This window comes from Chroicocephalus ridibundus, chromosome 3 (assembly GCF_963924245.1).
Source record: "Chroicocephalus ridibundus chromosome 3, bChrRid1.1, whole genome shotgun sequence".
Classification (NCBI taxonomy): domain Eukaryota; kingdom Metazoa; phylum Chordata; class Aves; order Charadriiformes; family Laridae; genus Chroicocephalus; species Chroicocephalus ridibundus.
This window is the reverse complement of record NC_086286.1, coordinates 56,179,124-56,300,275: the sequence shown is the minus strand read 5'-3', so window position 1 is coordinate 56,300,275 and position 121,152 is coordinate 56,179,124. Positions and strand designations below refer to the sequence as shown.

Here is a 121,152-nt window from a genome sequence, read left to right as displayed (position 1 = left end):
GAAAAAGATTTCAACATAGTCTCTTCTCCCTCTTAGTCAAAACTAGTTGCTAAACCGAAATGAGTTAGGTTCAGCCTCTCTCCAAACTGAAGAGAATTTATTATAAATAACTGTCATATTTAAAAACACATATCAACTCAAGTGAAAGTCTGAGTCAGTTAATATTACAAGAAATTTCATCTAACAATAACTATCCTCTCTTCTTTCGAGTTTCTCACAAGCACCAATTAGGCGAAGGCACAGACAACATACCGTTTAGCTTTGGAGCAGAAGATTTATATTCATCACAAAATTATATCTGCCTCCTTGCAGGTTGCAAGCCATTTAATAATTCAAATTGAAAACTGCTGGTCCACACCAACAAAAGACCCTTCCCACACTCTCCAGTACTCCTTTATAGAAGAAAGGTTTGTATTCCTATATCATACATTAAATATTATTTTGAAACTAGAGTTGACTGTAATTTTTCTGAAAAGCATTTTTTTTTGTTAGAAAAATCATGCTGTGAAGTTGAGCATTGTTCCACAGGAATATACTGGCTTTTAGAAAAAAGCAATGGAAAGAATTATTGCTTTCATATAATCCAGCATGCTTCATTTTGACTTAATAGGTTATGAATAAGGTTGAAACTATTCCAAGCAAAGGTCTTTACTTTATGAGATGAAATACTTCAAAAAGAGCTGTCTGACACTTTCAAATACTATTTTCTTGAATTCTTACTTCATGGGAGACTTTGAAAATCTAAATTTTCCTTTCAATTCATGACAAAATGAAAAGTCGAAGTGGCAATTTTCCATAGAGGAGAAATTCTATATATTGACCAACTCTATTATAAGATCATTAGCTGAACTATATGTAGTCTGACCATGCCGCCACACATACTGTCATATTCCTATAAGTTCTCGTATAATTTTATTCCAAAATTTAGGAACACATTAAAATAGCCACTAGCCAACACAGGAAGGAAAACTTTATACATGTTAAGTAAATGCAGCTTTGCACTGTGATACCTCTGTAAACCTGCACAAAACATAATTCTACAAGGAGCTTGCAGTTCATCTCTATGAATTAGTAAAATGAAGATTGCTAATAATTTAAATATATTACCTTTTCACTGATGATAATTTGAGCGGAAATGCCAAGCTAATGTGTTTATCTGCGGGTAATGAATGGAATGACAAGCCGGGGATGAGCAATAGCTGGTGGTGCAGACGGCGGGGACGGGGATGTGGGCTGCCGTCTGACAAACTATCAGCTGCTCTTGATCCAGGTTAAGATATTGCTCTATTGCCATCTCCCAGCTGCTCATCACGTCTTCCTCTCCAAATCCTCACCTCTGCTGGTTTACCAGCTCAGCTGGGAGCTCTGGGTTACAAAGGGAAGCAAGTATTTTACATAGCAGTGGGTCTTAATTTGGACCACTCCGCAGAAGAGGTTAGTGACTGATGAGCCAAACGGGCAAGTTAGCAGAAGCTGTGCCCCCTCCACTGGTTTCTTTATAACGTCTGGCATCTATCTTAGGGCCTGCAGCTGGATGCACGTAACCCTTCGTGTAATTTTTGGTGGGAGCACTCAAATACTTTCCGGAATGAATCCAGAAACCTGCATGCCAGTAATTTTAGGGTGTCCTGCCTTGCAATTTTATTGTTAAATCTTTCAACGCAATGATCATCACAGCTTTCACTTTAAGGGACAATTTTAAATTTTAACAATGTGCAGAAAAGCTAACATGTTTAAAAATGTTTAAAAAGTGATTTGAAAATTGAAAATTATTATTTAAAAATGAAGCGGAAATTGGGACTTTTTACAGTGAAATGGTGTTCATATATTTTTCTAAATTGTCTTCTGAATAAGAAACCACTTTATTGTTAAAATTTAGCAAACTCATTCTACTCTGCTTTTCTCAATGTGATTTTGATTCCTTTAGTTCTAATTTTGATTATTTCGTGGGATGCATGAATCTCAGGTCTAGCCACTGGATGCTTCTGTTTAGTTAAATCTCTTCAATGTCTGATACAATCGGTTCCACAGAATAAAAGATATATGACCTTTGGATCTAACTGGACAAAGATGAATTTGTGTTACTGCTGGGCCAACCTAAAAAGCTGAGAGCAGGTTCCTCACATGGGAGCCTCTGAACCCCAGAGCAAGGCATCCAACCATGGGGCTTTAGCATCCCCATTTATAAGAATAAGTTTTCTTCCTGCAAGCCTGTGCAATCACTCAGCAGAAACGAAACCAAGGAGCAATCAACAAAGGTTTTTATTTTAGCCTTACATTTACGGCTAGATAGCAAACTATTTAACCATGATTAAAGAGGCAAAAGTTCCCATCAAAGTCAATTTGTGCTTTGCCTACATTATTTGGACTGACACTTTATATTACTTCTAGGGCAGCCTGTCCACTGTCGTGCATAGAAAAGAAGATCTGTACTGATGGTAGTTTACAGCTTAAATTACACACTTGTAGTCCCGAAGGAAAACAAACAGCAAAGAATTTGTCTCTCTCTGATCAATGTAACGTGGTACCAGAAAGCACGCAGTATTACTTGTTCCTAGAGGAGTTGTAACTAGGTGACATTTGCAAGCATTCAGCTAATGAATTATGGGCTGTTGAAATAGAAGAGGAATTTTCTAATGGGAGCACTATAATATTCCATCCAGAAGAACAGATTCTCTTATGCTGTGGAATCCTATAGTGTTATGATAGTAGCAAGAAGATTTATTATTCAAAGCCCAGAGGGGAAATATTTTGTAGATCAGAAGAGAAAATATTACATCATATTCTCAGTGCTTATGAGCTACTATGCCACAAAATACAATATCAACTCGATAGGTTTCAGGTGGTAGAGCTTTAGACATTAATGGCAGCTGCCTCATGACAACAAGGTTTTATGAACCACTTTGTTTCTTTAAAGATACATCTGAAATGCCACCATGCTGACATTAAACAAGGGAAGAAATCAAAGCAGAAGGCAGCATGACATTTTGGAAATGGACTCAAAACCAGATGCTAGGTCTGAAAGTCACAAGATTGCAGATGCACTCAACAAGCAAAGTCTGAGAAAAACAATACTAGGGTTTGCTTCTGTTTCCGGACATAAATGTCATTTATTGCTTCAGACTTTGTTACGTAAGTTGTCCACAGAACAGCATGGACTGCCTTTAAAAAGAAAAACCCAAAACCTTTAGCAACATGTGATCCTATTAAATCACTGCTTACTTTATCTTGTGATTCAAAAGCTCAGCAATCCAAGGTTATCAGATTAATAAAATACTTTTGAAGGGCATAAATAAGTCACTTACCATTGCACCTGATTTATTTTATTTTTGCTAATAGGACCTAACCTAGCCTCATCCAGTACCGGGGAAAAGGAGATTATGGCACCATGAGGAATCATGGAATCATTTAGGTTGGAAAAGATCTTTAAGATCATCAAGTCCAACCGTAAACCTAACACTGCCAAGTCCCATTAAACCATGGCCCTAAGTGCCACATCTACAATAGAATCAGAATCATTTAGATTGGAAAAGACCTTTAAGAAATTACTTTTTCACATCCCCTCCCAAATCTGGGCCAGTAGTGAGGGGAAGAGGCAGCACCTCCACCTAGAATGAACTTAGTGACTTAGTGTGTTACGATGAAACCAATAAAGCTCAACTCCATCACCTTGTCATGAGGCTTTTGAACTTGCTCAGATTGATCAGGACACAGGGATGGAAGCAACATCCCGGGCATCACAATATAACACCTGTTCAATAGCAATTAAGCCTTTTTTTTTTAAGGCAAGTGTCTGTAATTATGTAAATCAAAACCTCTAAAAGCCCCATGATTTAAGCAATCCTGAAGCAGCACACCAGCCTCATTGCCTTGTGTTAATATTTAATCATCTGTGCAAAACTGCATTCTACTAGGATTTAACCAAAGGTCTCTTGCCAGAGGACCCAGCAGGGCATATTGTATACTGACCGTTGATAACGTGAGAAACAAAGACAGGATACATCTGCAGAGTTGGTCTTGATTTGATCATAGGGGTTACCCACTACTGGTTGTCTGAAAGGGACCTGAATCTCCTTTTGTGTGTATTAGTATAAATGATAGCTTGTTGTGTTTACTCATCCATACGAATGGAAGTGATGAGGGAGCATAAGAAAGCCTTAAAAATGCATGGCCAACGTTAGATCTTCAAAACGTGCAGCCTAATAACATCAGCATCTATTCACTGTGGTTGAGTCAATTTTCTCTTTGTAGACTAGGGTAGATTTTTGCCATACAGATCTTTTATGTTTTTGGAGGAAAGTGACATTGAGTTCTTAGTCTAAAGTATGGGCAGAAGCCTTCCTCAGTCTTACCCAGTTGTTAGCTCTCACGATGTCTAAGAAAATCTTACGGATACAAATGAAGTCCTGCCTATTGACTCCTTCTGCAGACCTCTCTCTTTGGTATTGCACAATATCTTTGAGTGGGACATTCCCAAACTTCCAGCACATGTATTTATGAAGGAGGAGAGATAGCTACAGCCCTAGTAACTTCCCTGCACAGCTGTGACTGGAGGGAATTACGGGCTGAGAGCCCAATCAGTGAAGCAAGGTTTTATTTTAGTCTCTGCAGCTGACCTGGATGTTCAGTTCTGGGTATGTTGTAAGGGTGTGAAGGGGCTAGAATTTCTGAATCCTGATCTGTTTTATTATGGATGGTGAAAGTTCTTCCTTAATCCTCAGTCTTGTTTTTGAAATTTACTCTTTTTGGAGAACTGGACCAGGACAATGCCATGATCTTGAGCGTATCAAGATCTTTCCCCAGATGACTGACCACTTTGGGAATTCCCTTCTCCATTCCAACCAAGATGCTGAGAGATTCACTAGCATTGCTCAGCGGAGTTCCCCAGCATCATTCGCAAGAACTTGATCCCTATATTTAGTGCTTGGAGAGAGGGAAGGCTTTGTCCTTGGAAAAAGGGAGTGTGCAGGATGCCAGATTTGACCTGTGATTGCAGGCAGAAGCATTTAATATGAAGGAGTGGTCTATCTTCTCTTGCAGAGTATAGGTTGAATCAGCCTGCTTGGAAAGAAAAAAAGGAAACAAGGAAATTACTATGAAAGGCCAACTTTACAGATAGCTTAAAAATGCACTGTTACTGTACATCATTTTCCCCATATACTTATAAATCTGAGCATTCATTGTAATATTGCTCTCCTGGTTATACCCTCTTCTGACTAGAGTATCATGCTGACAGGCCTGTGTCCTTCGTCGACATAACAAAACTGCCTGATTTATCTGCTTATGATACGTCTGCCAGTTTTGTCATGAAAAGCCAACAGTGTGCTAACCATTCTTTGAAATAGCCACAGTAGTTGTCCTTGCATCTGCCAGTCACCAAAATTTAATCCATAGCTGAGAATTTCTGATGTATGCGGAAAGTTGCTCCATATGACAGAGTAAGCTCTGACAAGAACTATATTTCTATATAATATAGAAATATAATATCTAAATTAATATATAATACATAAATATATAATATTCTATATAATATAGACAGAAATATAGGCTTCAACAAGCAGATATTGACATTTCCTCTTGTCGTATCTGCAAATACTAGGGACCAAGAAACAGAAATCTTTCAGGATCACAAACTAAAAGGGTATGTTACAAACCTGAGCTCAATTCCTAAAGTATCTTCCAGTATTCCTTTTATCATCCTAGTGTTTCATGCTCTAATATGTACAAGTAACCTTTCCCATTTTGGATGTGACCAGTGTTGCTGTTAACAGCTCTGAAACATAAGCACAGCTGGGGGAGTCAACAAAAACCCCATGGTGTCAGAGTGAAATGTCCAAATTTAAACTGCATAAGTTATTTTATTGTTCTTGTTGCTCAGTGTATCCCCTGTATGACTAAAAGCATATGTGATTAGGAATTCACTCTCAGGTAGACTGATAGTACTTGTTTGTGAGTGATACTCTTACAAAAGAAAACCTTTGGCAAGAATGACATTGATTTGCACTGGTAGGAAATGTTCTCTGGTACAGCTATAGCTGTGCAAGTTGCCTCAGGCTGTCTATAGCTCCAGGTCTTTGCAGGTTCGGGCCACTATTGACCTCAAATGACTTGGAACGAGCCTGTCTAGAAGAAAAGTTAATGTTCCACTACAAGTCCTCTGAGTAGCAGATGTTCCTGCTTTGGCTGCAGGACAAGCTGTGTCTTGTGTCTCTGGAGTATGTGATATATTGGTCTGTATATATAGGTGTCAGAGCCCTCTCTTGAAAGAAGATAGCTCCTATGCAGGTCTGCACAGACCTGGTAGAGCTGTGTCTTCCTCTACTTGGTGAGCTTTGGTTTCTAAGCAAGCAGTTTTGTGCATGAATTAATCAACTAGGTTTTTTAGAGAAGCATATACAGGCCTGACAACGTGCAGTTTCTTAGGTAAGAATTGTACTAACTATGGCAGAATGACCAGAAATAAAAGAGACTCAACTCCATTCCCCACTCACATGATCTCTTATGGTCCCATCAAGCAAACGCTAACAGACAACAGGAAAGCAACTCCAAGTAAGTGATTTCATAAAGTGGTTCATTACACAAAAAAGTTCTATGTAGCCTGGTGCAAATCACCAGTATGTTTTTGAAGTAAAAAAGGTGACACTGCTTTGAAGTTGGATTCTTATCACTGTTTGAGCAGATTAAAACTGAAATCTACTGTAATCCAAAAAATTTAAATGTACTTATGCACACATGTCAGAAAGGGGCTTGATTTCCTTGACAGCGTAATCTTATAGATTAGCACGTATGTGCATAACCCAACCAGATGTTCCTGTATGACTAACTAATACACTGCTTCCTATCAGTCCTAATGACTGTGAGCTACCTTGCCTTCCTGTCAGCAAGCTGCGATAAAAGCTAAAGGTAGAGGTTTTGAGGCACGTATGGTTGATAGTTTACTGGGGAACGAACCAGCTCTAATTGCATTACAGTGAGTCCCGACTGCTCCTTCTCCCCTACTGTGATGCTGCCAAAGCCAGAAATAAGCTACAGGGTTGCCCAGCAGGCAGTACTGTGTATATGATATTTTGACCCTTGCTTCCCCCTGCAGCCCTCCATGGCATTCCCAAGTTCAATCACCTGGTGTAGTTCTATCTCTTGACCTTCAGCTCCTTTCCCCCTCAGATAAAACGCTGAAGTGGCATTTATCACACTGCCAATTCAGTTTTGTAAGGGAAAAATGAAAAGAAACAAAAAGCACCAGAGGCTAGAATGAATCTTGCTAAGTCTTCTGACTCAGTCACCTGAGTCAATGCTAGCTAACATTTGACTTTTAAAATACAATAGCTCTGAAATAGAATCTTCATTTCTAAAACAAATAATGTAGCTTGGAATCACTAAAAACAGAAAGGGCAAACATTATGGCAAGGCTGTCTAGTAAGACTATCCTCCAACATATGGAATAAATAAATATTAGTAGATAAACATTGCTTAAGTTTAGCTAGACAAAGTACTTGTTAGTGCCAAAGAGAATGAAATCCAATAAAAGTGTTATATTATTGTTACTTTTATTTGTTTAATGTGGCACTCCATCTCCACTAAAAAACAATTTTGTGCTATTAAGCCCAGGAGGTACAATGGTCCTCCTGAGCGCTGCAGCTTGCAAACCAAACTTGCCTTGAGCTGAGAGGTGTCCCTGATGCTGCCATGTAAAACTCAGCCATTCCCACAGCTCCTCGCAAATGTGGAGTCTGAGGGCCCAGCTCTTCCCTCTTTCCACTACTCCAAACCAGACACAGCTCCACCAGGTTCCTACGTAACTACACTGTTACACAATTTAGGCAACTTAAGAAAGAATTCAGTCCTAAAGCGCTATCTAGACTAGATGCCACCCATAATGGAAGATGCAACATCGCATCATGGAGAGTCTTCCATTCGGACTGGAGACTGATTCATCCTCCCAGCTGCATCAGGGAGGATGAAGCCTCTGTGAAACAACAGGAGAGACCCACAGGGCTGAAAACTGCCTCCTCTCCACAAAGGCAACCCCTGAGTCAAAGAGGCAGTATCGGATCCCAGACGATCATATTCTGCATGTATGTATGGCACAAAAGCATTCTTAGTATCTTTTATATAGAAGACCACCACTGTCCCTTGCTTAGCTCCTTTAGTAATCCCACTCTATTCCTCCTGCCTGAACGACAACTGGAACTAAAAGGGGAAAGTGAAGAGGATGTCGTAAGTAACAAAGAAATCATTTTTGCACCCATTCACACTCTGTCCTAGATTATTAACTGCTTCCTAAGAGTTTCAGGTGCAGTGCCCTTTCTCCAAATTAAATAAACTGGTACACATTGTTTCTGTGCTGTCATTTTGCTTCAGAAATGTTCTTTTATAAATGCTTTTAAATTGGGGAAACCTGATCTATACTAAGATAATTTACTGTCACTTAGATCTCATTGGAAGAGGCCCCTCTGTAAACAAACACTGCCTACTGTTTTCTCTCCAGATAAAGCCAAACTTCTGACAGTTGAAAGCTTAGTCCTTGGGGAAGCACTGATGGCAGTTTTAATCATAACTGGAATCTTTGGATAGCTTTTATTTCCACTAAGAAGAGCAAACCTCTGCCAGTGCAGCTGACTATGACATATTCTTACAACTCAGAAACAGCCTCATGATCTGCAGATTTCTCTGTTAACTTTTTACAGTCTTTGGTCTAAATTATCACGAGAGATCAGAGGGTGCCACCTCTAATTAACCATTAAGTTTATGGTTTTCATTTTGAGATAGTTGAAGATGTCAGAGAACTAATGTTTCAGTATTGTGTTTACTTTCGGACCAGTGTAGTTTACTAAGAATAGCTGAGATAGATAGATATAAACACAGTAATTTATTACAGGTATATCATGGTGTGGGTTCTTTACCTATGAAAAAGTACTCTGAACATAACCAGCATCTGTCAGTTTTCACTTTTGTCTTAAAAAAAAAGGTGGGTTAGGGTGAAGTCAATGCCAAATGACTGCTGGAAGTCCTGGGACAGTGATTCAAACCATTAATGGGATTGCGTTTCAAAGATTATAATGACATATTGAAGTATTCATTAATACATCCACTCATTAGATTTACAGACAAATTTCCATGCAACAGCACCTTATTTTTTTTCCACTCTGAAAGCATTGATCCTTTCTATCGTGCTACTCCACAGGTCTATAATCAACCAATTTGTCACGAGTCCAATTTGGCAGGATTAAAACTTTATTGACTTGAACATATTTATATGCCAGTACATGAGTCAGTTCACCAAAAATTCCCACAAAACATTCGTGCTACCCACCCACCATGCCTTTCATGGTTGTAACTAGGCAGGTGGGCAATTATGCTGACATTGAAACATCTGACCTGATGTTAGGGTAGATTCTCCTACTAAAAAATCCTTCTCACATTAAAAATGGAATATGACAAAACACCACCAAACCCCAAAATTCACAAGAGCTTCTCTAGCAGCTTCTTTTATAATCCATGTACGAGGTGTTTGAAAAGCTCAAATGTTACTATTATCAAAAAGCTTTACAAAAGAGAATCTGATTACTCTGCTACTTCAAGTCTCTAGGCTATTTACAGGCTTTTTTAATGATAGAAGAGGAACCTTGTTAGAGAGGAGAGGCTTTGCATGGAAAGGTATAAACATGGAGGCATTAAAGTAACTATCACATCTCGCAATGGGCCTAGGCAGAAAACACAAACCCAGGAGGTGCAAAAAACTTCTTTTGAGGTCTCTGTTGTTTGGAAACATCCTGCTCTCAAAGCTGTGCAGTGCAAATTGCGTATGTGGCTTTGTGGGCAGATCTCAGCTGTTTATTTTTACACACAGCTAAATATGAACTCTCATGCATTAGCAAATCTACTTGCAAATGCATTTCAGAAACATTTGTAATTTTTTTTCCTCTACAACTCCACATAGAAAGAATTTCCAGACACAAATACCTGTCAGTGACAAAACCGAACTGTGATCGTTAGAATTTGAAACTAGAAAGCGCTTAAATAATTCACATTTATTAGAAAGTGACAGCAAATAATTTGCACCTTCTACAGCCTTAGGAACAAATGTGTTTTATTTCACATACAGTTACCAGCTCACAGGAGATTGTCTGCACACCACAGCAACTGCCTTGGCATTTGATACAGGCTTTGCTTCAGACGAGGGGAAAGACCTGAATTACACTGCCTCCAGAATCAATTTACACTTCACTCTTCCGTTGACTTCAGTGACAGTGTCATGTACAGAACAATACTGGACCAGACACAGATACTCATTTTCCATTTATGAGTAACCAGAATGAAGTTTCATTCATTTTGGATTTAAGCCAGTAGAAAATAGCCTCTCCAGTTGTTCACCCGCTGAATCCCCAAAGACATTCTGGCTTGTAGGTCAATGGTACTAAGCCAAATTGTATGATTATAACTTGCCTGATTACCTTAAATAGCAGTTCATGAGAATGATGATAATTGTCAGGTGAGGTAGAAGGGGGGATAGCTCTGGGACTGTGAGCAAGTATACACACTAAAGCATTAAAGAAGGAGCAGATTCCTCCCTGAATGACCAAATGAGCGGAGTCTCAGATGAGGTATGAGAAAGGAAGTTCAAGCCACAGAAATTCATTCTCCTCACTGAAAAGAAGCAATTAAAATAAAAAGCCCCATTTCTGTCATAGAAGCCCAGTCCCAGCACCCAGTCAATCACAGACAAAAGCACTGCAACGCCCTATGTAATTAATACCTTTGCAGCAGGTTGATCTCAGTCAGCCACAGAGTATACTCTGCTGTGGTGAGAATAAGCAGCACAGAAAACTTCACCTGTCCCACAGAACACATTTCCAACATGAGGCAGTTGCGAAAACCAGTGACTGTCTACACAGATTCTGCCCAGCAATTTGTATAATTGCCTGCTGAGCAGATGAAATTATTTTGCTTGGCTTCTCTGAGTCACGGAGCCAATCCCTACCATCTTCTGGAGCTCACTTGGCTAGATCATTATGTCCTGATCCTATAATCAAACCCACGAAGGAAAGAAAGGGCCTGTCCTCAGGATCAAGGAAGATCAAGGCTGCAGTATAAGGGTGGGGCAAACCTGAGAGTGCTTATTATAGGAAGAGCTGGCAACGATGTCTCATATTAAGGTCATCTTAGGCTTTGCCTTACATACCTAACATGAAAATGATGGCTTACATCTTTCTTTCATGTTCTCCTATTTTTAGAGTAAGAAAAGGTAAGAATCTTCTAAGATGCTAAATGACCAAGCTTGCAGCCGTCACATCCTTTCCTTACTCCCCTCCAAACTTGGGTTAAGCACTAAGAGATTTAGAGAATCTATTTGGCTTGCTCTTAAACATCTACAACCTCCTTCAAACAGAAATCTACACAGATGGCAGGGAAAAAAGGTCTTTGGAAACTGGGTGCAGACAAACAAGGTTTTCAACGGGAAGTCTAAAGAAACAATACTATGTCTTATGAATTAGCAAACTAATCTTCCCAACCTGTATGTTCTGCAGTCAAAAAATATGTTTACCCTTGTGCATTCCTTCTGAAAAAAGGGTATGGTCTAAATTGCTTTTCTCTCAGGCCCACAAGACACACTGCATCCCCTCAAAACATGACATGCACATCAGGAACAAGGACCCCTACAGCTGTAACACCCTGTGGAACTCCTGCCTAGCTACAGCCCCCTGAACAGTTGGCTTCCATAGACTGAAGTGTAGAACCTGCAAAGGCAGGCTCAATACCCCCGTTTCTAGGAAAACCCCTTTGCTCAGCACTCTAGAAGCCTGCAGGCTCACCATAAGCCAAACATGCACCAAGAAAAGCATTATCTATGCCTCTTGGTGATACTAGCAATGCGTATTTTGAACTGGCTGGCATGAAATGTTTTGCTGCGGTGACAGCTTTAGCAAGGCCCAGTGCCGCTGCATCCACCAGCGCTCTAAGGCGAGTGGAGGGAGTTGTTTGGCCAAAAAGCAGCAGCTGCGCCCTCCCCTCAGGCCCTGCCCGTTCCACCGCCAGCAGCGGCAGCCCACTGAGGCTCAGGGCAGCTTCATGAGCAGTAACCCCGCTGCCAGGTGACGCTGGCTCCAAGGCTGGCTGGGGAAGGCAGGGCCGGGCCCAGGGCCCCGTGGGGGCACCTCTCCCTCGCCGTTGGGGCCGGGCTGTTTGTGTGGGGCGAGAGGGACTGAGGCGAGGCCCGGGCCCAACAGCCACCAGGCCACACGCACGCCTCCACAACACACCCTACCTACCCACCCGCCCGGGCGCGCGCACACTCTGAAGGCAACGGTTCCCCCACGGCGCACGCGCGCCGCCCAGAACGCGACATCCGGGGCATTGCGCCCCCATGGCGTCACCCCGCCCCTCGATGCTGCGCGAGGGGGGTGTGTGGGGGTGGGAAGGCGGAGCCGGCGCTGTATCGCCGCGCGCGCTCTCAGCGCACCACCTCGCGCGCGCGCTCGCTCGCTCGCCCTAGTGCGCGCGACCGGCCGTCCGCGCGGCCGTTGGGGGCGCGGCCGGCAGCGGTGCCGCGCGGGAGCCCGGCGGGCGGTGAGGCGAGGCCGGGCCGGGAGAAGGCGAAGCGAAGCGAGCGCCGCGGCGGTGAGAGGCCGGCGGGGGAAAGGGCGAGGCGCGACGCAGCCTTGTGCGCCTCTTGCGTGGCCTCCTTCCTGCCGAGCGACGGGGACGGGTGAGCCGCAGCTGTCCGCCGACGGCGGGGTGAGCCGGGGCCTGCGCCCCCGGCGGGGCCGCGTCCCACTCCTAGCTGGCGGCGGCTGCCTGGCAGCCGGGTGGTAAACAAATGGCCGCCCGGCGGGGGCGAGCGCCCGGGGCCGCGGCCGGGCGGGGGCTGCCGGGGCTTGGTGGCGGCTCACCGCCGTCCCTGACAGGTCCCGGCCGGGAGGCGGGGGTGGCGCTGCCTGCAGCCCCTGGCGGAGGCCTCGGGGGGTTCGGTGTGCGTGTTTCGCCGGTGTCCCCTCCTCTCTGCCGGCTCCCCCTGCTACGGCTTCCGCAGGGCCCAAAGTGCTGAGTGTGTGCCGGTGGTAACGTGCCATGTAGGGTGGCCGCCGGCTGCCCCGCCCCCGCGTCTGGCCCCTCTGCGGGCCCGCGGCCTCCGGGAGCGGGCGGCGACGGCGGCGGAGCGAGCCCTGCCGCTGCCGCTTCCTCTTCGCCCCGGGGTGCTGCCAGCGCTGTCCGGGGTGTCGCGATAGTACGTGGGAAAGGGGTAGGGCCGGGGTCTGCCCGGTGCTGTCGAGACTGCAGTCGGAGAGTCTCTGCATGGAAGGAGAGGGGAAGAGAGCAAATAATCCAGAGGTATTGCTGAAATCCTTCTCTAATCCCCCGTGTTCGTGTATTCCGAGTAGCAGTGCTCAGAGCAGGCAAGAGGTGGAGGTTTGTCTTTTCTCTCAGTTCGTTCTTTGGTGGCTATTATTGACATGCTTTGAAACCTTTTTTTCCCTCCTTTATGAAAGCGAAGAAGGATGCGTAGTCGTACTTCTGTAACCCCACAGGTCAGCAATCGGAAGCATATAGGTAGATGACAGCAGCCTGTTGAACGGCGCACGCATCGAAACAGTTGTGTGGCCTCACTTCCAAAAGTTCTAGCGCCACTGTTGTTTGCAGCAGGTCTTCTGAATTCTCCAGGGAGAAAACCCGTGGGCTGGAGAGACGGCTTTCTTTTGTTCTCTAAAGTTCTCCTCGGATTTGGCTGAGGAGCTTTTCATAATCCTTGTTTCCCTTTTGCTGATTATGTTGTTAATGTGCCAGAATAAGTGTGTTTTAGCATACTAATCCAAAACTGGGCATGTGCTGCTGTAGCAACAGCATCGCCTTGCTTGTGCTTGTGCCTAGTGCTTTAGGCAAGAGATCTCCCTCTGCTTTCCCTAGAATTGGTGTGTAGCACTCCATGGCTGAGTCCTTTGCCTGGACAGCTTCTGCCTTCTGCTGCGTGTTAATGTCATACACTTTAACTTGTGCTGTGATCTGGAGGGTTAAGGTTCATGCATCCCTGTTAATACGGGTGTTAGTTATGCTTATTTATGATATTCCCCTCTCCACCCCTTTCCCAAAAAGTACAAAAATATTATTAAAAGAACTTTGGTTAGTAAGCAACTGTAACACTGAAAAATACACCAGCAACTTTAATCCATCTTCCTCTCTATATGCATGAAAATATCTGTGCATAATTTCTCCATAGTGATCCAGTTTAATCCAGTGAAGAAAGAGATTCAAAGGCTGAATTGGGGTTGTATTGCAAGCTTGAGACTTTTGTGGGGTCTCCGTCTCATTCTTTTCCAAAGCTAGAAGGTGTTAGAGAACAGGAGAATACCAGCAGACTAGGCAAGGGCTATGCAAAAGCAGCTTCTTTAATGTTCTTTCTTTTGTACTAAATTCTTCTTTTACTCAATTGACTTCTTAAATTTGGATTATATTTTCCTTGCCTCCAACTTTGATGTTAGAAGTGTAATGGGCAGAATAAATGCTGAGTTTAACTAGCAATACCTGGTTGGAAACTCTCTGGGCAAGACTTCTGCACGTTTTTGGACAAACAGGTTTTTGACCTAAGTCCTGAAGAAGTCTTGTAGTACCTTTGTGAAGAAGAAAGCCTATGGCTATTAGTCTTCAAGTGAGCTCCTGTAGCTGCTGTGGATTTCAGCTTTGTAACAAACTTATGCATTGTATTCAGTCCAATTGAACTAAGAAGAACAAATAAATTTTCCTTCCCATTGATAGACCTATTTATTTGGTGAGCTCTGCCTCAAATGAGGCAAATGCTGTCTGCCTCTGGCAATGAGATCCAATGGTATAGAGATGGGATCAGGAAATCATTTATCTAGTGATCATTATACTCGTGACAGTTCTCTTTCAGTTTCCTTATCTCACGATAAGAATAAAGATAACTAGAGTACTTGTTGGTGAGATGGTTAGATTGTATAAGGAGTAAGTATTCCTGAACAGACCACAAATAAACAAGTAGTTACATTATTAAGTGAGGGTTACAGAGAAATACTATGTAAGCTGTCCTAAGTGTCTGGGCACTACCTAGCCTCAATATTGAATGAGGGGAAAAAGACTGAAAATATCTTGTAATATAAACTGGTCTAAAACAGGCCAAGAGAGTTAAAGTTTCAGTGGAGCTCTAGATTCTGACTTACTTTGCAAGCTACTGTTTTTAATAGTTGTTGAGGTGAGGCTTGGTGTCTTGTTTTAATTTTATTGTAATCTGTTAATGCTACTTGAATCTAAAATACTCTGCAAACCCTTACAGTCTGTAGAACATCTAATTGAGTAGGCTGTGCTGTTCTTTACCAAATGCCAAACATTGATCTAAGCTCTTAATGTGAAATCATGATGAAAACATAAGGCATGAGAGCGAGAGGCTCAGTGAGGTAAAATTCTAATTGGCACAGTTATAGCTCTTCATATAAAACTTAAGGTAGTGGTTCAGGTTGGTGGTTGGATAGTGATGCTTGGTTCAGACTTCATTACATAGGTGCCAGAAGGCGGGTGGTGTTTAGTTTGTTTGTTGAAGTTTAAGCTTTTTATTTATTTGTCTATTTGGAAGCATCTCTAGTAGAAACTGTAGTTTTCCAGAAGTCCTATGGGACAGAGTAACTTGTCGTAGTGACAGATTCATTGCAAACAGGATCTTTTTAGGAGTATGCTTTATTGGCATAGCTGTAATGCTCTTAGAAAACCTAGTTTTAGCTGAGTCACTATTGTCATCAGCTATGGAATGTGTTTGGATGGGAATGTTCAGCTGGAGTCTTTGGGGGAAAAGTAATAGCATCAAGCCTGTTGACATTTGGAAAAGGCAGTCTGACTGGGATTAGAGATCAGAAATTGATGACTCATTGTACATCCTAAAACCCTGCACAAAAGTGTAGTGTAGATCTTTGTGTTTTCCAGTTCTTCATTCAGGTTAAAAAATATTGAAAGAGCTGGTATAACATGCTCATTATGAGATATATTCCCAGCTTCCTGTCATCAACTATTTGAGATAGGTGAGTTTTTGTTTAGAAAATAGTTTTCTTTGAAACTGATATTTTTTACTATTTCCGTTGGTTTTAAAACCAAGCAGCTTGGAAGGGGAAAAAGCCTAACAGGTGCTGCAAAAAATGTCTTTCATTAGGTAAGAAAGTGAAATATCTGAAAAAATAGGTTAAAGTAGTTAATACTGTGTCTGTTCTTGTTCTCCTATTCTTTTTGTTCTACTTTGTAATTTTTCAAAATATTTTAGGGCAAACTTCATCTTTTCTACTTTAGTATTATCTGTTGCAGTGGGGGGTCTGTTAAATGTGGGGTTTTTTTGTACTATATATTTTTGCTGTAAAGTGGTCAGGCCATCTTCTACTAACAAGGGTGTATTTTTAATAGAAAAAATCACCTTATATGCACAGACTACATAACATCTGCATTTCAGTCTGGGATCTTGGAGAGCAATTGTGTTCACATTCAATTTACTTTAAAGTTGTTTTCTTATTTTGCTATGGGAACTGGTTAAACTTGTGTAGTAAGACCTGAAACGGTATATTAACAAGATTTTTGGCCTGATCTCTGTAAATATACAAAGGTCAGGAATTCTGCAACAATGTTTATGAATTAAAATATTATGTAAGAAGAAGGATTTATTTTTGGCTTCTTTTGGGTGGGTAAAACTACCTACTGTAATAGACAATGCATTATTTTTTCCAGTGGTTCTGTTTCTAATTTCTAATAAATGGCTTATTTTCTTTTCTGTTTTCCTGAAGGATTTGTGAGATGGTATCTGGGGATGAGGATATCATTGTTCACCGCGGTTCCACCTCTGTTAAGTTTTAGGGATAATCTGTGGGTGTGAGCATATGGAAGCAGCAGTTTGTTATAGTAAAGAGCTTTTTAACATGAAGAAACTGCTTAATAAGTTCTTATGTCTGAAGACTGAAGCTGGACAAATTTTAACTAGACGGAAATGCAGTTTGTAAAAGAATCACACTTTCATTTTTATTTTTTTTTTGTTCTCCAGCTGTTGTAATATTTAATTCGTTTTGTTTTGTTTTAACTGGCTCCTGGTGTGGGCCAAACGAAAGAATTAAGTGAAGTAAGTCAGAATATAACTTTTAATATAAATCTCTTCTAGCCTAAAATCTCAATAGGTGACCATCTAGTGTGACTAACAGCTAGCAATAAGATAAAATGATAGAACTTAGGTTGTACTTGAAAAGTCAGTTAAAAACTTGTTTATTTTTTCATAAAACCTGCAAAATATTTCAACGTTTGGAGCTCCAGATAGTGTAAGCACGTGACCTTTACAGAGGATTGTGCATATGGAAAGCAATCTGTACACCTGAAATGAAACCTTACTTCTGATCTCATTTCTTGCAGAGCCTGCAGCAATCAAGGAGTCGCACTGCGTTCAAGTTCAGAAGTTCTTTACACATGAAATCTACTGGCTCTCTAGCTCATTCTGCCCTGTCACCATCTGAACAGGTAGAGTGCTTTTGTGCCTGAGCCATGCAGCAAGTGTAGCTGTTCCTGGTGTGGTTGTCCTGTGTCAGCGTGTGGCCAAATGCACATTGAGGCCTTAGGGTTTCTTCTTTGGGGAATGTGTCAAGGGGACAAGAATGCATGGCACATCTGTCACAAAAGTACTCTAAGGAAAAGCCTAGTAGTTTCGGTTTCGATTTTTAACACTCATAGAGTTTAATAGTGATAGAAGAAAGTGTTCTATCATTCCATCAGAGCTTGTATTCTAAAATGGGACAAAGCTAGACACGTAGGGCATCAGTGTTAAGGGTCCACTTCAGTCAAAGCAGTGTTTTGCTTTGGGTCATTTTCCCCTTGAATTGTATTTTTTTTTGGCTGCAATGATTTGGGAGGAAATACCTCACTGAATTCTCTGAATGGGAGGACGATGGTTTGGCATTGGGGAGAAAGGAACTCCAAAAGTGTTACTCAAAAGAATGCAAAATACAGGTCAGCTCCTGTAATAGGATGTTTAGGGCAGAGCAGACATGGAAGAGCTTTTCTTTATAAGTTTGACATAGAAAAGTTGCACTTCATTATAATTCTAATGCTCGCTATTTTTGTTGTAGTTAGAAGTTTCTTTTTGTTTTGATCTGGTTTCTTTTTGAGGTGGATGGATAACTTCAACTTATGCTTCAAAAAGTAATTGGTACATAATCCTTTGATGCTAGTCACTGGTAAAACTAAATCTTTCCAGAAGTTTGTATCCCCCTGAGGTTTTTTCCTTGCAATAAGAAACTGTGTTTTGAGTATGACCTTTTTCTGTTTCTTTCGTGTAATACATATAAATTGCTCTAGACTGTGATGATAATGGTAGAAGTAGCATACTACTTGTATAGTAGCTTGGGATTTAGTAATTGAAGTTCCTTCTCATGTGTTCAGTGATTCACAAAAAAATAATGTAGACTCATTCTAGTATGTCCAATATGTGCAGTCACTACCAGGCAGGGAAGATGCTCTCTTCTTTGTTGTGGATGAATTTATGTTTAAGAATGCAGTGAAAATGTGTCTGTCCAAATGTTTTGAATATATTTTTAACTTCTCTGATCTGCCTAGTTGTAACAGAATCCAGGGTTGTCCTTATGAACTTGGGTGTGGGAGGTGGGGTAATTTGTATCCCGTAAGGCTGAGACTTTAAGTGTGGCATCTGAAAGGGTTCTACTTCCTAAAAGTAGGTCTGATGTAAACTAGTTTAAAGAAATACAAGGCTTCACAAAGTTACTGTCAGGAACTTCTCTTTCAAATCAGAGAAATTGTGTAAAAAAGAACGATTGCCTAGTATATAGGATATTAAAATAGGGCCACATGTACTACTCTATTACCTGCACAACTGAAGCACATACCTTTAAATTTATCACCTTTTAGCCATGTTATTTCACATTAATAACTCACAGTTTGTAATATTGTTTGTTGTTGTTATTTTGAATTTACCATTTTAAAGAGTAGTTGGAAATTAGTGTAGCATTAGATTAATTTTGCTGTATGTCCCTGTTCCCTGCCTTCCCAGTCCTATGGAGAGACATTTAAGAAGGATTTGAGGTATCCAGCTGCCTAATATAAGGACAATGGCTGCACTGGCTTTGGAGAACTGTCAGGATGGGACTGTTTAACCTTAGACTTCGTGGAGTCTTGAGGAGCAGAATTGGAGCATCCTCAAAGCAGGGATGGCAGCTAGTGGTGGCATTTGCCATTCTTCAGTTGAAATGATGTCGAAGACATCTTGCTGAACCTCTGGTTCATGTTTTTAATCAGTTAGTTGAAAACTAATAAATCAAAAAAGACCTCAAACCAACCAACCCAAACAGCACCCCCAAACCCAAAAGGGGAGCATAACATGCATAACATAGAAAGTTAGTGCAGCCATGCCATTGTAGTAATAGACTGAGGTGCTGGCCTTTAGATAGGAAAACAGTTATACTTTTTGTGCAGGATAGGGATGGCAAGACAAGGAAAACATACCTTCTAGAAGACTGCAAGTTTGTTCAAGGCATTTGATAGTTAGACCTGTTAGTAAAGATGAATGATAGTTATTCTCCCATGCATGGTAGGATATAGAAAAATAAAACAGCTTGTTCAGTAATTATCTGTCGTACTGCCAATTCTATTTTGGCAGAATATTCTAAAGCTCTTTTTTTTTAATTTTATTTTTTTTTATACTGCACTCTACTTCTTGCCCTATTTTTCCTTACCCTTCCTTTTTTAACCACCTATCAGTTAAATCTCTCTCACTCGGCCATTTCCTCTCTGAAAGTTTCTGCATCTTACCAGACTTGTTAGCCACTCTTTTAGCCCGATACATGGGTAAAAGATGGAAGATTCAGAATTATGGCAATCTTGAAACAAAAGGGAATTTTTTAGAATGGTTTGCATATGTTTGACTACTTGTGGGTGGGTTTGGATGCTCCTGGGAGTTTAAACCTGAAGTACTGCTTGTGTCTCTCTATTCTTGGACTTCTTTGAACCAGTAATTTAAGAACCTGTTGGCCTATTTAGTCGCATTTGATAGAGGGAAGAGTCTCGAAGATAGATGAGCTTTATAGGTTTGGTGAATAAAAGGTGGCTGAGTAGTGGAGGGTTCTAATAGCAGTAAGAGTTGCTGTGATTTCCTGCCTTATTGGCACCAAAGAATTCACGTAGGGGAAAGTAAGTAAGTAGACTTTGGGTTTGACAGTGCTAAGTACATACAGCTCCTTATACCTTGTGGTGTAGAAGAAAGTGAGAGCTCGCACTTGCAGCTGAAGTATTGTGTGGTGACTGAAACCTTTATTATGCTATTTTAATGTTTGTGTTACAACAGCAACTGAAAATCATGTGGCTGTAGCAGCTGGAATTTTAATCCTTTTAATTATGACAGATTTTCAAAGCATGTTCTGGCTGATTTGGTCAGCTGACTGTATAGTATGTACAATAACATCAAGTGATTGCACAAACTGTGAGAGCAGTGGTCACCTCACTGGAACGGGATGTATTTTTAGGTTTCTCTGCTAGTAACAGTCAAGTGTGTGTACTTAAGCATCTCATATGAACTGAAGCTAGTTGCTGACATTGCGCTATCAGAAAAGGACAGCTGTTTGTTCTTGCTATAGTCATTGATCTGACACTCCATCTTCTCACCAAACTGTTGCAAGGAACACAATGGGGTATAAACACTGTAAATATTATTAGTACATGTTTTAATGACAGGTATTTTTCTTCAGGTCAGCAATGACACTCTTTGCTAGCCCTTTCAATTTTCTGTATCAGAGTAAATGAAAACACTCCATCAAGAGTTTTCCTTATCTCCCCTTTACTCAACAGTTTTTTCATTTACAAGGAAGTTTTTGGGAAGAGGGTGGTTCTTGTTCTCCGTGTAGGACTAGTGATATATCAGTTATTGTTCCTGAAAGGAAAATGATTCACATGTGGATGCTCTTAATCAATGAATCAAAGAGGTGCTAAGTTCTGTGGTTCACCAAGGTTAGCTTATGATGTGGAGTGAGTCCTGACCATTTGTTGACTAATGAATGTGCTAATTCTTAAGGTCTTAATCCATTTATTTCACCAGTTTGATAGAGTCATTTGGCTTTGGACTTGATTTGCAATTTAATAATTGAATTCTATCAAAAGCCTTAACTAATTTAGGCAATCCAGGAACTCATCACATCCAAAACAATTGTTGAGTTTGAAGCCCAAGTTTATTAAATTTATTTAAATTTATTCTATTATATTAATTATATTAATTTATTTAAAATTAAAAATGCAGAAAAGAACATTTAATGTATATGAAAGGACTTTGTAGTAAGCTATAAATAAAACGTGACATTCTGACTAAATTGAAGTCCTGCAGCAGGTGCTGTGAAGTTAAGGCTTGTGAGCAGGACACAGAATTTTACTGAATGTCCTGCTGATGGTCTACTGATGTCCAAAGAGATTTTAAATTCTATATTTAGTTACGGAGCAAAAGGATTTGAATTTTAAGAGAAATGGCAGCTAATATCAAACTTAGTGACCAATGCAAGAGGCAGTATCATCATTCAACTTGGGTTTCACAATCTTTTAAAGACCAAGATAGTGTGCTAGGGAGGAGGATGTTTTACTGTCTTAATAGAATGTTCTTCTGTGTAAGCTCATGTAGGCTATTTAAAGATAGTATTTAGCGATGGTTGACTAATTTAGGGTATGTCTATACAAATGGTGCAGGCAAACTCAACTCAGTTTGACTGCGTTCTGAGCTGTCTGCATGTGGGTCAGCTTTGGCCTACAAGCAATACAACAGGGCTACCATAGCAGTGTGAGCTAACTAAGACACCTGGCCTCTGCTTGAGAAGTGGCTCACTTCTGACCATCTTAAAATGAGCAGGGTGCATAGCTTTTTGCAATAAACAATATCTATATATATATTTAATTTTTTTATTTAAAAACATAATTGAGGGTAACTGATTACATTAAGCCTTACTGCTACCAGATTACTTGTTTTATGGGAGTGGGACTGTCTTTAGATACGTGAAGCAAGGGCTGGGCTCTGTGAGGGCTCTTGCATTATGAACTAGCAATTGGCTTTTTTTGGGCTGTTTCTATTTTGTGTTAAGCGCTTTAAAATACATACATAACCTAAGAGCTTCCTTTTGATCTCTGCTTACCTGTTGCCTTGAGGAAAACTGGAGTCTGTTTTCAGTATTGATGCAATACTAAAATTTTCTTTGGTCTAGCAACAGGTATGCTGCTGTATTTGGCAGGAATTTCTTAGAGAGGGCTTTGCTGGAAGAACTAAAAATATCTCAGAGAAGTCAAATAATTTTTTCATTCTTTACTGAACATGTTTCAGCTCTTTGCAGTAGATGCTATCTGACTTACTATGCAAGTTGAAAGCAGGTTGTGTGCCAGAAGGGTTTGCTAAAATGTTTAGCAAGTCAGTCAGTCACTGAGTTCAGTGACTGATGCACTTGACAATTTCTTCGAAACTTACTTGTTACTCAGTATATAAATGCTAAAGTATGGTGGGGAAAATTCAGCTGTGTTTTGCCTGCTAAGTGTAGCACATATGCTTCTTTGTTAGAAGTGTTCAGGAGAGTGGGTGGCTAAAATATTTGAGTTATCCAGATTACGACAGATGGGGAGATGAGACTGATTGCTACTTAAAGTTGGCATTAATTTCGAAGTATTAAAAGAATACGAGTGAAGTGTCACATAGACTTTAAATGCTTTAAATTATTTAAAGTGGAGTGTCTAAAAGGCAGTTTTGTTTCCTCTTACCTTCAATTTGAACAAAAGGAATAATACTAATCAGTTTTATTTTTACAGTTTAGAGTATTTTTAATTTAAGAAGTTTTAATGCATTAAAACTGAAGTGTTTAGTCTGAAGGCAATGCATGAGAGCACTTGTTGGGTAGTAGAATAAGATAAGGAACCATTTCTATTAATCTTAAATTCTGTAAGCATTTTATTTTTCCAGAAAATTGCTGGAGGGTGGGGAGTGAGGAAAAGGTGGAACTGACCAATGTATTTTTGACACGGTATTTTGAGATTTGGCTCTGTGCAAGTCATTCTCTGATATCTGTGAATTGTAATCCCTTGTGGTATCACTTCTGAGAGGGAGTTTGTTAGATCATAGGGGAGAGCTTGGTCATTTGCGTGGGTCTGCACTCCAGCTAGTGAGCAGTTCCAGAGCTTCTCAAAGTGTGGTACAAAGACGCAAAGTGTACTCTCTTCTTTATTTTTTTTCTTCATTTTTTTCTTCTCCGTGCCACAACAAAGAACTGATTTTTTTTCTTTATGTCAACATCTTACAATAGATTTTGCAATTAATTTTATTTGGATTTTTATTGCTACTTGGCTGTGTTATGTAAAGTTGTTGTGTTACTCTTACACTTTGAACTGCTGGTATTGTAATCAGGATGGTCATAGGATGCATTAAAAAAAAAAAAAAAACAAAACTTTTGTGGGTTGAACTGGAGGTAAACATAGGACCATGTTGGGTAGTAAAGTTTTATGTGAAAGTTTTCAGTGAAATAAAAGGACTTATTTAATGTGTAGTGTAATTGCTACCCTTACGCAACAGCTACTGTAGAAATAAGGGAGGAGCTATAGGCTATAGATGAAGAAAAACAGAGGAGTGAAGAGCTATTGTAAAGGACTGCTGTCTGTCAGAAACATGGAGGGGGGAGAATGGGACACGGCAGGGGACTGAGATACGCGCTGAGAGCTGCAGATTGCCTTAAACAGAATGCATGAAGAAGGTGTCAGAAGTTTAGGTGGTAGCAAGCAGTCCAGGAAATAGGTTGCCTCCATCTAATTTAGAGAACTGGAGATGAGAATGAATCTGGCTTCCTTTATTTCATCTCCCTACTCTGTAGAGTTGTATGGGTTATGATTTTGGGTAGTAGGGCACAGTCAAGGATCATGTTTGGTTTTTAATTGAATCATCTATTTACAATGGGCAGGGGAGGAGCTATTGCAGAGGGAAGGATTGTACAACATTTTTACCAAAGTTGCATATGTTATACCTGGTGAATAAATGCATAAACTAGGTCTTGAACTCTGATACAAATGTGTATCTTTAATTTTCAGGTGAACTTTTAAACACCATTTGTTTGAGATAAAATGTCACATACTTGTTCTCTTAAAATGGCTACTGATAAGTTCACATTCTGTTAATATATATCTTCCTGTGCACATAGAGGATGCAAAGCTGCAAATAATAGTAAATATTCTATGCTTTTGTTTCCTTTCTTTTCACTCAGAATTGGATTTACAGTCATGGAGGAACATCAACAGCACTTGCACTGTGTGAACTGTGTCAGCCGTCGTTGTATGACCAGACCAGAGCCTGGCGTTTCCTGTGATTTGATTGGCTGCCCGTTAGTTTGTGGAGCGGTTTTTCACTCATGTAAAGCTGAGGAACATCGCATGTTATGTCCACTTGAAAGAGTGCCTTGTTTGAATAGTGGCTTTGGATGTCCCTTCATAGTAGCCCGAAATAAAATTGCTGATCATCTAGAAGTTTGTCCTGCAAGCGTGGTATGTTGTACCATGGAGTGGAATAGATGGCCAGTCAGTTACGCAGACCGAAAATCTTATGAAAATCTGAGCAAAGATGTTGATGAAGTGGAGCAGCTAGATATGGCTTTAGCCCTTCAAGATCAGCGCATGTTGTTAGAATCACTTAAAGTAGCGACTATGATGTCAAAAGCAGGTGATCAAATACCAGAACCCAGAGAGCAAACCTCTGTCAAATCAAGTGCCCCAGATACAGTTCATTCAAATGGTTTGATGCCTGTAGATGAAGAGTCCTATGGCGCACTTTATCAAGCTACTGTAGAAACAACGAGGAGTTTAGCTGCTGCTCTGGATATCCTGAACACTGCTACAAGGGACATTAATATGTTAAGTTCAAGACTCTGCATTTCACCACGTGAAATGAAAGAAGATACTGAGATTAAAGAACAAGCTTCTAATGGCATTATTCAGGATAAAAACTCTGACCATGAATATCCAGATGAAGATAACATAGGAGCAGTTGGGGGAATTAACTTCGATAGCCTGAGTCAAAATTCGCAAATGGAGCAAAATGGTTCTAGTGATATTTGTTATGATGTAGTGCAAAAACATGACTTAAATCTAAACCTCAGTAACTCCTCACTTCTGTGTAATGGCTTTCATGTAGAAAATGAGTGTTCAAAGGTGTTGGACCAGAATGAAGATCTTGGTGTATCCAATTCAAAACCATCCAGTGTAGCAAATGGTGAATGTACTGAATCTCATGATGATGAAGCGTTACAGTCTTGCAGCTCCTTCCCTGTAACAGCACAACTTAAAGAAGTAATATCAGCTGATCACTTAGTTAATGGCAATGTTAATCATGTACTACTTCCCCGTAATGCTAATGAAGAAGAAATGTTAGAAAGGCAAGTGGAGCAAGAAAAATTGAGAAACATAGATGCGTTTTCACTTTTACGGCATCGATCATACAAATTCCTTGTTAACCACTATTGGTCTACACCAAAAGAAGACAAGGCTGTTGATACGTCAGATTTGGAGATAACAGAAGATCCTATGGGTCTTCAGGGGATTGATTTAATCACTGCAGCTCTGTTGTTTTGCCTAGGAGACTCTCCCGGAGGTAGGGGGATATCAGAAAGTCGCACTGTCGATGTATATCACGTTGACTTTGGGACCCAGACATTCTCTCTCCCATCTGCTATATTGGCCACAAATACAATGGTGGGGGAAATAGCTTCAGCTTCTGCATGTGATCATGCCAACCCACAGCTCTCAAATCCAAGTCCATTCCAGACCCTTGGACTGGATTTGGTATTGGAATATGTGGCTAGATACCAAACAAAACAGCGTTCAATGTTTACATTTGTTTGTGGACAGTTGTTTAGGAGGAATGAATTTTCATCACATTTTAAGAATGTGCATGGTGACATTCATGCTGGCCTCAATGGCTGGATGGAGCAGAGATGTCCTTTGGCATATTATGGGTGTACATATTCTCAACGAAGGTTTTGCCCTTCAACACAAGGGGCAAAAATTATTCATGACCGCCACTTACGGTCATTTGGAGTTCAGCCTTGTATATCCACAGTATTGGTAGAACCAGCAAAAAGCTGCTTAATTGGACTACACAATGACCATCTGAGTAGTCTGCCTTTTGAGGTTCTGCAGCACATTGCTAGTTTTCTAGATGGCTTTAGTTTATGTCAGCTTTCAAGAGTGTCACGTTTAATGAGAGATGTATGCGGAAGCTTGCTTCAAGCACGTGGAATGGTGATACTGCTTTGGGAGAAGAGAAGGTACCCTGATGGGGGTTCTTCTTGGCAGATAAAAGAAAAGGTAAGTTAATTTTTATTTTGAAGGTGAAAGGGAAGGTATTAAATTGGTCATGTCTCTGACTTTTTTTTCTCTTAGTTTTTTCCTTGATCACTATTGTTATTATTGGGTTTTGATATAATATCCCTTCAAGAAAGAGACTGTCATATAGAACAACGTTTAATCAAAATTGCTAGCAGGTTGGTTGAGTCTTCTCCACACTTGAAGCAGCAGAAGTTAAAATAGCATCTGTCTAGTTTTTACTTGATGTAAATAGATTAACCTCTGATTTTACCAAGATTTTAAAACACTAAAAGATTACTTCATGATTTTCTTTAATATCAGTACTCTGCGAAAGGGAGAAAGTTGCCTACGAAGTTTTCTTTTCTTGACTTTATACTGTTTATAGCAGTTTTAATTTTTGGTCATCTGTTGAGATCCTGTCCATTTGCCATGATACTGAGTGCCTTAAGTAGGTAAACAATCCTTACAGCCTTTGGGTGATACAGTTTTCACCATTCCCCATCCCCAGAACTGCAGGGTATCTGCACCAATCATTTGGAATTGCAGAACTTGATCATTTCAGAAATTGATCATTGTGACTGGTCGTGCAATATTTTGTCACTTAACTTCTGATTGCATGTACTTTGTAGACGTTAAAAGTATTGCCTGCCATTCTCCCAGTATTCAGAGCTGACTTTGGAATCTGCATCAGCCTGGGACTGGCCATATAAAATTTATCATTGTATGTTTTTGTCATGTTGATTTTTAGTATGATTTATAGTAGCCGCAAAACATTGCTTGAAAGTATTATAGCACAAACATGTAATTTCCTGCTCTGAGTTCAGGTATCTTAAAACATTTTGAGCCTAAGTGCAACTTATTTTCTAGGTTTGGCGCTTCAGTACAGCCTTCTGTACTGTGAATGAGTGGAAGTTTGCTGACATCGTAAGCATGGCTGACCACTTGAAGAAATGTAGCTATAATGCAGTAGAGAGAAGAGAGGAGGCTGTTCCGCTGCCATGTATGTGTGTAACACGAGAACTCACTAAAGAAGGACGTTCACTGCGCTCGGTTTTGAAACCAGTACTTTAAATATTGCAACCACTCCAATTGCACCTACACTCAAGCACCTGATATAACCTCGGTAATATTACGTGACACTTTATTAATGTACTAAAGATACTTTCTGGCTAAATCTACTCTGTCACTGTGTATATAAGGTTTGAAGTGACATTTATTTTTTATAATACTGTTTAGCTGGAAAGTAATGAAAGTTGCCTTAACATTTGAAAAATTCGGAACTTGCTGGACAGGGTAGTTTTATCTAACTTATATAATTTAAGAACAAAATCCTAAGGTGTGTTTTCTGATTCACTGGTGCCCATGTTGCTGTTGACTGATAACATTTCAAAAATGGCCTCTAAATGGTATGCACATTTAGATAGGAAACACTGAATTGTAGTGAGACAAAATCCTGACCAAATGTACTTTCTGTATTTGGTCTATTTTTTTTAACAAATTATAATCCAAATACTTGAAAGATAAGGAAGAATCCAAAACTTTATAGTAGATGTCTCAAACACAGCTTTTAAGTGCATCTTTTCTCATGAAATTGGTATTCTAGTGCTCTTCCTAGTTAACAGGTGATCTAGGATCAGATTTTTTAAAAAAAATTTTTTTTAGGAATGATCTAAGTGAACTCAGATTTACAGCAGCTTAACTTTTAGTACAACTTTCTTTTGACATGTCAACAATGATTATTTTTCTTCTAAACTATTAACAGTTATTTCACTTTTGGGAGCAAAACTTTTAGAGCTAAAAACATGGAATACTGGTTTTTACTTTCACACCTACAATGACATCGATATAAAATGTTTAAAACGTTTTTCCTTGTCCTGCAGTTGGCTGAGGATTAAATTGCTTGAACAGTCAGAAATTCAACGTATGTGATGAACAGTTATGAATTTATAATGCGGCTAATGAAAGGGCTTTACTTGTTTTATGGTATTGTGAGATGTATTGTCTCCTTTTCTGTTAATTTGTCTATAAAATTGCTGCTTTTTTGAGGAGCATTTTAAATTACTGGTATGTATAGCAAATGTATCATCTTCATAAGATGAGACATGATTTGTTAATTGCATAAGGCATATCAGAAATGTATGTTCAACCACATCTGTTAAATTAACAACTCCAGTTTGCTTCCAGTCTTCCATAATAAAAGACCTTACAAAGCATTTGTGAACAGAGAATACATGCTATGAAAAATGGCCTGGTATAGCAAAACTGTAATAACTTGAACTGACTTTCCAACTTGTTTGTATTAGTGTTGGTGTCTCTAGCCTGTTGCACTTAGCAACTGTGCCACAAAGCTAAAACAGAAACAAACCAGAGCTTGGAACAAAGAAATACAGTACATGTTTCCATTATAGGAAAAAATAAGAGATTAGTAAGAAGGAGATGTTTACAAAAATTACTAAATTTATTACTCGTAATTTCTGTACTGGACACTTGTTTATGGCTAGTCTGGCTGCAGTTCACAACTTTGGTATCTGTACATTTCCCATTCTGGGTCCAGTCCAGCTAAACATTCACTGCCTTTTTCTATCCAGAGTGCTACAGGTGCCCAGAAAAAAATTAAATCTAGTTCTTCAGTGCCATGAGTTGAAATTACAAGAGCTCAAACAGAAGTTCTGCCTGGATCTTTAACTACATGTTCTCTTTCCACACTTTCTCTTTTTTTTTTTTTTTGTTTGTAGAGAGGAAAGGAGTAAACTCTCTACAGAAGTTTTATTTGCAGTAATTCTTAGCTGTTACCACAGTTATGTGGCAAGGAGAATCCAGATTCATGTACAAATCTGACTATACCCAACTGGGTTTTAGGTCGGGATTTTAACACACACGCACACACCTCGCCCACCATTCTCTGAGTGCATTGAAATGCTGATTACCCACAAATTCTTCAGTACAAGGCAGGAGACAGACTCTCATCGGTTCTTGTCTTTTAGCTCTAATGGCTGCTTGCTGCTGCTCTTCAGTGTTTAAAACAGAAAAGGATCCTGAATGTTGAGGAGTTTATGCTTGCGTTTATGGCTAAATCTACTTTAAAACATCTGTCATGGGTTACTGGTATTTTTTAGTCAGCAATGTGGTGCTTTTGGTACTTGGCATTCTTTGTAACTACCCAGAACCCTGGTAAGTGTGGTAGACAGGTATGTGTCTCAGTTGCTTAGGAAAAGAGGGTGTTCAGTTAGAGGAGCTGGTGTTGGTAGAATCTTGCTTGTAGCACAGTGCAGATCTCCATCTAAAGTATCATCAGTTGTTGATCTATTAAAATTAACTTTTTAAGTACTCGGTGGTGTTCTTAAGAAATAACACTATTTCTCAATACATGCACTTTTGTTTTCAAATGTAGATACAGGCTTTTTGTTAAATTAGTTTATTTTTTATGAGAATCCAGAGCTATTAAAAAATCAATGTGTAAACAAAATCTCTGCCTTGTAAACTGCTCCAAATGCAAGAATACAATATAGTTAAGATAAAAACTTTTTTTTACACTGCTATGCAGTTTGTAAAACATCTAAGGTGTACAGTCAGTCTATCAAAATGTGGCTTGTTCACATTTGCCCTTGAATTTTAAAAATGTCGTATCTTTTCCTGGTACATCTTCCTTACAGCATATATAGACAGCTGTTCCAGTCTTTCTTTTACTTGATACCACATTGCTACTTTGTTTAAAATATTATGTTTTCAATCATTATGCAATATTTTTTTGCAATGTCTGTTGAAATCCTAATAAAACTTTTGGAGTTTCTCTTTTAGTATGATTGTACTTTTATTAAAGCTTATCACCAGCCTTCCAGTGTTCAAACATGGTGCTCAATGTCTGCCAATAGGATTGCAGTAAGTACGCAACAAATCATAAAGGAATCTATTTATAAACATTTAAACATTGCAGAATTTGGAAGTGATTAATATGTATTTACATTCACTTAGGTATGAAGATCAGTCATTCCTTTTTAGACTATACACCCATTTCTATTGCTTTGGTCTATTATGCAGCATAGATTTCCTTCCACAATTAAAGATTTTGCTACATAACATTCATAACATTGCAGACTCATATGGTACCTCATAAGTTTGTTTTAATTGTTTTTTTCTGAATAATAAGTTGGAAAGATTACCTGATCAATATGATATGCACTTAGGCTACCGGTTTGTGAAGAACACTTCCAGTGTATTGTCTCATGAGTAAAGTTTTCTGTAGAAAGTTGTTGCTTAAAATGGTACATAAGCAAAAATTTAGGGTGTTTTTTAGCTAACAGTTGTAGTTCAGACTGTTTGTGGAATGACAAAACATAAACCAAAACCTCATTAAACTAGAAGACTGTCCAGAAATTGACCTTTTGCCCTGTTATTTGCTAATATGGGTATACCAGTAGTCTTTACAAATAAAAATGTACCTATACTACATAGATCTGATAATAAATTAACCTAAACTGTGTCAAGTAACTTGGTGTGACTCATGGTTTAATTTCAGCCATTACAAACTTGTGTCTATTTCACTTTTTAGACAGGCCACATTAGCATTTTGTTTTTCTCTCTCCATAACTGGATTAGATACTCTGCTGTGTAAGGAAATATTTTGTGTTGCACTTTAACTTCTTGATGATTAAAGTATTCTAGAGGATTTTCCTGTACGTTTTAGCTTGTTTTCCTGAGAATACTACTGCTAAAACTATCTTCATAGGCTCTTATCTGCTGAATGTACTTTCCTAAAATGAAGTTTAAGGTCAGTGGAGAATTTGATGCTTGCTGTAATACCAGAAAGCTGATTTAAATTCCTTCAGTCGGAATGTCTGTTCAGGCATCTTTGATCATCTTCAGATGAGCAAAATCTAGTGGGTGCTTACAGCACTGAGGAAAAAATAGGATTCAGATAGTATATATAAAAAGTTATGGCATGTAAAGCAGAGACTGTTTGAAGAATGGGATTCTCATAGTGTGACTGTTCGGCACATGGTGAATATTGCAGCAGTAATCCAGACTGGAGAGGAAAACTGAATGGAGAAGTAGGCTTAAAATAACGAAGGCATCCAGTCCCAGCATAGATACCCCTGTGAGGGACTGTGAGAGTGCTGGGAGTTTCTGACTTGTGCATGCTGCAACTGTGTTTTACTGATGATTTATCAATCTTTCCATGATAGCAGGAATTACCCTGCTGCTATTTGAGCTCTAACGTGCTTTAGTTGTAAACTGTCTCCAAGTGCTACCTGTATTTCTGTATTAACTAAGTTGAATGCAGTCCTCCCTACTGAATGTAAGGTATGTATTTGGTGTAGATTCTACATACTGGTGGTGTCAGAGGCAATATTTGGTAAGAATAATAGAAAAATTCGTCTGCTTGGCTTCCATCAGTATTTGCCAGAAAAAGGGAACAAAAATGGGTTAGGGAATGCAAGGAGCAAAATAAGAATACGGATAGCATTCACGATAGCTTGCTAATGGCCTGGTAGTCGAGAAAACATTATTAATCATCATTAGATGCACTATGAAATGGGACAGCAAAAGTCCACACCTCTGCCATTTTGACGAACCAAATTGTGCACCACATGCAGTAGTAGGTATGCAGACTGGTCATAGCCTCAGGTAGTAGAAAAAAGTATACAAAATAAGCATGTATGATTTTAACTGCAAAATATAGGAAAAAAGGTAGAATTTTGAGGTATGAATTCACATAAGGCTAGATTTGTAGCATCAGCCAGAAGAATGTGATTTCTGCCTTGAGGATGTTTCAGTGGTCCAGTACTTAGTTCCATGCTAAACTGTGCTGACATTTATTTATTTATTTAAAATTATCATATGAATGAACTGCAGAAAAATAGTAGTAGGAAAAATTGCAATGACCTTACAATGTTATTTCTGTTCGACACTGTCATGATGTAGTATCAAACTGAGAATTTTACAATATAAAAAATTGAACACAAGAAATAGATTGTAGTATATGCTTTTCATTTAAGATTTGCCTTTTTTTCCCCCAAAGGCATGTTTTCAAGTATGTAACAAAAGAGCTATCTTCAAGCTTTTTGTGAGTTAAATGGAGAGAATTCTGCTAGCAAGATGGAAGTTGTGTTGCATTAGTATTTTCATGTGAACATGCCAACAAAGGGGTAGGCCGCAGAACAAAACGAATTGGTTATGGGACAGACTAGCAAATGAACAGTCAAGAACCTGGCATGAATACGTGTTGGACTTCGGTCGGAAGTGTTAATGTTTGATTGTTACATGCTGTGTAAACTTCTGAATGTTGTGTACTCTATAGTATTGTAATTAGTTAGTTGGGCTCCACATGTGATTCTGGAGGCCTTTGCAGCAAACAGGAAATAATGTGCCGCTTTGAGACTTGAACCTTGGTTAAGGTAAAATGACCTGTGGCGGCTGTTTATGGGCATCAGCTGTCTGGAGTTTCACGCCATTGCGTGTTTCGAGAGTAAGGGATGAGTGGATGCCTTGTTGCCTACACAAAGGTGGCTTTACTTCTAAGCAAGAAGAGTTTTATATGGTATCTCACTGTGCACATGGTTTCGTATGCAGGTGAGAAGGATGTTCTTGATTTAACAATGCAGTAAGACTAACTTCTCAGCAGATGGGACTGCACAAAACACTAAACCGCTTCCATATTTTGTGGTAAAAGAGGTTCAGTCTAAGTGACCTGTGACTTTGACTTCAGTTAACTTGAGTTGCAACTCATAATCATTTTCAGCTGATGCCATTTTGGATAAACACAGGAGCACTTATGTTAAAGGTTAAAAAACAAAGGAAACAAACCAACCAGAAAAAAAAAACCACCACCACAACAACACAAAAACACTCCAACAACTAGAAAACTTCTCACTGATGGATTTCTGTCCTGTTTGTATATACAAACAATCTTCATTAATGTTTGTTAGCAGAGTCTGGCAAGTAAATAGAAAACTCAGTTTCTGTGTTTTGTTCAAATGAAATCTACTGCATATAGATAAGAAAGTGCATCATTTTAATGAAAAAAAAGCCAAATCAAAACACATTTACAAAAGCTGTATGATTGGCAGTGTCACCTTTTTGCTGTCCTTTTGATCTTCAAGAGAAGCTGAAATGATAACAAATTTGCTAATATTTATCATCCGGGTGTTTTTTATTCTCTTTGTAAATAGCTGGAAAAATCTCAGAGCCTATATAGGTGTTTAATGGTCTGAGACAGTCTGAAGTACAAGATTCTACCATTGATCTTTGTCATGATTGTAGGGGGCGTTTGCTAAGATTCTGGTAGCTATTGTATACCTCAGATGCAATGAGATGATCTCTTCAATCCTGTGTTGAAGATCGGGGAGAAGAGCAATTTTCATACATAGCTATGATCCTCCATAGCATCTTGAAACTCTTCAGTTTTCTAGGAGTCATGGCAAACTTACAAGAGTCTCACCTCATGTCGCTGCTTACCTATTTAATGTTTTGCACTTCATGTCATTTTTATTACAAGTACTTCAACGGTTTTGTAGGAAAAACTGCTTTTATATTTAGAAGGGAAGTTGACACAAAAAACCTCAGAACACTTAATTGTCTCTATGCTTGAGTGTTTACATTTCAAGTAATTTAGAACACGTGCCAGATGGGTATCACAAACTAATGGTAACCAATATCAAAATCATCATATTTTTCCATACAAGGTGGGGCAAATCTCTGGACCATTAAATTTGTTTCTGATCATCTGAAGAAAGTCTGTTTTTTCAAAGTGATGGGGAAGAGGCAGATTCTAACCAAAAAAATCGTTCTCATTCTGGCTGAGGCAACAAAAGCCTGCCTTATTTTTAGAATTTCTTGGAGTCCTGCTCCTCAGTTTAATCCATGAGAAGTTCTGTGGGTACTCCTCCTTAAACTCATCTCCTTTGGAAAGCAAGTCATGGCAGGTGAACTCATGTTCAAAGAGTTAAGCACATCTCTCCTCCAAAATAATTTAATGGAGGCAAAAGACTAGAAACTTGGTCTATTTCAGTTAAGTTAAAAAGCTTCTCTTCAATGTGCAGGTATGACGCAGTCCCTGTGATCCTTGGTTATTGATTGTGGTCTGAGAATAGGATGCTCTCCAAAGTTTAGTAGAAGTGCATTTAAGTATGCCGTTATACACCAGCAAGGGCCATTCTGTGTTTTTGCAGTCATGTCACAGGAGAATTTACTGAAGGACTTTGCGTGCTGCTTCTGCTTGCAAACTTTGTTCATTGTCATGGGGTTACTATCATCTTGTCTCTTCACAAGGACGTTTTTCGAGCGGGTGACCATCTGCCGCCTGTTGAAGCTAACAGCCTTTTTGGTGGCTATGATTTCCGCTGAATGGTTTTAGAAAATTCAGCCTTCATGGCAGATTATGCAAGGTACCTTCCCTCCCCCCAGGGAAATGCTGCCTTGTGTGCATACTTCAAATTCTTCCCTGGGATATTGCCTTGCTGCCACTGAAATCAGGAGATGACTCTACCTGATTCGGTCTAACATATGTGTATCCAAGATTGAGGCCTTCCTCCTTGAGTGTGTAAAGCATGCTTTATGTTGAACAGGACTTCGCTGGATTTATGTGGCAAGGGCTTGATAGCAGGGGAAAGGGGAGAACGCCTGTGAGAAGAGACTAGGGGCTGCCCCATGCTGAACACAGTTGGTTCTACAGGGCTCTGCAATGGACCCACCACTGGCCAAAGCTAAGCCCATCAATGAAGCTGGTGGTGCCTCTGTGAAAACCTATTTAAGAAAGGATAAAAACCACTGTGTAGCAGCCATGAGAGAAGAGTGACAACAAATGTGACAGAAACAGCCCTGCAGGCACCAAAGCTTAGTGAAGAAGGAGGGGGTGCACCTGCTTCAGGTGCCAGATCAGAGATTCCCCTGCAACCTGTGGAGAAGACCATGGTGACTCAGGTTGTCCCTCTGCAACCCATGGAGGACTGCATAGCAGCAGGTAGCAACTTTGCAGCCCATGGTGGACCCCATGTCAGAGCTGGCGGCCCTGCTGCTCGTGAGTGAAGCAAGAGGGAAGGTGCAGCCATGGAAAGAAGCCCACGTGGAAGCAGGTTTTCTGGCAGGACCTGTGACCCTGTGGGGGAATCATGCTGGAACAGTCCGTTCCTGAAGGACTGTACCCAGTGGAAAGGACCCTTGCAGGAGAAGGTCTTGAACTGCAGCCTGTGGGAGGGATCCCACTCCAGAGCAAGGGAAAAATGCAAGGAGGAAGGAGCGGCAGAGAGGAGCTGTTATCGATTGACCACAAGCCCCATTCTCCACACGCCTGTGCTGTTTGTGGGGGGAAGGAGATCAGAGACTCGGGAATGATGCAGTGAAGTTGAGCCTGGGGAGAGGAGTCAGGTAGGGGGAAAGGTATCTTCAGTTTCATCTTTGTTTCTCACCATTCTACTCTATTTTTAATTGGCAATAAATTTAATTTTCCCCAAGTCAATTTTTTTACCTGTGATGGTGATTGGTGAGCAGTCTCCCTGTCCTTATCTCAACCCACGAGCTCTTCCATCTTATTTTCTCCTCATCCTGTTGAAGAGAGGGAGTGAAAGAAGGGCTGAGTGGGCATCTGGCAGCCAGACAAGATGTAACCTGAGGACAAAACCCAAAACTTCACCTTTTTTGTCTTTGTGGCAATTTATTTCTCAGGTATGGTTGTCTCCACTCAAAAGAAGTCATATGTGTATAGAAAAAGGACTATTCTGTAGTCACTGGAGGGCTACCTTTGTGTGTTTATGCCATTTCCGATGGGGCTTGGAAGCTGGAAGGAACATGGAAGGGCTTGGGAGGCTGAGATACGAGTCTTACTGTGTTGATTTGCACCATATATGAAATGATGAGGTCCTGCAACTCAGCAAGATAGGTAAGCACCACCCCTGCTACGTGTGAGAGGGAAGGGCCTGACCATGTCAGAGAATTACAGAATGGTAGGGGTTGGAAGGAACCTCTGGAAATCATCTAGCCCACCCCCCTTGCTAAAGCAGGTTCACCTAGAGCAGGTTGCACAGGATCCTGTCCAGGTGGGTTTTGAGTATCTCCAGAGAAGGAGACTCCACAACCTCTCTGGGCAGCCTGTGCCAGTGCTCTGCCACCCTCAAAGTAAGGAACGTTTTCCTCATGTTCAGATGGAATTTCCTGCATTCCAGTTTGTGCCTGTTGCCCCTTGTCTTGTCACTGGGTACCACTGAAGAGAGTCTGGCCCCATCCTTTTGACACTCACCTTTAGATATTTATAAGCATTGATGAGATCCCCTCTCAGTCTTCTCTTCTCCAGGCTAAACAGAGCCAGGTCTCTCAGCCTTTCCTCATGGGAGAGGAGGATGTCATGAATGTTCTAGCTAAGACTAAGAAGTACTTGGTTTTAAATTATTGAATGCATATGTACTCATAGTATGAACTAGCAACAATAGCACCACTCAAAAGATTTCGCTTCTTAATAACCAACTTTCTTGTTTCCTCTTACTCAAGTGGTTGAATGGTTTTGACTCAGGGTTTTGATCCAGAGTAGGTGTTGAAGCCTTAATTAGATTTGTCATCAGGCTTGCAGTGTTAATGATGGAGTAAAGTGGGTTGTGTAGTTTAATGTTACTCAGCAATATCATTCAATTGGAAAACTGTAATTCTGTTTTGCCGAAAAATTGAGGTTTTTATTTATATTTTCCTTCTGCATTGGAATGAAACACAAACCTTTTGTTATGGCTTATGTCAAGAAAGCAAGTAAGATACTGATGTTCAGAGTAACAGCTGAAGGGTTCGGGCATTTCATATGTGGAAGATCCAGTTTGTCTTGTTTCCAAATCAAGCAGAGAAGGAACATTCAATAATAAGGTGCTGTTTCTCATATCAAGCTGCGAGAGCTGCTTCTGAGTTCTCTCTTGCTTTTGGCTTTCTTTCCTCGTAGAATGAATGATGGTAAATTATTCCACTACATTAAATAGTCCCAGAATAACAGAGAGAAACCTGTATGAAATAGTTACCTTGTATATAGGTGTGTTAAACAAGGTTGGACAGATTGTCCATTGGTGAAATAAAATGTCAGTAAGAAATCTTCAAAATGGGTGGAGAATACGGGATAATTTATGCTTTGACAATTAGTCGAGATGAATTCTAACTGGTCTTTAATTTTGCTCTGACCACAGGTATGCTCTCAGCAGAAGTGAGTTTGAGAAGTGCTACTCTAGAGAGAGTTAGGGCACAGCCTGCCTTTGGAATATTCTGTTTGAACTTTAAGCCCCTCTTAATCGACACGAGTTGGAACAACCTAGTGTGAATTATGGTAGTTACTGAGAACAACGCCCAATGGAGTGGTTGAGCATTCCCTGGCAGTTGTGGTGACCTAACAGAGTTTGGGGGAAAGTTAACAAGTGGCCAACTGGAGCGTGCTGTGCTACTTTGGATCTTGAGCACTTGCTCATAACCTGATGGTTATGTGAAGATCATATGAGAATGTTTTTCTACAAAGTTGGATGCGGCATGTCAAGTTAGAGTCACTGCTTGCATCCACGGAGGTGAACTTTTAGAGTTGTGCTCAGGCTGAAACTAGCCTGAGCAGAGACTGAAGAAAGCATGGAGGACGTCAGCAGCTGCACATCATTATCTGGGGACTCACCCGTGATAAGGGAGTTACCTGCTCCCAGATACATGTGACTACATAGCTTGTAATTGCAAGCTACCACAGTGCTATTAATCAGCTGAGGCATCACGGTAGTGTCAGCAGATGTGTTATACTTTGCAGCTGGAGCAGACTGAGAGAATTTATCTGGTCATTTACCGCAACTTGGCTAATGACACATTACTGCGCAAATAATTTGATTGAGGAATTGCCACAGGTTACGCTAGGAGCCAAAATCTAGCCTGTACTGTCAGTGATCCCATCATTGCCAAATACACTCTCCCAGCAGATTTACTGTCACTTCTGTTTCCCTCTGTGGCATTAAATGCTAGTCTGTTAGTTCCTTTACATCAGCATAAGTGGGATTAATAACAGAAGTACTGATATTTTTTCAAAATGCTGTTTGATGCAGATATTAGAGACCTTTAAAGTTGCTGTTAGGCTTCAAGGGGATGTTCTGACAAACTTATCCATAATGCAACTTCGGTGAGGAAAAAAAAAAAGCCCTTTTTATTTATTGCTCCCTCTGGATCATATAGATGTAATCACACTGAAATGAAGTGAGATGCTAAAGCTATGACTACTCTGTGAAATTCATGAAGGGTTCATTTTATGCTTAGTTGGATCAATACATCAAACATGTCTGTTTCTATTTCCTTGAATTTATGCCAGCAGTAATGTTTGAACAAAGATGTGCTACAAGCAAAACAAGTATTAATAAATACAGAATAATAAATGTTACACAAACCCACTTATTCTCTAGCGGTATGGACAGAAACCTTAACAGAACTTGTTTGCTTAGGAAAGACTGCCAGCAACTTGTTTATCTGACTCAGAAGTGCTCCAGTGAAAAGCGGTGCCGGCTGGATTTGTTATGTAAATACAACTTTTAACAGATTTTTTGAGTATTTTTGGTCTCAGCAGAACAGTCTGAAGTTTGTTAGCTACAGGGATATACGTGTTGTACATATTCATGTTTTGGCATATGATAACACTATTACTAAATTTACATAAAAGAGGTGTTTGTGGGGAAATGGGTGGATTCAGTTGACTTCCGTGCAATTTTCAGACTGTGCTAATCCAGGCCATACTGGTTGCTGCTTAAAATATGTCTCGATTCTAGAACAAAGTACTAGTTCTGCAAGTCTGAAATAAGTGCTTCTAGGTGATAATGTGCAATTCATCCATCACTCTTGTCAGCTGCCAAGTAACAGTTCTGTAGCTTTCCCTTTTATAGTTCTCTGGTTGATGACATGTCCCTAAAGAAAAAGTTGTTGTATTTGCAAGCATTCCTGAAAGGCAGAGAAGAATGGCAATGATAAAAAAAAAATGTACATCATATCCAAATCAGTAGCTGAAGTTTAATTAGCCCCTTTACATTTTGAGCTGATTGTATGTGAACTTTAATGAAATCCAGAGAGCTTTGCAAAAAGCATGGCTGAGAGCAGCAGCAGCAAAATGATTAGCTGCTCTTGAAGTCTACATAGTCCAGACAGCGAACAGTCTCTTTGCACTATTCCCTTTTTTTTCTCCCTATCTGTTATTTTCCTTGTATTGGTCTAAAAATAACATCCCACTGGCAGCGGGACTCCTAATTCGCAGTCGTGCTAGCCTAAGTTACATATGTAAAAGACCATCATTTAATAGCTTTATAAACAGCAATTAGTTTTATTTTCATAAAGTCATAAGTTGAAACTTGCACCAATGTTAAATACCCAAATATATGGCTTAAAAGCATATAAAATGAAAGGTGTATTTGCAGAGGGACTTAATCCTTTACGTGCTGATAAAATCAATAAAATCAGTAATTAAAGTCTTAGCTTTAGGCTTCCAAATCTGAATGCTTTTGCTAGAGTCACTTTGAATTCTTCTACTGGTAAGTGAAGGCATCAACAGTCAGTGTTTTGCATTTTACGCTTTCTAAATATGAAGGAAAAAAAACACCTACCTTCTAAGGTTTAGTGTTTAAAAATGTCAGAGAACCTCATTTGGTAAGACAGATTGGCTTAATTTTCCTTCCAAAGACATAGAGAGCAGAATGATATGAACACTGATTTGTGCTCTCTCCTTAAAAATATTATAAGGAGAAGCATTAGAAGATAAATCTAATTTAGTTGTTCCAACAGAATATGCCACCTTGGCTCAGTTACTTTTCCAGGCAAACAATGGTGGCCTCAGCTTTTGCAGTATTAAGCCTAAAAAGATGTCAGTCCTGTGCTTGTTCAGTATAGGATCTTTTTGGAATAAAATAATATGTAATAAGTAAAATCTCCTTTGGATGGTTGTTTGTGTATGAATGCAATTGCCGGGGGCACCTGCAGTGCTTGGCTTTGAGCATCCTGTAGCATGGATAATTCAACTGGTCACACGTGGCAACAGGCTTCATTTTTATTTGTTTGTTTTTTTTTTTTTTTAAAGGTATCGACATTGACAACTTTGCCAGGCTTTTCCATCCCACCACAGAATGGTAGATACGGACAAGTATCTGCAGACAGTTACTAAGGGAACATGCAGATCAACATGCAAATATTGAATGTGCCTTTCGTGTGCATAATCACGTAGAAATAAGAAGTGTTAAAGAAAACACTGTCAATTACTTTAGCTTCTTTATTATTACACATTGATAGAACCTATGTAGTGTGAAAGAAATAGGTGTATAGCTGAAAATGAGGCCATTCAGAGAGCAAAGGTAAAATAACTGGTCTGTTACACTTGGAACTCCCAGTCAGTTCCTCACTCAATACACTGGTGTTCCTGGTGAGGGGGAACTATGCAACAGTACCAGTCAGATTCGCCAGGTCAGGACTGATACTCTCAGAAGTTCTCATTATGGAAGCAACAGACTGAGTTATCACATCTAGATCTTTTTGAAATGCTGAAGGATACGGTTTATTTTGTGTGCCATTTAATGCAATCAGGGTAGTGAATGTTTACAGCATCAGTGTCATTGATCAATAAGGTACTTTATTTGCATATTCATACTTGCAGTAGAACTGAAAATACAGAGCTCAATTATTGCTTTCAGCTTAAGTCATTTGGAACGTGCTCGTTCACAAAGGAAATCTAGTAACTGCTCATCAGGTGACTCACTGTGCAGCCCCTGTCAATCCAGACTGGCCATACCGCCAGTCTAACAGCCCTGTTCCCTTTCCCTCCTTAAAAATGTTTTAACCACTGGGATAGCTGTAATCACTAATAAATTAAAAACTCATAAATGTATGCAGTGTAAGGAACTGTTTTTTAAACAAGACTAAGCTCTTGAGAACTTGGAACACGATATTCTACTACACGCGTTTATTAAAGAACCACTACACGCTACAAAGAATGGCTGGCTGCTCGGCTGGCAGGAACTCAGAGAGAGCTTGAAGTTTGCATGGGACTAGTCCCATGCAAACTAGTTCCAGCAATTCATATACAAATATATTTTTTAAAACTCCCTGTCGTTGTTTTACAGGTAGGAACCTGAAAAGTGAGAGATCAGCTCAGAGTTTGTTCTACAAATTTCCCAGAGAAGGAATTTGCTATCAAGCAAAAAATAATTCTGATAATTAAAGAAAATAATTCCACTCACCTGGAATTTGAAGTCATGAGTGACATACTAAAGAACTATTCCATTTTGGCCAAATTAGTGCCTGTTACTCATCTGTGAATCTATAAATTTTTCTGTTTAGGTTTACCTCAGAATAGGAAAGGCTTTTGGCAACAAGTTTTTTTTTATAGCACTAAGCCTTCCGTAATGATCTTAGTTTGAGAATACTGTGCCTACATAAGCGTGCAGATGACTTAACATATACAAGTAAAGCAAGAAGGAATCTAAGTCGGATGATTAGGTCTAGGTGCTATTTTTCAGTAAACTTAAAACCACTTGGCGGGGGGAGAAGACATAAGAAATTTCAGACAGCTTGTATAATTATATTTTCATGCGGTAAGAAGCAAAAAGTAAGTACTGAGAAAGATAGTGTCATTTGAAAATGGAAGGGTGCTCATAGCTGTTCAAGACAATGTAGTAAGTACGTGTAATACAAGTGTAACTCTACAAGGAGACTATTCATATGCCTATAATGAAGTACATATTCGTTTACTTCAAAGGCTATTGTAAGATTTTTCATTAACAAGACCGATCCATTTTGGGGCTGGTCTTTAAACTCTGTTATTCCTTCAAAACAGGTGAAAAAAAAACCCCAAGAAGTGGTCAGCTGGTGACTTAAAGGGCCAGGTACAGCTCTTGAGTAGCCAGCTGTGGCTTCTGTGTTGGGATTACCTTGCGGGACTGGCTGTGCTAATGGCAAGGCATCTGTGGGAGATCTCGAGCTCAAGTGGAAACAGGTCACTATGGTACACAGCAGCATACACACACCAAATTAAGTAGTAGGAGTCCCCTGTCTGTGATCTAGTCTCCAAAGTATGTCATACACATCTTCTGGGTCTTGGCTGCAAGCTGTTGCCGTGACCTGTGGAAGGTTGCTAAGTGCAGGCTGTTTACACACGCTCATTCTAGACTGCAGTTCCTATTTTCAAAGGTTTCTTTAGGGCTGGATGAAAATAGTGTTTGCTCCTCAGCAAGGATTCTTTGTGTGTCAGATAAGCAAATTCAGTGCAGCTTGCCAAATCAGCTGAAATAAAGTTTCTTTAAAAGAGAGACGAGAAGTGTAGAGTTGAAAAATTGGTAAATACATGAAACGAAGAAGATGAGGAAGCAGCAGCGCTGTATTGGATTGGTACAGTGATACAGCAACATATTCACACAGTGAAGGAAGCTAATGGAGTAGATACTCAAGATCCCTGTACTTAAGCATTAAATCCACTTCTTTATTAGATTTGGCTGATGAGACAACCTCTTTTTATTTTTGTGTGTGGTGGGACTGTCAGGTAGGAAGCAGGGTGGTTTCTGGATTTATATTTTTTTTCCTGCTGCCACTTTACCTACACCTAAAAGATAATTTGTTGATCTAAAGATAACTTCTGGATTTTTTTGTTCCAGTTTCAGTCTAAGAAAAAGGCTTTAAGTTGTTATTATTTTTTAATATAATTGGAGAAAGAAATTGATTGGTAAGGTCAGTCACCACTAAGTTGGATTTCTTGTATTATGAGGAGCATAGAATAGCCACTGAGAACTGTATACTTACATGAATAATCATCTCTCTACGTTTCATCCTCTGTTCCCTTTTCTGTTACACGGGTCTTTTTTTTTTTTAAACAGTAAAGGGAACAAAGCTGTTTAATTATTATACAATAAAACGGTTCTAACTTCCTCAAAATCTAGTCAGAAAAGTTTTCTGCAAGATTTCCATTTTTTTAATGCTGTACATTAAGTTCCAGTCATCTTTGGAGCTAGAAATGCACTGCTTAAGAGCATATTGAGAAGAAACTTCTCTTGTCTAACTTTCCCACGGGTGCTTCACAAACTAACAAGTGCATTCTCTCACCTTTTACACAACAGCAACTGGATTTTTATTGTTCCCAAATCCACCATCAATAACTTAGTCATTTATATTCTGAAGATAGAAAATTATGCCTAACTTATAATACTTAAGTGATGCTATAATCTTAAAGACTATGCCAAATGTTTTGCCCTCTAACGCTGTGTGTGACTTTCTGAAGTATTGTTGGTCATACATAAAACACCTGCAAGAAGTAAGTCTGAATAATGAAAACTAAACAGTAACTTGTTCTTAAAATGCTCACAGGAGTACCACATACTGGAACTTTCTATCAACCAATTATTTCTTGGGGATCCTAAGAACACGGAAACCATGCTCAGTTACAGATGGAGCACTAGACTGGAGCACAGTTACTAGGGTCTGTGTGCATCTGCCTTTGAAAGTGGAAGGATCGTGGCAGACTCCACAAAAAAGGCACATTCTTCTACTTAAAAAATCATCTGACATACTGCACATCAATCTTGGGTCAGATTGCACTCTCCTAACTAATGGAATGAAGTTCTGGTATTCCATACAGTCACAAGTGTTTGGTTTTATACTGTGCCTTGTTTCAAAAGGGCTGAAAGGCTTTTCTTCACCAAAGTAGGTATTTTAATGAGAAAATCGACATACCATTGGTGGTAAAAGGCTTGTTTCAAACAATGTACCTTATAATGAGTTGGCATTGTAATGATTTACTGTTACATACTATTTTTCACTCAAGAAGCTCAAAGTACTTCACAATCATCAAATCTTTACTCTCCTGTAGGAGTTTACACAGGCCCTATGAGTGAATCCTTGGCCTTTCTTCTGTCCCTTTGTGCCAGGCAGAAGAGCTACGTTCCTGTTAGGGCTCCCGGAACTGCAGGTTTGCCTGGGGACACATTGCACTGGTGCAGACACTCCACAGACACGAGGCTGGTCTGGAAGGTCCCTCCAAGAACTGTGTGGGTCACTTTGCTTGCAGCAGGAACGAAACTGTGTGCTGGGCTTGTCTGCGATATTTGTGGATACCTGGGCATTGATGAGGCTGATAGTGCATACTGAAAGGGCCCTCTGATCAAATATGTTGGGACTTTCTCCAGCTCCCAAGACATCTGAGGCTGGGGAGGATGCAGATTTTGAAAAAACAAACCCACTAGAACAGTTATTCCTGTATGTGTTCCTGTAATGTTTACTGTAATGTTATTGCATATTTATGCTGCCTAGTTACTTCTAAAAATAACTATTTTTTTTTTAAGTTCAGGAAATACGCTATACAAAACCCCGTGCAAAAGTGAAAATAACCTCCTGTAGTGTCCTACCTATTACTACAATATAATTCTCCAACACAATTCCTAAAATGGTCAGTCATGCCAGAACTTCTGTAGCTTGGTCTGCATAAAAGGCTGCTACTAGCACTGAGCAGCGAAAAGAGTTCATGCAGTTATCACTGCTCTGACACAGCATCTAAAACTAAAAAAATTATAACAGCAGTGCTTATCTGGTAACAGGTTCTTAAATTGCTTAGTTTCCTTCCAGTCCTCAGGCTATAAAGGTAAAATCTCAGCTTTTATTTTCTTGGCTGCTGTACGGTCAAATTAAAACAAATGGTGAAAGTGTTAGTTCATACTTCTGTCGGAATGATCATGAGAAGGACAGTTAGACTTCAGTTAGAAGCTTTGGATCCATAGGTCACCGATTAGTTTAGGTTACTAATCAAAAGAATCAACTTTCACTTAAAACAGTGCTCTTAAATGCTTTGCATTAGACTAGTTATTTTTATACTTAGTTCGATCTCTTTGAAGAAACATAGGCTATCTAAATTTTTCAGCAATGAACATTTTACCCAAATCACTACTACAACTAAATCAGCTTACCACATAATATAAATGTTTTCCCTTTTACAAGCAAGACTGTACAGCGTGCTGCCGTTCTCTTTTCTATAATTAGCACAAGCATTTGGAAATCGCAATAACACTTTCTCCCTATCTTTACAAGAAAGAAAATGACCTAAAAAGGGAAGAAAGGCTAGTCTAGGAAGGAGCACGGTTAATCTAAACATCACCCACAACTTGTAATCAGGGACACACCGCCACCCCCGCTCCCTTCTCCAACCAGATCCTTTCAGTACTTGTGGCTTGGTTTTGTTTTTCAAATGCTGTCTTCACTACAGATTTCCCTACTTGGAAATATCATTTGAGATCACTGTACAGCAACAACAGATAAAGCTGTGCCAAGCAGCAAACTGGCCCATGATGTAAAAGTTTGTAATCAGTAAAGAACATGTACGCTACAGACACAGGCTAGCCCAGCATGGAAGTATTAAGTTCATCTGTCATTTTAGAAGTGTTCACGTTGTTCAGATAGCTGTGTGCTATTTCTATACCTTGTAGACACTTTTCAAATAAGAAAATCATGAAGAATATGACCTTCCACTGGGAAAACTGAATTTTGGACTGCTGTATACTGTCAAACTTCTTTATTTGTGTCTTTATTCTAATTTCAGACAGTAATACTTTGTCCAAGTTTCATGAATGTAGCAAGTGGTTCAAAACTCTTGAGTTCACAAAAATACCAGAACAATTTTATGCAGGAAGAGAGAGTATAAGAAATGAGAGGGATTTCTGTAACATAAGAAAACCACACAAGTATCTTTCCTGAGTGGTTAATCATCCAGAGCAATGGGATTTGTACGAACACACAATCTCAGCATTAGTATTTCAGCAGGACCCTATGTAGAAAGTTAGATTTGTGATTCTGCAAAAATGTAGTGCACAGCAACAGAAAATGCCTTTGAATATGCTTTACATGTACGTGAATACAATCACAGCTCCAATTACTGGAAATTCAAACTTTTCCTTAGAACCCTTTTAGCTACAGCAATTAGGCAGAAGCTGAAGATGTAACTGTCGGTGCTGAGTTGGTACACAGCCTCAGTGATTCCTCCTGTGAAATCTCCACCACCTGCAAAATTTTAGATAATAAACCAGATATAAAAGCTAATTAGCCGGAAATTACATAAGGCTAGACCTATCAGTACAATTTAGGAGAAATCCCACAAAGCAATTGATTCTTGCAAAGACTGCAATATCTAGAGCCCCTTCTTGGATATTAATGCTGTGGAAAAATAATCTGCCTTTTTCATGCAATTCTCCCCATTTAGTCAGTTAGAAGCACAGGCTGCACTGCCAAACACCTGGGATGGTACCAGTGACAATAAATTGGAGGCTTTAAAATAAATTTGGCACTAAACATCACTCTGTTGCTAGTCAGATTTGAGGTAGATCAAGGCTTCCACTCAGTAGATGCTGTAGTTTAAGTATATTGCTAGATCCTAAGCAGCTGTTAGGGACACAGAGGCACAGTGTTTATTATTACAGTTCAGACAGACCACTAAGATGGTAGTTTGTTCCCACAGGAATGAACAGTTAACAGTAGTTTCTGGGACAGTTAAAAGTAACTCGATTATTAGGGTTTTGGCCCCTTTACGCCACAGCTTTTTGATGGGACCTGTAAGGCTTGCCAAGTTGGAATAAGGACTTAATATAGGGGGAAAAAAAAAAAAAGGAAATGGTCATGTTTAATTTTGTGGCTGTAAAAAATAACTGGATTTTAAGGAAGGCTTTTAGGTTTGAGAATAGTGTTGAGGACTGCAGATGAAGAGCACAGGTCAGGCAGCAGATATGGCGTCATTTTGGCAGAGGAAATGAGTTCACTGTTAATTCCTTAGGAGGCTTAGAGTGACACTTAAAACTAAATTTAGGATTATGGCAATGGCCCAACAGTAGAAGTACTTCTTCAACTCCTGCAATCCCAAACAATAACAGTAAATGTAACCCACCCCCCCCAAACACACTCTTTACTGTAGCTAAAATTCCAGTTTAGCAATGACAAATCCATAGACTATGCAAGTCTAGCAATGGAAAAAACACACGTTTGCCTTTGCTTCTGAGCTTAAACCCAAACCTTATGGCAACTACAGCCTACCCGTCTCAGATCTAATGAGAATCCATTTTATCCTGTCTACAGCCCTCACTCAGTCATTAGTATTCATCAATAAAAATTGCTCTTCTATTCCCACTATCCCCAAGCCATGGGACTTCTGAGTTCCAAGCCATTTCCAGTTCTAGTTTATATCTCAGTTTTGCAGGATCCAGCTGTAAATCCGTTTTTGCAGCCTTTCTTGATTGATCTCTCAGAGCTAACCCTAATCTGAACTAGGGGTTTTGAAAAAAGAGCAGGAAGTCAAGCCTGTCACTTTTGGTCACCTTTAACCTTATTCTAACACCCAGTATTGACAGGATTAAGGCAGAACCTGGAGAAGAAATGGATTAAATAATTTTTAAAGCTAGTATGGGGCACATCAGAGTTTAAAGAACAATTTTTTTATTGTTCCACACCGCTTACAGGTCTAAGATGGAGTCGGTACTTGCAGGCACAAAGAAGTTAAGGTTTGTCTAAAGGTACATGTATCGCTGGTTTCTCTTTACATTGAGGCTTAGACAACAGCCAGGACCTAAACTATCAACCAGATGTATTGCTGGATCCTGCAATTTCTTAGCTGGGACTGTGACTGGAATGAACAGAAGCATATGGTTTTACATAGACGCATGATGCTGGAGTGCTTTTAGGGCTACCCTCAAGCTTGAACTTTGGGATAAAATCCTGAAGTTCATTGTTACATTCTGTATTGGCCAAAATACTAAGATGAAGGTGTATGGTAAAGGGGTAGATATTTGAAAGGCAGTTATGGGACAGGTTATGGGTAAGGCTGAGCAAAAGCAAGGATTAAAATGTAATGCTGTGTTCCACAAAAGCAGCAGTGCCACAGCGAGGGCTGGTGCTAGCCAAAATGCATGGAGGACAGCCAGAATTCCCTTAGCTTAGGTTATGTCTGGCGCAGTGGTGGTGTATCACTTCCACAAGTTCAATGAGGATCAGCAAAAATGAGCTAAAGCACTCTTAAAAATAAATTTGGCAGTACACACACTGCAGCGTGTTGTCACCCCTGAACGCAGGAAACAAGCACCCATCTTTTGAGGCCGCATTTCTTTTGACTCATTGAAAGGCCTTCATCCTGTTCCCAGAACTTGACCTAAATAAAATTACCACTCCTCTGTTTCTGTCCTTAAAACGCTTCTGAAATGGGTGTATTCAGACAAGGGCTGCCCTATAAACGGTTGGATTGCATCCTCTCTCTCAGTCATTCTTTGCAAGCCCTGAATATTGCTGCACATAGGAGTTGCCAAATCACAGTCAGAAAGGCAAAGCAGAATGCACGCAGTTGGGAGCTATGGAATTTTTTAAAAAGGCTTTCTAAGCCCCTCCAATATTGCACATTTCTGGAGTCACCACGACGGGCTGCCTGTCTGCAGGGAAGATATAAACATCGTGGGCACTTTAGTGCTACTTCAGGCTAAGCCTTGTTTGAAATGCCGCGCGTGTGGCAGCTACTCAATGATGTGCTCGCTGCACCGAGCTCAGTCTGGGCTCTCAGGAGGAACCGCAGCACCTTCCTTTAATGAAGTTATAACCCTCACTAGCTACAGTCACTACACATAACGCGGGGCCCTTTGCAACCCGTAAACCCGCAGAGACAGTTCCCCGTTCCAGTCCCCATTCCAGGAGGCCAGCCGGGGTAGGTGGCATTAACTCCCACCGGTTATTTTGGAAGTCCCCCCAGCCCCTCGCCCGCCGCCAGGCTCGGCCGCTGCCGCTATCGTCCCGCCAACCGGGCGGCGGGGCCCGGGCCCGGCCTCCTGCCGCCGTCCGGAAGTGCGGGCCAGGCGGGGCGGCCGAAGGGAGGAGGCTTCCCCTCAGGCGGACGCCGCCGCCGCCCGACATGCTGTTCCGTTTCGGCGTGGTGCTGCCGGCCCGGATGACGGAGGGCGGCGGGGCGCTCCTGCTGGCCGGCTCCCGGCCGGAGCTGGGCCAGTGGGACCCGCAGCGCGCCGTGCCCATGAAGCCGGCGCGGCCGACCGCCCCGCTGCCGGCCCAGGAGCCGGCGCTGTGGCTGGCGGAGGTGGTGCTGCCGGACGAGGAGGCCTCCAGCCCCTTCTGGTACAAGTTCCTCCGGCGGCGGGGCGGCGATTTCCTCTGGGAAGGTAACGGAGGGGCGCCCGGGTGGGCTGCGGGATGGCCGGCGGGAGCGGGTCGGTCTGGGGCCGGGAGCGGCCCTGGGTCAGGGTCCGGGAGGGTCGGCTGTGGGGGGGCAGAGAGCGGTGGGAGTTCTCCTCCGTGAGGGACCGCTCGCCTTGCTGGCGGCTCCGGCAGCGCCGCCTCTTGCCCGGGGCATCGCCCGGGGCCGGTGGCCCTTTCAGAGGGACCGTTCTCTGAAGGGGTGTCGGCGGAGACGGCCCCGGCCGCCTCCTGTACGAGGAAGGCCTGAGTGGGGCTGCAGGTGGCACCTCCTGTCGTGACACGGCGTGACCCCTTGCTGACAGAAACACTGTTTGTAACCGTGTGATGGAGGAGGGTGAGTGCAGGAGGAAGCTGGCCTTCTAGGTTGGTAAAAGTTCTTTGAAACAATTTATTTTTTTTTTCTTACTGTAGGTTTCCGTTGTGCATGATGTTTTGTTTGTTTGGTTGTTTTTTTCTCTCCCTAGAAGTAAAGTACTCAGAATTTCCTACTTACGCATTAAGGTGTGATTTGTTGCTTTATTTCAGAAAGCTGAAATGTCATGATGGCATTTTCAGGCTGGTAAATTTTACCATCGGAAGTGCTGAAAAAAAAAAAAACAGGGAAGAGTTTTACCTCAGCTTTTCCAGTGTTCTTGCTGTTTCAGTAGTACTTCACTGTGATTTTTGTCCTGTTCTGTGTTGTCACACGTTGAATAACTTTAGTCAATTTCCACGTGCTGTTCTAGTATATTTAATTTAAGTATCTTCAGTAAAAGAGAACATTCATAGAATCGTATGCTGAGTCAAATAAAGCTCTAAATATACCTTTTGTCAATGAGGAATGGATCGGACTCAGTGAAAGGAAGACAGATGACTAGGTAATTTGTGAAGGGTTTTTTTTTTTAGCTTAGAAAATAGTTTTATAATCCATATACCAAAATAGCACATTGTAGAGCAGTTGCTCTTCACTCATTTTAAGAATACATATCACACTTTTAAAATGCCATTCTGTCATATAGACTAAGACATGCATGTCGTCATAACTGCTGCATTTGTTTTTTCTTCTTCATACTAATAAAAGATGATCTGTTAATAGTACATTCACAGAAGTTTACATCATGTAGTAATATTTACACCAGGTAATAGCAATTGTTTTATTTAGCATCTAAAATAAGTATTATGTTCTGCCTGTTTTAACCGTCTTTTTCTTTTGCAGAAATGCAGGAAAAATGAATTTTTTGGAATAAAAATCTTTGCCTCTGTCCAAGGAAGCAGAATTGGGTCTGTTTTGAAGGTGCCAAGTTGTACAAAATACGCCAGTGATGCTGGTGTATAAAGAGGTCCTCACCACACAGAATAGAGAAATAATAATAGCATGCTTCGGTCTATAGAGAATCTGAAATTGTAAGGTGATGCTTACTTTCTAGTTTGGAGATCATGGTATCTCAAGGTATTTGTCCATACCTGGGAGCGCATTTAGTAAATGTAGTATGTTGAATAAGAAACGTATTCTGTTTGGCAGTAGTGCTACTGATGCATTTTTAGGATTAACCTGTGTGTGATTTTGTTCTTGTCATTGTGAACGCTCGGTGGTTTGAGCTTATTGCTTAGCTAGAAGATAGAAAACACATGAGCATATCATCCAAATGCAGGGAGTTTTCTTTGATTAGTCATTCACATCAACCATTTTTTTCTAAGTTGTTATTTACTGGAAAAAACTAAATTTGCTTAAACCCTGAAATTTTTTGTTCTTCATGTGTTACATAAAGGGAGCTTAAGCTTGTTTTTCTATCCAATACTTGAACAATATCTTGCAGTCTTTTTTTAATGTCATTTGTTTTAATGATTTTTTTTTCAACTGTAGATCAATAAAAGTTTTGACTGTCATCTGTTTATTCTTGTAAAAAATCTCAGTTTGAAAAGACAACTACCTTTTTAAAATAAAGAACAAAACTTTTTGGTGATAAGCAAATGCTTTGCTTTGGCTCTTTAGTATCCTATGTGTTTAGAATTAAAATGTGCTTTGCGAGACATTTAGCAGTTTCAGAACATCTGCAATTTTGAAGACATGGTCATGAGGGATACAGGAAGGTGCAGAGTGATACTTGCTCTGAATTTATGAGTTGAAGCGTTTATCTATAACCAGAGAAACTTCTGTCCAATTATGGATGTCAGATGTTTACATATATTGGATGTGAAATAGTGTGCCATATTTAAGAAAATTACCTCCAAATTTTTTATTAGTATACTTTGTGTGAAATTTCCCCTAGTAATGCGGATTATTTTTATAACACTACCGTATATATTGCATCATATGTTTTGAGTATAAATATAGTTCGTCCTTTCAGCCATTCCAATGCAATGGGGAAAGCGAAATGGATAAAGTGATGGTATTTGTTTCTGTGGGCTAGAAGAGTCAAAGTCACTGACCAGTGTTCTGTGGCTTTTGGGTTCCGCAAGGTGGTCCAGTAGGAAGCCTTCAGGCAAGGCTTGGCCAATGGGAGGGTTGCTGACTTGTTGCTTGTGTCTGGAGGAAACTAGTTCCTCTCTCTCGGAGGACGAGGTGGGAGAGGAGGCTCTCTTGTGCTCCTGAAGGGTCAGATGCTTCTTACCTCTGCTGTCCCAGGGTGATGATGGTGCATCCAGGGCCTGTCACTTAAAGCCACTGGGCTCTTCTGGCTCAAATCACGTGATTTCTGTATGCGCTGTGTCCCAAATGAAGTTTCTTCAGGGATGGTACTTTGCTCATCTGCCATGAACTCAGCTGAAAGGCCTGTTATCCAGGAGGGTTTTTGACTGTGCTACAGTATCTGTGGAAAACAGGTTGGTTATGCTGAGTTTTAAAATCTGGGAGTAGGTTTATCCATTAGAAAAAATAAATGAATGTATACCTTTGTTGTTGCTGTTGTTCCAGCTGCATCCTATGTGTCTTTTTGTGTACTTTGTCTTTCATGTAGATTCCTCAGAACTGGGTTTATGTCTCTCTTTCAGCTTGGAAAGTTAAAGTATATTGTGCGTACTGTCAAAACTAAATAAATACAAGATGAAACTTATTTGAATAAGTTTGAATTTATTTTTGTGAGTTTATGCTTGAATACTCATCTGTGCCTTTATCCCCTTTAATCTACAAAATACATGTTCTATAAAAGGACAGAGGAGTTACTGAACATTATACAGTATGCCCCAAACTATACTTTGAGGTGATGGAGTACAGTCTGTTGACACCTTATGTTTTGAGAAGGGGGGGGAAAAATATATATAAAAAGTGTAAGCTTATATTCTAAAATGTTGATCCATTTTCACATAACCATTAGTTTGATGTAATTGGTGCTTGCTTGAAACTTGACAGATACAGTACTGCCAGTTAAATCTGAAAAGGCACAGTCAGCCTACATTCTAGTAATTTGTACAGGTGAACAGAGCCTTAATCCTTCCAAAAAACCCCATTTCTAGTTTTGAGGTCGGGGGAGGAGAGAAAAGGGGGTGTCCTGTTTGCACTTACCTGCTGCTGCTGTTCTATGTGGTTTCTTGGGGGGCTAAAACAAACGGTACAATGCAGTTCAGTTTAGAAACAGTTGGGTTACCCAGCCTGTGCCTTGGTATATTGGCCTTCCAACATTTCCAGTTTGTGCTCCTGTGAGCTTTTTAGATATAGTTTAAGCCATCTGTTGCACCACGCACACTTCTGATTGATTGATAGTTCAGAAAGACTGGCGTGTTTACGGAGTAATAGAGGTTTTCATAATATTGTAATATAATTAGTGAAAATATCAGAAGTAAAATTTGCTCATAGCTTTCAAGGGTCGAGCACTTGATTGGCTGAAAACAGTGGTTATAGTAAGGCGCACTGAAATTTCATTTTTCAAGAGGCAGTGTGCTGAAGCCTAAAACAATCTCGCTGCTTGGCCTTAACTCTGTGGAATAAAACGGGTGCAATTTCTTATTTTAAAAGGGGAGATTCTTTAAAAGCTGTACGGGAAGTTAATACCTAGTTGGCATTTGCACGGGAGAGGTTGTAACAGAATAAAAAATATTTGGGGCTAAGTCATAGCCCCAAAAGCAAAGTAAAAATTCTTTGAGGTTGTTCTGGAGAAGTGCAGTTGCATGCAACATTATTTTTCTGTAACTGAGATCTCTCTTTCTTTCTTTCCCAAACCTAATCTGCATATCTCCAAATAAGGTAGCAGTTCTATTATTTAAAAAATAAAGGGAAAAAACAAAACTGGGGAGGATAGTATTAGTTCATATCTCTTTTAATGCAGATATTTTATGTAGTGTTGTTCCCACTGGGTGTCGCCATTTTACCTGTGTATAGCCAGTGGCTGCAGTTTCTTGCAGCTATGTGCACGTTTTACCAGTATTTAGTGTAATCTGTTCTGCTTTTGACAAAAAAACATGGCTTTAATTCCTCCCCCCTGCCCCCCCCCCCCCCCTCCCGTCTTGCTCTGAAGTAGGTAGTGACTAGGAAGGAATATAATGTGCAATTGGATGTTGATAGTTGAAAAATTGTGCATAATACAGATTTTGTTTATGAAAGGTTGTTGCATTCTGGACAGTGCTAGATGCCTTAACACCTTTCCGATGTGAGGAAATTTATGAGTAAAGTGGATAACTGAAATCTAGTACTTAATACCTCTTTAATGAATGGAGAGAAACTTCTGTTTACAAAGTGCAATAGCTCCTGGTGTTCTGTTCTTCAGCCCCCTCAAAACATATACTTAGCGTGGATTATGGTATAATTAATTGGTAGCAGGTTTGTCATTACTTCCTAACTGTGTGTCAGCATTAACCAACTTACACTGAGCAGACTACTGGAGATCAATAAAACAATGGAGAGTTGCCCATGAAACCGCAAAATTAGAAGAATAAATATGCACACATGCATTCCGCTGGATTTGGCAGGTATGTGTCATTTCCTCCCCACAGAGATAATCAGGGGCCATCTCTGACTGCTGTGAGAGCCTAATTAAAGCATTTGTGGATATAATGGTAAAATTAAAATAAATGCGTTATTGATGCAAATTATTTATTTACCATTTTCCCCATCCCCCACTTCACTCCCTGCCCTCACTTCCAAGTGCCAGCAGCATGCAATATGGGTCGAGAATTCATTTTCAGTGGTTAGAAGCACTGAGAAGTGAAAAGTACAGTAACTGGGATGATACTTTGGTTTAAGATTTTGCCATGATTACTATTTTGACGTAGCTTGTTTCCTGCCTATAATTCAGTAATCTTTTCTGGTATGGTAGAACATAACAATCGGTAACATACAGTACAACGCCACAGAGAGTTTCAAAGCAGTTAAGAAGACTGTATTACATTATACATTTGGTCACCATCAGCCATTATTTTATCATCTGCATTTCCTTTATTCTTATTTCCACCATCTGTGTGAGAAGAACTTCTTTTTCACATGAGCTGAATTCCCTTCTAGTTGCTTTTCTCTGGTTTAATCTACATCATTAGACTGGGCATTTGGTTAAAACTCTTAGTACGGTAGCGGCTCCCACTGAGAAACACCTGTGCCTAAGCAGTCCTAGAGAGAGAAATAAAACACATTTTTGAAAGTTGCCTTTGAAAAGTCTTATTTTCTCATTTCTAATTTAAAAAAAAAAAAAGAAAAAAAAAAAGCCTTGTTGATTAACAGCATTAAGTCCTGAGAAGAGCTTTCTTGTAAAGCATTTATTTCTAATTCTGGCATAATTAAAAAAAATCCATAAAAAGAATTCTCTTAGGAGTAGGCTCATAGACTAAAAAAATCTTAAATTTAGCCTGGATTTTAATCTATTTAAAACTTGTTTCCTTGGTTATATATAACAGCCTTACTAAATGAGAAGCTGAATCAGTCTAAGTCCAGCAGAAAATAAGCAGGTGGTGTATGATACAGATGGTCGTCTGCTTTTTGTCTATCTCTCTTAGACCAGCAAATGCAAGAAAACACTTCTGAAAATCAAACCAGTTATGAAGAAGGAGTTAGTGAACTAGGTGGGGCATATTAACAATTTTGTCTTGTTAGGTATTTAATACAATAAACTCATCTACTCTTTTCAGAATTTAAAGGGAAGACGGTTTATTGACAGCAGAAAAAGTAGCATTAAAAAGCAGAGTAAGTATACTTGTATTAAGCGTAGGAGTGAGGGTTAGTACGTGACATATAGAATTCAAAGGTGTAATTTGGCTCTATTTGTCAGAGGTGTAAGAACAAAGGGCAGCTTTGCTGAGCCTTCAGGACGGTGGGGCTGAGGCTGCCGACATACCTGACCTCGCTCGGTTCCAGTGAGGGGCATTCAGCCTCCCCGAGCTCTGGTTTTTACCAATCAATAGCAATTCTGCCTTGGTGGGATCGAGGCAGATCCTATTTCAAGACATCAGAGACTGAATTTCATTCAGACAGTTAGGTAACAGGGAGGCCTCCGTGACAGAATCTGGTGTAAAGGGTAAGTAAATTTGAATATTGTAAGTGTAGTGATGGAAGTCCAATTAGAGTAATGTCTGATAATGACACTATGCAGTGGCACATTCAGATAACTGCAAGAATCAGGTCCAAAATAGGACTTGAGGCTTTTCTTCATTGCAATGTTGGTATGAAAGATTAGGAAGCTGGCGAGTACTTAATCCTTTAAATCCTTCATTTTTGAGACTTTTCCCCCCATATCTTTCCTTTAGTTCCTGTTGTTCTATTAATATTTCTTAAAAAAATCTTCTGTTCCTCTACCCCTCCCCATTCCTCTGCCCCCAGAGTGTTTATAGTGCTTAACGATGTTATTAAAATCTTCCAGGGGAATTTCTAAGCATGAACTGAAGATGTTAATTTACCTTGTTAAAAGGACATTGTTTAATATTTCAAATGTAATTACTTGTAATATTTAGACATACTTATAATTTTGACTTGATTGCTGGTTCATGCAAAATTTATGACAAAGATTTAAGAAGTAAGTCTTTGCTCGTACTGATTTGTAAGTAGGTGATCTGAAAATTGCCTGGCTGCCTGCTGTTTGGGTTTGTTAATTGCCGTTGAAGCTAATGTGCATATCTAAGGTCATCTAAGTAGCCCTGTGTTTTTTCAAAGGTAGCAGTGAGCTGAGAAACACGCTGACCTTGCTGGGGTTTGGAGGTTTGGCAGTCGTAACGCCTGTGGTTTAGGGTCTGGCTAGGGCAGGGATGAGATACGCAGCACCTCTGCGGCCACTGCCGTGCCCTGGAGTTTCTACACACCTTCACACAGTAGAAAACAGAAAAAAAAGGAAAACTTCCAGCAAGGTATGCGACAAGCTGGGAGAGCTGTGGCCGAGCAGAACACTACGGGGCTTTGCTGCAAAGAGCTCTGCGGAGACAGTGGAAGAGTGGAAGAGACAATCTTTTTTTTTTTTTTTTTTCATTCATTCATGGGTTTTTTTGTTCACCACGCTTAATGGTGCTGAGAAATTTCATTGACCCAGATTTTGCTCATTATCTTTTAAGATCAAGCTGATAATTTCACCACTGTGACTCTTCCAGAACATTATGCAGTCTGTGTGCAGTTGTCCTCTCTGTCAAGATGAGTCTGTGCTGTTGGCAGACTGTTGGATTATACTTTTTTCATCCCCGCAGTACAGCTGTAATAAAATAGTAACTGAAGGTTTTTCCTTGTATTCTGTTACTGCATGTGGTTAGTTCAAATTTCAGGAGGTCCTCTTCTGGTCCCTGCTTATTTTCTTCCAGTCCTTGATCTTTGGGCATCTTTTTCTTACTTACTGTACCTTCATCTGTTTTTCCTTTGTTTCATTCTTGTCTCTGTCTTTTGACAGTGCCATTTCTCAGTTATGTGGAGATCTTTGATTCTAATCTGTCGTTTGTTTGGTTGCGCAGCCAGCTTCCTTCGTGTGCTGCTTTGATCATCCGTCATATGCATTAACCCAGGAGCCATACGTGCGGTCACGCAGGTTGGGAAAGAGCCCGCGGTGAGGCTTGAGCTGTGTGTGGGGCTGCTGGTTGCTTTCTTCTCCAGCAGTTCCCTGCCTACATCGGTGGAGTCCACTGCGCAACCATCCGCGGTAGAGACAGCAACAAGCGGGCTGCAAAAGCGATGGGATTTTATAACTTAATGCCTAGAAACTTACTTTTACATTTCTCTTTTGGATAAGCGTTTTTGCAGTGAAGAGTCACAAAGACGGAATTTAAATAAAATCATTCTGGACCTTATTTTAGCAATAGGATGAGGGGTAACGGTTTTAAACTGAAAGGGGAGATTAGATTCGATATTAGGAAGAAATTCTTTGCTGTGAGGGTGGTGAGACACTGGAACAGGTTGCCAGGGAGGTTGTGGATGCCCCATCCCTGGAAGTGTTCAAGGCCAGGCTGGATGGGGCTTTGAGCAGCCTGGTCTAGTGGGAGGTGTCCCTGCCCATGGCAGGGGGGTTGGAACTAGATGATCTTTAAGGTCCCCTCCAACCCGAACCATTCTATCATTCTGTGATTATTGAAGGAAAAAAGAGTGCTACACTATCAGTTAAACTCGGACCTGTATCTTATAATAAGCTCTTCCAAATTCCTTTTGTTCTTTAATTAGGAAAGTCCCATAATTAATTAACAGGAGGATTAGTAATGTTCAGATATTTAACTTACCCTTTTTTAATATTGAATTTTACATGCTTTCAAATGATTGTGTATTTGCCTCCCAAAAATAAATAACTAAACCAATGTTTTGCCACTTGGATCAATATGAATAAGAACTAGATAAAGAAAAATATTAGTATAGAAGTGCTTTGGGCTGTAAAAACAGGTGTTTCCTGTGGTGTATTGCCCTTTGTCAAAGGGCAATTGTGCTTGTTTTCTTTTCTGCAAAGGTGAACAGGCGAGTGGAAAACAGATTTGATTTTCTTTGCTTTACTACTACTGGCTCTAGGAACAAAAAGTTGACACACTGTTAAAATTCCCTCCAATCTTTGAGGCTGCACAGTGTTTTTTTGACTCTTAAAAAAATTAACATTTCACCCAAATAATTGTTTATTTCATATAAAAGGTACCTGGAAACCGGCCCAGTGGTCTGGTGGTGTGTGCTGTGAGCAACGTGAGGGAAAACAGCATTTGGTTGTGAGACTGGTGCTCTTCTGGTCTTGCAAACACTGGTGAGGAGGCGCACGGCTGCTGTGCCTGAGCGGAGCGTTTAAATGAGAGTTGTGGTGAATTCGCGCTGGGCAGGTTGGTGGAGTCACAGGGGATTTACTCAAAGTGTCTTGAAGTCTTTGTCCAAGGTTCGGGTAAGCTTGGGGAGACTAGTCAGCGTAAGGGGACAGATGTATTTACATTAACAATTTATGCACCAAAGGGTGCAGCTTGCCCTAAGGATTCTGATTCTGCAGTGTGCCCTCACGCTGGTGTGCTTCAAGCTGCTTCCCTCCTAGCACCTGGCTTGTAATAGGGATGCAAAATCCTCCAGCCGTTCCGTCTCTGCATGAGTGGTGTGCATCTGGGACTGGCCCGTGGTGATCTGTTGCTGGTAAAGATGTGACGTGCACTGGTGGTCCTGGAAGCATGTTGGAGTGCAGCAAAGTAAACGCTGGACCTTCTCTCTTTGTGCCGTGCCGGGTGGTGATGGAGAGGCACCCTGACCAGCACGGTCAGCATAGCCTTCCCAGCTTCTAGGTGGGGCCTTTCCCAGCTTCAGGTACAGAAACTAAATGAATAGAATATATTCGACAAAATAACATGAATATACATGCACATGTGAATATATATCTATATCTTAAATTTATATTCATATATGTTCTATTGCACAGACATCATATTTCAATAAGAGGGTTGTTGTTTCATAGATCAGTATATAACATAAAGGGTAGCAAAGAGCTGTGTAATTCTCATGAAAAATGTTAGGAATGCAAGCTGCTATTGTTTACGTGAGTATTACAGCTGAAACGGAAACATACCTTTTGAGATCCCTGTTTGACTGTAGGCCACAGGGGGAAGGTGAGGCTGAGTCGTACAGAAAAATCAACAGCATTAAATAACAATTAGAGAAGGAAACTTTTCAAAATGAGATTTGACAAACCTGTTTGAGGGAGCAAAGGAAACAAATATCTCGTGGCAATTTACTCTTGGCCCTCTTTCATGTGAGGTTGCAGGCTAGGTAAGGGAGTGAATGATGGTGAAGGTGAAAAGGTTCTGAGGCAAGGAGGTAACTGCCATTTAAGAAGGCAGATGATGGAGAAGGAAGGAGCCAAGAATTAAAGCAGGAGAAGAGGTTGGACAGTAAAACTGGTGAATGACGGAAGGATATGCACCTAAAGCAGCAGCACTTGGAAATGGCAAAGCAGGAGGTATGCAACTGAGATCATGAAGACGATCATAAAGATGAAGAAGAATGAGGCTTTGTTCTCTTGTAGGACTGACTATCACCTCGGGGAAAGGAGAAAGTAAGCAGGAGAGAGAGATCGTAGAATGTGATGGCAAAAATTCATGCAGAAACCCTGACGGGAGAGGAGGAACAGCTGGAGGATGAAGGGGCAAGTCCTTGAGGGAGCTGGAGTGTGTACGAGGTGTCACCCAGCACTAAGGGGACAGACAGGTTCTTTGGGGATCCTTGCCAGAATGATGACATTACAGGGATGAGGAGCAGGGGGTACCTGTCACGCAAGGGTACTTGCGTACATGGAAGCATAGGGCTGGGAGTAGCAACAGAGCCAGGGATCCTGAGAACATGGTCCAAAACTGCCAGTGTGCAGTGAGGGCTGGCGGTTCCCTGGGGACTGGGGATGGGGACTTCGGGGACACCCCATGGGGCTGGCAGCCAGGAGCAGGCAGATGGGGACACCAGAGCAGCCCCAGGCCTGGGCATTGGGCACCTCCCTGGGGACGGGGACATGCTGAGGCTGGGATGGGACGTCAGCCCGTGGGTGGATGGGGGTCGGGATCAGACACAGCCGTGTGATGGCTGGGCAGGGCCATGGTGATGTGCATTGATTGCTGCATGGGGTTAGGCAAGGTGTGTTACTTGTGGTTGTAAAGATTTTGCTGAATACATGAGATCAATTAAGCGTCATAAATATCCATAGGTTTTGTTACGCTGCTGTATTTGTTGATGTATGCTGCTGTCTTCAAATGGTGTTTAAAAGTGGTAAGAATGTGTAAACAATTAGAAATGTGACATAAAAATACCGTGGTAAGATTTGTAGCCTCAGGAGCTATATAATGATCTTGCTCACCTTATTTATCAAAAGCTGTGTCATACCATTGCGCATGACACATAATGGTTCAACAATCTAGAATGAGAAAATAGTTTTCTGCCTAGTATTTTCTTTTTGGTAAATAATAATATTTCACAATTATGATAGCAATACTGCATGTCATCTGGAAATAAGGAGATTGTTTAAACTTTACTATTAAATGTTAGTCTTTTTTCTCTGATCATTGTATTTATACATCTCCCAAAACGCTCTTGCTCTAGCAAATTTCCCTAAATGTGGTGTTTGGAAGCCAGTCATGCATTTACATGTGGTGTGAAATTGAGGATATTCCTCTGGCATAATTTTACTCAGAAATTTTCTAACATAATTAATAATGCATAAGTGTAACAGGTTTACATTAAAAGCAAGCCATAGACTAGGTCACTTCTAATCTGCACAATAATTCCTACATGGCAATTAGTATTACAATAAGTATATAAAAATGATGGGGGGGAGAATATATATGTACTGAATTTTTGGAGGCTAGATAACCTTTTGATTGATGACATGACCCAGTTCAATTCAAATTGCTTACTCTGGCATGGTATTAAAAATTGGTTTTCTGTACTAAATTTCACACTATTGCTGTAAGAGAACAAGGGGTAATGGATATTAAATAATGGAAAACTGTAAGAAAAATTTCCTACTTTAGACAAAGGCATTTTAGGTAATCGTGATCGCTCGGCATTGCAGATGTGACCGCGTCTCATTGGGTCACTTTGGGCAACTTTACTGTGTATGAGCAGACCTTGTAAGCGGGACGTGCATCTGAAAAGTACGAAGTGGTTGTTTATCCGTTAGCAAACATAAAAGACAGGTAGGATTTAATGAGCTCCTAGACTAGGCATCGGTGTGCGTCCTGTCCCTGGAGGCCCACCTCAAGAGTCTTTGCTGGTCAGGCAGCTGTGGGTGAGGTGGAGGAGAACCACCCTTCTCTGCTCTCTGAAACAGGGCTTCATTGCTGCTGGGTTCCTGCTTGTCACCTGCTTCCTTTTCTCCTCCGGTATATGACGCCTTTCCACGTTGGTGTTTTTCCTCTTGAATCCTTAGGCTGGTAACAACTCCAGTGTCACCAGTCTCACCTTTGTTTGTGCTTTTACCTTTCTGATCTTGCACGGCCCGTACTCTGTGCTTTCTCCAAGGTCTTTCTCGTAGCTCGGCAATTTCCTTGGAAGCAAACCTGAGGCTGCTGTGCTGTGTCAGAGCTAGACCTCGGGCCACAGCAAGCTGGACCCCCCAGAGGGAGGTCACGCAGCAGAAATGTTAAACACTGAGGTCACATACTGTCAGACATCAAATGAGGAACTTAAATGAAATTAATTATTCTTGAAATTGTAGGTGCCACGGTTGATGATTTGGGGGTCTTACACAGCTTTAATGTTTTTTAAATAATTTGCAAAAATTTGATTTTAATGCTGAACATTTGCTTTGTGGCAGCACTAACTATTTCAGGTGTTAATAATGTGTTACGAGAAATGCAGTCTGAACAGGCAGCAAACAGCACTCCTTGCCTTAAATACTCAGCTCACATCTCCTGCAAATCTTTTTGGAAGGTTTTCCGGGTACACAGCCTGCAATTGTCCTTTCTTCTGTTATAGGTAATGGGCCCCATCATGATCGAAGTTGTGTTTACAACGAGAGCAACATAGTAGATGGAGTTTACTGCCTCCCAATAGCACACTGGATTGAAGTCTCTGGACATACTGATGAGATGAAACATACAACTGACTTCTATTTTAATATTGCAGGACATCAAGCTATCCATTACTCCAGGTAAAAGAAAAGGGCAGGGCTCAGCTGGTGTCGAGTATACTGACATAATGACAGCAAACTTTGATTTGAAGTGGTGAATAGTAGTAGGTATGTAACAGTAAAGTTCAACAAAGATTCAACGCCTCTGTGCAATTAGATGTCACTTTTGGCAATCAAAAGGAGAGACTCTGAGTTCAAGGATACCTGCAGCCAGTACAGGTGTGTTAAGTCGCGTCACATCTGAAAATGACTAGTGGTAATTAATGCATAAATTTATGAGGAACTGTCGTTTTCAAATGCTTGTCCACATACATGTAAATGTACATGTTTGTAATGTATTTGATTTGGGATTATTTTGCTGTAGAACATCTCCCGGGAAACAAAAAGAATATATTCCAAACAGAACTTCATGGTGTCGTGTTATTGCTCATGTGCAGCAGCAACTGCAATTAGTGACAGCTGTTATAGATGACTTCTGCTTCTGTGCATGCATTTAAAAAAGTACTAAAACTTAGACAAGTCTTAAAGTGTTTGTACTTCCGTGGTGTTCGCTTGAGTCCACTGCCTCACCAGTGGAGCATCCTGGCCTGAGTGAGGAGACAGTAAAGCTTAAAGAGAAGAGGGCACCCACCCTTCAGGGCTGCAGATGAAGCACAGGATGTATTTACAGCAGCAGCCTCAGCACTAGTGGTTAACAAAGTGGCACTTAGGAATTTTTGACCATTTGTAACTTTTCCCCGTCTCCAGTCACGGATGTGGCAGCAAGTTTGTTGGTTGATAATGGTTGCCTGAATGCTGGCAGCCCTGATATGCCACATGCAGCTGGTGTTACTGGTTACTGAGCAGGTAGTGATCCCAAGGGGGTATGTATTTTTTGAAGAAATCAAACCACCTCTTACTTTCATTAGGTCATAGCATTGCTTTATGTGAATTTCTCCAGGTTACCGTTTCAGCTACTCCAACCTCACCATTTTGTCTCCTCTTCCTACCCTTTTGTCTCCACCCTCACACAGGGTAGGAAGTAGAATTGTCTTTTTCTTGTCAGAGCTGCAGTGTGTGAGGGAAAGATTTCCTTCTTTTGGTATCTTTTGAAAGAGTACGGATTCATAAACACCGTTAGGCATATGCAGGTATTCGTGTGACTTGGTACCTTTTCCCTGAGACCCCCTCAAGCTATATAATACACCTGACAGACTATACTGTTATCTATATCTTAAGCATCCATTTCCAACACCCTGTCAAAGAAAAGCTCTTGTTTATTCCGAAGCACAGACTTGTCAATCCCAAATAATCTTTGCTTGGCAGAGAAAGTTTGTGAGAAAGAAGAACAGCTGTCAGAAAGCGAATATCTAAGCACCGAAGGCTAACTTATCTTTCTTTCCAGAGGCAGCAGTGATCCATTTAATACTGCCTTATCTGCGTGACTACATGTTTCCAATATTAGGTAAAAAGCTGCAGATTCCACTAAAGAATATTTGGAGAAAATTTTGTGAGTTGTGTAGTCTTTTCCAGATGAGGATCTCCTCCTCCGTTCCCCTTGCACACACACACACCCCTTCATTGCAAGGCAACCGTATATGTATATCTTCAGTAATTCTTATCTCATTTCTTTGAGTTATATTAAGTGAGCATACCCCGTAACAGTCCTGTCACATAATTATTTTTAATACTTTGAAGATACTCAGCCTTTTTAATTATTAACAGTTGGGGGCAGATTCACCATTCTGCTGGTTATAACAAAGCAGCCCCAAAATGAATTACGATTTTTTTTTTCTTTTTTGGCAGAGCAGCTGAAGTGAGCTGATGAAAAAGCTTTTACTTTGTAATGGATTTATTGATTCAGAAGAGTGCTATGGAGATTAATATCACCAAAAAGAAAAGAAAAGAAAGCAAAACAAAAAACAACAGGAAAAACATCCCAAAACAGAAGCAAAGAGCCAGTCCCTCTGCCTGTGTGGTTGAAAGCTCAGTGTACGATGAGGTGGTAGTTATCCAGCTAAGGTTACTTTTTTCCACGCTGTAACGGAGGCAGCAGCACTGCAGGGAGCTTTGTGAGCACAAATTCTAAGTCCTGCCACCAGCTGTAGGATCTTTACAGAACGGTGGCAGCTGGGAAGAAGTGATTTATCAGTGAAAACTTGTGAGGCGAGCCCCTTCTCCACGTTGCTCCACTTAATAGGATTGCCATGCGTGAATTAGCTGGAGAGGAAAGTTTATCTCTGTCAAAAAGGCCTCCCACATGAGCCCTCGGACTGATTTTGCTTGTCGTCTGTCTAATCACAACAATTAGAAGCAGTTGCTCTGAGCTTCGCTAACACCTTGCATCTTCATAAAACATGTGCTTAAACTTTAAATGGGCTGCAGCAGGATGAGAAGAACTTGCTTCCTTCTGTTGCTAGAAACCATTCTGAATTGTGCTGTGGCTGACAGCAATGCCCTGAGGAATCGGACTTTTCTTGTTTGGTATAGATGTATTCGGTCATAAATCAGTGAGTTTATGTTTAAGCTTATATTTAGAGAACTCGCTTTGTGCTGGTCATTCAGTTTGGAGAGGATATGATGCGTTTTTTAAGCATAGCAGCATTTGAATTAATTTTTTGTAAGTGTAAAACGGAGCTTGCCCGCAGTTACAGAGTCAGGACCGATACCTCTGTGGCGTTAGTGTCCACTTGTTTTGGACATGTAATGACACGTATCACCAAAATCCGAAAATTACAGTCCCTTTCTCTTTCGTGTTAGATATTACTGCAATAAGATGGCTTCAAATTGCGGTAGAGTTCACTTAGGACACAGTAATTTTCCAAAGCACGTTAGAGTTATTGTAATCTTTTCTGGGAGAAGAGGACTTACTTCAGAAAATTTGTAAATCTGGGGCATGTTAGCTCTGTTTCAGTTCCATCTGTGAAAGGTGGAAATTCCTAATTCATAGGTGTTATATACCTTATTATTTATATAAAAACCTCGGCAATTCTCAGAAGAAAAGCGTTGCGTAAGAGCGAGAGAGGGAGTGACACCTGAAATTACAAAACCCTTAAATAATATGTTGGAGGCAATGATGCTTGATGGAAGAATTAGGTGCTACAGGAAGAGTATCACTGAGACAAAAAGCCATCGAGTTACGGTTTTCTATTTTCAGACTAATTTTAGGTTCCTGAATCCCCCCTGGTAAGTAGTGAGTTCCCATGCTTTTTGCCTACTCATTCGAGTATGATGTGTGACCACCGCCTCTTCATTTTAGGACATGTACTTTTATGCCATCTATGGTGTCTATTTTTTAATAACACGTGTTTCAAATTTACTGTCTTCATAACTGTAATTTTATTCATTGTGTGTGCTTTTTGTGGGTCATATCTCCTAAATCTGACAAAGAAAAATATTTTTTACGTGCTTTGCATGTAAAATGCAACTAAACTGGATTCCGTAGGTGAATTCCTCGGACAAGAGGGATAGCTAATCTCTAACTGAAATATTGTTACGGCTGCTAAACGTTTCAGAGGGAAATACACAGTCAGCTTGTACACAGTCGGAATCTATTGGGGGAATTACTATGTGAGAGTAGCCATAGGTCCTGACAACAATTTTTTGAGGCACAGTTTTTATAGTAGCTTTTTTACACTTAAATATTAAGGCCATTAAATATTAATATTTCATGTTAGTGGAGCGAGTGGGATGTTCCCGTAACTGGATGTAAGCCAAGAAATTGCAAAGTTGCCAAATGCGTTGCTATCACCGCTGTTTATGCCCCCAATTTTTTCCTTAAGACAAAATAAAGCAAAAGATAAAAGAAAATAAACCCTTGTGCTTGGAAATACTGTTTTTGTTAATTTGTTTCTTGATGGTTGCAAATTAAACTTTATTTATGATATAGTCTTTACAAACGCTTTGTAGCTTGTTGGTAAGATGGTTTTCTTCAACATTGCCATAGAAATGTAGGTTATAACCTAAGTTAAGCGTTAAGTGGGGATAATCAGGAGAGTCACATAAAATGTGTGCTCCTGATTTGTACTAAAATGTTAACATAGATAGGTGACTGGATGAGGAATGATCCAGGGCGAAATCCAGATGCTGCTTCTTTACCTTCTGGAGGCACTAGAGCGCTATTCTGCTGATGAGCACCGAGTTTCCTTTTGTCTGTAGTAATTCTCCTGTGACGAAAATGAGCATTTATTTGATTGATGTGCAACTTTAATTGGGGTGGAAAACAAGAAGCTGGTTGAGTATATTTTTGCATGAGACTCACTGCAGAACGGGAATAATGTAACTTCTGTTACCTTATTTGAGTCATGCGAGGCACAGTTATTGCTATTTGAACGTTAGAACTCTGCTGGGATTGATGAATGTAAAGATATATTTAAAGACATCTGTGGTAGGACTCTGTTTGAGAATAAGACGACTAAATTCGTATGTCTATATGCAGCAGTTACCTCACTGGAGACTAGATGTCTACTTTAGAGTGAATTGAAGAATTGCATTGGTCTCCATACTCCACTGATGATGCTGATGAGATCTCTATTGATTTATAATAAGACGTTAAACATCCTGTCTGCTTGCTTGAATGTTGATGTCTAGTCTCATTTGAGATGCTCTAGAGTTTACTGTCTGGCCTCCAGCTGCTGCACTACAGGAACATGGTTTCTTAGAGTTTGTTGGCCATGTCTGTGAGCCCCGTCCAGATGTTCCAGATGGTATGGGACGTCCCAGATGTCAGTGGGAAACTGTACTTAGGCAATGCATTGAGCAATGCTGTGAAGACACCCGTTTGTAGATAATCAGCGCTAGGTGTCTTCATCTTGATCTTGTATCCCCTCCCTACCCTATATTAATGAATAATGTCCATCTCAGTTCAACATGAAGTCAGAATTACCTTTGAATTATGCAACTGGAAAAAATACAAGAGCGAGTGCTTTTATTTATTTTCACTCTTTAACTTCTCTGCTGACTTACTGGTTTTAATTAATTCACAAAATAAAATACCCTTCTGTTTTAAGTGTAATTCTGAAGTAATTTTTTTTGTTACTGAATTATAAAAAAAACTTTAAAGAGGAAGCTGTCACAAAAAAACCCAAACCCTAGAGTGCAGTGAACTATGCTACTGTAGTAGAAAGCTGAACTGATACTTTATGCCTACATCATGAATTAAGAGAAGACGTGTTGTTGTCTGCCGAGATTACCATAATTAACATTAAAAACTGAGAGCTAGCTGTCCCCTGTGCCTCAAGAATACTTTTGGTAACAATATCAGAGAAAAGAATAAGAAATAATGAGCTCTGAAACAAAAGTCTTCAATTGCATTCTAATAAAATAATCCTGATTAAAAATACTTAACATCAATAGGAGTTTGGCCTTTGATTTCAGGACTTGAGGCTCTAACTGTGAACTTATCTGGCCGTTTTATACATTAAATAATGAAAATATTCTAAGCCACATCTTGTGGCTTTCATTTATCCCATAAACTGAGACATTTGAACACTTGTTTGAATTTTGTTTTATTGTACTGATCTATAGTCTTAAACTAGTTTAAATGAGATGCATTGTTTACTTCCCACTGGGAATCATCTTTTATAGCATGCTTTACATATTAATTCTATTTTTTTGTCCCTTTTATGTCTTCAGTTTTTTCCGGTATCACCCTCAACCGGAGCTGTGAAATACTTTTACTACTCTCTGCTGTGAAGAAAATGGGTTTCAGATCAGTGTAAAAAAGTTACATTTAAGCATTCTTTTATTTAAGTTATTGAAAATTAAGAGGGATTGTGAGGAAATAAGAGCAAGAGTGAGAAGACAAACATTATGAGGTCAGAATTTTATCCATTTTTAAAGTCCTTATTTATTTACATTTATTTAATTTGGGTTTGTCTCCGTATTGGGTACGAGATGCATCTTTCTTCCACATTTGTTGCCCATCCGAACAAAAAGTTTCTCCTTTCATGAACTCCCCACACTACGCCCTCCCTAACAATGGCTAAAAACTTGAAAACTGATTCTGCTTTTCCAAGTGTTGTGATTTTCGCATGGGGAGGATGGCACCTGGCTGGGATAACCTAAGCCTGGCCATCAGAGAGGTAGCTGCAAATCCCGGTCCCATGAACTATGCCCAGGAATACAACTAGGATGTGCCAGCAGTGCGGTCTGTGGTACCATTGTAATACTGTGGATGAATGGGATCAAGGAAACTCACTTTTCACATTCTGTTTTCCTAAATACTAGCAAGTGGCTGTTGTCAGCACAGCTCTGGTTCCCTCGCTGTGACCTACCTCCTGAGCACTCGAAAGGAGCTGGAAATGGGAACTCCTGGATCTCAGCTACTGATTTCTAATCGCGTTTCTTGTATGTGCCACAGTAGCAGGCAAAATCTGGCATTTAAACGGGTGATGTAAATTTTGCCAGAGGAAAAAATCATGGAGCTTTTAGATTAAAGATTTTTGCATGACTATCATCAGTGTCTGAATTCCCAGTATTACTTCCACCTACAGTGGCTGGTGTGTGACATCTGATGAATGGCTACTGGCCAGCAAGCTGCCAGGTTTGTGGTGTGCTGTGGTGGCTGAGGGACGCAAAATGCTCTATCTACGTTGGGATGACCCTGTTGAAGTAATGGCTGATGGATGGTAAACTATCTCCGTAAATATGAAAAAACTGGGGGAGGGAATGATTTTTGGCAGCAAACGGGACTGAAAACTCGCAAACTTGTGAACTATTAATGTTGTTATGTCAGCGATTTTTCAAATGGCAGGCGTCATTAATATTCACCAGCTTTTCTGAGTGTTTTCTCCCCTTTCTATAAAGTTAGACTGTATGTTGTCAGCATTGTTGATAAATTAATAGTTTTGACCTGTTCGCATATATAGTCTAAATAGCATAACATTTTAAAAATGATTTAATGTGGAATTTTACATTGCTTTAGGTTATAGAGCAATTAGAATAATTCTTGGTAGTCCAATAAGGGCAAATCACAGTGATGTGTGAATTTCACTTTTGATGAAAACCAAGGTACTTCTAATGAAACACGAAATATTTTCACAGTTCAGGAGTTATTGAATCCCCCAAAGTAATGCCTAGCACTCATCTGTACTAGAAAGAAATGTCTTCCACAGCACCTTCATTTTTTTTGTTTGCCTTTGTTATACTCCTCATGAGAGAAAGCAGGGTTGTGAAGTTCTTTCCATTCCTTATTGCTGCAAAGAAAGATAAATATTTTGGTTGTTACACACCTGAAAAAGCTGGGGTTTCCTAATCACATTCTGAATCATACTCAGAAGTAATGTCAAGGCCCTTCAAACCGCCATGTGTCTCAGCCAAGGAGGAACGAGTTGGCTTCCCTAAACTTTGATGGCTAGGGAGGTGGTATGCATATGTAATAGCTTCCTGAGAGTGTTGCTAAAACTCCTAAAGGCAAAAGAGAGTCTTTTGCAGCAGCAAATTCTTAATGTGTACTTCTGTCTCAGAAGTTACTATCATTCTGTGCAGTGCCGCCGCTGGATTGTCAGCGTGTGTGTGGCAGGAGGAGGAGGAACCGGCAATTATTAGCAGCGATTATTAGGTGTGATATTCCTCTGGAAACCAAACAATTTATATGCATAAACTGAGCATGGCTCAAGGTGCTTCTAGTCAGCTTGGTGAATTTGGCAAATCTTTCAAAAAAAATGTAAATAATTTAAAAAACTCGGTAGAAAGTCCATAGCTGAGCTGGACCGAGTGTTGTGATGTGGCAGAGGGGGAGAAAGCTGCAAAGCCGGCTGCAGCTTTGAGGAAGCAACTGGCTTTTTTTCACCTGTCAGGAGCTCGTGGCTTGCAAGGTGCTTTAGAAGAAAACCTGCAATGAGGGTTCCGTGCAAAAGAGTCAGTAATTCAGCCAAGTAATTTCCAAAGAGGGAGTGGGCAACAGGACACAACAGGTTAAAGGGGAACTTAACATGCTGCCTGGATAGTCTTGTGAGTTTTATCTGGACTTTTTTCTGGTTTTGTTTTGTTTTTTTTTTTTCTTTACCATTCTGCCATTTGTGTGTGGCATTTGGAACAGGCATTTGATTGAGAATTATTTAATTAGAGGGCTGATTGTTCAGGAATGAGCACTATGTTAATAAAATGGCAGCAAGAGGGACTGGCTGCTGATGGGAAGAGTTGAACTCCTTTCATCAGCTGGCTGGTAATGAGTCATATTTGCTTACAACCACTGTCGATCTTTAAAGTGGATCTTTGATAGGTGTGGCAGTGCACAAAATAACTTCCTTATTTCTTAAGAAAAACTTACAGCACTGTGAGCAAAAACCGGAAGGAAGACTGGGAATTCTCCGTGAAAAAACCTTGAGGAATAAACATACTTATTTGTTCATTTTTTCTCTGTGGGGTATAACAGACAAATGTTGATACTCTAGTAAATGTGAATTTTACATGCGGTATCACTGTTAGGGAGTGAACACTATTGTTGCTTCTAACTCCTCTCTGTTTTACTGTGCCTCCCTGTCCCTTGTCTGTATTTCTTCTGGAGGTCTTCAGCCCTTTTTCCTGCCTCTTTACTCTTTAACATTCAGGCTGTCAGCAAGGGAGTAAAGTTCTATCTCCATTGGAAAGCAATTTGCCGGCATTGCCGGCTGTGAACAAAATTGACTGAGATTGTGAAATCTGGGCAATTTAGCTCACAGCTGGGACAACGGGGAAGGGGCAGCATCGCTCTTTCACCAAAGATGATTTTCCAGTTGTCTTGCAGATATTTATTTCCTGTTAGCTTTTACATGCGTTTATTAGGTCCCCTGTAATCACTGGCATTTTTAAATATAGTTTATCTAAAGATAGCAGAAGCTCTTTTCAAAGGCAGAGATTGTGTACTCAAGCTTATTGCTATTTAGTTTACCAGGAGGGAGCAAAGGCAGATATTTGGTTGTTATCGGAAGAACTTCACTAAGAGAACTCCGTAATTTACAACTGGTGAAAGTGTTGAACCAGGGACTTGTGTTTGCTGCAGAAACCCCCTCTGCCTACCCTTCCCGTGGTTTTTCGCAGGCACAACTCCCAAGGCAGGTTAGCCCAGTCTGCAGCTGACTTACAGGAAAAAAAACAACTCAAAACGAGAGAGTTTTCTTTCCCCAAATGTGCAAAGTGGCACCATCAGATAGTTTATCACCACCAGCTGGCTTGGTGTTTGCTTGCTCACTGTATACTGTATTTCTGAAACAGGTAACCTGTAAATCAGAAAAATCTGAAATAAACAACTGCATAGTTGCTTCAACTTGAAATGGAGAAAGTGTAAAAGATACCTCATTTAAAAGAGTAGCAAGCTGAAGCCATTAAGCTATGAATTCTACTTCTTATCTTCAATAATTTTTATAAATGCTGAGAGATATAAATTCAAGTTTTCATGCTTAAATGCGCTAGATATTTACAAGATAATTTTAAAACAGCTCCTCCATGTAATAATATGGAGAATCCTATTTAAAGAGTAAAAAAAGATTTCTGAGAGAGGAAACTTGAATATAGCTCTAGTTTCTTTGAAGCTTGTCTCAGAAACGTATTTTATTTCCCGAGAGTAAATAGAGATTATCAAATTGCTGCTGTCTTTTCCCATATATAATTTTCTCTCTGCAAGAAAAAGAAACAAAGAAATGAACTGAGTTTGTCTTCCCACGGAACATATTAAGAGGCTGAACTGAAAATCTCTTGTTCCCTCCTTTAATGCTTGTACTTTGGGAAATTTAATTTCAGAGAGTCAGGTACATAATCCCTGCTATTGTTCATAAGTTTAATGTATATCCTCTTGTGAACTATGATAAAAATTGAGTCAAATGTCATAGACATTGACAAGTTATAAGAAATATGGATTTCCTCTTTATTGTTCAATAGACATCATGGTTTGTAGGTTTAAATGAAATGTCTTTTTTCTTTGATGTGAAAAACTTAGTAATAGAAAATATGATTTTAAGCATGCGAGAAGAGGAAAAAAGGAAAGTATGCGTTTGAGTTTTAATACAGAGACAAGAAAAGGTAGAATATAAATAAGATCAATGATGAAGTAGAAGCTTGCTCGTCCGTCCTTCCGTCCTTCCGTCCTTCCGTCCTTTCTTCCTTCCGTCCTTCGTAATTAAGTGAAGAGCAGCAGGAATGGATGTAGCGTTCATGCAGAAAGTCCATTCATCAGCCGTGGGCCAGCAGCAAGTCTCTCCATGGCGCGCTCTTTCAGTTCAGGGGCTGGATGCTGGGTGCTACTATGTATGTGTGGATATTGGTGGGCTTCTACAGCCTTTTTTAAAAAATGATTTTTTTAGTTTATCTAGTTTCTTCAGGAATACCTTTTCAAAACTCTACAGAACAGTTATATCCAGTGCCTTTGCTTTCACATGGTGAAGGTCTGATAAGGAGGATATGCAGCTTCTTGAATAAAATAATTTCTTTAGTGTTCCTTCTTTCTGCAGTCCGTCTGCCAGCTTGAAAGGCTGGCCATGTGCAGACCATTCCTAAACACAGCTTTAACTACAGCTTTCACTGCAGAAGACTGAATTGCCCAGTTTTCTGTCATACTGAGTTGCTTCGACCTGGTGAGATGAAAGAAGTAAAAAGCCAGCAAGTCGAGGGAGGTGATTCTCCCTCTCTACTCCACTCTCGTGAGACCCCACCTGGAGTACTGTGTCCAATTCTGGAGCCCCTACTACAAGAAAGATATGGACGTGCTAGAATGTGTCCAGAGAAGGGCCACGAGGATGATCAGAGGGCTGGAGTGCCTCTCCTATGAGGACAGATGGAGAGAGTTGGGGTTGTTCAGTCTGGAGAAAAGACGGCTCCGAGGAGACCTTATAGCAGCCTTCCAGTATCTTAAGGGGGCCTACAAGAAAGCTGGTGAGGGACTTCCTAGGATGTCGGGTAATGGGAGGACCAGAGGGAATGGATTAAAACTAGAGATGGGTCGATTCAGACTGGACGTTAGGAAGAAGTTCTTCACCATGAGGGTGGTGAAACACTGGAACGGGTTGCCCAGAGAGGTGGTGAAAGCCCCATCCCTGGAAGTTTTTAAGGCCAGGCTGGATGAGGCTTTGAGCAGCCTGATCTGGTGGGAGGTGTCCCTGCCCATGGCAGGGGGGTTGGAAGTAGATGATCTTTAAGGTCCCTTCCAACCCGAACCATTCTATGATTCTATATTTGTCATCTAGGTAATAAGGCCATCTAGTATGAATAATGTTTTACAAATTCACAAAGTCAAGCTTCAGCCAAGAATGTAGACACGTTTACATAAACTTTAGTAACAGTAGATCGCTTTAATACATTTATTTAAAGACCTGCAATTCCAAATTCCAAGCAAGTAAAATTATATTGCTAAGAAAAGAATGAAACCTGAAAAAAAAAAGTCAGTTTAAAAAAAATAGACAACCCTTGGTAATTCTTGTCAATCTTTGGGCTCCAATAAAACTGTGGCATTGTTAGTTGATAAAATTTAAGTCACATGATTTTTTTCTCTTTTGACATCCGAGACTTCTTCAAGATATCCCACTATACTTTGCAGTTTTGTGTTAAAAAGACTTCAACAGATCTTTCCGGGGCCTCAGTAGCTCCATTACAGTCTCAGCATCAACCTTTGAGGTTGGCAACTCATCCACCACAGTTATTATTTTTATGTTTATAATCTAATAACCACGTATGTTAGCTAAAATGAAGTTTTCTGACAATTTTATTATGGTAGCACCATGCAGCTGTTGTCCCTTTGATTTGACTTTGTTGCGGCAACTCTTTCTTTTAGATATTTGTGTAGCTGACTGTGGCGATGCATTGATTCAGTTTTTCTCAATATTTCTGAGATGTCTCCAGCCTGTGGTACTCCAGAATATGTCTTTAAAATGAATATAAATGAACTGATGCGGGTTTAGAAATTCTGGATAAGTATCTTAACTGGAATGAACACGGACAGATACAGAACCCATCAGGACTGTTGTATTTGGATGGTAGCACAAGGGATGGGTGTGCTTCTTCCTCTGACTGTTGCACTTCTGAGGGCATTCCAATCTTCTGTACGTGTGCATACGCTGGTATGTGGATCACAAGGCCACCTTTCAATAACTGTGTTTTGCAATTATGTAATTTTAATGAATATGTACTTGTTTCTGAAGCATTGGAAAGCATTTCCATTGGATCTGAAAAGCTGCATATTGAAAAGTGGATTCATCACTTATTATTTTCACAGCCTAGATTTCTAAGCAGCTGCTAGTAAGTAAACTCTGAAAGATGACAAAAGGTACGTTTACTGATTCCTGAAACTTCTCAGGCAGTAACTTAAAGTTCGTCTGTAGTGGTTTTAGACAATTTTGTTGAGATACTTTAACTTAAAGGTGCCAGCAGTGGCATCATTCCCATTGCTAAGAATTAATGTTAGAAATTCTCGTTCCTAATGCCAAGAGATTCATGGCTCATTACTATCTGGCTTAGTTTAGCAGCCTGTTGTTCTTGTGTTTCCGAGTACTTGTTCTAATTCAAAACAAATGGGAATGTTGGCAGCCTAACGGAGACATTGTAGGAAGTAACCATTGGCAACCGTGGTTGCATGAGACAAGAGTCTATAATTGGAGCGTTTAAGTATTAATCCTCACAGGCCGACAGAGGAGCCCTTTCCAGGTTGTTCAGTACAAGCCTTGGAACCTGATTCTCTTTTCCGGCTGTATTTTTGCAATTGGCGCGTCCTTTGCTTCAGATAATGTTTATACAAATGAAAGTACGAGAAGCACAAGGCAAATCCTGCTTTCTGCTGCATGCAGTGTTCTCCTTGGGCATCAGTAGAAACTTTACGTGTATGTTTGAAAATAAACTCTGATGAAGTCCTATAAGGCTAGATCTGGGCCCCCTGTCCTACAAGGTGTCGGTGTGCATATGAATGATTGCTTTCTTCTCTTCACAGTAGAAATACCTGGTGAAATATGACATAAAATATTTCACTTTGAATCCAGAGAGAATAAAATTTTATCTTCCACAATTTAGCTTTGGTAGTGTACATAAAGTCTTGTGTGACCAAGTTATGTTAGATAATTTCTAGAACAGAGATAAAATAGGTTATAAAAAAATGTGTAAGGTATAAACTCATTGGCTTTAAGCTTTTTAATGGAGTGAGGTGAATGAGAGAGGTTAAGAGCTTATAGTATGTTTTTTTCCCTGATAGATTCAAATGTACTGCAAGCTTAATGAATCCCATTGAATTTATTGGAGAATGCCCACTTAGCCTATAGACAAAGTTAAATATAATTTCACCTGTTATTTTGACAGAAGAACAAAGATTGTTTACAATCCCTTTTGCACTTCCATTTCCCAAGAGAAGCAAGTCTGGAACATGTTCTAGTCCTGGCATGAAAGAGATCAGCTATATCAGGCTGATTTATCTCATCTCTCAGTAACTGACCTTTGAGGTAATGATGCAATCCCTCTTAATGGAGATGCACTGCCTCTTCTGTGTTGTCTTCTTCACAGGAACCTTGTGGTCAGGACGTATCCCACAAAAGGGATCCTCGAGGTCTCTTGTTAGGAGAATTTTGCATCCTCTTTGTGTCATGAGGGAATTGGGAATAGCAAATTTGGTTTGCAAACCCACTTAAAATATAAAATGATGTAACATTCTTTTTTGCTTCTGTGTCAGGGATTCCCATCATCACAAACTGCAGTGAAAAGCAGAGATACTTGAGCTGATTTGCAATGAATAAGGGCATTTTCCACAGGCTGTGTAGGTCTCATGACACTGGAGTTGAAGGAAAATAAATTGGCTTGCAAGGAACTCTGTGCTACAATAGCTTGACTACTTCTGGTGTCTGAGGTAGACAGCATAGTTAAATGAAGACTGAGAAAGAGGATGTATTACTATTTGTAAAAGACATTCAGGAATTAGTACAAGGGAGGAAGAAGAATTATTGAAATTGAACCTGCTTTAAGATCAAATGGATATTAATTGCTTCTGAATGAATTTAGAGCGTAAATTAGAACAAGGTTTCTGACATGAAAGGAATGATGTCTGAATTCTGGCATGACCTTTCAAATAGGGCAGGGATGACAAGGAACCTAAATTATTTCAAGATGGATCTTGATAAATTAATATAGGTAGTGATCCCAGAGATGGAAATTAAAGTTTATGATTATAGTATCATAGATCATAGGCTCAAAGAGACCTCAAAAAGCATCCAGTCCATTTCCTTGCTCTAACTTAGTCTCAATTACATTTAAATCGTTCCAGGTTTATCCAGCCTGATCTTAAATATGATCTCATCTCAGTGATGAGATTCTACAGCCCTCTTCCTTTCAATTACTTCACTATTCCTAACATTAAAAAGCTTTTCTAATCTCAAACTTCTATCCTTTTTCACAGAATCACAGAGTAGCTGAGGTTGGAACATTTCAGTATTTTCATTTTGATATTAACTTTCGGCTCTTTTGGGCTTTTCTCTGAAAACTTGTCTTTTAGATTTCTGGTTGTTCTGGTACTCTCTGCTGGGCTCTCCAGTTGTTCCTCTTCCTTCTTCCCATTCCTCCCAGTGAAAGTCTACCAGTACTGAATAAAATTGAAGGATTATTTTGTGACTCAGGCATAGCGCTACTGCTTATTTATCCAAGTATTATTGTCATTTTTGCAGTGTGGGATGTGGTTTACTTCCCAGTTGTTTAGGTGTTTTTCCTCAAATACATTCCCTGCTGTGGCAGGGTATAGGATGTTAGAAATGCCCTTGATCTCTGCAGCTGTCCTCATGAGATATTTTCATGAGTTTTTTCTAGTAAAACTCCTATGCTTCTTGTAAGGGAAAGTTTGAGGTTGCTGTGGAAGGGGAAAATAGGCCATAAACAGAAAGTGTTGTGGATCCCCCTAAATTAAAGTTCTCTTAGGTGACTGACTTTAATTTTACTCACATGGATCCTTCTTATCCTGTACCCTTGGTGCATTCAAAGCCAGGACAATCCATAAAGTAGACATAGGCCACAGGCCTCCCCAGAGCCGGAATCCACCAGAAGGTTATGAATGAGGAGGAGAGCTGTGCTGTGCTTAGGTGTTAGCATGGTTGCTCCTTGTCTCACAACCTGAGGAGTGCACCATACTGCCTGCCGTAAGTGAAGATTGGTGGGTGATGAGGGGACAACGAAGCCCTTTTATGCCATCAAGCTGATGTTATGGAAATCTCCTGCTAAGACAGCAGAACCTGTGGGCGCTGTATCATTGGAACTGCTTTGTAGCTGAATGTCTGTGTAAGCTTATATTTCAGTTATCGCTTTGGTATTATTCTTACCTGCTTTCATTTTAACACGTTGTCAGCTTGAGGTCAAATCTTAATGGCTTATTTGCCCTGCGTATCAGCAAATGAGGTAGTTTAATGCCACATTCATGCATAAATTTGTGAACATGGAATAAATAAGATACTATTAAGTATAACACTCAGAATTCAAGGGCTTGAGAAACTTTGCATATTTCTAAGCTGACACAGTGTTGTTCTACAGTGATAAAGGCAGGTGTTTCTTTTTAGTTGCCAAGTCTGCTCCCATGTGAGAGGCTAGATAAGTAGTCCAAATTACATCTAAGAAGAAAATTTGCCAGAGCTTAATTACTTTTCATCACAGTGCCAAATGAGAGGAAGAAGAAAAAAACACCTTGGAACTACATTGTAGTCTATGTAAGTCTCCTAATTTAAAGCCCTGAGGTAGAATTCTTAACTTCACAATAAACTGCACTCTTTCAGTGGTAAAGCAGAACAAATTTATAAGTGATGACTTGTGCTCCTTCTACATTAGGCATTTAGGTTAAAGTAATCTTTTGTTCAAAAATATAAGTAGTTCTTACAAGGTCTGCAGCTGCGTCGTTTCAGTAGGATATAGTTTCATCATTAATCAACACTTTTCTCTGATGACTTCTGCTAAGGTTATGACCATTTAATCCATCTTTATTGATAAGCATGATCTTATTAAGCCTGGCTTTTAGATCTCGGTATTCTGTGAGTTAGACCATAGTATCATCAAACCTTGCTCTCCTGCTCTGGCCAGTAGTGCTTGTCTGTGTGCTGGGCAATTGAGTGCATCAGTCAATTGTGTTCAGTCAAGCCTCTCATCACAAAGCCTCCATCAGCTTGCCTTCTGCAAGGAGACTTTATCAGTAAGTCAGCCGGAGAAGGGATTAAGACCACAGCCGTTTACCCATGTGCCCTGTGCAATGTGCAATGAAATGTCAGTGTCGTAACCCCTTACTTCTACATTATTATTTCATTGGTAAGGAGGCATTTTGCTGAGAGATCTCTCTGTCCTTTATGTAAAGAGAATGTAAAGAAAACAGAATTCTTGTACAAGACCAAACCAGGGAGTCCTCTGTTTTGATATCTGACTATGTTGTCAGTATTTTGGAGGAAGGTGCAAGAAAAAAAATAATTATAACCCACCTTCCCCTTTTTCTCATCTCTTAGTAGTTGCTTATAGGTGAAACTATGTGGAAGTTGAGATTCTTTACCTCTTTTATGTAGATAGGGCCAGTTGATTTGCCCCTCCCCTCACTGCTTTATTTTTAAGCAGTCATCCAATTCCATCTTAAATATGCTAAATTCTTAGTCTGAAAAGTATTTTCACAAGAAGCAGCTGTCATCTCCTGTATTTTGAATGTTTTCATTTTTCTGTATCTTTTCTGATACAATAAAATAGTTAACAGAAAGTTCAAAATTTGAGTGCATAGAATGGGATCATTGATTTTTAGAAGGTTACTATAAACTTTCTGTTATTGTTGGTTCAATTCTATGTACGGGCTAATATTACCACTTTGACCTCTCTGTAACACAACACTTTCACCAAGCATCACTGCAAGCATGTACTGTTTCCCTTTCTAATCGATTATACTTAACTTAAATGCCAGTGGTGTATGTGAGTGGCTGAAATTATTTATTCCAAGGTGTATTATTGAGATGCATTCATCAACTGTGAATCTCATCTACTCCTTTGCTGTATATTCATTTAGTTTTATTGATACTCCTGGCAGCTGTAACTAACAAAATCTTAAAAAATTCTGTTTCGGGCAGATTTACCCCCTCCTTGAGTAGACTGATCTCTTATGAGAGATCTTAACTTGGAAACAGAACTCCGTGTTGAATATAGGTGAACAGCGTCATGTTGTAAAAGGACAGTTAGGGAACTATAAAGAGGGATACAGCCTTCGAGGCAGAAGATGGAACTGATCTTCAGTTCGGCTCCGAAATGGTGAAACCTCTTTCCAGTACTGGGTATAACATCTTTAGAAGGTTGTCGACCAGCTGGAGAGTCCAAAGGCAAACAATTGTCATCAGATGCTTTGAACAGATGACAAGCAAGTGTGTGTGTGTATGTGAAGAATACAAGGCTCTGTGTGTGTGTGTTTGTAATTTTCAGATGGGTGAAAGGATCTTGCAGAGTGGAAAGGAATAATCTGTTCTTTGTGTCCATTACGGAGACAAAAAGAAGTCATTGTGACCTGTGACTGCACTATTCATATTGGACATTAGGAAAGTATTTCTAAAGGCGAGGATAGTCATCAGTGTGCTTTCTGCCTATCAAGCAATATTTGAAAGTGTTCAGATCTTCCACTGGAGAGCAGAATTTGGTCACTTGAAAACGTTTCTCTGTTTGTAAATGCATTTCAGGACACTAGATAGCAATCTAAGTCATGTTTCTAGGTTGCTCTGACAAAGGTGCAGAAACCTCGTCTGATTTCTAGCAAGTGCTCTTAGTATTTTCACTGTCACAGGTTCAGGAGAAAAGAACAAGGAAGGCCCAGAAGAGGCATGCGTGTACCTAAGAATAAGCTGCTGTATGTTGTTAAAATGATGGCAATGGCAAAAGAAAGAGCACACGCAGGATGATAGTTCTGGGTCATCATACTCAAGTGGTGTCACCATTTAAAGTGATGTGCCTTGTCACAAGGCAGAGGATAGAGAAAAGATGAAAGAGCATCTCAGCTACAGCTGGTAGGGTTTACTATGTTCTCATTTTGAATATGGCCAAAGCAATACTTTTGGAAATCTCTTTTGTGTCAAATGAGAGAGAGGGAAAGAGAGGTAGGATTTTTTTTGCTGCCATCTGCTTGCCTCCCTTTATTTCTCATGGGACATTTGGTCTTGAACTAGTTTAAATTTGGTTAAAAGTAGAAAATTTCAATGCAAGGTTTTGGTCCTGACAGATCATTTTCCATTAAAAATCCACCTTATCAAAAATTCTGAACCAGTTCCTACTCCAGTGCCACCAGGGGAGGAAATAGGAACACGCTGTAGTTGGAAGCAGTCTCCAGTAGTTACAGTGCTGCAAAAACATCTCTAACTGAGTTGTACTTCAGGCCTACATTCCCCTTGGGCCGCTTGCTTGTAGTGGTGTCAGGGTAATAGCACTACATCAGTAGAAAAAACACTCCGTATGCATATGAGCATCACAAAATGCTGGGGGTAAATTAGCTGAATTATATATGTTGCTCTTCTGGGAATGCAGAATAAGTTTTGCTGCAAGTAACGTGTAGCTGTAGTTGCATGCTACACCTTTAGGAAATAAAGGCTTAAGGGAGGACACAGCCGATTTAATCATTATTTTGTTTGTTGTTTCAGCTAAATTGCTCTATCATGTTATATGTATATATTAGCGCTCATCTCGCTGTCATCAGATGCTTAGTGGGATCTGAGGAAGACTGGTGTAGATAACTGAAGTGAATTGCAAGCTGTAACTCAGGCTACATCTTGACCTGGCGCTGAAGGATGAATCCATCACTTTTCATTTAAAATAATACGCTGGACCTTGGTCAAAAATATTACCAATATAAACAGATTGAATGGTTGATGGATTACTCTGTTGACAATAACCAATGAAAAATACCTTAGTATTTTTCCTTGGTTTGGCAAAGTTCTCTTTCTTGATTAAAGCTGGCAACTGTAGGGATAAAAGGACATCTGCAATATTGTACCTGATAAATGTTCTGATGAAATGTGTTCCCCAGAGGCTTGAATCCTACCCTTTTCTGTAAGAACTGTGCCTGCTTGGAAGGGCTGGCTGATTTTAGGAGAGATTGTAAAATGCCTGCTCCTGGTACGCTGATGATTGAACAGATCTGGAAACAGTACCGGAGCCATCCCAGCTTACAGCTCGCCATTTTAAGGGAACGTGATTTTGGTGCCCATTTGCCTTAAACCGTTATCAGCAAAAGTAACAAAGGAGCTGCTTAAGAAGCAGCATCGACATTTGTGTTGTGGAGGAGGATTTGGATTTGGCAGCCAGGTGCAGTAAGCGGGTACCTTCCCCTAGGGCAGGTCACCCTCGCTGTGAATGGGATCCCTACAGCTACAGTTGCTGGGTTGGTTTTGTACTATCTGTGGAGGTCTAAGATTCAAAGGTATGGTGTGTCACACTTCGGAAACATTTCCCCTAGCCTGAAAAGTACAATCTGCAACGTTAAAAAAAAAAAAAAAAAAAGTATGAGAATTTTAATCTTTCATTGCCTCAGACTCATTTACTCCTTAAGGATGGGAAGACTATTTGCATATGCATTGATTAAATGGAATGCATTTGTTGTTTCAGATGCATTCATAGTGAATTGTTATAATTTAATCTAGGCTGTGCAGGGTCCTGGGGGGAAGCAACCAAGTGCAATATATATCTGCATCATTAAAAATAATTTAAGTATGATGACAGCTGGAAAATAACCATACAAGTGATTTCAGGGTGTTCCATATTTATTCCCTGGTAATGGTAAATTGTTGTTGGTTTTTGGTTTTCTCAGTTTACAAGTCAAAAGGCAGGTTTTTAACACATCATCCTTCAGTTTTGGGCTCTGTAAATCAAGTAAATTGAGCAGACACCTCCCTAAAATTTTGTCCTTGTTACCAGTAATTCAAGCTTCTCACATTCATTCCTTCATTTAATCCTCAAAAGTCCCCTTAAGGTAGGTAAATATTATCTCCATTTTACAGGTGGAGAATTGAAGTGTAAGGCAGGCTGAAAGTAACTTTACAGAAAGTAACTTTAAAGAAAGGGCTTTTAGATAATCTGCAAGTCTTAATCTCTGAAGTTAGCTGAATATTTTTGATGTTACTCTAGGCGATTTCTTCATTGATAAGTTCCCTGTGACTGAATTGACCATGTCTTCTGGGATCAAGCATGGTTTTTTATCCTTAGTAACACTAAGGGGAGTTAAAAGGTACAATGACAAAGTGACATTTTTATATTGAAATAGAATTCTAAGTAGAATTTAGTTAAAACACCCTCCTGTTGCGGTATTTGGGGCATATGACAGGGGTTAATGGCTGAAAAGTTTATAGGTTTATTGATCACATGTAATCCCCAAATGTTTTTTGAACTGTTAAGTAGGCATCACTTAATCTGCTGCTGGAAAACAACCACATGTGAGCTGGAAAGCAGCAGCTGTCGGAGAGCTCAGAGCATTATTCCGTGACAGTTGAGAGGGGAAATCAAAAGAGGTCTCTTCCCCATGCCAAATACTCTTGCAGCTAAATTCTAGTTACCTACTGAAATGTGGTGGCAACTTAAAGAAGAAAGGCCACATTGGAAAAGGAAAACTAAAAGTCATATTATTAAGGAAAGAGATGTGAAAATGAAATTACCGCTGTCTTGCTTTGTTTAATATATACTTTTCCCTGGTCCTCAGTGTAACTAAGCCCTCAGTAGGGCTATCAAAAAAATCTATATAAAAAAATACATCTGCTAAACTCTTCGTCAGTGTATGTATTTGCACATGTGCTGACCCTTTCCTTCTTTTCTTCTGATGTAAGACAAAGTCAAGATATGAACCAGGTAAAGCTAAATGGATATATAGGTACTACGCAGCAGGATTATCCCAGGATTTTCACATAAATGGGCCAATACTGTTGTATTGCAGTACTGCTTTCTGCACAGACTGTTTTCTGGGTAAAAGAGCAGTTACGCCTTGTCCAGCAAGACCAAGACTTTACAGTCATTTGGAGGTGGATAAATAAGGGGCTTGAAGACCAAGGTCAAGGCTGCATCTTGATCCTTTCAAAGGCTAAGCTCTAGGACCTGATCAGAAAAATAATTCACAAGAATTGGCTGTCCTAAATATGTTGTTTTGGTCATTCTCTGAATGCCACCACTAGTTTGGTTAATTATAGGGAAAGACAGTGATAAAAACTTTGTAAACCCATCAGATTCTTCAGTAAATGCAATTATTATTGTGAAATACAGGAGGTCTTGTCATGGAAAAAACCCTTTAGGCTACAAAAACAAAATAAACACATGGTGTATATCCCAGTGGGCTTGCAGGTAGTACAGCAGTGATGTTCACCCACTAAATAATCATTGGGGAAAAAATTATAAAGCATTGATTTATCTGTAAGCAAGAGTACTGCCCAGAATTTTATCACTCCTGATTCAATCAAATGCTAGAAAACACACTTTTGCTCTCCTGTCAAGGTAACTTATTGTATTAGATATTTCCCAAAATATCAAGAGAATTACATATGTATGAGTCTCCAGAAAAGCCTTCGAAGGAAGGATACTAATGTTCTTGTTGAAAAAATATCCTGATATTGTCACAAGGTATTAGTGATATTGCCGTTTTCCTTTCTCTGCTATGGACTTTTGTGGGCATTACTCATCTTCAGCCATTCATCAGCTTCTGTAGGGCACTTTAGCTTGCATTCGCCTCCTTGAAATGCTCTAATCATTGCAATGGATTCCCTTGGCAGAAGGGGGTCCCTTTCAGGTTAGGATGGGGTTTGCTGTTGGCCTGCAATGTGGGAAATGGGGCACTAAAGTAATTGTTGCAGTGGACCTTCACCGTTCCTTCTGGTCAGGGGGAATGCTTGAGCTGGTTATGCTGGACTTTGGCCAATTTTGTGAAGCTCCCTTCCTGGACCGGCATGTGGGATTGTGCCTTGAACATAATAGTGATACACAATTGTGCTTTATTGCATTTCCTTCAGGTTGACATCCAGTCCACTGAGTGTTGGTATTTCTTAATAAAAAACCTGAATTTAATTTTGTAGCTTAAGAAATCCAGAGCCTGTGTATTAGAACTTCTTTCTTTCCATGTCTTCTCTCCTTTAGAAAGGTGGCATTCAGAAGTGTGAGAAAAGTGACAAAGGAAATTACTTCAAAGGGTAAATCTTAATTTATGAAATTTTGGGTTAAAGCTTGCTTCCTGCTTAGGAACAAATGCAGTGGGAAATACTCTCACCACATTCTAGACCAGGGTCTGGATGTGAAACAACAACTAAGTCAAATCCCTTCAAATAATCTCACAGTCAGTGCAACATGGTGGAAATGGTGATTTGCTATGTAATAGATTCGCCTAAATTTTCAGGTTTTCATTCATTATCTGTGATAAAGAAAGCTGGGACTCAGTTACCATGTACTGAGATTGAGTTCATTGTCTCACTGAAATAGGGGCTGTTAAGGCCATAGACTGTGTTTGTGTGGCTGGTATGTAACTCACTGTGGAGGCAGCCAAAATACAGAAAACAGTAGTAATAAGTACTTCCTGGATCTGAATTTTTCTTTTTCAGTAGTAACATAGCAGGATTTAATCATTGTCAATTACAGATCTTAATTAAATGCTAGTAAGGACTTTTTACTGTGATAGTGGAACGGAATTCTGGGCTGCATAGGGAAGAGCGTGGCCAGCAGGTCAAGGCAGGTCATTCTCCCCCTCTACTCTGCACTGGTGAGGCCACAACTGGAATGCTGTGCCCAGTTCTGGGCTCCCCAGCTCAAGAGAGACAGGGAACTACTGGACAGGGTCCAGCGTAGGGCAGCAAAGATGACTGAGGGATTGGAGCATCTCCCTCATGAGGAAAGGCTGAGAGAGCTGGGACTCTTTAGCCTGGAGAAGAGAAGGCTGAGGGGAGACCTTATTAACGTTTACAAGTATCTAAAGGGTGGGTCTAAGGAGGAGGATGGAGCCAGACTCTTTTCAGTGGATCCCAGTAACAGGACGAGGGGTAACGGGCACAAGCTGGAACATAGGAAGTTCCGATCAAATATGAGAAAAAAACTTCTTTACGGTGAGGGTGACAGAGCACTGGAACAGGCTGCCCAGGGAGGTTGTGGAGTCCCCTTCTCTGGAGACTTTCAAGACCCGCCTGGGTGCAGCCCTGAGTGATGTGCTGTAGGCAATCCTGCTCTAGCAGGAGAGTTGGACTAGATCATCTCTAGAGGTCCCTTCCAACTCTGAAAAATTCCTTGATTCCCTGATTCCATGAAATAGCTACCTGATGATTTAAGGACTATTTCCATGAGTAACTGCTCCTGAATAAACATAAAACTTCTCTTATTTGTCCCTGAGATTAAAATTTGAAAAGCCCATCAGAAATGCATGGCAGACATTTTATTTTTGAGGATCTTGCCTTTGTTGTAGATTGGCTTCAATTTTTTTCAGTTAAAAATGTTTGCAAAGTTGTATGTTCAACTTCAGGGATATTTTGTGTAGTTTGTGGATGACGTGTTCAAAATAGAAGTCTATGCAAACAAAAAAAATGTTAAAGTAGACCACTAATAATTTGTGCATGTAAATAATCCATTGTAGGTACCATCAGTTTAATCGCATGTGCACATTAAAAATCGTCATTTGAAAGCGAGCTTCTTAATATTCATTTTATATTTATGTCAAAATCTGTTGAGACATGTAATAGTTTTATGATAATTAACAACAGGAAGACCATAGAAGTTTTGAAGTTTGATTTAGATAAGTACCAGAAATATGGATGTTTATCCATCCTACACATCTCGCCTTTTTTTTGCAAAATTTCTGGTTCTTTAGGCCTTGAGGGAAGCTAAACATGTATTGCAGTTCTACATTTGGTTCCCACTAGACTCCACAAGAGCAGAGAAAAATGAGAAGAAAATTGCTTATTCAATTTTGAGTTTGCTCACAGAAGTGTAGTTTAAGTTAGGGTTTTTTTCTGTCTACTTTCCTCATTATAGTGGTAGCTACAAAGCTGGAAGAGTTCTATGTCTGTGATTTATTACTAAAGTAATTCATATCTGGACCATGTGAATCTTTTAGGTCTCTCTTTTTTTTTGTGCAAATTGCATGAATCTTCAGAGTTTTCTTGTTCTAATCTGTGATGTTAGTAAGCTTCTACTGCAAGCTTAATGATGGATGCCTTAGAGACCTGTGCTACTAATTATGCTCTGAATTTTTTCTTGGACCGTCTGGCTCTTTGTGGTAGGTTAGGAACTTGATCGCCAGCATCAAACATTACCAACTCAACTGTAATGAAATAAGAAGCTGCTTATTGCATGACATGAAAAGGCTGCGCTTAGCCATGTTCGTAGGATGATGCTAAGCAGGTTTGGAGCTGGAACGCCGCTGAACTTGGCAGTTTCTTTGTTAAAATATTCTAATTGATCCCACTGCAATGTTTTCTCAATGCTAGAATTCTGCCAAACATCTGGCTGGGAAGTTGTCCTCGGCAGCTGGAGCATGTGACTGTCAAGCTGAAGCACGAGCTGGGTGTTACGGCTGTGATGAACTTCCAGACCGAGTGGGACATTGTTCAGAATTCCTGGGGCTGCAACCGCTACCCTGAACCCATGAGCCCCGAAACCCTCATGAGACTGTACAAAGAGGAAGGTCTTGCTTATGTCTGGATGCCAACCCCAGACATGAGCACGGAAGGTAATGATCAGACCCACTCTTGCGCTAAATTAATAGTAACAAATCCTCTGAGTTACTAATCTGTCACTTTCATGACTGGGGTTTTTTTTCTGCATAAATTTTACATAAAAATATAGCCAACACTTAAGGTGTAATTTGTGTGTGTGCACGTTGTCTCTAATAAATTACTCATATTTTTTTGTAGGCGGAGAGGCCATCTAACGTACTTTGTGTCTGGCAGTATACGTGCAATTGAGTTTAAAGCCATCTGACATTGATACCTGCTTGACTGTTTTTGCATTGAGCTTGAATTCAGCCGTATAATAAAAATATGCTGTGTAGGTGGAAGACTGCAAGCTTGCACAGCAGGACAGGTTGCCATCCATGCTGGTTAAAAATGGAGAGACAGTGCTGTATGCCCGTCTTTTCTATTCCCTTCCCCCAGCAAATAATTTTTCTTTAACTATAGTATCCCAGTCTGATGCTGGGATAAAGGATCTCGATAGAGTCATTTATATAATTATTAGTAATTAATTAGAATACCCACAGCACTTCATGTCATAACATAAATTAGTATTTTTAATTCCAATACCCACAGCACTTCATGTCTTAACATAAATTAGTATTTTTAATTCCTCTGTTGGAATGCTCAGTTCAAAATCTTATTGTGAAAACAGTAGGTTAGAAAGTGTGTGTGTTTTCGAGTGAGTAGCCTACCAGGAGAGTGCTTTCAATAGAGTGAAATACTCCTGCCACAAATGGAGAACTGTCATATCAGTAATAGGACATCAGGCAAGACAGGAGACCTTAAAACAGGGATTTGAAAGGGCTTAATGTCAGTGCTCATCTGTGCCATGAGGAAAAGTGGGGCTCTGATGTTTGCAGCTTCAGTTCCCGGGGTAACAGGGAGAAAGGCATCAGGAAATATGGTATAGTCATCCGTTTGGGAGTGAGAAAGACTGTTGTGCCTTGTTTAACCATATGCTTAGTACACAATGAAATCACAACATCATTAAGTTGTACAGGAAAATACTCTTGTGCTCTCCCTCCCTCCCTTATTATTGACATAATGGCCTTCATTACAATGTTTTGGAAAGCAGCAGTAGATAGGTAGCTTCACAAACCTCTGGTACTAAAAAACATTGCACTTTTTGCTGGCTAACATTAGATCTACCTAAGATATACTGTTTGATGTAATTTTCTGCCTTATCTCAGTCCCTGTGAAAATTAATACGCTGCACATGTTCAGTGCTAATCAGAATGTATATTTAGAGAAGACTTGGGGCATTTTACAGATTTTGTGTGATGCAAATCTATGTTGCCAGAAGAAACAAAGGTTAGGGTAGAAGGTCATTTGGAAAAAAAAAAAAAAGAAAGAAAAAAACCCCAAATATGTCAGATTTGCCATTGTGATTCATAGTGCATCGGCCTGTACAGACATAAACTCAACTGTGAACCCAGCTTTCTCCAATGCAAATGAACGTGTCTTGGTTTTGACCTTAGGAAGAATACAGATGTTGCCACAAGCTGTCTGCCTCTTGCACGGGCTACTGGAGAATGGACACACTGTCTACGTTCATTGCAACGCTGGCGTTGGCAGGTCTACAGCTGCTGTCAGTGGCTGGCTGAAGTACGTGATGGGATGGAGCCTGCGGAAAGTGCAGTACTTTTTGGCTTCCCGGAGACCAGCTGTCTACATCGACGAGGAAGCTCTGAATCGTGCTGAAGATGATTTCTACCAGAAATTTGGGCATCTTCGTTCCTCATGCAAAGTGCAAGAGTAGAAAAGCAGTAGAGGAAAAGGAAGGTGAAGAGGAACCCTTACATTCGAACCCCAAGGACTTAGAAATCATGAGTCAGATGCTTGCCTCTCCTCTTCAGATTATAAGCTTGTCATAAAAGTTGTGACAATTTTGTTAAAAAAGTGCCTTTGAGGGTTTTTTATTTGCTTTCTTTAAGCTGATATGATTTGTGTTTTCAAGCCTTTTGCTGCAAGTATGAGACCTAGAAACTCTGCGAAGGGAAACTAAGATTTTCTTTTAACTACTAAGGTTTTAGGGTAGACACTAAATAAGATGTGAGGTGAAATAGTTAGAGTTGGCAACGCTTCAGTGACAAGAAAGAGAAGGCATTCTCAGAAAAACAGGTACAAATGTTGACCGGATTAAGGTTCAGGTTAGCATGGAGCTGATCATCATCAAAGCTGCTCAGTTATTTTAGGCGAAGTGCACATTATTGAAGTGTTTTCTGTTAATTTTGTAGACAAGCAGTATTAATGAGAAAGACCATAAGGAAACGGATTTTTCAGCTCAGTTTCTTAAAAAGCTAATGTCTAATGCAGTGAACTAGAATTTCCTCTCTTGGCCTGTCTAATTACTGTAAAATATTATGAGTTACAGCTCTATTCTTTTGTGACATTGGGGTTATGCTGGGACGTGGCCTGAAGAGAGGAAACAACTCCACTTACTGCAGTCTTACTCTGTTGTGGGGAGGGGCTGCTATTTATTAGACTATCCTAGGCTGTGAGATCTCTAAGTCAAAGATACGTTTTGCTCTTCTGGTCTATGACGGTGGGCTCCCTAAGTGCCAAGTCAATCTAAGCAGGAACCACTGGGCTAAAACACGACCTATAGGAACTGTGTGATAAGCCTCTGCACGTGATTGACACCGCAGCCTCTGTGTTGTTGACCTAGATTAATTTCTTCACCATAGCAAAGTCTCTCCTTGTGCAAGCAGCGTGTGGATGTTCACTGATGCTAGATTTAGCTGATTGAAGCTTATGCTGCGCTATCTCTGAGGTGAATGCAGTGAATACATTCCTCTATAGGAGCAAAGAGCAACTCTGAGGAGGATTTCTCAGGAGCTTAGCCTCAGCAGGCTAATGTTGGCTTGGTGGATGATCCTTGTTGTTTTCCGATGCTGCTCAGTCCCTTACCTAAGCTCAGCAGTGGCACCAACATCTTCCAGCCCTGCTGAGGTAAAACCAATTTGTTGTAGGCTAAGTCCAAGAGAGGAGGGAGAGAAAGCATTTCCTAAGGGACAGAGAATTAAGGATGCCTAAACATTAAGAAACCTAATTTTTATAGGTTTGTCCTTTAGTGAAATCTCATTTTTTCCAGCCAGCTTGTTCCTTTAAAGACCCAGTCAGTGCCAGAGTAGTTTAGCTGATATATATCGATTATCTGAATACTTAATGGAGAAACTATTAGATATGAACTGTTTTGATGGAGAATGTCCAGAATAATAATGTGTTTTATTTATCCTACACTTCAATCATCTTCAAAAGGAAAAATGTTTATTTAAGTTATTCTGTATGTGTGGTTTTGATCATGGCTTTGTTTCTGTTTTTTTTTTTTTTCTTTGAAATAACACTGCTTGTTTAGAAAACAGATGAGAAATAAAATTTCTCATCTACCTACTAAATAAAAAAAAACAGCGACAATTCCAGCAGCCCATTTTGTCGTATGTCCTCATCTCCTGGTTTCATGAGTAGCAAAAAAGATCGTGGCTCATATTTCTATATAGGGATGGGACCAACCACTTTAATGGTAACAGCCCGTTTCTCGCTTGCTATGCCGTGTCGGATTTGATAGGCTGTTGAGAAGGAAATATCAAAAAAACAGCACAGCAAAGATGTGCTGTGTGGGTGGTATGGCACCCCTGCTACCTCCAAAGACGAACAACAGGGGTTGTTTCTCCTCACCTCCTGCAGAGAGCAGAGGGAGTGTGTCAGTGCTGCTGTCTGGCTGTTGGGCTCTCATGCAACTGGGAAGACCTAAAGTTGAGAGCGCAGGAGGGCACACAAGTTACTCCATTTTGTCTGGGTTTACAGTAAAGATCGTGGGGAGGAGGATGGCGTAAGAAGTAGAACTTGCTTAAGTTTTCCATTTCTGTTGAGAAATATTTGAAACTCCAAGCTTAAAATGTGTTTCCAAGCATCCCCGACAGACAGACCTTTCCATCAGATGCAACTTTTAATATATGTTGGGACAAGTACTTGTCATTTTAGCCCTTGTTTCACAGCTAGCTATATTTCTTTTTAGGGCTCTTGGTACTGAACAGCACATAATGTGGCACAAACAAGTAGGTATATGACTAACTAAGTATAGCTGTGCTGTATCAGCTGTTTCCTCATTCTGATTTTATTGGCAAGGGAAGCAGACTGATGCTTCACTTGTAGGGCAGGTATTCAAATGCTATAGAAGCCCCACATTCAAGGAAGCCCTAGCAAGGCACTGTTAAATCATTCTGTATTGTCATTTCAGTTTGCTCTTCTGCTGAACTGCTGGGGGACTATATGATATACAGATTGCATTAGCCGATGAACTACATGAAAAGAACTTGCCAACACCACGTTAACAAAGAATGCAAAGAGATCCTGTGGCTTGCGGTCCCTTTGTACCTATTTGTAGCATACTTTTTCTCTCATTGTCGCCTTCCTGCCTTCCTCAGTAAAGGTCACCCTGTCGAGTAACATCCATTCAAAGCCCTCTCTGTTGAATGCAACTAGGAATTTAAATGCTAGAGAGATCATTGCAAGAAGCTACAGCAACAGAAAAAGCAATCCTATAAAAATATTCCATTTCTCCAACTGTATAATTATATGATAAGTCTGCATCTAGAGATTATCTATTAGAATTCCAATTTGTAATATGTTCTTATGCTGATTGCATCATTAGCTCTTTCCACAGACTCGCCTCTTGATGCAATTTGGATGAAAGGATGAAGGCAGACTGTTGTTTATACACTTGTATATTTCCTTGCTACTTTAGTCATAAAATTGCTACAAAATTTAGAGAACATCTCCTATAGAAAGAATTAGATAAATAGTAACAGTTATTTTAAAGTGGGCCCAAGAAGCCAAACTAATAAACACACAGTAATGGGAAAGAAGTAGAAATATTTTGAGAACTCATCCCTGAAGAACATCAGTTGGGGAAAATGGTTTTCTGCTGGTATGAGCATCGATATTCTCTGCCCTGTTACAGCAGGTTTTTACCTCTGTTAAATGAAAAGAGAAAGTAGAATTTGCTATGCAGAATCGGACCATTTAGAACTCCAGGTACCTAGAGTATCTCAGTGTCATTATTAGGCCAAACAATTGTATATATTTTTTCCCAGGGCTATGTACATGAAGGAGCTAAGCAATCCTAGCTCTCATGAGTGTTTTTGTAACAAACACAGCCCCTTGAGGAATGGATCAGGCTTTGAGTGGTATAGTTTTGTCAATATTTTTCCTTTTGATATCAGAAAAGTACTAATGAGAATCTTCTGCGTGACATTTTTAGGTAGGCAACGCAGCCTGCTGGAAGGAGACCGGGCTGGCTGGCATGACTCTTGAATACCTCCTTTTCTCCCTTACTCCTTACTTGTTATTTCACACTTCAAACTGTGGTCCCTTTGGCTCTTGTATGTTCTAGTTGCTTAAGTTGTAACTTTGCTGTCTTCCCTTTCTGTTTGTACAGCGTCGAGCTCAGTGAAGCTCTGGATGTGGCTGGGACTGCAGGTTTCGTACCAGGTTCTACTCTGGAGTAGTTGAAAAGTCTCACAACTGGCAAGTGAGTTGCATGTGCTGCACAAAAACATGTGCAAAAGAGTGTCTCTGCTCATCGAATGAAAATTTGAGACCGCCAGCCAAGCCCTCCTGGGCAAAAATAAAGGAAAAAGATAGGCTGTAGGTTGTGCAGGAGCAGTTAATAAAATCCCTATTTAAAAAAAGAAGGCAAAAAGTCAGACTCCTTCCATTAACTACTATGATGGCCTTTTTTAGTTATAATTTATAAAACACACAGACTTTACTGATCTTTAATTGAGAAAAAAATTTTGATTTGAAGTAGTCAAAGACATTTACCTTAACTGTATTACCCTGCTGCTTCTTTTATTCTTCATCATTGAATTGCAGAGAGATTTCAAACTAATGACAGAGTTAAAAGAAATAAATAATATGGTTCTTTAAAAAAAATACACTGGAACCGTGTAACAGGAAACCATGAAAAAAAAATTTAGAAGCATAATAACTACCGCAAAAGCATATATTTGGCAAGCAAGTCCTACCTTCTTGAAGGATAATGAACATCAGGCTGCCCTTAGCTAAAATGGAATTGGATTAATGTAGCAGAGGACATGATATAGATGACTGTCTCCGACTCTAACTGTTTACATTCTCAGGGGTAAATCAACACTTCTGTAGTTACTGCCTTGAAAATATTCTGCTGGAAAAATTTTCCACAGGTATGTAGCTTAAAGGGAAAGGGGCTGCTCTGAGGGAGCAGACTTTGAAACGATGCAAGTATAAAAGAATTAATCCTTTTTCTGTTGCTCAGTGACACAATGGTATCACCAACAGCAAACCCAAACCATCTGACTTCATAATTGATCTTGTTCCTAGATGAACAGAGGAAAGCAACTTTTTTCTAGGGTAATGCCATTACCATATATTAGCATAATTGCATAGTTGTGACATAAGGATCCAAAACACCTGTTGTTGGTCCTTCAGGTATGCTAACAGTGAATCTATAGGGTATTCATTCTTAATCAGACATATTTTACGCTTGCTCCCTGCTTTTCATCCCAAGATGCTTCATTCCAGTCTTGACTGGTTTATAAACTGTTTTGTCACTAATAATTACCATATTTGTAAAGATAAGTAATGCCTATTTTATTAAACCTTTTTTATGTATCAAGACTTGTCTGGGGATAAGGAAATAAGAACTCTTATACCCTGTAAAAGAAGGATGGTGACACTTAGCCCTATATAATTCAACCTTTTTGTGGTTAAACATGTTGTCTTATGTAGGAGATTGAATTTATAAAGAGTGCAGGATAATGTCTGTGATTTGATAATTACTTCAATGCTGATGTTGTTATATTTACATCAAGAAAAATAGAAGGCCTGTTTATTCGTGAGCTGAGGAAATATTAAATGATATCTCATTCTTGATTTAGATGATGTGAGGAAAAAGCATAGAACAGCTGCCAAGGAAAAAATTCTAATGCTGGGCAGGTTTCTATGGTCTTTGCTTAATGTCGTTATAAGAAAATTTGTTTTGTGGTAATGCAGTTTCAGTGGGGAAATAATTAATAGTCAGGCCACCATCCCAAGGGTAGCAGCCATGTTTAAGTTGGGCAGCCAGCCCGAAGTCACTGCAACAAATCAAATGCTGAAAATGAATCCAATCTCCAAAAATTCAATAAAATACATAAACACAGAGGTTAAGAAATGAATATAAAGATCGTATTTGGAGAAAGGCAAAAATATATAAAACATAGTCCTAGCTGACGTCAAAGGGGAAAAATATTTTGGAGTGGGATAGCAAACACCACAACTCATTTGAAAACATAATCAATGTGTTAGATAAAAGTATAGCCAGTATTTAAAGTTTACTAACCCGTTAAAGGGATACCACCAAACTATTTAGGCTTAAAACGCAGTCACAACATTTAGCTGTATAAAGAAAGAAATGTGGGAGGGTAAGCTCTCAAGAGCACAGGCCAGTTATACCCTCTCTTGGGCAACTAACTCATGGATTGTACTCAAGCAGGTGAAGCTTTATGAGCACAAAAGTGGTTGCTGGGGCATTGTGGTTTGTCAGTCAAATAAATCCCTTGCATAGAGACGTGTTGTTCTGAAATAGGATCAATAAGGCTACGCTTCAGAAGAACTAATGGGAAGGGTACCTCTTAAAATATGTTCAAATGATAGCTCTGGATAGCAGTCTAAACAAACATCTGTCTTGCTGGAGTCTTTCTCTTCACATGTGTCTTGCTGAAACAGGAAAGCGTCTTAGAAGTCTTTTGCCTCGCAATACCTGTGCTTAAAGCCAGAGCAGCAGAACGGGAAATTGTGAGTAGCACTGGCCCTGACCCCAGTTAGTTAACTGTTGAATGATATCATTCAGACCATTGCCAAGTTTTGCAGAGCTGGCCAAATTCAGAGGAAGGCTGCCGTGTGGATGTCTGAGGCATTGGCATGAGAGAGCCGAACTCATCTTGCAGACCCAAGATGGCGCAGCGGGATCCAACCAGGAGAAGGGTGGACTGGAAAACAAGAGGCAGGTCCTGCACGCAGTGCTGCCTCTGACTCTGCAGGTGAAATGGCTTATTTAATCTCTTTTCTTGAGTTATTCTGTTTCTTAACACGACATGAAGAATACTTAACCTCAGTCCTCTATCAGTTATCGGATGGGACAACTGCTGTTCTCATGCCTCCACCCACAGGGGCTGTGTGGGTGCCTGTGAGCGCTTGTTCAGACACTATAGCAAGTACGTTGCAACTCCATGTTAATATGGTCTGAATGATCAACTTAGATTTCACAGGGAGTTACCTGTCTATGTCCCTGACACACTTTCCTGGCACATGTGTGGGTATTGCAGTTTGATGGCACTCAGGCCACACACGGCCTAGCAATAAGAACCAGGACTCTGCTCTGGCCTTCTTCTCAACTGGGGTATCTTACTCACCTGGAAATAAGGATGCATGAACAGATGCCGTCATCTTCAGTCAGATTATTGTATTTTTCTTGGTGCCTTATATAGCCCTTTCCATCCAAGTGCCCTCCTCTGAGGACAATGAAAGCAATCATGATAGGGTGTTCTCAGCACCACTGAAAATCTCATTTGTGGTGTGGTTTTAGTTTTTTTGTTTGTTTGTTTATTTGGGTTGTTTTATTATTTTTTTTTTAGTTTAACTTAATTTAGATACCCAACTATGAGTAACTAAAATAGAAAATGCTGCTCTGAATTTTTGGCTTCTTCCACTCTTCCTAAATGGTAAAATGCATTATTCTGCAGAAATTTTCATGCAAAGGACTACAAAACATTTCACACGGCAGCAACTAAATATACTAGACCACCAGTGAAAGGTGTAGAAGCAGGAGTAGGAAAATACATGAACTGCAAAAAAAAAAAGAGCGGACTGCTGAGGTGAGGCAGAGCAAGTGGCCAGGTGGTCTGCCTTCCAGTGGTCTCGTCTCACGTGGAAAGAAGGAGAGGAGAAAGCGAGTGCTTGTGACGCAGGCTGAGGACAGGGAGGGGAGGCAGCCCGGGCAGAGCTGTGTGAGCCAAGAGCAGCTGGGAAATGGCCAGGAATCTGGGCGAAGGCTCAGAGATGAGGCGTGAGCAGGGTTTGCTCCCCGGGGGCAGCGGTGTGACCGCCGCGGTCAGATCATCGCTCTTATTTCATTGTGCTTGGAAATATCTCATTCAGAGTTTGGCAGACACCAGCGCAGGGACTGAGGAAACGCAGCGGTGAGGTGCAAAAACATCTCAGCACCCAGCGATCACCAAAAGCACACAATATCCACGGGAACAGCAAAGCCTGGCAAGCTTTTTAACAAAATCTGCCAAGATCATTATTTTTGAGAGGAGAAAATTTGATTAGATCTCTCTTGATTGCTGGGAACATGACTTGAGTACGCTTTGGAAAATGCTGAGCTCTGCCATTTGTGTATTTCTGCTTATGGAACAGAAATCGATAACTTAATTTTAGCTGTAAACATGGTTTTATTTTGCTTTCCTGAATGGCAGTAATTTCAAGGTGTCTTTCAGTGGCACCCTGATTTAGAAAGAAAAAAAAAAAAACCAAACCAAAGAAAGAATCAGATAAGAAAGTGATATAAATGATATATATCTAGGGTAATTTCTGTACTTTTAATGATGATCATCCTAGTTTATTGGGGCATTACTGGGCTTAGAATGTGCAGTTATCTTCTTTTTACTCAACTACTGGCTTATATTCCAGACAAAAAGGTATGCTTGGGTAGTACAGAAAATATAAAAAATATCTAGATTTGAAACTGTTTCTGAAACTGTTATGATTTTGTGCTGCTGTAAAGATCCAGGGTTCACCGTGCTAAAATTTGTGTTAAAAACCCCACGCCTGTAAAAAAAACATCGGTGAGAAATGCAGTAGTTACCAGAATGTTTATCCTGCTATTATCTGCTCTTCATTTGACAAAGCAGGAGAGAAAATTATTTGGAAAAATGTTGGTGAAGTCAAACAGAAGGCATGCTTACGCACATCAGCATACCTTTCCTCCCTTTTTTAGCAGTGGGTTCAGGCAGACAATCTGCTGATTCTCCTTCTGCGCTCTGAAAGGCTCTGCTCGGGGGACGCCTCCTTTAGATAGAAACTGATCTAACAAAGCACTTACTGCTTGTGGAGATTTAAGTACGAGAATGGTCCTGGGGATTTCAAGTTGAAAACTTTGCACTTGATGCCTAAGTGCTTTGCTGAGTTCTCCAGCTTGATTTTTGATGAGACAAGTTCTAAATCGGTGTATTGCAGCAACCAAAATGCCCCCAGCAAATGCCACGAGCTGTGAGCCCTGAGAAAAGGGTAAGGACACTTGCTTCTTACATGAACTCTGTGACTCAAACAAGCTGTGCAAGGTGGTAAATGGAAATCACTTAGTTTTTCAAGGGAATGGGTGCTAATAGGTGTTGGAACTTCTTCACAAATACAATATCTGAAAACTGTGTTTTGCGCACCAGCATCCGAGCATCTGTGTTCATGTGCCACGCGCCTGCCTGGAAAATAAATAAAATTAAGAGAAGGCTTACCAAAGATCAGCATTTTAAGGACTGCAAATGCAAAGAATGGAGGTGTATGTGTCAGATATGTAATGGCTGGAAACACAAATGAGCTCTGCAGTGTCTTCAGGAGAGCCTGCTGGTTTTAGCAATATTTCTGTGGTGGTGTGCTTGAATGTGATTTTCTCTTGTCTGTACATGTTTACTCCTGTATTTTTCCACTTGTTTTCTGCCCCTGCTTCTTTCCCATTTGAAACAGACTCAAACACTACAGAAATTTTGAGGAAAATTCTTTTGACTTGTGGGATTTTTATTGCCCATGGGCTTCCTTATGCTTTCTTGGTAACTGCTCATTCCAGACTTACCAAATACTAGAATATTACTCTATCTGCTTCAACGCCACAGCTCCTTCTTTTCACCTCTTCCTTCATAGTTCCTGAACCTGGTAGGGAGAAGCACAAAACCGTGTAATGATTCTGCGTGGCTCTGGGTCACCTCCAAGAGATGTGCAGAAATCATAGCAGAGGGAGAGATAGAAATCTCCCTGCTGAAGAATCTGAAAACTACAGTTTAGCATGATTTTTCCATCAGTTTTTCTGGACATAATTTCAACCAATGTTTTGTTTTGTTTTTTTTTCCCCAAATAAACTAGCCCCTTCAGTGAAGAGAGGTAGTCTCGAAGAACACTTAGCAACTTGCAATGGTTGTGAATGGTCTTTTGGTCTCTTCAGCACACAAATAATGATGTGTGCCTCAGACGGAGCCCTTTGGAGCTGCATAATAGATACCAGCGCTACAGCAGTTTCCAGATCTCTGCCAATTTTTATTTTTATTCTGTATCTAGCTCCCTCATTGCCTATGCTTTGGCACAGATGTGTTGAAGCAGTTGACTGATTACCATTTGTTGTTTTTCCTCTCTGCCAATGGCCTATAATATGATTCCTTCAGCCAGCGTTCATGGCTGTTACCAGCAGCAGCTCTGCCACCAGCAGAACGCCTCCTCTGCGCAGGAGCAGATTCCCCCAGTTGCTGACCAGTGGGGGCCAGGTGTAAGCGGGTTCCTGACAGAATCGAGCTCAAGGCTATTCTGCTGTGTGATTTCATAAATTACCCGCTCAGATTTTTAACAGGTAACCCAGCACAAATGGTAGGACCAGCAGTCCTCTTCATCAGAGGTGTGTTGGCATTTTATAGCCTAGTGGTTTCTGAGAGGGGCTTCGAAGCGCCGCACGGTGAGTGGGCTGTGCTGAGTTTGCTCTGCACTCCAGTGACCCATCCTGGAGGGCAAGCGGCAGAAGTCCGAGGACCTCTGTTTGGCAGTGGAGCTTTGGCAGGGAAGTCAGTGGCTAAATGAGAACAGTCAACGAGAACTGATCACCAACAGCTTGAGTTTGCTTTGTTTTATCCTCGGTGTCTCCCAGGGGCCTGTAAGAATAATATTTATTTTCTGATCTCTGTGGTGATCCCTACGCCTACTTTGTTCGCTCAGTTTAAAAGGGTGAGTTGCATCCTGGGTATATCCTGGAAAGAGGGTCTGGGACTTAGTCCCGGCTTTGGTATTTCTAAAGCGAGGTGAATAATGGTGTTGTCCCGCAGGCCATAGCTGCACAGAGCCATTCACTGACAGAGCGGCTGCAGGAGGTCACTCTGAGGGTTCACCCAGCCCAACGCCCTGACTTGGGCAGTGGCTGCAGGCAGAAGCCAAGGGCAGGGCTAGACCAGGGCGAACAGAGGGTACCACTGGCTGCCCCCAGCCTCTGACCCTTTGTAGCTCAAGCAATTTCCAGAGTTGGTGTAATTTCTCTGTTTACTAATCTATAATATATCTCATCTCTGTTCAAGCGCTGGCTCTGTCTCCTGTGGGCATAAGCTTCAAGCATTCACAGTGGCCTCTGGCAAGAAATTCCACAAGTCTGCTACACACCGGAGGAAAAACTACATTACTCTGTTTGTTTTGCAGTGCATTTCGTATCTCCTAGTTTTTGTACTGGAAGAGTCAGAGTGTAATTAATCTCTTCTCCACCACCTCCATCAGAGAAGCGTGTGCTCTGTTAAGCACACACATAACAGAATATTAAGCGCTTGATGAAGTCCAGTGGGAATAAACAAAACCTTAGCCCAAACCTAAACACAAGATCATCTGCAAATGCTTTGCTGAGCGTGAGGGCTCCAACAGCACTGCTCATTTTGTTCTGTTTTAAAGTGAAACTGACTGCTCTGAGCCTTTGTTTAGGTGTGGATATTTAAAAGGTCACTTCTAAACCTCTGCTCTTTCCCTCTATCCCTGTTTGCTATCTGCTGCCTCAAAAACCTTCTGGTTTATTAAGGTATTAAATAAAGTGGGCATGCCATTCCCACACAGATTTCATTCTTTTAACTCTTGCTTTCCTCTGATTTCCATTTGTTCACTGCCCCTGGTCAGAGGCCACCAGCACGAAGATGGAAGTGAGCACCTGCACTCATCTGGCCATCTTGCAGAGGCCTGGAGATGCAAAAATCCTGCAGGTACCAAATTGCGTTTCTGAGTGATTAAAAAACCAAGTGAAAGCAATCATTACGTTAGCATTGCTGTGTGGCTCCTCTGGTGTTTGCACTACCGTAATTCAGGTGAATTATTTTATTTATAAAAATCCTGATGCATATATGCATAGATAAAAGACCTAGAAGTAACGGAGTATAACTTAAAGGAATGAGAGTCATGTATGTGCCCGAGCATGTTTCTAGTTTATGTCTCCTAAAGTCCTTGCCCCAGTGTGCACCCCTTTTCCCAGAGCTTTATTTCTGGGTGTGTGAGCTGCAGCTACAGAGCAGGCAGCAAGAAGTTTCTTAATAAGCTTTTTTTATTACCAGCTAAAAAACTGAAGCAAACAATGTAAGTTTTAGGGACCAGATGCGGCTATACCGTTAAGTGTCGCAGCCCCTATGTGCCACCTGCATGCTGACTGAGGAGTCACCTGGAGATACCTCATAGAAAATCAGAGGGCAGAGGCAAATCTGACGTCTCCCCACCTAGCTTGGGAGAACTTCAAGTAAGCACCTCTGCCTGCCTGGGACACGGGGCACAGCATGATCCCCGGAGGAGACACCTCTCCTTTGTAATGAAGTTACTGGCTCACCCTTGTCTTTCAGGGTGGCGGGGAGGGGGCAACGGCTGTAGTGCTCATTGTGATTATCCAAGGCTTAAACCACTGGCCTAGAAAATGGGACCCTCAGCACAATTCACTCCTTAGCCCAAAATGTTTCAAGGCCACTTCTCCCAGGATGTGGCCCTAGCTGCTGAGCTGTATAGCACCTGAAGGCACTTTATATTAAAGATTCTCAACAGGCCAGAAACATCCTGGAGAATGGGAAGGACACTGCCAGACTCCTTGTCAACCATTAGTGTTCTGGTCTCCAGATCCCACCGTCAACATCTCTGTTGTGCTTTCCCTCTCTGTGGCCCAATGAAACTTCAAACCCATTCCGCACACTGGCACAGCGCTGGCCTGATGGTGGGGGGAGTGGGTGACTCGATCCCACCATACTGCAGCCTAGCCTAGTGCTTATTGGTAAAGCAGCTTGCAGATTTTATGCTCATTTCCAAAGCAAGCATTCTTATGAGTAGGCTATTGTGCCAAAGATATGACAATAATCTCTGGTATTTCAGAAGAAATGAGAGAAGTGGTGGCATATACTCACATTAGCATTTAAGATAAGATACCCACAGCCAGTCAGTGACATTTGTGCTCTGAAGCCTAAACTCTCTAATGTCTATAGTGTTGTAAATCCCATCTCTGCTGGCTGGTGTATACAAGGTGTGGAAGTGCTCCGTGTTGGCACCACTGGTACCCCAGAACCTAACTGGGTTTTGGATCTCAGCTCTGAGGCTGTCATCTATCATGAGAGACAAAAAAAGTGTGTATGTACAATCCCTGTTTTGTTCAACAGCTTGCAAGCATTTGCTAGAATGAAAAAGGTGAAGAAAAGGTATACCATAGTGGAGGAGAGGTAAGGTTGGGTGCTGCCTCACCAAATGGGAAATGTTTCCTTTCTTCCCCTTCTTAGCCTATATAAGACACTCAAATACTGCCAGCAAAAGCTGTAGTTCAGACAGAAGAAGATTACATTTATGATGTAAAGAACTGGGTTTTGCTGTTGTCTTTTTCTTCTTTTCCCTAAATGACCAAACCATTTAAATAAAAATGTAAGGGGGACAACTCTACCTTTAGTTGCAGAGCAGTCACAGAAAACACCGGTTTACTGGTGGTTTTCTCAAAATGGTAACTCTGGGGGAAAGAAGGAAAGGGAAAGGGCACGTGCCTTTGCAGCCATTCCCACACTCTTAATTTGCTGCTCTCAAACAGCTTGTGCCGCGGTGGGGGAATTCTGAACCAGGCTGAAATCCCTCAGGAAATATATCCATGAAAAACAGGACATACAAAATCATGACCTGAAAGTGGATGTCAAGGTGAGGGATGATTTTTCTCAGCTGCTGTGGGAGTTTGTTGCAATCTGGGAGAGCTCCGTTGTGCACAGACGGCCTGTGCCCTCCTGCTGGGAAGCGCCTGTGTGCCAGAGGAGCAGATTTGAGGGCAGCCTCACAGCAGACACCGGCCCCTCACCTCAGAGCTATAAATGATCTTTAAATACCCTGGAGCCAAGCTGGTGAGTGCCTGTGGCAGCGGCGTTGTGGGTGCTGACGGTCCAAACTCCTCGCCTGGGGCATCTCTTCCCCTCGGAGGGGAGAAGAATACAGCAAAGTCAATGGTAGGGAGCCCCTTGCCCACCACGCCATGCCCTTTATCCATCCTTAGGGATTAGCCTTAGGAATAGTTTATAGAAATGTCAGCCGTTGAAGCCTGGTACAAAACCAGAGACGGACTAACACTTGAAAAAGCCACATGAGCCTTCTTATAGGTTGTGAGAGTCGTCACAAAATGTGTTTGGGATATCGCAATGAAATGTTGGTCAGCCTCCTGCCAGCGTGTTTCGGAGGGCAGTGAAGAGCCTGGACCTCCTGCCTGCCCACCAAGCTGACCTGCTGCCTGCCTGGGCAGACAGGCAAAGATAAACACCAAGAAAAATTGCTGTTTAATTTTATAAAAATGGGATAACTGGAGAAACCAGCTTGAAAGGGAAATGAGTGACCTGGAAAGTGAGGCAAAGCACACCAGGAGAAGAAACTATTGAAACACCCATGTGTATGTGTGGTTTAGCAACTCTGTCAAAATGTTCCCAATATCCCCAAGAAAGTAGGGGAAAAAAGGCTCTACCTTTACAGATCCTGGTGTTTGTGGGATCCTAATAAAATTTTTGTCACCCACATATTCATCGAAGTCTGCTGCCCATTTCACATAATAACGTCTGTAAGTTACTATGAAAGGGAGGAAGGATGAAGCTCCCCTACAGTTTACCGCATATCTCACATAATTTCTGTGATTAACTCTCTAATGGGGAGACCTTGAGAAGAGAGCCCAGGGAACTCCAATAACATTTTGCAGGGAAAACACTTCACTGTGGAAAGGGCAAGTTCCTGAGAGACCCACCTAAAAGTGCTTTTGTCTGGATCTCACTTGACAGAGCAGATTGTGCCAGGGCTACGTGTCCCTGGGGCACCACGTGGTGCAAGAGCAGGTTTCCTCCGTCCACGCTCATCCTCTCTCCCTGGAGATTTCAGGTCACTGATCTCAGCAACACAAGATTTATTCCCTTTACTCCTTTTACCTCTCCGAAACTGGGTAAAAACTTGTACCTGTAGAAACCCAGATTCCTTCGTATGAGTTTGGGCAAGGGCAATTTTTTCAGGTCTCTATCTACAAAGCAGCCAGTGCAATGAGCTCCTCTTGCTGCTGGGGCTGGGTGGCATGTCTGTAAAGCAGGTGGGGATGTTGGGAATGTAAATGCTGAGTATGTCCCAGTTGCTTATGGAAAAATCCAAGCAAGCCCCTCATAATCCAAAATATTCTGTTTCAGTCAATATTTGCCACGCTTGAATAGGTCATTCCCGGGCATACTGCCCTTTATCTGTATAATTTCATAGTCAATTCATAGAAGAATGTCAAGCTGGCTGGCTGGAAATCTTTGCTGTAATATATACACAAAGGGCAGATCTGTAAACCCGACAGGGGAGCAGATCTTCACACAATTCAGTGCTTCTGGCTTGGCTAGAACTGCCGAGGTGAAAAGTTGCTCACTGCTGGGATCAGGGAATTCATACCCCGCCACAGGTGGTTGCTTTGCTCAGGATCATGAAGATTAACACATGGAAGCATAATGATATCCTGCTTTGCAGCTCAGATTAAAAGTTTCATTGATCTCGTAGGACTTGGCACTGCTTTGGATGTGCAACATCTGGCCTATAAGAAATAGGAATGCGTGCATGTGAAATAGATGCAGTATGAAAAGTGAGAAGTAAAGGATAAAGCTAAAAGCAACACTTTGACAAGAGTATCAGGGATTTAAATGTTGATCTACGCATAAGCACCTTCTTTCATTACTGACTAATGCACAGAATGGGAAGTCCCAGAGGAACTGTTGTAACAGCGTTCATATTCTTTTCTTAAAGCATCTTCCAAATTAACTTGACTTCATCTCTGTCTCCCCTCTTTTCCTTTATCAAGTGTTCCTTTGCTATGTATTTATTGAATTTTTAAGTCACTGCAGTTTCTTTTGGTCTTTGATAAAAAAATATGTGCAGCACCTGCATATGGTTTTGAACAGCCTGACTCACAGGCCTTCATTTTTTAAGGATGTAAGTGACAGTTTTAAAGAGTTTTACTTGTGGGACTATTGAAGATTTTTTTCCTGCCTTCACGGGAATGTTCCTCTTTTCATGTTTTTAAAATGGAATTTTCATTTTCATTTCTATTGCTTGAGGAAAATGAAACCGAGCACCGGGGAAGGTGACTTTCCTCATTCAGATTAGATTGGTACGGTTTCTCATAAAAAAAAAAAAAAAGGCAGCTAAAAAAGGACAAAAAAGATGAACTCCTTGACAGTGCACCCATATCAGTCTTCCCAGATCTTAATTTTTGGGAGGATAAGGTGTTTCTGAGCTAGTCTTTCATCAGACCGTCAAGACATTATTTTCGCTTATAAACTATAGGTTCTGTTTGCATTTCTGTGGCATCTTCAGTCCCAAAGGACTGACAGCACTTCACCTTCTATCCATCTGGTCTGTCTTCACCCTCTATTGAAGTACAGCTGCCACAGTCTCAGGAGCACAAATTGGAAATGTGTTTAATTGTGTATAACAACACTGTCCCACAGTGAAGGACAGAAGCAAAGCAGAATCCAGCAGAAACAGCAGGGGACATTCAGATAAAAGTGTAGCTAAAAATGAATATTCAACTAATAAGGTTTTCTGAAAATAAATCTCACTTCATGTCATCCCTTACCTGTTTTAAACCTATTTGTATTACAGCTATCATGAGAAAGGTAGTTGGTCTACCCATCACACCCTATAGCTAATACTTTGATCAAAATCCACTAAGTTCTAGTTGGTTCTGAATTTGCTTAGGTAGGATATACTTTCTGAGCATCAGAGGTGCTCATGTCCTTGCAAAAAATCAGTGGGTACTGATGGAGCCCAGCTCACACACTCATCCCCCCAAAACACAGGCTCCCTAGACAGCCCAAGTCAGGGAGGTCAAATGAATGTTTGCTCCTGAAAATTTGGATCATAACAGCAGTACCCTGCTAATGCATGATGGACACGTCAGAAAATTGGTCAGGATCATAACAGCCTGTTCTAGCTAGTAAGATGGTTCAGGACCTGAGATAACCACACGCATTCAGGGGTTACAGCTGCTATACATGACGGCACTTCCAATGGCATAATAGGAACAGTATTCTAGGACTTTAATTCACCAAATGGATGGTGAATGATTAGCTTCTGCATTGCCGCTTGCAAGAAAATAGGGCAGCAAGCATAGCAGCACAGAACATACCTTCGATGTTGATGAGTGTATCTTCCTAACAGGCGATAGGACAAGAGGAAATGGCCTCAAGTTGCGCCAGGGGAGATTTAGACTGGATATTAGGGAAAATTTTTACACTGAAAGTGTTATCAAGCATTGAAAGAGGCTGCCCAGGGAAGTGGGTGAGGCACCATCCCTGGAATTATTTAAAAGACGGGTAGACACAGTGCTTACAGATATGGTTTAGTGGTGTTTTTTGTCAGAGTTAGGTTGATGGTTGGACTCCATAATCTGAAAGGTCCCTTCCAACAGAGGCAACTCTATGATTCTGTGTTCTTGCTTTTCTCAGGCAGAGGCTATTCTAGTGGTGAAGGGCAGAAAATGGAGCAGGGGTGTGCTGACAAGCACGGGTGGGGCTTCTTGGCAAACAAACCCCAGAGTAAATGACTTATTGCATGGAAAGATTTTGGCCCCAGTTAGCTGAAATTGTAGGGAAGAATGTTTAGCTAGTAAAAAAGAGTTTGAAGGACAGAAATTTGTTGAAGTCATAGAATCCTAGAATGGTTTGGGTTAGAAGGGACCTTAAAGATTATGTAGTTCCAACGCCCCTGCCATGGGCAGGGACACCTCCCACTAGATCAGGCTGCTCAAAGCCCCATCCAGCCTGGCCTTGAACACTTAAGGTCATTCTTTTACATAGCTTTTTGAGATTCCTGTTTTCACCAAGGTTATTCTGATTTAATAACACCCTGCATCTCCATGCTGAGGCCGTGGGCATGGCAGCGTGTGCTCTAGAGTCATCTTTAGCATTGAGCGTTTTTCTAGTCGTTCCTGAACATGATTTGTAGGTGAGTCAGTCTGATGAGGAGATTTGGTATTCATGGTAGCAATCCCCTTCCCTACCTCCTAGTCATCTCGAAGGACTCATTTGGTGATGTCTATCACATACAATTATGTTGGAACCCCATTAATTAATTAATATTAGTTGCTAATGGTTATGCAATTAATTGCATTTGGAAGAATATAAAATGGAGTAAATAACTTCAAAGTGTTGAGTCCTATTTGGCAAGCTAATACAGCTCATCCTGCCCAATTATACTGATAAGATTTTAAACTAATTGAGCTCACACTGTGCCTCTCCATTACCTGACATTCAGCAGCACACAGAGAAGATTAAAGGGATTCAGGCAATGGTGTGCTTGTAAAACTAGGAATAGTTGCTCCTGGTTCTCATTTAAGCATAAATACATATTAATTCACAACTGCACAATACTTTATATGGCGGTTGCCATAGAGATGAGCATTTTGAGAAGTTTGAGGCTTTTGCTGCTGTTTCAGGTTAAAATAATGACCCAGGTTACTCAGGACCTCATTACACGATGGCAGGTGCATATCCTGCAATCCAACCAGTTGCTCACCATGGCGCCATAGGAGCAGAGGGCTTGCCATACTGGATTAAATCATTTGTTCATCTAACTTGACATTTTGCCTTCTGCACTGATGTTCTTGAGGAAGGTGGAAGGCTCCCATAATGCCTATTACCTATCCAATTATGCTATGTGGTGTACAGGGAAGAAACATCCTTCCAGAGCCCTGCAGGCAATTAGCTCACACCCAGAAGCGTGATATTCAATTACCCTTATTATTTCAGCATGCCAAGCAGCACGAGGTGGTTAATGATTGCATGAAATGATCCAGCCTTTTAAAAAAAATCTCCTCAAAGTGACGAGAACCTTACATCACATGCCAGCAAAACCCATATGAGGCCCAGTAGCAGCAGTAAAACTGAGGGAAGGCAAATTATTCAGTTGCATAGCAAAATTTGTCTTTTTGAGCCTCTTGTTCATACCCACTGAATCAGTCCTGAGGGACATTTTACAGAATGATAATATTCGTCCAGAAGCAAATCTTCTCCTCTCCCCTGCTGAAGTTCCTGGCTTTTCATTTGTTGTACGGAACTGGCTGTTTTTCAGAAAAGGTTTTGGACTGCCAAGCTCTCACCTTCTGTTGCAGCACTTTGGATTCGGAAGTTGCTGGTGACCATATCCACAATATGCTGACATCTTCTGCCAGTGACCAGACTCCCAGCAAAACACCCCACAGTAATGGAGAGAATCTGGTCAAATCCTTCCATGTTGTGAAGAAATGCTTTTGGAGGATTAATTATTTTTAATTGAATAAGAATGGGCAGGTGAACTAATTAACAGATTAACTCCTTGGAGAAGCAAAATAGAGTTGCTTAGACAGAACAAACTAAACATTGAAAATTGAGTTATCTTTCAACAGCTGGCTTTAGAAAACTTTGCAGTAGAGTTAGCACTTGAACAGTTATTTCCATTGTTGTGGAAAACTGGGGCCAAAGATGCCAAGCTCCATGTAAATTATATAGGAAGGCAGTATAAAAACATTCCCGTTGATCAAGTGACAGCGTAACGTATCAGGCCATGCAAGAAAGGAGGTAGTAAATGAGTATAACTGCTGTGAGAAATTATACATTCGGTACCTATTTAAACTAGACAAGAGATCTGGGCTGGTAACTTTATGTCCTTCAGAGAAAGCATAAGGGAGATGATGACGAAACGAGTCTGCATTTTTGATGGCACCAAACAAGCACTGAACTTTGTCAAATTGATGTTACAAATGGACTGTACGTGAAATTTCACAAGACCTTCAGTCTCTGAAGGACATATACTCTGATTAAGATGTATTAAATCATTACTTATTCAGTAAGAGACAGTTAAGTTCTTCCTGTGAAAAATTTAAGCAAAAAGGTTTATCTTCAAGGCTTAAAGAAATTAACTTCCTTTTAAGTGTAAAACTGTCTGCAAAAGCCAAAGGTGGGGGCGATGGGTGCCTCTTACAGCTGCAGACCATCATCCAAGTATTTAAGGTGTCAGGATGTCAGTTAAAATGCAGTCTCATGCTTTTCATCGGTACAGATTGGACCAAATGTATATTCTGTAAATACTTACCTCTCCACTGATGACCACGGCACTGTCTCAAAAAATACCTCATTTTGGCCTGTTTCACATTTACTAAGTAATAATTTAATTCTACAGTCTTTATACAAAAAGACTATTTCGCTAAATGGACTTTCAAAATGGACTAGGTAGGGAATGTGTATTTTAGTCTATGAAGTGGATGATGGTGTTTTGGGCACAGCCGTGGGATTCACAAAGAGCGTGTTGTAATTTATATTTCCCAATAACAGACCTATTGCTCATGGCAGACAAAAGCCAGCTCCCTCCTTGTGGGTCACAGCGAGCACACAGAGACAAAAATCTCTCTTTGCCAAACTTATTTGATTATTGCAAAATTCTTTTTCCCTAATACCTCTGTTTCCTGTAGCAGGCAGCAGGAAAAAGTGAGACTAATCAGGTAAAAATGCTTTCTTTTCCACACAGGGATTAAAATTTCAAGGTGTGTTATCAATTCAAATATTCCTGAGTACCTGCAACTGTAGCTTATTAAATAGAATGAGTGTAAATTAGAAAAATGGGTGGGTTTACTTCTCTCATTAATCAGAGGAATAAATTGCATTAAGATGTTGATGTTTTCCTGGAACAGAAAACAAATGATTCTGTGAAAGACATATAGGAAATAACACCAAACTGCTGCAAGTCCTCTAGAAACTGCTGCCAGGAGCTGCAAACATCAGAGGTAAATGAATAATCACCAACAGAGCAGAACAGCCATTAGACATAATGATAGAAAACCTCCTTTCACGCTCACAGACATCAGCCTTTCTGTGCAATTACGAGTTGGCAGAAGCAAACAATTGGCTTTAAAACAAGATAAAGAGCTACGCAATGAACCTGGCTTTTTGCTTCAAGTGAGTGGACTGTGAGTGAATTCAGCTGCCCTGCTTGGGAAAGGGAACAAATGAGAGCCTGCGCTTCTGCACCCTTCAAAGAAAACTCAGTGTAAGAAAAAAAAAAAAATCAGGTTATTTTAAATTCTTGCATCTTAATAAATCATGTGAGAACTACCCAAATGTCCGACTCTTCTGCAACTCTTTTGAAGCAGACCTAGAAGGACCTCTCAAGAGAGCTGTTAGATTTATGTCCCTCTTAAGAGGGGTGCAGAGAAACAGGGGGGTGGGGGTGTACCAGTAGCTGATGAACAGTGAGAGCAGGATAAGGGGGAACACTGTAAGCCTGTTTCTTCTTCCATGGTATCTATTTTGCTCTGGTGGAGTGCTATTGACTTCTTATTCATCACTCACACCAGTGAGAGGAGAGTCATTTCATGTCCTGTGTGGCCCAAAATGCTTTAAGCACTATTTGGTTTAGTATTTCATTAGGAGCTATTTTTATTCTGTGAAGGAAGATGCCAAAGAAGGTGTGGGATGTTGTCTGGGGGGCATGTAGCAAAAGATACTAACTAAAGAAGGGACAATTTAGGAAGAGAAAACACAGAGTAAGTGTGCTGGGGACAGTGAGCAATTGATCTGCTCAATGTCACTGAATAAAACTAAGATAACATGACTTTGCAGGGTGATTTCTCTGTGGATGCTTTTCTTTCTGTGTGGGTTTGGGTGTTTGAAATACAGGACTGTGGGATTTGGCCAGTTTCCTTTTTTTTTTTTTTTTTAAATTTTATTCGGAATGTCTGCTAAATTCTAATTTCCACATCCTAAATCTCTCCAACACCAAGTAGAGAGCAATATTTCACTGATCACCGTCTTTAACTGACTCCAGCTAATTTGTGCTGAGAATATTAGAAAAATACAAACCATATATCTCGCCACTGAACAAGAAGGCTCAGGGCTGCATTTCCTCTGTTTTGGTTTTATATTTAGGAAAGAAGATAGAATTTCAATTGAAGTCCTTTCCATAAAAATGAGAATACCTGGAGGTTTAGAATAGAAGAAAACAAATTACATAGTACCCTTCAAAACAGTTTCTGATTCTGGCCGTTACAAGCTGAAATGATGGTACTGGCAGTCTTCTAAATTTTATTGGAAACTTTAAGGCATTTTGAAATTTCAGAGTTAAAATTTATCATTACGAAACTCCTGCAGGGAAGTAGTTTCATAAAGAATAAATCACGGAGAAGAACAAGTTGGTAGGCTCTCAGAAGTCAGGCTATTCTATATATTACAATGGAAAAGGAGATTATTTTTAATTTTAAATGTATTTTGACCCTTCTTGCTTATTGTAAGTTGCATGCTAATCTCTTTCAAACAAAGACAAAATGCTACTGTATCATAGAGCTATAAACCATTTGTTTTGTGCTGAAACACAACATACAGGGCTTCAGTTCAGAAATAAAGTTATTTTTCAGCTTGGTTTCAGAGAGAAAAAAAAAAGTTATGTTCTCTGCTGCTAAAGGATTATCTCATTATGAATAAATTCACTCTCTTGGAATTCAGACCGTCGTGCTGTGTGGAAGGTTTAGTTTCAGGACTTCAATAAAATGATAGGTTGACCAGATGTTTTTTCCATCACTATTTGCATAATAATATTTTACTGATACAGGGCCTTTACTTACACAGTTATATTCCCCAGGAAGTCAACAAAATAGTAGATGTAAATGAAGAGCGATATGACACTTGATGGTATGAAATGGCTCTTTAGGTAAACACCTTTAGAGTGTGTAGAGACTTCAGGGGATTTTACAGTAACCTGAAAAACAGTGTCTAAAATGTGTCAGCGTGACAGAGATGAGATCTATTTTTCAGAAAAAAACATAATCAGCGTTTCTAAAGCACTGATTGATAGAATAGGCTAAAACAAAACAGACTTGTTAGAGGCAATTGAATAAATAATATGCATGCTTGAAATCGCTTTATGTACTGAACTACATATTTACCTGATGGCTTTACTAAGAATAAGTTATTGCCTGTCAGGAAAGTGATCATCATCATGTTCTCTACATCTCTAAACAGGACTAAACACAGTCATCTTGGCTGAATATACACAACAAGAAGCCGCCACAGAGTTTGCAGACAGATGGTTTTTGAAGCTCTCAATCCTGGTATGAGAGGAATATCCAAGTTATCTCGATAATTTCATCTCCAGTATGCCAGGTATTTCCACACAGGTATGAAACTGGTTTATAAATTTCCAGATTATATATGTGGGTTTACATACGAATAATTTTCCAAATTATATATGTGGAAATTCTCCATGGTGCAAGAAAGGCAGTGAAATTTTCTGTTTTCCGTGTAGTTCTCACAGCCTGATACCTGAAGACCCAATGCAGTAGATGCCAAGTAAGAAAGTAATTTTCACTTATGTGAGTAGACCAGTTGAAATCAGGGCTACTTGTCTGAGCCGTACTCAGCACAGAGATTTATTTGCAAGAGGAGAACCTGGGGGAAAAAATATTTCTGCTTATATAGACCCATCATGCAGTCTCTGGCTAAACGAATATATGTTATTTCTAAAATAAACTAACATATAATTACTTTCCTGTTACACAAAAATATCTTTTATGACACAAAATATTTTTGTCAATTTATAGCAGTGGAGTGAAATACTGTAGAAAATGTAATTTGATTACGATTGTTTACTATTGCTTTTTAGCTGCATTTTAAGAGCATGGTGAAAAGCAGTTTATTGCCTAACTATGCAAAAATTACCTTTCTGGGTTGGTTGGTTTGTCTTATAGTGTTCACTGAAGGAAGTTCTAACACAAGTGCCTGGCTAACAGCATATTAAGGTATTGCTGTATGGGAAAGCAGTTAAACATTTAAGCATTTCATTGAACTGAGACCGCACAGTATTACAAATTGCCATGGGTAAGTACATAAGGCTGGAGCACATGGAAACACTTAGAGAGAAGGAAACGTAGCTGTTTCTCAGAATTGGGAAAAGGTTGGATGATGTTCTTTACACCAGAAAATAAGGAAAGGGAAAAAGAAAGATAGAACACAAGAAATAAATTCCTCTCCTCTTGCCTCAAGAGATCAGCTTGATCAGTGCAGGATCAGATCCTGCTGAAAATGTTGCGGAACACACTCTGTTGGTTGGGCTTTCTGCTGCAGGGACGCCAGCCAGCTCTCACCCACCTCTCCTGTCAAAAATGATTTTTAAATGATGATGAAATTTAAATAGACAAATATAAAAAACAATTAAAATTTCTTTGGAAAAGTTCTCCCCTTCCTTTTATTTCAGATTCGCTGAAGTTTTTCAAAAGAGAGGCTGTTAATGCAGCACAGCTTCTCTGTCAGGCTGCAGCAAGGTCTTTCCCAGTGAGCACTTGCACCAGTCGGGTATCATGGGTGACTGACCAGCCTGTTAAGTTTGAAACTGGAAAAAGAAAAACACAAATGAAAGACTAGGAAAGAGAGAAAAAATCAAATGGAACAGAAATAAAATGTAAGAGAGGGGATAATGGCAAACCTGAGATTCTAAAACTACTTGAATTTTAACAGCTTGGGCATCCTTGCAGTCAGTTTGCTTTGAGGGTTCATTGAAGGATGATGCCAGCATCTCTGAGAAGGAGAACTAATTGTCTGAGCTCCCTGGCTCTCGGTACTTATCCTGTGAGTGATCACCCTGACCCTTGCCACAGCAATGTCAGAGAAGGACGTGGTCCCTCGTCACTCCCAGCTGATCACAGTGACAGCTGTGTCAGTCACCCCTGTATCAAGATAACAGTTTAGGCTCATCAAACATAATTTGCAATTCAAAGTTTTTTCTCTTCCTACTGCTGTGCTAATGTGGGGCCCTAAGAGAATCCCTGGAGCTCAGTTTCACTATTGAATTCTCCTTGGATTGCCTAAACCAGGGAGAACTGTTTTTCTGCTTTGTCAGGAAATGGCTTATGTTAACAATTTTACAGGACACGTTTGCAGGTTGAGCTTGATTGTCTGTTGCTTTTCCCATTTTCATTCAGCAAGGCATTTAAAACTCTAGTGAATTTTTATAGCATTTGCATGTCCCAACTGTAGGGAGTCATGTAGGGATTTATAGTGTAAACAAATAATAAAACTGGCTAGGACCCCGCCTGTGAAATTTAACCGTTATTCTGCTCTCACATTACATTTAACAGTATGTCAGCTCTACACAAAATAAACTTCCTGTAGGTTCTCTTATTGGAGAAAAAGTATCTCAATTTCCCTGCCAAATATAGGACTAAATATGTACATGTATACAAAATTATATTTTTTTTTATTTTATTTTTTGCGTGTTGCTGATGAATGATGTAATTCCTTACTATATGCAATAACTCCCTTAGTAAAAATATCTTGGAACTAATTTTTGTTTTTCTGTATCAATTTGTTCAAACCAACGCAATAACTTGGCCTGCATCACTCAGTTACTAAACTATGCTTACCAGACACCCGTATGTGCCCAGGGGTCCTGGAGGCAAATGCTCCTTATGGTCTCCTAAAACAAAGAAATCTGAGAAAACCAAAATCAACCGGGAACCCCTTCTGTTGTTTGCTATTTTGTCGAAGATACCTGGCATTAAAAAAAAAAAAAAGGAACAATGTCTTTAAATATGTCTCGCAACACCTTCCTGTCCTTGCTGAGACAGGTACTTTTCTCCAGAGAGAACAAACTCTGCACAAATAGTTTTAAAAGATTTCTATCTTGTGTGAGGCACCTCCTGCAATGAAGAGAGACTTGCATGTGTCAGGGCTACCCCTGGGTGTGCTGGGAAAGAACACAGAAATGCTGTGCCCACAAACAAGACCTGTATCCTTTGAAATGAGAGCTACAGGCACCTCTTTTTCATATGTGCATTCACTTTTGTGTGTGCACTCACTTTCATCCTCTTTCTTTTCTAAATCTCAGCCTCAGGGTCTCAGAGCTGCAGCAGCACCTTGGCTACTCTCTCTTACCTGGTGCGCTCTCTCTGGCAGGTATTTACATCACCCAGAAACTGATAGAAAAGTAGGTTGATATTTGAAGTTAAAAGTGCTATTCATATCAATATCCCAGAGAAAATTGATAATGAGAGATTGGTGCGATAGATTTTAAAATCTTTAGTTTACTACTGGCTTTCAACTTCAGAGGAACTGATTTGGTGGTTTTTTCCTTCTGCTGTTGTGCATGTCAAAGTGTGTGAAACAAAGATCTCTTTGGCATTAATGCACTCAGCAGCTATCATGGCCCTGCTTTCCACGCTGGCAGCCTGTTTGTTGCTCACCATTTGCTGGTTCACCACCATGTCAAGAACTGATTGCTAGTCCAAGCACCACCAAGCGTCAGCAGCATCAGTTCCCCATGCTAAAGCAAGCACGCCATTAGAAGGTTCCTATTGCCCTCATCATATCTCTAATTTCTGCATGATTTAAATCTGCACTTGGCACTGCAGATTAGCTGGACCGTGCTGCCATCCTGGGCACCAGTCCTTGCAAAGGGAGACAGTGTGTTCCCAAGCTCTGAACAGCCCTAGGCTCAGATCTTGTCTGAAAACCATGTTGGGATGGTGCCTTTGAAGGTCAGTTTTCCTGAGACATATGTAATACATGGCAACATCTCCCGCTTCTTGCTTAAGCACTGGACTAAGTGCAGAAATATAATTTTCCTTGTCGACTTCTTGGGTTGCTCACCTTAGTATTTGAATGCCTCGTATATTTATTGTCATAGCAAGTGGGTAGAACTGCCTGCTGCTGTTGCCCTCAATTTACAACTGGGATACCAAAGCAAAAGGCAGTTAAAGTCAAACTGACCAGAATAGCTAGTAGTCATATAAGGTCTGAGTGATGAGGGACCCTAGGCAGACACCTGAGGACTAATTTTCAAGAGTCTTTACCACCCCTGTTTGCCTCCCCTCCTGCTGCCATGCTGCCCAGCAGCATCACCCTCTCCTGTCGTCTTTCACACCTTGCTTCGCTTTCTGGCTGCTGCAAGAATCTCCCTCTTAAATTTAGGCTGGTTGCAAAGGCTGCAGTTTGATAACCTCTTGTAAATTAAAGCAATGCTTAGCCCAGGCGGTCCTACTGACTTCAGTAAGAGTAATAGTATTGGACTTCATATGTTAATAAACTGGAAAAAATAATAAATAAAGGAGTTGGAAATCTATTTTTTATATTGCAGCTTGGCTGCGAAACAAATATGCATTTTCTAGTAGTCAATTCATATTATACTGACTACCAAAACAAATGTATCAGATGACAAGACCTACACATAGACTTCTATTTGCAGGCAATAAATCCAGCAAGAAGTGAAGAACTGTATGTTACTGTTTCAAGAAAGCATAATGATCATTCAGCCTCAGAGCTCGCTGTTGGATTACATCCACAAATTCTGGAAAAATACAGCACTTCTTGGTCCCAGAATTCATCTTTATGTCTCATTATTTATCTGCAGTTTGTCTCTGCTGATCTGGGCAGACAATAAGGGAATGATAAGCAGCACTGGGTTGCAAAGAGGAGCCTTCCAAAGCTGGGTTGCACGACTGTTTGGATGTGACACCTTAAGAGCAGCAAAATGTTGGTGTCTTACTTGGCCAGCTATATCCTAAATGAAGGACTGGATACAAACTCCGCAGTAGAGGCTTGGAAGAGCTGCAAAGGGAAGGTACATGCCTCATTTGCCCTATTTCTTATAAATTTTCCCTAAGCATTTCCTGCCTTTCACTGTTGGATTTGGGATAGCGCACCAAGTGGACTCTGTGTCTTATGTTGTGTCTGGGGGAGGGAGGGTCAATGCCTACTTTTAGTCCAGCCTAAATCCAGAAGCCACTTAAATCTTTTTATAGCTACATTAAAAATATTAAAGCAAAAGTTTCAGTTTCCATATCCCTTAGTTTATAGCCAAAGTTTTAAATAATTTACCAATACTATTTGATTCCCATGTTAGACCCTCTGTTTCTGACAAGAAGTGTGAAAAAGCACTGCCAAGGTAATGGCAGAACTGTATTCCACAATGCCCTTAATGAAAGGAGTTCTGCTTCCCCCCAGACTTGCATGATTGAGTTAAAATTTAATCGGAAATATCTGTCTCATGCTTCAGGACACAGATTTATCATGAACAACTATGGTTAATGATCAAGACACAGTGATCAAGACAAACTTCTATACTGAACATCCATCTATTCTGATATTCTCCAGTGTGGGAAGGGGGAAACCTCTCCTTCTAACCTTTTCAGTAACATGCCAGTCTCTCCTATATCTCAATGCTAGGTGAAAATGCTTTGTTGTGGTTGCTCTCCAGTCAGGTAGCCCGACAAGAAGTTTGATTTGGCTGCATTTTAAGAGCTCTGATCAGGTAGGGATCCTCACCTTCTCTTTACACACTTGCAACTCCAAAGAGACCTACTGTTTTCATTTTTACTGCCTATGTAAAATGTAGAGTGCTGTATGTAATCAAAGCCTGGGAATTTACACTCAGTTAAAATATAGTAATTCTCTTTAAAAAAAACCACACAGCTGTAGGCAGGTAAACAGTTCAACAATCAAATCAGAGAAAAGAATCTACTGCTTCCGAGAAAGAAGAAAGTGACAGGCAAGAGGGATGGGAGCAGGAGAACAAAGGTTATTGTATGAAGGTATGTCTACCTGAAGGAAACATAAACCAAGGTTGCTGTAGAGCTTTATAGTGTTCAGTAGTTTATCATGAAACTGTTCAGGTCCTAAGTCTGCATCCCATGGTACTTCCAGGCCACTGACCTCCCTCTACTACCTTGGGAAGTATACAACCCTCAGACTGCAGCTTTGGTACCCCCTTTCTGAGTTCAGCATCTTTCCGCTGGATGCCAGGCAAGATAGCTTGCATTTCCCTTTGAGGATGGAGATTAGCCATCCAAAGTGAACACCAGCCTCCGGCATGCAGTAATGCATCATTACCAGGGTGGCTGAACTGCCCACAGAGCTGGCAGCAAGGCAGTCGTGGCTCCTGATATGTTTAAAGCTATAGAAATATTTTTCACTTCAGGGATAAACCATCTGGCTATAGTTCCACTCTCAAAAAAGGGGGACACTAGGCCGGCTTTTTTGGTGGAAACTGCTTTAGGGGAGACGTGGGTGAACTTGGCATCTTTGAAATCTTAGATACTTTCAGATACGCTTTGATCTTGGCACTCCATGAAATTCATTTTGCTGGGAGACTTCACAGGAATGCAGAATTAGACTGCTATCTTGCTTTTCTAATGTCACATAGATGACTAATATCACACTTTAAAACATATAATTCTTACATCTCTAATTACAAAAAACCACTTTGGTTAATTGCTTATTTCCAGGTATAATATTTAGTCAGTAATGTTAACTGCTGCATCTATTTGTATTTGGAAGGTGATGATAGCAACAGGAAGGTCTAGTAGTAAAAGAAAAATGATAAAGGAAATTCATACTAAAAATATTTGTAATCCTCTCATTCCCCCAGGAAAAAAGCTTAGATTGCAAACGTAGGTACTAGATAAACTGGCACAACTATTTACCATTTAAATATGCTATTCTCATGATTCTAAAACACCCTGATATTAATATGAAATCACCTCAAAGTCTGTTGAAAATAGTGCCAAAATAAACATTTAACAAATATTTTGGACAGTAGGGTTAAACATGTTTTTTGTAGAATCCATCACTGATTAAAAAGTCCTGTTGCACCACAGAAACGCTTCATGTCCTGAATTGCACGACCTCAGTGTGGAATAAAAGACAGTACCAGTGAATACCAATAAGGCTGCTGAAGAAGCCCATGAATAAACAGTGCATACATATAAAGTAGCAGTCACATTTTGGTGGTACAAACAAGATGATTGGAAAACAAAAGCTTGCCTTTCCAGGCTTAAGGGCAGCTGTGAGAAGCACGCGATTTTATTAAAATTAGAAATAAGTCTAAGTCTTTTTCCTTTTAATCATTCAAATTTTAGTTCAGTCATTTAATGGCTTGTTCAAATCTGTCCTCAGTTATTAAAAGATCTCCGTCTGAAGATGTTTTAACAGCCCAAAGGCTTGCCTTAAATACGTACTTAGTACTAAATAACATTGAAACAGAATATCTGCAATCCTTCATTTTCATACTTAACATGTACAAAGCACCACTTCAGTAAGAGGATGCAAAGGGCTGAAGCGTGATAATGGGCCCATTTGCTGCTGTTCCACTCTGTTTTGCACCTGTACTGACAGCATCACGCTTGTTGTGCCATAAAGCCATTTCAAAAAGCTTGGGAAGAGCAGGCTTTTGCTGTAAACGTGCTGGAAGCTGCTGACTGCAAAAGGGTATGAGTTTCTTTAAAATAGGGGTGCAGAAACCAGTATTTCTATATATGTCCTCTAAACAGACAGCTCTTGCTTATGCAGAGATGTTGGCAAACTGTGGTCCTGCAGAAGGAAAATGATGCTGGTGTGCCTGATGTACTGTATTTTGGTGACTCCCATTATGCTTCTCTCCAAGATGGATGTAAAGTAATGCTTTCTACTGTTTCATCCATCTTGTTTAGCAGTTAATCCACAGCCATCTGCAAAATGATAGCTGATGTGCAAACTGAGACATCCTTTAATTTAAGGATAGCACGCACCAAAACCAGGAGTGGTGAGATCAATCTGCTCGGATGTATCCCAGGTCAGCAGGTGGGGAAAACTTCAGACCAGTTAAAAGATGTCACACAGAAAACCATTGGCAGGGCAAGGAGAGCACACGAATGATTTACTGAGCTTTCATCCCTTGAATCACTGTCCCCTCTATTTAAACTGAAGGTGGTTTTTCAGGACACGATGGAGAAAAATCTGTACCTTTTCCATTTTGCTGCTAAATAAGACTTCATGCCATTGCCTTAAATGCTGTAGTTTGCAAACAACAGAACAAGCACTGAGAGAAAATAGGCCCATTATCCCTTTGCTCATGGAAGAGTCTGAAAAATGCCCAGCCTGATTGGTGTGCAGCCTCAGACATCTGCTCTGCGAACGTGATGTACGGAGAGCTGACCTGGTGAAGAGCTTTGAAAACTCAAAGTCTCTCTTTAATCCTGCTCATGGTGTCCTGTACCAGTTTGGCACTAGTGTCCCATAGCCTTCCTGGTTTAACCCCGGCTCCACAATGATCACCTCAGGCTCTTGCTCCTCACAAACCATCTCCTGCACTTTTTTCCTCATCCAGAGATCTTTTGAGAGTTTTTTGCATCTAGTTTTATATGCTAAACTAAATTACTTTCGTAATTACTTTAGGGGGGTGGGAGGATGCATTGCTCCCCTGGCATGGACCCATATTTAGAGACAGCCGTGCCTGGCAGAAATGTGGAGAATGCTGCCTGTGGACACACAGAGGCTCACTTTATGAGTGCATGTGTGCATCATACAGCTCTGCTGCACAAAAACTGAATTTTGTTGTTTATGCCCAGCTGGGGAATTTCCTCCTCACCAGGTTCTGCTGCTGGTGGCTACTGGGATTTTTTTTGCCCCACGCTGGTCGGTTTTGGATTCTGGTCAGGTGTTCTCTCAGGGTTCAACTGGTGTCTCAGGGTTTGCTGGTGTACTTGATCAACAAAATAGGAGAACCATTTGTTGGTTGGTGTTGGGGCCAGCAAATATCTAAAATGCAGGAATGCAAAAACATAAGAAAGATTATCGAGTTATTTCTGCAAGGGCTATTAACTTGGTCTTGAAGAACTCAGGGTTTCTCTGTGGGGAACAGGGGTACACAAGGATGCTGCAGATCACAAACATGTCACATTCAGCTTTTATATTTAACAGGTCTGCTGAATGTCATGGTAGCAGCAGTATCACTCAGCCCTGCAGCGGGGTAGCATGGTGCGTGGAAGATGCTTTCCTTGCGTTCCAAGGAATTTCTTGACTTTGTGCCTGTGTCCAACAGTGACTTGACTTCTTCCCACTTTACCAGCTGGACATTAAAATTTTTCTGATTTTTTCTTTGCTTCAGGATGTTATCCTTAGTTCCTTTCTAGTATCTTTCTTCTTTTCCTTCCCTGCCTTGTCTGTCTATCTTTCTTTTTTCATATCTCCCTCCAGGCCATACAGCTCGCTCTCCACCTAAAGCTCCTGCTACAGGATTTTTCAGCACCACTTCATACATACAATAATTATGGGGAAAATACATTTGTTGGTCATTTTCAGTTGTTTTTTTTTTTTTTTCTTTCCACTTTAATCATGGAAACCATTGTGACACTGTTACTGTATTTCTATCGAGCTGTATCGGAGACGCTAAAGCCGTTATACATCTCAGTGTGGCAGTTTGTCTGTCACAGGACTATTGTAGCCAGGACAGACCAAAGACATAAGTAAGAAGAGTTTGGTATGAAGTTCTTCTGAGGGCAACTGAAATAACTGGATAAAGCAGACAAACTTTTAAGAGCATAACCGTTCTTCAAGATGTCCAAAAGCTCGTTTGATTTCTTTTCCCCTTTGCATTTTATTTTACTGAAAGACACTACGTCACCCCTCCAGGGTTTTTATGAGATAATTATCCTGTTGCTATAACAACCCTACCTTGATGTTTCACCCAGTCTTGATGTTCACAGAATTAAATGGAGTGGAATTTCTAATTGTTTCCTCTCTTGTAACCTGATATTGTGCCTCCAATGTGGACACAAGTGAAACTTGTAACTCACCTAACTATTCTGCTACTGCTTGAGTTTGGACTGGAGCGAACAAGTTTCCACTGTTCCTGCTAGAAGCATAGCAGGATGATACCAAGCTAGGACTATTGGCAGTAATGAACAGAGATGGCAAAAGATCAAAAACTTGTTTGTTAGTTCTAGCTGTTTGGTCCATCTGATGGAAATGCCATGCTGTAGACCCCAGGTAGCAGATATCAACAATTGTACCCAGTTTACTTTTCTCCCAAGGACGACATGCACTCTCTGCTCT

The 121,152-nt window shown here is 40.5% G+C and overlaps 2 protein-coding genes across 5 annotated transcripts; both read left to right on the top strand.

Annotated features, from left to right (window-relative positions):
* The first annotated feature begins 12,430 nt into the window (after positions 1–12,430).
* FBXO30 (F-box protein 30) lies at positions 12,431–30,131 on the top strand. Of its 4 annotated transcripts, none has more exons than XM_063329239.1 (4): positions 12,431–12,706; positions 17,380–17,484; positions 24,240–26,334; positions 27,202–30,131. In XM_063329239.1, the coding sequence occupies exons 3-4, from the start codon at positions 24,256–24,258 to the stop codon at positions 27,403–27,405; spliced, it is 2,283 nt and encodes a 760-aa protein (XP_063185309.1). In that variant the 5' UTR covers positions 12,431–12,706; positions 17,380–17,484; positions 24,240–24,255; the 3' UTR covers positions 27,406–30,131. The 4 variants fall into 4 exon arrangements, with proteins under 4 accessions (XP_063185309.1, XP_063185312.1, XP_063185313.1 ...); XM_063329242.1 differs by having other exon boundaries at positions 12,431–12,735; XM_063329241.1 differs by lacking the exon at positions 12,431–12,706 and adding an exon at positions 13,197–13,329.
* An 18,412-nt stretch (positions 30,132–48,543) lies between these two features.
* Positions 48,544–90,444, top strand: EPM2A (EPM2A glucan phosphatase, laforin). The gene is made up of 4 exons (XM_063329238.1): positions 48,544–49,463; positions 62,279–62,453; positions 86,774–87,015; positions 88,498–90,444. The coding sequence occupies exons 1-4, from the start codon at positions 49,202–49,204 to the stop codon at positions 88,776–88,778; spliced, it is 960 nt and encodes a 319-aa protein (XP_063185308.1). The 5' UTR covers positions 48,544–49,201; the 3' UTR covers positions 88,779–90,444.
* The last annotated feature ends 30,708 nt before the right edge of the window (positions 90,445–121,152 follow it).

Excerpts from the sequence above, each read along its gene's own strand:
- FBXO30 (XM_063329243.1), top strand. The coding sequence starts at position 24,256 with ATGGAGGAACATCAACAGCACTTGCACTGTGTGAACTGTGTCAGCCGT. Across the intron at positions 26,335-27,201 it reads CTTGGCAGATAAAAGAAAAG|GTTTGGCGCTTCAGTACAGC; the intron begins GTAAGTTAATTT and ends CTTATTTTCTAG.
- EPM2A (XM_063329238.1), top strand. The coding sequence starts at position 49,202 with ATGCTGTTCCGTTTCGGCGTGGTGCTGCCGGCCCGGATGACGGAGGGC. Across the intron at positions 62,454-86,773 it reads CAAGCTATCCATTACTCCAG|AATTCTGCCAAACATCTGGC; the intron begins GTAAAAGAAAAG and ends TCTCAATGCTAG. Across the intron at positions 87,016-88,497 it reads CCCAGACATGAGCACGGAAG|GAAGAATACAGATGTTGCCA; the intron begins GTAATGATCAGA and ends TTTTGACCTTAG.